This window comes from Nicotiana tabacum, chromosome 11 (genome assembly GCF_000715075.1).
Source record: "Nicotiana tabacum cultivar K326 chromosome 11, ASM71507v2, whole genome shotgun sequence".
NCBI lineage: Eukaryota > Viridiplantae > Streptophyta > Magnoliopsida > Solanales > Solanaceae > Nicotiana > Nicotiana tabacum.
Genome location: NC_134090.1, coordinates 13,967,374 through 14,109,018, shown reverse-complemented (window position 1 = coordinate 14,109,018; position 141,645 = coordinate 13,967,374). Strand labels below are relative to the sequence as shown.

General features: G+C 36.0%; 6 protein-coding genes and 1 pseudogene across 11 annotated transcripts; all 7 read right to left on the bottom strand.

Annotated features, from left to right (window-relative positions):
* Positions 1-11,295: 11,295 nt before the first annotated feature.
* Positions 11,296-14,651, bottom strand: LOC107812735 (anthranilate phosphoribosyltransferase, chloroplastic-like). 2 transcript variants are annotated; one of them, XM_075224811.1, is made up of 10 exons: positions 14,369-14,651; positions 14,126-14,269; positions 13,691-13,852; positions 13,514-13,597; positions 13,048-13,236; positions 12,744-12,834; positions 12,577-12,636; positions 12,131-12,249; positions 11,819-11,953; positions 11,296-11,736 (listed from the first exon to the last, which is right to left on the bottom strand). In XM_075224811.1, exons 1-10 carry the CDS (start codon positions 14,552-14,554, stop codon positions 11,704-11,706), a joined length of 1,203 nt encoding a protein of 400 aa, XP_075080912.1. In that variant the 5' UTR covers positions 14,555-14,651; the 3' UTR covers positions 11,296-11,703. The 2 variants fall into 2 exon arrangements, with proteins under 2 accessions (XP_075080912.1, XP_075080913.1); XM_075224812.1 differs by lacking the exon at positions 12,577-12,636.
* A 15,991-nt stretch (positions 14,652-30,642) lies between these two features.
* LOC107813764 (kinesin-like protein KIN-UC) lies at positions 30,643-50,249 on the bottom strand. Of its 2 annotated transcripts, none has more exons than XM_075224813.1 (22): positions 49,818-50,249; positions 47,835-47,935; positions 47,607-47,729; positions 46,311-46,496; positions 44,997-45,218; positions 43,740-43,899; positions 43,370-43,519; positions 41,866-41,954; positions 40,872-41,084; positions 40,538-40,672; positions 40,271-40,405; positions 39,380-39,559; positions 38,917-39,096; positions 38,655-38,780; positions 38,288-38,416; positions 38,098-38,218; positions 37,884-37,976; positions 37,164-37,289; positions 35,645-35,770; positions 35,281-35,424; positions 35,079-35,207; positions 30,643-30,985 (listed from the first exon to the last, which is right to left on the bottom strand). In XM_075224813.1, the coding sequence occupies exons 1-22, from the start codon at positions 50,041-50,043 to the stop codon at positions 30,849-30,851; spliced, it is 3,231 nt and encodes a 1,076-aa protein (XP_075080914.1). In that variant the 5' UTR covers positions 50,044-50,249; the 3' UTR covers positions 30,643-30,848. The 2 variants fall into 2 exon arrangements, with proteins under 2 accessions (XP_075080914.1, XP_075080915.1); XM_075224814.1 differs by having other exon boundaries at positions 38,917-39,066.
* Positions 50,250-54,776: 4,527 nt separating this feature from the next.
* Positions 54,777-67,738, bottom strand: LOC107827046 (putative ribosomal large subunit pseudouridine synthase SVR1, chloroplastic). Its single transcript, XM_075224810.1, has 10 exons — positions 67,142-67,738; positions 65,991-66,070; positions 65,782-65,882; positions 65,609-65,681; positions 65,294-65,387; positions 65,107-65,155; positions 64,712-64,862; positions 64,037-64,093; positions 57,492-57,547; positions 54,777-55,297 (listed from the first exon to the last, which is right to left on the bottom strand). Exons 1-10 carry the CDS (start codon positions 67,641-67,643, stop codon positions 55,213-55,215), a joined length of 1,248 nt encoding a protein of 415 aa, XP_075080911.1. The 5' UTR covers positions 67,644-67,738; the 3' UTR covers positions 54,777-55,212.
* A 2,190-nt stretch (positions 67,739-69,928) lies between these two features.
* On the bottom strand, positions 69,929-78,443 carry LOC107827047 (hydroxymethylglutaryl-CoA lyase, mitochondrial-like). Of its 3 annotated transcripts, XM_016654105.2 has the most exons (9): positions 78,289-78,443; positions 77,933-78,099; positions 76,729-76,900; positions 76,361-76,540; positions 74,660-74,740; positions 74,367-74,530; positions 73,853-73,989; positions 72,615-72,730; positions 69,929-70,452 (listed from the first exon to the last, which is right to left on the bottom strand). In XM_016654105.2, the coding sequence occupies exons 2-9, from the start codon at positions 78,049-78,051 to the stop codon at positions 70,207-70,209; spliced, it is 1,215 nt and encodes a 404-aa protein (XP_016509591.1). In that variant the 5' UTR covers positions 78,052-78,099; positions 78,289-78,443; the 3' UTR covers positions 69,929-70,206. The 3 variants fall into 3 exon arrangements, with proteins under 3 accessions (XP_016509591.1, XP_075080910.1, XP_075080909.1); XM_075224809.1 differs by lacking the exon at positions 77,933-78,099 and having other exon boundaries at positions 78,289-78,429; XM_075224808.1 differs by lacking the exon at positions 78,289-78,443 and having other exon boundaries at positions 77,933-78,194.
* Positions 78,444-96,053: 17,610 nt separating this feature from the next.
* Positions 96,054-98,701, bottom strand: LOC107806862 (F-box/kelch-repeat protein At3g06240-like; annotated as a pseudogene).
* A 554-nt stretch (positions 98,702-99,255) lies between these two features.
* On the bottom strand, positions 99,256-108,430 carry LOC107806864 (glycerol-3-phosphate dehydrogenase SDP6, mitochondrial). Of its 2 annotated transcripts, XM_075224807.1 has the most exons (7): positions 107,992-108,430; positions 104,654-105,127; positions 103,811-104,142; positions 102,029-102,189; positions 100,931-101,189; positions 99,742-100,037; positions 99,256-99,658 (listed from the first exon to the last, which is right to left on the bottom strand). In XM_075224807.1, coding segments are annotated over exons 1-7 (1,887 nt in total). In that variant the 5' UTR covers positions 108,356-108,430; the 3' UTR covers positions 99,256-99,657. The 2 variants fall into 2 exon arrangements, with proteins under 2 accessions (XP_075080908.1, XP_016486623.1); XM_016631137.2 differs by lacking the exon at positions 99,256-99,658 and having other exon boundaries at positions 99,741-100,037.
* A 2,270-nt stretch (positions 108,431-110,700) lies between these two features.
* LOC107806863 (U-box domain-containing protein 14) lies at positions 110,701-114,642 on the bottom strand. The gene is made up of 4 exons (XM_016631135.2): positions 113,852-114,642; positions 112,688-112,804; positions 112,188-112,601; positions 110,701-112,069 (listed from the first exon to the last, which is right to left on the bottom strand). The coding sequence occupies exons 1-4, from the start codon at positions 114,122-114,124 to the stop codon at positions 110,999-111,001; spliced, it is 1,875 nt and encodes a 624-aa protein (XP_016486621.1). The 5' UTR covers positions 114,125-114,642; the 3' UTR covers positions 110,701-110,998.
* Positions 114,643-141,645: the final 27,003 nt, after the last annotated feature.

Below are 141,645 nucleotides of genomic sequence, written 5' to 3'. Positions count from 1 at the left end.
AAAATATGACTCAACTTAGCGGGAGTTAAGAATAAAATTAGAGCTTCGTGCTGACAACGTGTTATAAAACAAAAGCAATGTAGTAAAATATAAATAAGAAGAGATAGAAAGAAGGGAGAAGTGTTTTCTTCTTTCACTTTGGTGTATTTTTCCATTGCAATTACATGGCCTTTTATAGGCATAAAAAGTAAAGATGATGGACATAAAGTAGGAAATTTAATCTTTAAGTTATTCACAACATGGGCATCCAATGTAGCATCCAATGTAGTATCCAAAGTAGTATCCAATGTACAAACTATTCATAACAATTCTAATATTCTTACGTGACTTTTTCTTTTTTCTAGAAGGGAGAGCCTTCCAACTTCACCGAGCTCTTCATTCTTAACAAACGCGTGTTGCATCTTTTTTAGTCTTTGATTTTCTCCATCTCTTTCTTGTGAAATCAATTAAAAACAATCTTTTCTCTAATTTGCTATTTCTATATCCTTTTCATGTTTCAGATTTTCGATTATTGATCAATCAAAACTTCTCATTTCTTTTTCCTACAGTTTTTTCTTTTGTAGAATGTGAACCTTTTGAATTGATTTCAGCGCCTTTTCCTGTATTTGGATAGAGAATTGCGCGCAAAAATTAAAAAATATGCAGATTTTGGTCTGCGAAAACTTAATATTGTGCAGTTTTAGTGTGTGGAAATTGAAAAATGTATGCAGAAATTAATAAAAATGCAGATTTTGGTGTGCAGAATGCAATATATTATTGTGCAGAAACTGAAACGTAAGTGCAGAATCAAGAAAAATATAATGCAGAAAATGAAGTATGTGTCTTATGGTCTCCAAAAGTTTAATAATGGGTTTATCTCTAGCATCAAGAATCAAACTATTGAAGACCTCACACACATTGTTTAACAACATGTCACACTTGGAAAGTGGTGAGAAGTGAGATCTGGACAATCCACTAGGTAACTTAGTAGAAAGCCATTCGTGCGCTTCTTTATCCAATTCGAGTATCTTCAACATACATATATTAAACGCTTCAACGGTTGTTGCTCTAGCCGCTTCCCAAAAAGCATCTTTTAACGTATGATCAGGGAACCCAGTCTTTTTGAAATTATTGTGCAAGTGTCGCGTACAAAACCTATGAGAAATATTTGGTAACACTTCCTCAAAAGCTTCAAGAAGGCCTTTTTGCTTATCTGACATGAATGTCCAGAGATATTGCTCTCCTATTTCAATATCAATCATCAAATAGTTCAAAAACTATTGTCATATATCCTTGCACTCCTTTTCCACAATGGCATAGGCTATAGGAAAGATATTGTTATTGCCATCCAAACCAACAACAGCAAGCAACTGTGCTCCATACATAGAATCTTTCAACCAACAACCATCAACACCAACAATCTTCCTACAACCTGTCTTAAAGCTCTTTTTACATGCTGCAAAACAAATGTATAATCTTTGGAATCTAGACGGATTGTTAGGGGTCTCATTTGGTGTTAACTCCATGTAAATTGATGTTCCAGGATTAGATCGCACAATCTCATTAATATTATTCCACAACATGTTAAACTGGTCATTTAAGTTACCATCAATCAGAGAAATAGCCTTTTTTTAGCTTTTCTTGCTTGGCATAAAGATACGTCTACTCCCAGCGCTCTACTGACTTCATCTCTGAATTTTGATGTCTTCCAATCTCTGTTTGATTTGATTATGTCCATATATTTTTTTGCAATCCAATTGGAAGTAACATTCTTATTCTTGACATTCCAACAAAAATATGTATGCTCGGTATTGTAAGTCTTTATCTGAAAATTTGTATCCCTATGCATTTTTGAAGCTAGAATTACCCACTTACAATAGGGACGGTGCTTACATCTTCCCGTTGCTCTTTCTGAATCATCATTAATCCATTCGACTGTCCTTCCTCCTTTAACCTCATGAGTAGTTACAGCTTCTTTAAACTCTTTTTTGTTTTGAAATACTTGTCCCAATGCTAACTTAGGATTAGAGCCATCAGTCTTCGGATTATGCTTTGGAAAATTAAAATCTTCATTAGATGCATCGCTATCACTATTCAAGCTTTTTGTGTCACTGAAAATAACACAATCTGAGTCGACATCTTCGTTTTGCATATGCTTTTGCAACTCTTTGCTAACAAACTCTTCACTATCATCATTTGTTCTCGTATTTCTGTTGGCATTGACAGAAAATGTTTCAACAGAAGGATCAACATTTCTGTCAAATAAAATGTCATCTTCATAATCTGAATCTTTAAACTCTCCATAATCGGACTCATTATCAGAATCACTATATACTGCTTGACTCTCGAACATTGAATTTGCCAATAAAGTAATATTTATTATATAATAATAAAAGAAGTTAATTTTTATATGTGAAACATAAGGTTCTTTCTTAAAAGTGCCCCCCCCCCCCGCTATTTTAACATGTAATTTTTTATGCCTTTATCTTTACGTTCATTTGTCCATGACCTACTGTATATTATAATAAGGTATTATGTCTTTACCTTTACTTTTACATTCATTTTAGAGGAAGAATATAAGAAGTAATGTCTATAAATAAATAAAAAAAACAAAGAAAAACTTAAAGTAAATTAGACTTACTGTTTGGAACCCTGGTTGGGAGTGTATCACAGGTTCAATAGCGAGATTGTCAAATTTACACTGAAAGGTAAAAGCTTCACTCAAGAAGAAATTGTTCAACCATTAGAAACCCTCTCTCAAGTTTCCCAAAAGGGGCTTTTTGTTGTGTCAAAAGGAGGAAGGAGGGAAAATTTTGTGAGAAAAGTAGGGGGAAAAGAGAAGTCACGTGAGAATACAAGATCCGTCAAATATAAACGGGAAATTTAACGGAAGGATATTTTTGTTCAACTTTTGGGAAACATAAAGGATGTTCTAGGTTAAGTGAAATATTATAAGGATGTAGTGAAAGTTAGGGTGAAACAAGAGGGATGATTTTGGCCAAATTCTTGCCCCAGCTCCCTAAAGTATCGTGTTGATACAAAAATGCCATCCGGTTACTTGTTTGAATAAAACTACCCTTACTATTTATTTTTTACCCTTATTACTAACACAATATTCTGTAAAAAAAATTAATATCCACATGTTACCGTTTCATTGGTCTAACCTTAACCTTAAACCAAAATATAATTAAACCTACTTGTAATTTGCCCTCAATTCTCTCTCTCTTTTCTCACCTCTGCCTCTTCGTCATTTCATTTTAATGAGCATTTTTTATGAGTATACATATATAATTAAATAAAGTTTTCTATTAAAATAATTTTTATAGAAGTAGAAGGAGGTGTCATATTCTTCTTTATGTAAAAAGTTTAGATATTTTTTTATATATATAGTGAGTATTCTTAATTTATTGTATTTTGTTATTTGAAATTTCTAGTGGTTTGCTTCATGTAATGTGTTTTTTAATGAGTATTCTTAATTTATTGTATTTTGTTTTATTACTATGTATGTTTTTCTGTTCTGTGTAACCAATATTGTGCATTTATCACATTTCATATATTGGGTTCGTATGATGTACTAATAAACAGTCGACAATCTTTTGGATAATTTCTTCACTAGTATTTTTTTTTTTGAAATTATTTTTGTTATAATTTTGGATAATTTCTTCACTAGAAGATAATTTCCTTTTGTCTTCTTGAGCCGAGGGTCTTTCGGAAACAACCTCTCTACTCCTTCGGGGTAGGGATAAGGTTTGCGTACACACTACCCTCCCCAGACCCCACTAGTGGGATTTTACTGAGTCGTTGTTGTTGTTGTTGTTGTATTTTTGTTATCATAGATTCAATTTTTCTTGATTAGATTACTGTGCTAAGTCTAGTAAAAAAAGATTTTTTCATCCATAATTTGCAAGTGAGATGGGATGTCGTGTTTGTTGCTATTTCCGGCAGATCCGCAGGTGAATTCCGCCCAAGTAGCAACTAGGAGAAGATATATAAGGAGAGGGGGGGATTGTGTTTTAAAATCAGAGCGGGTCAATATTCGGACGGGTTACAGGTGAGTTTAATTATATTTTGGCTGAAGTTCAAGTTAGGTCCATGGAATGGTGACGCTTGGATATTAATTAATTTTTTTTTTTCAAAATTTTCTGTTAGTAAGGGTAATGTTGAGCTAAAATAATAACGGTTGAGCTATTTTTATTCAAATAGGTGGACATAAGGCATTTTTGTACCAATTCTGATACTTGGAGTTTTGACCCTTTTCCGTTTTTTAAATAGAGTGGTTGGCTTGCCGCTATATCTATGTAACGGGTTAGGTTTGGGCCGACTTGGAGTAACTGGATAGGTAGGCTCTGAATAGACTGTTAAAATAGTCGGTTTTCTACTACTATAATATGAGATTTTTTCTTTCCTATACATTATATGAAACATATTTAACTAAGTTGTCTCAGTTTTGGAAATACAACAGCATCATACATATTTGTATGGTAAAACGAGAAATTTTACTATGTGAGTCACATAACCAACATTACTTATGTGAGTCTAGTTTATTACCTGACAAATGGACTCATGTTCCTACTTTCTTATTTTAAAGAATAAGCTAAAAAAGGCAATATTTAGGTCTACTCTTTTTCCTTATTATTGGCGTAACTAATGGACAATAAAAGGAAAAGAAGAAAGAAAAAGATCAATTTCATTACTCCTATTAGAGGTATTATAATTGCATTTTATGATAATCCAATCACTTAGTACAAGAAAAAAAAATTATGACAAACTAGAAAAAGAAAATGAGTTTCACAAAGAAAAGGATGAAGAAGCTAATGTCGACAGTCATACAACCTATACATAATGAACAATTTATATCTGAAATGATTCGCAAGAATAAAATATAACAATATAAACAAGCTATAGTAAACTACGTTGCTCCAAATACATTTAGCATACACCATGATAACATTGCTACATAGGATATACACAATTGCATCACTAGACACAAATATAAATCAAGGTCAAATAATATAAAATAATAAATATATGTTGCCTCTTCAAGTTATTCATACTATAAATATTGTTCAATTGATCTCTCTGACACTATCATTCAGTTCATCCGTAATTCAATATAATCCATAATTAAAATAAATAAGTACAATCTTTATCAATCTCAATACTAATAAATCCAACTCAATTACTAATTCGATTTCTACGCTCAATTCGCTTGGCCACTAAAATCAACATTTTTTCTAGTGATGTTTGAACTTTGGTTCTCAATGCCACCTCCAAATTGGTTAGTTGAAGCCTGAGTCACTAGTTGTGTAAAGCTAGTGTTTTGATCTCCATATAACTACATTATTGAATTAAAAGGAGTAAAGCAAAAAAAATCAAATCAAGACCGCTAAGTAAATTAAAATATAAATACTAGTGACAAATTGAAAATTATAACTTGATTATTTAGAGATTGAACCTCAAATTTTAATCCCAAGGATTGTTGCTCATGTTATTCTGTTGCTCTAACTTTTAATGTCTTTTATGGTGCTCGCCTCTTTTTTTGCTCAGTTCTTGATTTTAACCTTCTGTATCCATTTCGATTACCCTTTTTCTTATTTGGATCCAAAACTTGATCATTGAATCCAAAGAAGGCCCACTAAATGTACTAGATTTGGAACAACTCCTATGGGCACCTTCTGCATATAATCACTATGGAGTTTAGTAATCTCAACCCTTACTTGAAAGAAATATTTTCTAGCAATTTCTTCAGACTCGGCATCATTTGCAGCTAAAGTCATAACTGCAAATGATTCTTTCATCTATCTATTTAAGCGAATAGCCACAGATGAAGTTGGTGTTTTCTTTTTATTGTTGTACTCCTCCAAACCATTCCCTTGTTTAGTATTTTTTGTCCATTTTTTAAAATATATTGTGTAGGGATATAAGAAAAATCCAAGTCAAGGAATAAAACTTTTAGTGCATGGTAACATAATCAACCCAAAGATTCAAACATAAGACAACTGCAACTTATGGAATTGTCCACAGAATTGAATTGCACTATCTCAATTTGTCTACCTTCTCCCTTGGGGATTGTGTATGTATGACAGGTGTCATTAATTTTAATATTGATCACCTTTTTGGATATCCCCTGCAAAAATTCATGTTAAAATCTTGTAAATATAGTTCGTCTATAAAGTTGCAGCATGCTTTAATAACCCGCAATTATCTATTACAAGTTTAGGTGTTCCTCGACATTTAAACTTTTTTGTTGCCTCAATGTCACGCATTCCGGCTGCCCGTTGCTCATATGATTAACAAATCCAGTTAAACTCATAGTCTTGCAAGCCATTTCTGTAAAGACTCTATTAGTGCTCTCACTTCTCTGATTTGATTTAATATAACGACTAAATGCAGGACATCACTTTTCCCCTAAGTCATATAATCTTTAGAGCCAACTATTGTTCCTGCAATCCAATTCTTCAATCATTTTTAGCCATACCAACTCAAACTCTGATTCCAACTTGCACCTCTATAGGAGTTTACCAAAATATTTTTCTCTAAATCCCAATTTCCAATAAAGTTGAGGTATATTTTTTTGGATATTCCTATCAATATGACATTCGCATAAACGATGACAAGTATCAGGAAAAACTTTTTGAATAGCAACCGCTATTTCGGGAGCTTGATCGGTAAATATAGTTTTGGGTGACATGCCTCCCATTGCCTTCAAAAAAGTACGGAATAACCAAACAATAGAACTAGTTGTTTCATCACTTAAGAATGCACACCCAAAAAAATATTTTTCCAATGATTATTTATGCCCACAAATGGAGCACAAATCATGTCATATTTATTTGTACCATATGTAGTATCAAAAATCATCACATCTCCAAAACACTCATAATGCAATCTAGATATACTATCTCTCCAGAAATCGTTGATCTTCTTTAATTTTTTCTTTCTTCTTTTCCTTTTATTGTCCATTAGTTAAGCCTCTAATTAGCCGAAAGCGTAGACCTAAATATTGTCTTTTTTAGCTTATGCTTTAAAATAAGTAAGTAGGAACGTGAGTCCACTTCTCAAGAAATAAACTAGACCCACATAAGTAATGTTGGTTATATGACTCACATAGTAAAATTTCTCCATTTTCCCAACAAAAATATACAATCGCTTAAAATAGACTCCTTATTTTGGGGCGTGATATTTGGGAGAGAACATATTTGGGTTACAAAATTTAGACGGTAAAATCTACAGCGAACATAATATTCGCCTTCTAGTCAATTTTTTTTCCCGGTTAACATGACAAAAATTATTTATACAATGGTAATCAGGAAAAGCACCATTTATACAATGGTACACGTTGTTGTATACCATAAAATACAATTCACTCAACAATTTCTTTTCCTACATTTTCCCATATAACATAAAAAAGAATGAAATAGGAACCATGAGACAAAATTAGAAGTCTAAACAACGAGGTTTCAAGATTTTCGAAACTGAGATGCACTTAAGCTATCTACATTACATGCCTGAGACGACGACAACAACAACGACCCAGTACATGCCTGAGACAACTTTCACGATTTCAGTGGACTTAATTAATACACCTCAAGCATTGTATATATCATTCCTAAAAAGACAGAAACTTCAATAAAGCCATAACACCCAAAATCAATCCATCACGTATTGCTGTCATATCATGAAGAGTCGCTCTTTCATGCCCTATACTAGTAGTAGAAAGAAAAATGCAAGATACAGAAGCATCAAAAGTCTAGATATCAGATTTCTTAAAGAGCATCGTTATGGCAATCAATGATCAGGCCAGGAAACTTGAAATCATAAAAAATGAGGAAAAGAATAGGAGGCAGCAAAGAAATACAAAAACACCTATGGTTTCAACAGCTTAGGGATGACTGATAATTAAACATAAGACAGAATCAAGCTCCCAAGCCGGTGCAAGAGTTAGCTATGGAATCTAGACCTACATTAGAGCATTAAAGATATGTCTATTTTAGAAGACTAAGATTACGGACTACCTCCAATGGAAGAGGCATAAAAACTGTGAAACAGAAAATGTAGGAATGGAAGACGTGACCAAAAAGTTCTTTCTAGATGAATGCCAAAACTAACAGCAGCAAATTGTTGTTTTCACAAATTGATGATTGGGATTTGTTCCTCGTGATATTTGAAGGTTATGTTTCAAATTTGAGCTCATTTGAACATGTGAAATATTATCACTTGGAATAACAAGAGCATCATAAATTTTTTCAAATTTTAAAGGAAAAATATTTTAAAAAAATTCAGCATTTTTTATTTCAACAATAGTATTGTTTTCAAGTACATCACTTTTGACTACTAAAAATCTGTATGTTGCACTGCTTTTAGCATATCCAATAAATATACAATCAGATGTTTTAGATCTTATTTTTCTTTTCTTAGGATTAGGCAACATAACTTTAGAAAGGCACCCCCACACTTTCAAATATTTCAAATTAGGTGGATACCCTTTCCACAACTCATAAGGAATTTTACCCGTTTTCTTATAAGGAATTCTATTTTGTAAATGACAAGCAGATAAAATGGCTTCACCCCAAAGATTATCCGGAGCACCAGAACTAACAAGCATGATATTCATCATTTCCTTTAAAGTCCTATTTTTTCTTTCCGCTACACCATTTGATTGTGGAGAATATGGTGGAGTTATCTCGTGAATTATGCCTTCTTTCTCACAATAATCATTCAACAAATTAAATTCACCACCTCTATCAGATCTAACTCTTTTGATTTTCTTATCTAACTGATTTTCTACTTCAGATTTATAAATTAAAAACTTATCAAAAGCTTCATCTTTATTTCTCAACAAATAAACTTTTGTATATCTAGAAAAATCGTCTATAAAAGTCACATAATATTTTTTCCCTCCTCTAGTCATAGTTTGTTTCAAGTCTCCTAAATCAGTATGAATTAAACTTAATAATTCAGATTCTCTAAATACTGAAGCACATGATTTCTTAGTTAGTTTAGCTTATGCACAAACTTCACACTTATCAATATTCAAAAAATTAATATTTAAAATAAGACCTTCAAAATGCATTTTTTTAATATAAGATACATGTCCTAATCTAGCATGCCATAAATTAAAAGAATCAATCAAGTAAGCAGAAGTACTAGCATTTTCATTGATAACATTGAGTACAAACAAGCCATGTTATCATAACCCTTGCCAACAAAATTATTATTCTTGGTCAACACGACCTTATCAGATTCAAAAGAAACCTTCACCCCCACTTTTTCTAATAATCCCACAGAGACCAAATTGGCTTAGATACTAGGAACATGCAACACGCCATTCAATGCCAAAATTTTGTCAGATGTGAGTTTGAGAAGAACTTTGCCTTTTCCAAGAACTAGAGTCGTCCTTGAGTCACCAAGATATACAACTTCTTCTCCTTCCTCAACTTGGGTGTAAGACACAAAGTTTTTTTTTGTTAGCACATATGTGCCTAGTGGCACCAGAATCTAACACCCAGTCTTTCAAATTGGCCACAAGGTTCACTTGGGAAACAATTGCAGCAATTATGTCATCCGCTTTGGCTTCAGTTAAGTTTACTTTAGCCTTAGCGGGATTGTCATTCCCAACCCTCTTCCGGCATTGAGCAGTATGATGGCCAGGTTTGCCACACACAAAGCAGTTACCTTTTTTCTTGAAGGTTTGATTGTTGGTTTTGGGCTTATAACCATTTCCTTTATCATACCTGTTATTTGATTTGTTCTGCCGCTTATTGTTCTCCACCAGGTTGGCTCTTGTAGCAATATCCTTTCCTTTGTCAGCAACAACTTGCTTGCGATTTGTATTTTCAATTATAATGTGCTTGACCAAGGCCTTTAGCGACAATTGCTTGTGTTTGTGTTTCAATTGTTGTTTGTAGTCACTCCAAGATTTGGGAAGTTTTTCGATAAGTATACCAGCAACAAACTGTTCAGGCAGAGAAATATCTTCAGATTTGATATCTTCAATCAACTTGTGATATTCGTTGATTTGCGCAGTTATGTCCTTGTCCTCCGTCATCTCCCACTTGTAGTAGTTTCCAAGTACAAACTTTTGTTTAGTAGCATCTTCAGCAGTGTACTTTGTTATCATTGACTCCTAGATTTCTTTTACCTCCTTGTAGGAAACATAGACATCGAACAATTCGTTAGAAAGAGTAGAAATTATAATATGTCTACATACCTTATTAGCATGAACCCATTGATCCATCTGAATGGAAGTTGCTTCAGTTGGCTTAGGATTAGTAAGAGCAAAAGCAACTTCATGCATATCCAAAATAGAATGCACCCGTTCCTACCAACGCTTAAAATTATCTCCACCAAAAACCTCAATTTTTGAAATATCAGGAAAAGATTTGGCATAGGTAATTGGTGATGGAACAACAACAGAAACAGTTGGTGCAGCAGATGTAGTAGCATCAACAACAACATTAGCAATGTTATTCTCCATAATAATTACGTGGAATTATCCTTAAGATTGTTGGAAAAATTGGATGATTATGGAGAATAAAAGGTTTAGCTTGAGGCGTGTCAAAGACACTGTCCTTAAGGATATTTCGCCCACACCGAGATGAATAATATTAGGCGTATCCCCAGGATTCAATAAGCTCTTCTAGTATAACTAGAAACAGAAACAACAAAGATTTATAAGAAGACAACCCAGCACAAAAGAAAGAAGAAAGAAAGTTTTACTTTATTTTTTCACTGTTGTTGAAGATGAGAACTATATATATAGTCCAAAAACAAATGGACCATCTGATAGGTAACGTCCAAAGAAGACAATATTTAAAAAGCATTAAAATGAAACGTTAAAATGCAGCTGTTATTCTCAAAAGTTAATGAAAGAAACGTAAAGAATTCATTGTGAATTCAATGCTAAGAATTTGAAGCCGAAACGGATTATCAAGAATTCAAGTCAAAGAATTCAATTCCAAAATGAAGCAGTTATAAGCATTCCTTCTAACTTTTGAAGGAAATGATTATCAAATTTAATACTAGTAAACGGACAAGACCAACTTTGGTCAATTTCAAACTTACAAAAATATAACTAATTTATTACTCATTCAATGTTAATAAACACTACTCAAATTATTCTACTTTATTTTCAATTTGAATATTCTTGTTGAGATATTAAAAAAAATAAAATAAATAAAATATATATATATATATAACAAAAGTTCTTTCTAGATGAGTGCCAAAACTAACAGCAGCAAATTGTTGTTTTGACAAATTGATGATTGAGATTTGTTCCTCATGATATTTGGAGGTTATGTTTCAAATTTGAGCTCATTTGAAATAAATTTTGGTATTAAATAGTATATTGGATTGTTAAAATTCGAAGAACAAATTTATGTTTCTCGGCAATTTTCACCTCAGACCCAATAAATCTAAAGTTGATCGTAGAGGGGGTAGGTTTGCAAGTTTTTTTGCAAAATGGGTATAGGTTCAATTGTGACCCCAAAATCGAGTATAGATGCAAAAGCTCCGCTTTCTGTTGACACCGGCAGAAAGTAATTTCCTCTGATCCTTCTCCAAGCTAAAATTGCAAGTTGAGTAGTGCCTTCCATTCTTTCTCTGATTTTGAATCTGTTAACGATAACTTAGCAGCGAAGTTGAGCCGTAAGAATATATCTGTCTGGTCAAATGCACTTAACATGGTCAGTTTGGCATTATAAATGAGTTCATGCAGAAGATCAATCAAGCGACCTGAGGTATTGCTTCCTTCACCTCCTGGAATTTAGTAAACAAGACACAGTATGAATTTATGTGATCAAGTCTCTATCTAAAGAAATTACTGTGAAATTCTCCTTACATTCGAAACCTCTACCCATAGATCAAGTGTCTTCAGCGCTTTGCCTGAGACTAGTGTCTTACGAGCTAATGCAACTCCTTCAGCCAGATTCTTAACATGTCCACTTACCAGGAGAGCAGCTGCTGCATTTAGTGCCTGTGAATTTGTTTGATAGATAATGTAAGAACTTTCAAGGTGAAATGACATTATTGAAAATGGAAACAAGTGCTCTGTCAATCTTTTTATAAGGAGGAGCCTTAAATCTGACAACAAGCTACATCAATTAGATAAGTTTATAAGGATACTTGAAGCATAACAGACAAAGAAACTTACAAATGCATCAGCAATCGGCCCTTTTTCTCCGGACAACACGCGTTTGAGCATCTCGGCATTGTAATCTGGACCTCCACCTCGCAAGCTTTCCAGAGTACAACGCGGGATGGCAAAGTCCACTATTGAAGAATAATCTTGTCAGATTTATTTTTTCACAAAGACAATGTTGTATATAAAAATAAAAAAAAGGGGGCAGCCTGGTGCACGAAGCATCCCGCGTTCACGCAGGGTCTGGAGAAAGGTCGCATCCTAAGGGGTGTGATGTAGGCAGCCTACCCCAAAGAGACAATGTTATATGACTAGTGAAAAACACATTAATCATATTGCATCATTTTTTACTGCAGAGTTCACCAACTACTTAGGGTGGCATTCACTTGTTATCAGTGCGAAGCAATAAATACATCTGGCTCCGGGCTGCCCTTTTTCTGATTTCATGAGTTACTTACATGGATCAAAGGAGAACTTCTCAATATTGTCTGGTGTGACATCAAGGACTAATCCAGGGCCTATGAAATGAATTGTCATACTAAAAGATATACAAGCAAAGTCAAACTAAAAAGGACAATGTTACCAAAGACAACATATTTACTAGTGTCGTGGAAGGGGACCATACCAAGAGGACTCATCTCATCTAGGCCTTCTGAGTGAACAACCAATGCTCTTTTCATGCCAAATCTCTGGACTGCTTTAGCCATTTTGTGGACCTACAACAAGAGATGTTTCATTCACCAAATGAATGTACACAACACATAAAGAATAACATTGAAACAGGTCAGAAAGCTATGAACCAAAGGGCAGAATGAAGATAAGACCAGAAAATTTAGCACCTCAATTCACATAATTTAAGACTACAAGATTCTTAAAGCCACATTCATAGAACAAGTGATATTAGTGTACTTCAACAGTTGAAAATATACCAGGTCTTCTTTGTAAACTCCAACTACAGCAAATGGCGCTCTTGCTGGGTTCAACATAGGCCCCAAGATATTGAACACTGTCTTTACTTTCAGCTTTTTCCTGATAGGTCTGACAATCTTCATCGCTGGATGATATATTGGAGCCATCATGAAACCTATTCCAGCTCGAGTTACACACTCTTTCACCCCCTGAAGCCAGTAACAAAGAATAAATGCATGGTTATTAGATGGCTCAGTAATTAAATTACGTTAATAATTTGATTTGGTGAACGCCACATCTAGTGTCTCTCCTTATAAAGCAAATATTAACTAATGCGATAGCAAACTTCATTTTTAAACCTTCATTTCATAAAACTACATCATATTTTTCTCTTTTCATAAAAAAAAATAATCATAGAACTACAATACAATATTAAAAGTCCTCAACTACCAACATTTTTCAGCCAAGAACAGCAATATCACCAACCTCAGGGTCCAGCTCAATGGCAATGCCTAGTGCTTCCAATACATCTGCACTCCCACAAGCGGATGAACTCGACCTATTACCTTGCTGCAATTTAATCCCACAAATTTTTAGCCTCAAATGTCCACAGTTTTTAGTGAAATTAAATAACTTTGGACAACAAAAAAGAGCTCTGTCAACCTTGGCTACTTTTGCACCACAAGCTGCAGCAAGTATTGAAGCACCTGTTGAGATATTCACCGTGTTTGCACCATCCCCTCCTGTTCCAACAATATCAACCACGTCGCTTAAGCCTTCCACTTGTCTGCAATGCTTTATCATTGCCCTTGCCAATCCGACTACCTAATTATTATCACTAGCTCGATTAATGAAGGAGCGAATAAAGACATTCTGGTTCTGTGAAATCAGATTCATAGGCAGAGGATTGTACATCTAAATGGAAGCTTTAGATTATATTTTAAATTAGGGTCTGTTCTTCAAAAAGCATAGAATTTTCTGAAAAAAAATTCATCAGAAAGGAAATACTGTACTAAAATATTTATTTCACCTAAGTTATGATTCAAAGGGTATACATAAACCTTTACTAATATGGGAATAGTTAAAGAAGGAACTTACTTCTTCAAAGGTTTCACCTTTAGCTCTCAAAAGAACAAGAAAAGCACTAATTAAAGCTTCATCAGCACCATCCAACAAATAATCAAGAGATTCTTCTGCTTCATATTCCGTCAAGTCTTTCCCACTAATTAAATCCTCGATCAACTGAACCAATCAAAAAAAAGGAACAAACTTTAATCACAATAAGAAAAACCCAATTCAGCATTGTATTTGAAAAAAAGAAAAAGCATCCTTGTTTATTACCTTGCTAAAGGTGGATATGGATGACTGCTTATTGGAGGAATTGGTCAAAGCATAATGAAGAGTTGAAAACTTTTTTTGGGTGATATTGGCAGGTGGGTTACTTCCAAGAAATAATTTAGTAAGGTCTCTTTTTGCAGAAAGAGATGCAGATGCTGAAAACGGAATGCGGCTATGAAACAGAGCCATGTCTTTAGCTTCTTTAATTTAATGAACTGAAACTGAAGAAACTAGACTGTGGAGTAATAAATATGGGGAAGGAAATTGAGTTCGGAATATCAATCATATCAAATTAAACTGCCTTGTGCGTATTGTAAAAGCACGTGATTTTTGCCGAGAATTACTCCCAAAAATTCAAAATAAAATAATTTTACTTTGTGTGCAATTTTTTAATTTTCGGAATTGGTTATAGCTGTCGTAATCGGTTAATTGATTAGGATTTGGATATAGCTGATGGGGTGTTATGGTAATTTCAAATTATTTCAGGGGTAAAATGGGAAACGAGCCTTAATTTTGAGTGCTCCGTCCACTAGGCATTAATAATATTACAATAGTACATGGTGGGGGAACAAGACATAATGAAGTGAGAATAATGCATTTGTTTAATATAGTGGGGGACAAGACATAATGAAGTGAGAATAATATATTTGTTTAATATAGTGGGGGACAAAACATGTAGGCATGGGGAACAAGGGAATTAAATAAGAAAAACATTAAGTAGTGGGGGCAAGGCATGCAATTATGGGAATATTTCGGGTTAGTGGTTCAAGACAAGAGTCTTGGTTATAAATAGAGTCATTTTTACACACATTGTAGTAGGAGAAAGGGGATAGAGGAGAAAGTTGAGAGAGTTGACTGAATTTTGAGAAATCATAATTTGAGAGCAAAAAGAGAAAAACAAGCTGAACTTTTACTTGAATAATTTCAGGTTGCTTTTCCTTGAGTGTTATTCAAAAATCAGTAAACTACTGCGTCTTGTATTCATCTCTCTTCTGCTTTGACTGTGATTGCATTCTGGTACTGCTGGTTTTCAATCTGTTACTGGGTTATTCTACTGGTCGTTACTGGTTTTGTTGTTGCTGAACCTGTTGTTGCTGTGTATTTACGCTACTGCTGCTTCTACTGATCTTCCTCTTCTTTTACTTCCAATACCAGGTACATGGCCGTAACCTTATCGATATTGTAAGCTGAAATGTGAAAGCATGAATACATATGAAGAATGGAACTTTGAAGTTTTAATTTAGCTTTTTTCTTTGTCTCTTTTACTGATTGTGTTTAGGTTATCTCATGTATTATTATTCTGTAAATTTCGGTTGCTTTGCATAACTAGGCATCTTGTAGTGATGTATTAAATAATACTCTATTTTAGTTTGGTTATTAGGTAGTATATGTTTAAGCATGCTCATTACTGTCAAACTGTTTAACAATTGGAGTAAGAGGAAAATAACATAAGTTGGTCTTTAGTGAATCGGCTTGGTAAAACTGGTTAGTTCACTAGCTTGAAGGTTTTAATATTGTCAACAGGAGGTTAATCGTGAACATGTATCTAAATTTAGTTAAAACATGAATTTAAATTAATTTCGTGAATTATGCATTATGGCATGATTTGAGTTCAAACAAGACGAGTTAACGTTTGAATTTAATAAACTTTCGAATATGCATTAGTAATTAAGATTGATTCTAGTTTCAAATAGCCGTAAATAATTAATTCCAACGGTTCAAGTCATCTAACAATGCGAGTTTAATCTAGTTATAGGATAATTAGTTTCTTTTGAACATATTATTTGTCGATTCCGTAGTTTATTTATAATTTCAATTTTAGTAATATTCCTTTCCGTTAACATTTGTCTTAATCTAGCATTTAATATGTTACGCCCCTTTTTTAAGCATGTAACTAATTAGGATTTTTTCTCTTTTATTTTAGAAACGAATTTAATAGAAATGTAGTCATTTTAGGATATCCTTAAAATAAATGAGGCGAGCCTCGCCAAATAAAGACACACAAACTGCGGGGCCCTCAATAGATGTTAATAATTACTTAGATTTCGGGAGTGGCCATTTAGCGAACTTCACGGCTTTCCCCAAAGATAATAACGCGTTAGACTTTTTAGACGCGATTTTAATTAAATTACATTTTTAAATTCGGGTGCGCATTTATGTGACCCAAATCCAAATCTCAACGGAGTCGGAACGTATTAACAACCACGAGTGCATTGATTGTGACGTGGTTCGAGATGCATTTTCACGACGTTGCAAAAGTCAATCCTTTCCCAAGTGGCGAATCTGAAATAAATAAATAATCCCATTTCGAATATTGTCACTTAAATTGGAAAAACTCCCTCACGCATTTATCCTTCGGGGTAGGCGCGCAAAAAGGAGGTGTGACAGCTTTGGCGACTCCGCTGGGGAACGAACCCAGAATCTCGGGTTCAGGGTTCAAGAATTCGAGATTAGAATAATTGTTATATTTGGCTTTATTATCTGATCTTTATTACATGTTTGGGCATAACGTGCTAAATGTTGCCTTTTACCGCTTTGATATTATCTGAACTGTATATAAACTGTGCCGAAACCCTCCTCTTCTCATCTTCGGGGATGTGCTTGCTGGTCGAGACTCCCTATTCTGTTAGTGCCATACCCTGAATAAGAAAGAGGCCGGACAAGTTACAAAGCCGGACGATCTCGCGGGTCCCCGGTACGTAGCCCCCTCCTCGACTCGAGTTGTCCGCTCTTGTACACAGTCTAGAACAAATACCCAGGTTACGAACCTAGAATAACTCAGTTTCATGCCGGATCCCTAGTAGGAACGTTTGTTTGCATCATGTGCATTTGACATTGGAGGCTCAACATAGGGGTTGGGTCTGTCTAGGACAGATGTACCAAAATGACAAAAGACCATCCTGATGCATCAAACTTGCTACTTGTGCATTTGTTTGTTTCGGATTTGCATGCCGACCGACTTTTGAATGTCTTGAGGAAAGGGAAATAGAGGTAGTTAATCGCCTGCTTTGAAAAAAAATCAACGTCCAAATAGTGTCGAAACTCTGCCGAATTTATGAAGAAAAAAAAGAAAAAAAAGAGTTTTGAAAAATGGTTTTGTTTGCCAATGGAAAAAGAGTCTTGTTTTTCAAAAGAAGTTTGTTTTATCTGACCGAACTATGCGGGTCTGATTCTCACCATATGTGAGATACGTAGGCAAACCTCATCGGTTCCGACCCCAATTTTCAAAATAAAATCTAAAAATATTTTCTTCCAGTCCCTTTTTTGAAAATATTTCCTTAAAAAAATTTTTTTGAAAAAAAGAAGTAGTTTTTAAACTCAAAAAAATATGGTTTCCTTCTTTCTAATATCTTTCATACCAAAAAAAAAAAAAGAAATCAATAAAAATCAAAATCTAAAATACGGGTTTCCTTCATTCTAAAGTATTTTTCCAAAAAATCCAAAAAAAAAATATCAGAAACAAAAATTCAAAAAATTGCTCTTTAGCTGTCTTTATTTTGTAAATATCCATAAAAACTTTGTAAATATGAGTCCAAAAATATTTTCGCTTTTATTTAGAAGTGCTTTTGTAAATAAATAAAAAACTCAAAAATCCAAAATATTTTCTTAAAAGTGCCTCTTTCGAAAATTAAGAGGCGACAGCCAAAATCCAAAGAAAATATTTTCTTTCTTATTTAGAAAAAGAGAGAACAAATGAAAATTCAAACAAAAATATTTTCTTTTTTACTTCTAAAATTCTCAAAGTTCTAATCAAAAGAAAAGGAATTTTTAGAAGTCTTTCTTTCAAAAAATAAAAATAGAGTCAAATTCAAAAAATCCAAAAAAAAAAATATCGTTTTCTTCTTTTAAAGCATTTTTTTAGAAAAATCCAAAAAGAAACAAAAATCCAAAAAAGCCTTTATTCTTTCAAAGCATTTTTTGCTTAAAAAAAATCCAAAAAAGAAAAAAAAAAGAGTTAGTTTACTTACTCCATTCACGACCTCCCGAACTACGCAAGATCTGATTCATACGGGGTCATGATACGTAGGCAATCCCCATCGGATTCGATTATAGGCATAAAATAATTGAGTAAAAAATGGAAAAAAAAAGAGAGAAAAATTAAAAAAAAGTGCCAAAAACAAAAACAAAAAAGAGCGGCAAAAACAAGATCAAAAGTGGTTAAAGAGATGCAGGAATAAAAGAAAAGAGGTACATAGTGAAAAGGGCTAGTTTAAGGTCGGGATAAAACATGCAACTCGTTCAAACACATGGTAGAAGCGTTTAACTGTTTAGGTGCATTGCATCCCAACGTGCGATTTCCTGTATGTTAAATGCCTCAAAACTAACAAGGTTGTGTGTGTGAGTAAATTAACCAGGTTCTGTTCAGGTGATTGGTTTTGTTGGTATGCGTTGATGAATGCGCAACCTTACACGCGGCCACAATATTATCCACAAAACTGAGCTCCACTTCCCAGAAATGTCCATCCTTACCAAGCTCCATATAATCCTCAATCAGATGTTCTCCGGTACAATCCTCGCCCAAGAGAGCCTTTCAGAAAGAATCAGTTCACCCATATTGGTGAATCGTATTCAAGCTTGTTCCAAAAGCTGATTAGGCTAGATCTATTGCAGCTAGTGGACCAAATTCGGCTGAACCCCGAGTCCCCACCGCACTGAGCTGACACTATATGTGAATACCACTCTGGAGCAGTGAGGCACAGTACAAAGGACTGTTGGACCCTCGAAAGGGCAGTTGAAGATTCGATTGAAGCTGAAAGAATCATTTTTCGGGATGAAGAAGCTCCTAACGTGATGAACAATCTGTTGCCCGCCCACAACAACAGGCCAATAGTTTGAATGATTTGTGAAGATGAGGAATTTGATCCGGCACTGAAGGCCATTACAACCATTGCCGAGATAGAAGAAAATCCATAAAATGGTTGCCAAACATGAAAGTTCCCCATCAGACGGGAGTCTCAGTAGCCAGTCTTGCTATCCTTTCTGCATCCAGATTATCTCAGGGTGTGATCCAGATGTTTTACTTTATTGTCTTACTTTTCTTGTATAAATCCTTCTATCTTCAAAAAATTCAAAAAAAAAAATTCAATCAAAATCAAAAAAAAAATGAAATTAATATTTCAATGTCTAGGAATGTCTCTTCTCTTAATCTTGTCATTTTTCTTTCTTATTCTCTTTTCAATTCTCTTAAATGTAGATTTCAATAACACGACATGCTTGCGGACTTCATGCCCGGATCCTGAAAGCCGTCAGACCTCGAAATAATGAATCAAGGATTAGATCGCAATGAAGATACGTTTAAGAAAATAAAACAAAGAGTTGGAAAAGCTGAAAGAAAATTGGGTCCAGATTGGAAAGGTACATACATTGCAACAAGAGTACTGTCAAAAGAGTGCGTTGTACTTGGGACACATCGAAGGAAATGCCCTTGAAATAACTGTCAATACAAATGCAGTCAAAAGGTACTATGTTGGATCCTACATATAGTTCTAATATTTTCCGGTTGAGATGACGAAGACTTTCATTCTTGCTACCCAAACACTATCAACCCTTTGCAAACCCATTTGAGCTGGTTACTCTTCTTTGATTACCCTCTTTGGAACCTGAAAGTATTATTGAAAAATAAAATGAAAAAAAAGAAATTGAAATGAAAAAGAAAAATGAAAAAAGAAGAAGAAAGAATTGGAAAAATAAGAATATATATATACAAAAAAAAGGAAGAAAAGACAATGAAAATGAAAAAAAAAGGAAACGGAAGGGAAGAAGAAAGTGAAAAACAAAGCAAATCAGAAAAACAAAAGAAAATCAAAAACAAAATGTTTTCCTGAACTACGTTTGACTTGATTCCGAAAGGATACGTAGGCAACCTCTCCTTGGGGTTCAGTCACACCAAAATAAAATCCAAGATCCCCCTCCCCCCCAAAAAAAAGTGAAACTAGGGCAAAAGTTATAGTGGTTCGGCGACAGTTTGCCAGAAAGGTTCTAAAGTTGTAATTCCATCCAAGCTCGTTTTACCCCAAATCCTGTTCAAGTCCTTCCGATCAATCGGTAAGAATGTTCAAGGATCAGAGAATGTAGTTACTTAGATCCTCGCAAGCAAAATAAGAGAAATAAAATGAGAGAGTCTTATTGGTGAAAACCCACGCGGGCATCGTAAGGCGACGGTAAGTAAAGAAAAATGAAAATGAGAGAGTCTTGTTAGTGAAAACCCACACGGGCACTATAAGGAGATGGTAAGAAATGAAATGAAAAATGCCAGCTCGTGAAACCCACAAAGGGCGCCCATGATCGAAAATAAGATCCTCACAGCCATCGGCATCAACAGAGTCCTGGCAAGGTTCCTCGGTATTCAAGGCAAAGTTGTGATGAATTTTTGAGAGTCGGACGGTTTACACAGATCAAGCATCCAGTCCAAAAAGCATGTCATGTTCATTGAAGTCCGCATGTACTCCAGTTAAGTCCTTCTCTCCTTTCCCCGAAAGGGACACTTCTAGTTTTAAACTCATTCTCCATTCAATTATTTGTTTCTCTTTGAATCCCTTTTGGTCTAACACTGTTCCAAAACCAAGACAAAGAAAGGATGGCAAGACTGATTTACAGGGCTTTCGTTTGATACACGCTAATGTGCAAAAGGCACCCAGCCTCAGCAGGTGCATCAAGTCGACCTCGACTGGCCATGGCGGCCGATGCTCAGGAATCAAAACTCTTGGAAGGAGAAAATCAAATTAAAGTGCCTATAAAGGCAATTGAAGTTGAAAGGGTTGAGTTTCACATGGCTAATCGCCTCAGCGAAGTTGAAGAAACCAAAATACCCCCAAATGCTCTAAAATTGAAGTTGGAAGAAAGAAGACAGAAAAGAAAGGCCTACAAAGGCAAAATAAAGTTGGAAAGGTTAAGTCCCACGCGATTAGCCACTGCAATTAGGTTTGAGGATAAAAAATTCCCTGATGCTCCGGAAAAAAAAACAAATGATTTGCCTGAACTACGTCTGACTTGATTCCGAAAGGATACGTAGGCAGCCTCTCTCTGGGGTTCAGTCACACCAAAACCAAAATCCAATTTTCCCTGAAGTTGAAACTGGGGCAGATGTTATAATGGTTCAACCACGGGCACACCAAATGGTTCCGAAGTTGTAATTTCATCCACAATTCTTTTTACCAAAAACCAAGTACAAGTCCTTCGGATCAATTGCCAAAGGCGGGGGAAACCAAGAAATATCATGGTTGGAAGCCGATGCATTCTAAAATTGAGAGCAATAAAATGAGAGAGTCTTGTCGGTGAAAACCTTCGGGCACCATGAGGCGACGAGAGTAGAGAAACCAAGAATGAGAGAGTCCGTTTAGTGAAAACCGCAAAAAGTACTATCGGGCGACAGTGAGAAGATAAATGAGAGAGGTCGACTAGCGAAAACCCGCAAAGGGCGCTGTCGGCCGAAAAGATGATTTCACCACAGAAAGTTCTGGCAAGGTTCCCTGGTTGGGAAACATAGATCCGTTTTGGTTCATGAGGAAATGCAAGTTCGTGAGGATTCGGGCATCCAGTCCAAAAAGCATGTCATGTCAGTTTGAAGCCAGCATGCACCTCAGATAAGTTCTTCTTTTTCCCCGAAAGGGACGCTTCTCTTTTAAATTCGTTTTTCCGCTCTTTGTTTACCTTTCCTTGAATCCTTTTCGGCTTAACCCTAAATTCCAAAATGTGTTAGAAAGAAAAGGTGGCATGACCGGTTTCACAGAGCTCCGTCTGGCAAGAGGTGAAGAAAATACCCAGCCTCAGCGGTGCGTCAGTCCAATCCCGACTGATCATGATGTTTGATTACCTCCAAAGCAAAGGCATTGAAAAAAAAGAGAGAAGAAAGTCAAAGGCAAAGGTCTGGGAAGCGGAATGAGAACCAAAGCCTTACACGGGCGAGTCATCATGAAATCCTGAAATCTGAGTGTTATCAGTTTGAAAGGGGGTCGCCTTTGAAGCCAATCAATGGCGAAGTTTCTCAACAGAAATGAGGCCGGGACCAAGCAATTGGAATGATCAAGGCCACCGAACCAACCACCGTTTTCAAACTGACAATTGTTCTTTGTTTGGAAAATTGAAACATATGCAATCCAAAGCAACCGTGCAAGAAGCAGGTGCAACCAAAAGGGAAAAGAAATGCACAAGTGCAAGAAACAGCTTTGCAGCAAGGAATCAACCCAAAAGGGAAGTTTCCTCCAAATTCTTTCCTGCATTTTTACTGAACAAAAAAATAATTAAAAAAAAACGAAAAGAGAAATAAGAAGAAAATTCCAAGAAAAAGGGTTAGTTTAGAACCCCCAATATCAACCTATTTTTCGCCAACATTAGGGCTCCAATCCCTGAGTTGAGATTTTAGACATAGGGCCTCCATTCCCTAGTCACCTTTGCCAACATTAGGGCTCCAATCCCTAATTTGAGATTTTAGACATAGGGTCTCCATTCCCTAGTCACCTTTGCCAACATTAGGGCTCCAATCCCTAAGTTGAGATTTTAGACATAGGGTCTCCATTCCCTAGTCACCTTTGCCAACATTAGGGCTCCAATCCCTGAGTTGAGATTTTAGACATAGGGCCTCCATTCCCTAGTCACCTTTGCCAACATTAGGGCTCCAATCCCTAAGTTGAGATTTTAGACATAGGGCCTCCATTCCCTAGTCACATTTGCCAACATTAGGGCTCCAATCCCTGAGTTGAGATTTTAGACATAGGGCCTCCATTCCGTTTTCGCCTTTTTGCCGACATTAGGGCTCCAATCCCTAAGTTGAGATTTTAGACATAGGGCCTCCATTCCCTAGTCGCCTTTACCAATATTAGGGCTCCAATCCCTAAGTTGAGATTTTAGACATAGGGCTTCCATTCCCTAGTCACCTTTGCCAACATTAGGGCTCCAATCCCTAAGTTGAGACTTTAGACATAGGGCCTCCATTCCCTAGTCACCTTTGCCAACATTAGGGCTACAATCCCTGAGTTGAGCAATTTTCTTTTAGCCGACATTAGGGCTCCAATCCCTGAGTTAAGCAATTTTCTTTTAGCCGACATTAGGGCTCCAATCCCTGAGTTGAGCGATTTTCCTTTAGTCGACATCAGGGCTCCAATCCCTGAGTTGAGCAATTTTCCTTTAGCCGACATTAGGGCTCCAATCCCTGAGTTGAGCGATTTTTCTTTTAGATGACATTAGGGCTCCAATCCCTGAGTTGAGCAATTTTCCTTTAGCCGACATTAGGGCTCCAATCCCTGAGTTGAGCAAGTTTTCTTTTAGCCTACATTAGGGCCCCAATCCCTGAGTTGAGCAAGTTTCCTTTAGCCGACATTAGGGCTCCAATCTCTGAGTTGAGCAATTTTCCTTTAGCCGACATTAGGGCTCCAATCCCTGAGTTGAGCGATTTTTCTTTAGCCGACATTAGGGATCTAATCCCTGAGTTGCGTCTTTTAGACTTGAGGTTTCCAATCCCCTCATCAATTCTGTAGATTTTTATGGCAATTAACTCCCGAAATTTTCCTAGTGAAACTAGGGCAGAAAAATTTCGTTCGTTTGTTTGTTTCGTTGTCTGAGCAGGTTTGACCTCGAGGCACAGGGATCGAGATGACCTATGGAGTGAGTCGCAATCCAAAATAAAAGAAAGGAAGAAAAGAACAAAAGAAGATGAGCCCAAATACTGGAACAAACAAAGTGCGTATCGCTCAAAATATGATTGAAGTCACGAGCTCCGCCAATCCCACTTCACTCAATGCTGCAGAAATAAACAAGCGCCTACAACTTGCGAGCATCAAGATTCAGATCGAAGTCTACAAGCAGAATCAGCTAAGACTCAAGATCAATTTGCGAAAGAATTATAGATAGGAATCTTGTAACTAGTAGTTGATAGGCATAGCTAGCTTAGTTTTAATTCTCCTTTGGTGTAATAAGGAGGTCGGTGAAGCAGTAGTAACAACATGCAACAGCAGTAACAGCAGCATCGCAGTTCCATGGTAGTCCCAACTACCAAAACTTCCCGAACTACATTGACCTGATTCCTGTTTAGCCCAGGATATGTAGGAAACCTTTGAAGCAAAGGTTCGGTCAAATCTTTCAAAAAAAAAAAAAAAGCTTCACACGGAGTATTCCAACGGGCAAAAATCGCTCGTATCCGCTCACTTTATCTTTGCACGAAAACTCTTCGTGTTTTCGGACAAAGAGGGGCAGCTGTGAGCACGTGATTTTTGCCCTATATGAGAATTACTCCCAAAAATTCAAAATAAAACAATTTTACTTTGTTTGCAATTTTTGAATTTTCGGAATTGGTTATAGCTGTCGTAATCGGTTAATTGATTAGGATTTGGATATAGCTGATGCGGGTGTTATGGTAATTTCAAATTATTTCAGGGGTAAAATGGGAAACGAGCCTTAATTTTGAGTGCTCCGTCCACTAGGCATTAATAATATTACAATAGTACATGGTGGGGGGACAAGACATAATGAAGTGAGAATAATGTATTTGTTTAATATAGTGGGGGACAAGACATAATGGAGTGAGAATAATATATTTGTTTAATATAGTGGGGGACAAAACATGTAGGCATGGGGAACAAGAGAATTAAATAAGAAAAACATTAAGTAGTGGGGGCAAGACATGCAATTATGGGAATATTTCGGGCTAGTGGTTCAAGACAAGAGTCTTGGTTATAAATAGAGTCATTTTTTACACATTGTAGGAGGAGAAAGGGGATAAAGGAGAAAGTTGAGAGAGTTGACTGAATTTTGAGAAATCATAATTTGAGAGCAAAAAGAGAAAAACAAGCTGAACTTTTACTTGAATAATTTCAGGCTGCTTTTCCTTGAGTGTTATTCAAAAATCAGTAAACTACTGCGTCTTGTATTCGTCTCTCTTCTGCTTTGACTGTGATTGCATTCTGGTACTGCTGGTTTTCAATCTGTTACTGGGTTATTCTACTGGTCATTACTGGTTTTGTTGTTGCTGAACCTGTTGTTGCTGTGTATTTACGCTACTGCTGCTTCTACTGATCTTCCTCTTCTTTTACTTCCAATACCAGGTACATGGCCGTAACCTTATCGATATTGTAAGCTGAAATGTGAAAGCATGAATACATATGAAGAATGGAACTTTGAAGTTTTAATTTAGCTTTTTTCTTTGTCTCTTTTACTGATTGTGTTTAGGTTATCTCATGTATTATTATTCTGTAAATTTCGGTTGCTTTGCATAACTAGGCATCTTGTAGTGATGTATTAAATAATACTCTATTTTAGTTTGGTTATTAGGTAGTATATGTTTAAGCATACTCATTACTGTCAAACTGTTTAACAATTGGAGTAAGAGGAAAATAACATAAGTTGGTCTTTAGTGAATCGGCTTGGTAAAACTGGTTAGTTCACTAGCTTGAAGGTTTTAATATTGTCAACAGGAGGTTAATCGTGAACATGTATCTAAATTTAGTTAAAACATGAATTTAAATTAATTTCGTGAATTATGCATTATGGCATGATTTGAGTTCAAACAAGACGAGTTAACGTTTGAATTTAATAAACTTTCGAATATGCATTAGTAATTAAGATTGATTCTAGTTTCAAATAGCCGTAAATAATTAATTCCAACGGTTCAAGTTATCTAACAATGCGAGTTTAATCTAGTTATAGGATAATTAGTTTCTTTTGAACATATTATTTGTCGATTCCGTAGTTTATTTATAATTTCAATTTTAGTAATATTCCTTTCCGTTAACATTTGTCTTAATCTAGCATTTAATATGTTACGCCCCTTTTTTTTAAGCATGTAACTAATTAGGATTTTTTCTCATTTATTTTAGAAACGAATTTAATAGAAATGTAGTCACTTTAGGATATCCTTAAAATAAATGAGGCGAGCCTCGCCAAATAAAGACGCACAAACTGCGGGGCCCTCAATAGATGTTAATAATTACTTAGATTTCGGGAGGGGCCATTTAGCGAACTTCACGGTTTTCCCCAAAGATAATAACGCGTTAGACTTTTTAGACGCGATTTTAATTAAATTACATTTTTAAATTCGGGTGCGCATTTATGTGACCCAAATCCAAATCTCAACGGAGTCGGAACGTATTAACAACCACGGGTGCATTGATTGTGACGTGGTTCGAGATGCATTTTCACGACGTTGCAGTTCTATTAAAAAAAAAATAATAAAAGCGGTTTAAACTTAATAAAAGCACACAAGTTATAACATGTATAAAAATTAGATATTTAGCCATTACAACAATTTAAGCGACCGTGCTAGAACCACGGGATTCGGGGGTGCCTAACACCTTCCCTCAGGTCAACAGAATTCCTTACTTAGAATTTCTAGTTCGCAGACTTCATTTGGAAAGTTGAATATTTTCCTCGAATTGGGATTCAAGATAAACCGGTGACTTGGGACACCAAAAGCCAAACCTTTCCCAAGTGGCGATTCTGAATTAAATAAATAATCCCATTTCGAATATTGTCACTTAAATTGGAAAAACTCCCTCACGCATTTATCCTTCGGGGTAGGCGCACAAAAAGGAGGTGTGACAATAATCATAACTAATGCTCGTTTCTTGGTATTTTAATAGTAATGCTCGTTTCTTGGTATTTTAATTTACAGTCAACTTCGGGAGGGCGCACATTCATAAATTAGAGTTTCTGACATATAAAGTATAAACCCAAGACTTGTATTATGAGACCAGCTTTAGGCCTCTTTTTTTTTTTTTTTTTTTTAAGATTAAGACGCCAGTATCTGAATGCACGTCTGAATATTAAGATGTGGTATGCAAATCTGAACACTGAATGATTAAGATTGTTTGTTTTTCAACATCTGAATACGTATTATATATATATATATATATCAAGATAAAAACATATACAATTCAAAAAAAAGTGATTAAAGCTTATAATCACTTTTTGATTTATCTACGCGTTTGGTAAGAACTTTAAGTTTGACCAAAATATTTACTATTCTATCCCTAAAATACTTCTTTTTAAAACAAAACTCTTCGAATACCCAGTTCTTCAGCTGCATCTTATTAATTTCAGCACTTTTATCCAAACATGTAACTGCTTATTTTTTAAATCAGTTTCAGCACTTAAAAGTGCTTTTCAGCACCTAATGCTTATCAGCTACTCTAAATCAGCTAAGCAAAACGAGCTCATAACCTCATGTCAAGAGAGAGAAAAGGAGCACAACGTGTATTTTCGGTAGTTTTAACCTCTGTACGGAATTAAGACTCAATTAAAGGTCAGACCCAATCAGAACCAACCAGACATATCCACACTTTTTAAAAATAAAAAAGCAAATATACTTAATGGGCTAAGATGTGATTCACTCAGATTCAGACCCTCATTAAGTGCAAATAGATGAGGCATCAGAAGATTTCCTCTAGTTTTCAAGAAATTCAAAAAAAAAAAAAAAAAAAAAAAAACTTTCTCAAGAAAACAATTGGAGATTAATGTAAAGTATTGATAATCGGCTTTGAACATATAGCTGATTTCTAAAGTTTCTATAGGATTGCCAAAAATTATTTTCTCTGGAATTGAATTAAATTTGTGGATGTAATATCAAAATTGGTGATAATGCTTCAGCCCAATGGTCGGTGGGATAGCTTGCAGAGATACATAAATTTTGCTTTTAACGGAAATTTTAGTCAATGAAGATTCAAATTATAGTCAAATAAATAACACAATTGCAAAGCACCTAGTGATCGATACTTCTGTAAATCACAATGAACGGACGTTGTCCTCCAAATAAAATTCGAAACGATATGGGTGTTTGAGTGTATATGGAGACAAAAAGGAAAACAAAAACCAAGTAATGTATCCGCTGTGTACAGGGGCAGATCTACATGCTAATTTTGGGTGCTCAAGCACCCATTATCTTTGACAAGATTTAGTAAATTTGTATAGGTAATTATAAAAATATTTAGGTAAATATTGATTGAGCAACTAAACTCTTTTTTCCTCTTCTTTCAAATTTTTTATCAGTGAGCACCCACGACTTTAAAATCCTGGATCCGCCACTGGCCCAACATAGGTCGAGGTTCTGTCAGAAAGCAGTATGTCGGTTTGCTCTGTTTTTTTAGTCCTGATGTTTTTGTAAATTCAAGTGTTGTACAATTTTACTAGTACATGAAAACTGTTATGATATGTTAAAGTCCATGAGCTAAACTTGTATGCTGACTTTCTCTTGGAAGGGTAGCATGATGAAATCATGTTTCTTGTATTTTATTTGTATCCCGACTTCATTACAGGGTTTCAAACTCCATCGGTGATATTATTAATTCTAAAGAAATATAAGAAAATCACGTAGAAGATAGTGTTGCATCAATCAAGGTATGCATAGAGCTGTTCTGTTGATTAAATTATGATATTCAGCTGAAATTCTTACCACCTCCTATCTTATTCTTTTTCTTCTCTTTCATCTTCTCTTCAGGTACTCTCACTGCTAGAAATTCAGCAAAAACCGACCAAGAAAAATCGATCAACTTTGGTCGGTCAAAAAATGTTTTTTTTTTTTTTTTTTTTTTTTACAAAACCGACCAAAGTTTTGGCGCAAAAATGCGGGAAACTATTTTTGAGTCCTGCGAAATTTATTTTCCAAAAAATCGACCAACTTTGATCGGTAAATTCGGCCGGTCATTTTAAAAAACCGATCAACTTTGGTCGGTTATTTTCGTGCGAAAATACAATTAAAGAGTATTAAGACAATCTTAAAATAAAATGCACCAATTGTCTAGTGGTAGAATAGTATCCTGTCACACTACACATCCCGGTTCGATTCCCAGATGGTGAATCTTTTGATTACATAATTAAAATACCGACCAACTTTGGTTGTTTTCTTCTGCAATATTTTTCTTTGAATTTAATTGACCGACTAATGTTGGTCGGTAGTTTCCGACCAACTTTGGTCAGTATATTAAAACGACCATCAAAATACCGTCCAAGCGTATTTGGTCGCGTTTTGGTCGGTAATTGGCCTAACCGACCAAAGTTGGTCGGTTTTTTTGGTCGGTATTTACCGGATTTCTAGTAGTGTCTGATCTTCTAAAGGGAAAATTTCAGTTGATGCACAAGATCGAAAGGGAGCCTTGGCGTAACTTGTAAAGGGCTTTTCTTTAGTTTGGATGAAATGGATCATGTCTGTAAAATACTGTATTGAGTAATAAAAGATCTTTGCTTCAAACTTTGAATGTAAGTGGACAAGTGAGGCATGCTCAGTTGGTAAAGCACCTCCACCCACGACCGTTAAGTCCTGGGTTCGAGTCACGCTTAAGGAGTGTGGAAACACTATAGATCCTCCTATTTTGAGAGGGATTAAAAAAAAATGTCGCTAACAAAAAGTACACACAAGGGATATGCCTTCTTATCTCATATCTTAAGTAGAGAGATTTGTTCCAATTTTGTGGAGTGAGATATTTTACCAACTCCCGCTCGTTTGCGACACTTATTACCAATCTCGGATCTTTATTTTAAAGGTATGGATTTGTTCCTGGTGCTTTTTTCCTGTCACGCAGGTTCTTTTTTGTCCGTAAATTATGCAAGAAAAAGATAGCTTCCAGCAAATGTTTATTATCTTCAATAATAGCTTTAAGGGGGTGGATAGTTTATGTTCTTTTCTTTGATAAGCTGGACAACAAGTAGGCAATTCAACACCACTTGCAGTTCTTTATGACCAATTTCTATTGCTAAACCAACACTTAAAAAACTACGATTGATTGTACACTATCTGATACGATAATTTAATTGATTGATTATATCCTGGCATGCATATTAATCCAGCAACCACCATGTAGAAAGTGGGGAATAGAGTCGAATGAATACAGAATACAGAAGATTCATATATATAGTTTTTGCAAGTCGAATAATAGGAAATCCAACGCAAAAAACATACCGTTATATTTTAAAATTAGAAGACTTGATGATACATTTTTCCCAATGCCAGAGTATGGAAGATGCATAGTACACAAATACTACCATCCTATTCAGTGAAAATCTAGTCAACAAATCACAATAATTACAGTGTAGTATGAACTCGGGGCAGATGTAGATCATAACTTATGGGTTCATCTGAACCTATAGCTTTGGCTCGGACCATGTATATGTGTTTAAAAAATTCACTAAATAAATACAAATAATGGATGTCGAACCCTATAAATCAAATGGAATGTAGTAGAATCCGAAACTTGAACCAGAATGGTCAAATCCACCTCTGTACGAACTAATAAAGCGAACATTTCTTATTTCCCTTTATTTTTTTTCCATTGATACACTAGTCAAATTGGAATGTTGATAAATGATAATGCATATGAGTAAGAATGGTATATCATTTACAAAAACATATCATAAAGCATCTCAGTTACATTTTGTTGGGCTACTTACAAGACTGTTGTAAATACATGTTAGTAAAAGAGGCTACTTCATAATGTTCTACTTCTGTAGACTCAAAAAAACTGGAAGTTCATTATGTTGGTTAAGTGTTGCTTTTACTATGCACTTATCTGAGCTGAAATGTAGGACTCAACTTCAGTATCTTCTTAGCCAAATTGCGAATATCTTCTCGTGAAGATTCAGTAGATATTCGTACAAGTTCATCCAATGCTCCACTCAACACGAAATCTCTAGCATTACCCTCTGCCATAGCCATTAGGAAAAAGTCATTATTCAGCTCAGATAAGAACCTGTAGGTTACTAAAAATGACTTCAAAGGGAAATAAAGAAATTATCAACGAGTGAATGAGTAGCATATGTGAAATAGTTAACAGTAGAAGTGTTTGCTGAAATTCAAATATACAAAACAAAACTATTACTTGACCATAGTAGTTTCTAATACAGGAAGGGAGCCTAGTAGCAACGATCAAGTTATCTCTATATAGGTCACGAGTTCGAGCCGTGGAATCAACCAATGATGCTTGCACTAGGGTAAGCTGCCTACATCACACCCCCTTGGGGTGCGGCCCTTCCCCAGACCCTGCATGAACGCAGGATACTTTGTGTACCAGGCAGCCCAATTTTTTTTAGTAGTTTCTAATACAGCTTCCGGGGAAGAAAGAAGTATGAGAATTGGTACATTAGAACTTTAAAGTATATTATGCCGCTTAACTCTTGTATGAGGTGGATAAACCGCAAGTAAGTAAGAAGTTTTTGCTACTCGATAATTTGATGTTTGATAGTAGGCTATATAGTTGATATTTACACCTTAATATGACCATACTTCGTGGTTGTTTTATAGAAAAATTGCCAACAAAAATGCTCTGAATAGTGTTCTTTTGTTTCGCAGGGAATATTATATGAGAGGAAGCAACATGGAGTGTTTTGGAGGCAATAATGTGAAGAAAACGCCCACTCGAGAAGTACCCGAGCACTAAGAAGCAGAAAATGGCCTGGGCAAGAAGTCCACCGCGATAGATTAAACTCGTGAGGCAGAAAGGTCAGCTCTCACCGCGGTCGACCGCGACCGCGGTGCACTGTTCACGCTGCTGGAAGTTTGAGGACCAAAGTGTAATTTCGGGGAAACTTTTGTAAACCCTTATAAGCTTTAGAAACTCGCCCAAGATTGTTCTAAGTTTTTCTAAAACTACTTTTGGAGGCAAGAACAAGTGTGAGAAGATCAAACAAACATTAGAGTTTTTCTATCTCCTTTTAATTCTTGCAATTTTACATTATGAACAATTTAGTAGTTCTCTCTTATTTTGTTATAAGTAGTTAAACACTTATCTAAGGTTGATGGAATTGTTGGTCCTCAAATATTTTTTCCTAAACATTTTTTTTTTTGGCAATCCGCTAGGCAAGCGCCTAGGGGTAGTTTTTTATTAATAAAAGAAAAGAAAATACAACAATTAGGAAAAGTACAAATAAGGGGGACAATAGCACCGGTATTGTTACCCATATGCCTTGGCTATATAATCACTCCTCTGCGCCTCACACTGCCTTATGATGACAGCCTCATGTAGAGGATTCATGGTGTAGCTGTCGGCAACGTCTCACGAGGGCATATAATCTCATAGCCATGTGGATATTTTTCCAACGTCGGCAACAATTTATTTTTTATCTAGAGTAGCTAAACAATTTATTTTTTCCATTTTCTCTTTTCTCTTTTCTTCTTCTTTTAATTTTAAAACCCAAATCCCCCATTACAATACCCCCCCCCCCCCCCATTGTCAATCTCTCTCTCTCTAAACCCTAACCCCCCAATACTCTCCTTCTTCTTCTTCACTTACACTACCCCCCTCCCCTATCTCCATTCCTCTCCTCTTTCCTCCCTTAAGGTATGATTCTAACCCTCCCTTCTCTTTTCTTTTTGTATTTTGTTGTTGTTTATGATAGTTTGAGGTTGATATGGTGTTGTAATTGTTGTAGATGTTTTTGTAGTTTCTTCTCCTTGTTTTTTCTATTTTAATTTCGTTTATGAGAACGTTTGGTGAAGGGGCTGTGTAATTAATGTTTGGAACGGTGTTTGTTGGTGGGTGATTGAATGACACAAGTGTGGAGTGTGTTGGTGTAGTTGTATACTTGATTTGGGAGGAGTTTTGATAGACTCATGAGGGCTAAATGTGTTTGGATAATGCCCCGCCCATAAGGTGTTTTGAAAATTGCCCCAATGGAGATATAAGGAACTATTGTGACATGGTTATGGTGAAGTCTGAGTAACCATCCATAGTCACATATTTTGCGCACTCACTAATAGGCGTTTCGTTATTTGACAGGTGCAATGAGTTCAGCTAGAAAGAGACGAAACACCAGGCCCTCCACTAGTGGATCGGGAGGCTCCTCACGAGCTAGGAGCCAAGCCAGTGCACCTCAGTTCGATAGCACTCGGTTTGTATCCAGAGCAGCGGAGGATAGGTACAACCAGAAAGCAGCTAAGAAGTTACAACATGAGGTGCACATTGATCGCACGGCTTTGGAGGTGGAATGCCCCAATATGTTTAATGAGCTGAGGCGGTGTCAGCTGGACATCTTCTTCGAGATACCGGAGGAGGCTAATGTTCAACTAGTAAGGGAGTTCTATGCGAACTTGCCAGAACATGAGAATGGGATTGTGACGGTGCGCAATACCCCGGTAAACGCATCCCTCGACACCATCCGCAGGGTATACAGGCTACCAGTGTTTCGGGGTGAATTTGATCCTTATCGTACTTTTAGCGATACACGGGCCTTGTGGGGAACTCTTCTTGATACTATTTGTATGCCGGACGGAGAACACCTATGGATCAAGCACAGGATTACTCTCAACTCCCACTGTCTGAATTGGGAGGCTAAGTGTTGGCTCACCATTGTCAACAGTCGATTGTTGCCATCCAGCAACACGACAGATGTTAATCTACCACGAGCGTCCACAATCCACTGTTTCATGTCCCACAGTGATTTTGATGTGGCCCGGCTCATCCATGAAGAGATGTTCATTAGATCACCTGAGCTAACCAAGGGCCACTACTTCCCTTCGCTGATCACCCGGTTGTGCCGTATTGCTAGAGTCCCTGAAGACCCTCGGGTTGATGGGAGATTGCCACTAAAAGCCCCGTTCCGGGCGAAAAAAATTGGAATTGGACGAGAGCCGGTGGTGAATGTTGATGATTGATGATGATGATGAGGTAGCTGCGGTTCCTCCTCCTCCGATAGTTGATGTGGCAGGCCCATCTCAGCCACGCCGGAACACCCGTATGACAGCTTTGGAGCACTGATTTGGGTGCCCGTGTTGATGCGGTGGCTAAGAGGCAAGTGAAGTCGGAGAAGAAATTCTTGGCTGGTTGAGAGCGTTGGGACGTGCGTGCAACGTGAACCCAGAAACTGTCTCCGATCAGGAGTGAGCCTTCAGGGAAGTTCCTTAACCTCACTGTTCTTTAAATTTTTAAACCATGGGGACATGTCTTCGTTTTAAGTGTGGGGCGGGGATACTTCATTGTATGTCTGTAATTGTAGGCATAGTTGGGTGTTATCAATGCTAATTCCAGAAAAGGAATAATAGGAGGAAATAAAGAGGAAAAAGAAGCCAATAGCTCTCGATGATTATTGCATTACTACCTGACATGCATGATGACCAAGTTTAATCCATCAACTGCATAAGGCTGCAGCTGTGTGACCAAGACAGAAAAAATGGAACATGAAGAAACTGATGCCGTTTTTTCTTGTTTGAGAGGATTCAGACCTAGACAAATGCATATGTTGTGCTCAGGAGCAATACAGGAAGCATAAACATATGTTACCCAACACTTAAAGTTACCATTAGCCATAGTCACGTTAAGATTAACTATCAACAACAACCACGCCGCAGTCCAAAACAAGTTGGAGTCGAGATATGAATCCTCACTCTTTTTCTTTTTAAGCTCAACTCATACAGATGACAAAAATGATTTTCAAGGATATGCAGGCGGGAAATTGATTAATAACTACAGAATCCTTAATAATATTAGTTATATGTTCAACAGAGTTACAAAAACACTCTGTTTTACATTTATGTTTTCTTCTCATTTCAATTTGAATGTATGTATCTAGAAACTTGCAAAATGTAATCTTTACTTTTTAAGTACTATAAATAACTTCATATATGGTCATTTTGAGGCAGAGAGTATTATATCCCCAGACAAGCACTTGCCAAGGAACAAACTAGGCCAGAAGGTTTAGCTGTTTTCAACTATCATAAAAACTATATACATCTGCATATTACTCTAATAGGTTTCCTGAATCATCATCTATAACAAGAAATAAGTTTGGACAAGTAGCTAACCATTTTGTGCCAAATGGCAAAGAGCAAGTTCAATGTGGCGCTTTGTCGAAGAAGAAGCACTGTTAGAGTTGGTTATCAACCATCTTAGAACACCATCTTCCATAAGAGTAGAACGGCCTTTCCTATGTCCTGGAAAAATAATACAAGTCAAGAGCATGCTACAGGAAAATAGTAATTACATCCACGTCTGAAGCATGCAAACCTTGAATTGTTCCTCGTGATTCACACTTTGCAAAGTTGGCCAATCCTCTGGCAACCTGAGCAATGACGTCAATGTTTCCAGATCTAGCCATTTCTAACAAAGCTTTAACAGCTCCATCTTCTCTCAACGTAATATGTAACTTTTCTGTCATAAAACCATAAATGAACAAATCATCCAGCCAGAGGGTCAAGGAAACAGAATGTTTCTTTTAATCCAAAAGATGTTGAGGAAGATAATGCATTGCGAACAACTAGCACTAGTCACTCCACGAATGCACATGAAAGTAGAAAGCTTAGCGAACATAATGCAAATTAATTCTCCATCTTTTGTGCAGAGTGACTACACATACTACAGTATAACCTACCGTTTCCACACAAATTTGCAATTGCTCCTGCGACCATTCGAAGAGTTTGGGGGTCATCAGTTCTGACAGCTGTATTGGATAAAAGTCGAGCACCTCCTTTACTTGATATTAATGCTTGATTCATTTCTGAACAGGTTAAAATTTGAAAGTTTTCAGCACAAAGCAAGTAAAATTGGAAGCATCAGCTCTTTACAACAGATTAATGTGAAAAGAAAAGAGCTTTTAGAGGGCTAAAACATCAAACTGACTGGATAATAGTCAAACTGTGTTTTTCTCCAGAACATTAGTGAGCTTAGATCAAACATGCAATTATATTCAGATGTTTACACCTTTAATCTGGAAAAAATAGACAGATTGATGCACAAGATTACTGTCACTTGAACGTTCTATAATGAATGGTTTAAAGGAAATTCCTGTGGTTTTTGAAAGTTGAAGAAGGGAAAGGAAACAAAGGAGTGTTTATATCCTGAATAGTTCTGCACCTGGCAGCCTCCTCCTTTTGTTTGTTTTTATTGTTAGCTTTCTGTTTTTTCTTATTCCACATTTTCATCTGTCCTTGTCCTCTAAATAGATCAGTCAAAGCTCCTGGGCCCAGTTAACTGGTTCTACTGGATTGCATCTAATACAACAACAACAACAACAACAACAACAACAACAACAACAACAACACCGACCCAGTAAGTGGGGTCTGGGTAGGGTAGTGTGTACGCAGACCTTACCCCTACCCGGAAGGAGTAGAGAGGCTGTTTCCGAAAGACCCTTGGCTCAAGAAGATGGAAAAGACGAGAAGAGAAGGGAAAGAACAATATATTAGTACCATCGAACAGAAACCAAAGAAATATAATTAGCATTATAAGAACTAGAAAATAGGTGAAATGCAATAACAAAACCAGAAAATAAGCCAGATGCTATAGAAACGTAAGGATAGGGAGAACACAACATAAATCCCTAGCATTCTAAGACCACCCCTATCGAACTAGCCTCGCCCCTAGACTCGACTACGTCCTAACGTACAACCCTAATGCTCGACCTCCACACGTTCTTATCAAGGGCCATGTCCTCGAAAATCTGCAGCAACGCCATGTCCTGTCTAATCACCTCTCCCCAATACTTCTTAGGCCGCCCTCTACCTCTTCTCGTCCCCGCCAGGGCCAAACTCTCGCACCTCCTCACCGGAGCATCAGGGCTCCTCCTCCTCACGTACCCGAACCATCTGAACCTCGCTTCCCGCATCTTGTCATCCATAGGAGCCGCGCCCACCTTCTCCCGAATAACTTCATTCCTAATCCTATCCATCATAGTATGCCAGCACATCCACCTCAACATCCTCATCTCTGCCCAATTGCGTCTAATATTCTTCTTTTATGGCTAGCACAAAGAAGAATATCCTAACTTACCTCATCGACATTTTAAAAAGAGATGGAAACATGGTTATAAAGGTTCCAGTGAATGAAAAAATCCACACCGAGGAAATTCTTAGAACAGATGAGTATATAATGAAGAAAAGATTCTAAAGTACCATTCATTGCCAAATTGGCAATAGCTCCAGAAGCCACTCTGAGTATAGTTGTATTTTGGGATGATTGCAGCAGCATGAGAAGCGCATCTAAACCACCTTCCTGCACAATCTTTTCCTGATTGCCGTCTGAAATAAGAGAAAAGGACTTAGTTTTTGACTCTGCGTTGATTTCTTTTTCATGAATCAAAATGACAATAACTTGTTCATGCCAGTCTTGTGGAGTTCAATCAGGTTCTGGACCTAGTAGGAATGGTAGAGCACGTTGACTTTCATGCTGCATGGCTGTCGTCAGCTCGTGTCGTGAGATGTTTGGTCAAGGTGATAAAATGGTGGGCTTAAAAATCTCTTCTTCACCTCTCTTCCTCTCAATTCTGATTGATTAGCCAATTACATTTGTTATATAACATTAAGCACCAAAATCTATGTAATAACCAAAATAAAAACCTAATGTCATTCACCTCAAATGCACATATTTGTTGATATGTTTAAAGGTTTAGGAAAGATATTTTGCAACTTTGCAATTTATGCCGTAACTCTAATAATGTCATGGCTTTTTGTGAAGTTGCAAGAGGTAATTCAGAGTATCTGCCCAGCCAAAGAACCATCCTTTTCAGTTACCATTCCAACAAAGATTTATATCAAGCTACTCTGTTTGATGCTATCGACAAACACACCATAGTTTTGACACTTGAATACAACTCAAAAGTCAGCTATACAGACCTTCAGCTGCAAGATTGGCTACCACTTTCACAGCATGAATTTGGACATCCAAATCGGCTGATGACAACAAAGAGATAATCTTCTGGACACCAACTGAATTGCAAAGTCATTAAACCTAGTTAATTTAAGGACTCCAAAAGATAAATCGAAAGAGACATGATTATGCTATTATACAGCAACACTGAGACCTGACTTTAGAATTTAAAAAATTTACCCTCTTCAATTATCTTTGTCATGGTGTTCTGATGGGCAAAAATTCTCTCCCTTGATTCAGTTGATCTGTGCATATTGAATGATCCACTGGTTGTATATTGCTTCATATATGACTTCTTCTCCTGTAAATATCAGATGTTAACTCTAACCAAGGTTTATAATTGACAAGGAACTCCCATGGTAACACTTACCTCAAAGCCATCTTCACTCTCAGGCACAAGCTTCTTCATATTAAACAGCTCATTTTCAGCAGCTTTCCTTTGCTTTTCCTCGATTAGAAGTGTTTGTCTCACTTCGTGTAGTTCGTCATGCAATGCTTTCTAACGGATCATGTTAAGGAAGCAAAGATATCTATAAGTACATTTTCCACTTACAGAATTTATGTTTTTGTTTATGCAATAGAATGCGAAAACATTTCCTGTTCTTGCTGTTTCCTTTTTCACTTTTTTTTTTCTTTTGCAGGAGGGTTGAGAGGGAAGGTGGGCATTGTAATATAATTTAAGTGAATTAAACATTAATCAGAACCTAGAGGGGACAATGTTAGTGTGCTTAACATACCTTTTCTGATAGTAGAACCTGATATTCTGTTTTTAATGTCTGAAGTTCCTCCACAGTTGGTTCATACAGCTGATGCATGTCTTCTAATCTGGATCTAAGTGCATCGATCTCTTTTTCCCTCTGAATCTACAATCAGGAAAAGCAATATGAATCCTCATTTACCATGTTCTCGATTTTAATTAATCTCAAGCAAACATTATATAAAATTGAAATAAAAATGAAAAGTGCTAGAAGTTCTCTATAAACAGTTATTGAGCTTCACCTTCGCTGAGGTTTCATGATCAGTAAATTGTTCTTCAATTGCATGTAGTTGTTCCTTCACATTTTCAACATGAGAATGCTCATCTTTTAACTGTTGTTCCAATTGTGCTATTTTCTCCTCATACATCAGAGTAGTGTCTGCAAGTTCCTTCTGATATATAGATGTTTGCTTTAGATGATGCTTTTTAAGGACAGAAGAAAAAAAACAGAATTAGTTTCTTTTACATAGCAACCTAGGTCATAGAAACAAAAATGGGCTCCTAATTAGTTTCAGCATGATGACAAAAGAAAATTAGATTAACTTCATTGTACAGGCTAATTATAGGCTTTTACAACTTCATTATGCGTAAGTTGATTTTTGCTAAGAAAAAACTTTTAACAAAGTAAGAGCCATGGATTCAGAAAAAAAATTGGAAGTGGATGTCTTATAAAGCAAAAAGAGCATTCCAGTTTAAATGGTGAACCTGCATTAATTCCTCAAGGCCTGTTAATTGCTCCTTCATCAGTTCTAATTGTTGTTGAGCATTTTCAGAGTGAGCACGCTCATCTTCTAATTGCTTCATCAGATCAGCTATCTTCTTCTCATACGATTGAGTGTTCTCAGCAAGTATTTTCTGATATGATGAATTTTCTAGCTGTCGTTGCTACTAACAGAAAACCAACAAGGTTAGTGCCTCAAGCGAATCAATGAGAAGACGATGTCCAGTTTATGACAGAAAACTGGACTCAAAGCTACTAAAAAAGCATAATATCAGAACCATGAAGCAAATTAAAGTTCCAAATCTCCAAATCGCCAACTACTTAAAGAATATCATAGTAAAAATTTCAATTTCCACAAGAACATTTCAGTAGGAGTTCAGCAAGTACATGAAATGGTTTGAAGTCGACCTTAATAATATAATCTATAACATGACAAATTTTTAATTTCCACTGATTATTCAACAAGAGTTTAGACAGAAAACCAGAGAGGTTTGAAGGGCTTAATATTCGTTGTAAAATAAATAAATGAAAGAAACATATAACCAAGACGTGAGGAAAAATAAAAAGAAAGTGAGACTTGGAAAACAAAAGAAAACTAATTTCTTTTTTATGAGAAAACAAGTTCCTTACAGCTGACTTATTTGATAGTTACTTTCTAAAGCAATACACTGTTTCTTTTGATAAGGAATGTAAACAATACATTTATCCAATGTGGAACACTAATACATACACTAGTATGTCGGTACATATGCAACTTAATTACTAAGTCTAACAGAGGAAATAGGTAAAGGGGAATATATAAAAGGATAAAAAAATAGCTCTGTATAACTTTCAACAGAAATATGTGAAAAGAGCATAATTGGTCAACCACATACCTTGCTCTGCTTTAAACTCGTTTCAAGGCGCACAACCTCATCCTGCAATAAATTATTATGATTTTTCTCTATGTTGAAGTCTTTCAGTACGTTTTCCAACTCCACTTTTAAACAGCCATTCTCCTTCTCCAGAAGCTGAAATTAGATAAGACTAGCTTAGGAGCTTTAGGCTACTGGTTTGAGAAAGTTCAAAGTTTGCAGGGGTTGGAACTAAATGCTCATTGTTAGTAAAACATTTGAAAAAAGAAGTCATTCGGCCAAACATACCTTGCTATTATTAAAATCTGATTCTAGCTTCACAATCTCATTTTTCATTGAATTGCTCTGTTTCTTCTGGCGATTTAACTCCTCCAACAGATTTTCAACATCAGACATCAAGCGACTGTTTTCTTTCTCTAGAAACTGCAGAGGATACAATGCATGCAGGGAAATAGAAATCATGGAAGTAAATTATATCAGTTCACTAACCTTCAGAATGAGAAGAAATATAAAAAGGAGAAGATGGCATAAGGATTCCTTGTTTAACAAGCTCAACCTCAGAGAAAGCATATGTATAGAAATCCAATCTCAAAAGCAAAACAAAAGAGGTCAAAAGAATTACCTCGGACCTGGCAACTATACTTCTCTCTGCTTCAGTAAATGATGTTTGACACTCTCTGAGTTTTTTCTCCATAGCCATTTGGTCATTTGCCCTAAACTTTTGCTGCCTATCAACCTCCATAGTGAGTTGCTCCACTTGAGTCTCTAGCTTACGGCATAAGTTCTCGTAATCAAATTCTTCTCTCAACTTTACTGAGTTAACTATTTTCATAGCCTGTATAAAGCGGTGAATGTTAGCTCATGTGGCAAGAAAAATGTGAAGTGTCAACTTCAAAACAGCATAACAGGTATAATATATCAGCAGTAGCGCAAACTTTTTGGGTCATAAATTGGCAGAATGCAGTCTGTCATGTCATGATTAGCAACAACGACCCAGTAAAATCCCACAAGTGGGTCTGGGGAGGGTAGTGTGTACGACGACCTTACCCATACCCCGAGGGAGTAGAGAGGCCGTTTCCGAAAGACTCTCAGCTTAAGAAGACGAAAAGAGACAATATCAATACCACCAATAGAAAACATAGGAAAAATAACATCATGAAAATGAGAAAGTAGATGCAAAGCAAAAGCGATGGACAGGAAAAGGTAATAAAAGGCTCTCTGTAGATCAGTTCATATTTTGCTTTCAAGTGTGTAACTTCTTATAAGAAGGCTCTCTGTAGATCAGTTCAATGATAAGCAGAATAAGGCTAAGCTGCTGCATTGGCTGAAAGCACAGACGAACTACTTCGTTCTCTGACATATGCCGAATGTTATAGATAAAAGAGAGCTTAGGCATTCAAAACAGAGACAAGAATCAAGTTGGTTGAAAGACCAAATGGTTAACACTCCTTCAATATGAGAGATACTTGTAGTAAAGACATGAGTCTCTGCGGAACCAGATTAAAGATAAGATGACAGATTGTGCAAGTATAATTCAGTAGGAAAACTGAAGACAGTTGAGAGGCTAAAGGACTATAAACAAATTGTTGAACGTAATAAAAGAGCACCAATCTCACCCGTTGTCCAAACATTATTGTGCTTGTGGTCTCTGCATAATGTCGGGAAGATGGTCCAATAGTTACAATAAGTGAAGTTCGTGCAGAACCTGTTTCATTAGCTTATATTATTTTCAAATAATCAAATACCAATAAAGCCAAGAATTGCATTCACGTAATACAAACTTACAGCCTAGGCTGTCAAACACAAATTAGATACAAACCATAGAAACCGTCACAATCAGGCATGATGAGCAATTAATGTATACAGAAGTGTACAGTCCATACTCCATCCAGTAATGAAAAATTCAATAGTCAAGTCATAATTAGACATGTGTCTAGAGAAATAGATAGATCGAGTGATATTTTAGCTTTCAGGAAAGGAAGAACAGAAGTTAGTCACAATTATCTGCAATAGCTACCAAAACCTTTCCCATACAACATGCAATCTAATATCTGGAATCAACTTAGACATGAAAATTCATTCTTACGCATATAAAAGCCACATAGATATTCATTTTACTGAGCATTAGCTTGAATCAATTCAACTGTTATCTTCTTTATCACTTCACAAGGAACATACATTTCTTAATCAAAAAAGAAGGAACATTCTTTGTTGTGAACTTATATGTTAATTGAAGATCAATGAGGTACAGGTAGTGGTAGATGTAGTTTTTTTTAGTAATGGTAGTGTCTATCTCCCATCAACACAGATACCTACGTTGCTCGGATTCTTTGAAAATGTCATCGGATGCGTGTCGGATCCTCCAAAAGTAGTACACTTTTTAAGGATCTGACATGGATGCGGTGGCCTTTTGGAGAGTCCGTGCAATATAGACAGATACTAGGTAACTCTACCCAGTAAAGCTTATGCAGCTAGTAAAAAATTAACTAGCGTTATTTTCTCCCTTGATGGGAATTGAACTTTGGTCTCTCATGGTGGAAACAACCTCTCTACTCCCTCGGGGTAGGGGTAAGGTCTGCTTACACACTACCCTCGACCTCACTAGTGGAATTTTACTGGGTCGTCATCGTCGTCGTCGTCGTCGTCGTCGTCGTCGTTGTTGTTGTTGTTGTTGTTGTTGTTGTTGTTGTCACTCATGGTGGATGTAGGGTAAAATTATTTGAGGTCATATAAAGCAGGAATTTATTTGGGAGGCCAAATAATAGATTTTTGAATAGAGTGTTCACGCCAAACTCCTTGGGACAGGATACTACTTACTAATATATATATCCACATGTAGAAAAATACACAATAAATTTTTAAAATATATTTATAGTAGTGAAGAGCTAGAATAACTAACTCCACGGACTGAGAGGACAAGTAGTTCAAGTGAAGAAGATTCAAACATTACAGTGAAAGAACAGGGCATAAGAGCACATGCTCTTACATACAAACAATCAAACATACAGTGAAAGAACAGGGCACAAGATTACACTTACTTGCAAGTAACCTCTACATGACAATGGACAATATTTTGAGATCTAAAAGAGCTAAAGTAAGTGAGAGAAAAATTCAAATAACCTCCAAATGAATCACGAAGAAGCCGTGTTAGTTTAGAATCTCTTGTAGGTATATGAGGACTGTTCTCAGCCAGGGCGTTTATACATTTTCCCAAAGAAGTAAGAGAGAGATTAATAAACTTAGCCTCTTCCAACAAGCGACCTTCACTCCCTGCAACACAGTGAAAGAATCAAAGACTATGTTTATTAATCTGGAGAATGAACCAAATAAAAGTAAGAGATTTATGAACATGTATTGCAGGCTTTCACTTCTTCAAGTTTCGATCACCACACTACCACAATGTCCCCACCTCCCAGAAACAGCCTATGTGTGAAGATTTCAAATAAGAAATCAAAATGAACTTGTAAGTTTGAATATAAGAATAACAAACCAGATTTGTCTATTCGCTCTGATCCTGCAAGATCAACTATTAGCAGCTTGCTTTTACGAACAATAGGTATCTGATTGCCATGTCTATCAGTTTTGCTGTCTTTCTCTCCAAAAGAAGAGTCGGTTTCTTCATCAATTTTTACAGATTTACGGATGTTAACCTGAAGAAGGATAAGTCAGGACAAATTAATAGAAATGTTACCTGTCTTGTAATAAGATTTTTTTTTTAAAAGCATGTTACGGTTCAGAAAACTATGTTAAACACTGTAGAGAAAGTGGACCTTGGCATAACTCAACCTCAAAAGCTAGCTCATAAGGAGAGGATTGCACACGATATATAAGAAAGCAATAGCTTATTCCCTCACCAATGTGGGACAATCTAACACCTTTCTGCACAGCCCAGGACTGGAGCGGAGCGTGGAAAAAATAATATGGGAGTCCAACATTATGCAATCAAGAATAACAATGGGTCTGAGTATAATACTGTGTAAAGAAAATGACAATGAGCCTAACTCAAATCAAAAGCTAGCTCATGAGGTAAAAATTGTCCAAAAACATATAAGGAGACAACAATTGCTTTCATTCACCAATGTAGGACACTCTCACACTCTCCGACAGACCTAGGACTAGACGTCTGGAGTGTGAATAAAATAACATGGGATTCGAACATTGCATAAACAAAGTACAGGAATGGATCTCGCTCTGATTCCAATGTACAGAAAATGGACATTGAGCTAGCTCAACCCCAAAAGCGAGCTCATGAGGTGAGAATTGGCTAGGCCCATATAAGGAGACAACAGTCTATTCCCTCATTAATGTGGGACACTCTAACACACATTGTAGAGAAATATATAGCACCATGAGACCTAGTGGCAATAGTTTGCAAAGAAAAGTAAATCGATCAAAAATGTTATGATAAGAATAAGTCATGAAAATAAGGTGAAAATACTTCGTGGACAACATTATAATTTAGATATCTGATAAGAAGCCAGGATAGACAGGCTTCAGAAATTGATGGAACAATTTTTCCTATCTATAGCTAATGCCACTATCGGAATTTGGTGGCATCTCCTTGGTGAAAGATGTACTGAAATTATCCTACAAATTCTTTCCGCGAAACCTTCTATACGAAGTATGCTTAATTTTAAAGATCTTAAATGCATGAGCCGGAACAGGAGAAATGGTCAAAATAAAGTTGTGTATCTTCGTTCCTCAACTTTTTGCAATAAAAGAATAGCCGAGGAGAGTTAATACATACCATAAGAATTGAATGGCTACGTGATGATTCGGTATTTAACTTAGTATTTGCTGCAAGACGGTTGGCTTCTCCAATTTGCAGTAGTTGCAAGAAGTGGTCAAGATCCTGAATCTTGACCACTGTAGCACCAGGGACAGATACTTCTCCAGTCTTAGCATCTTCGACAATTGGGATGTTTATCTTTTCAGGAGCAAGCAAATCTTGGATAGACTCCATGTACAACTGATGCATCAATTACAATGTCAGTTACTAGCCGTGAAACTCATAGATACAACGGACTCCATAACAACTAACAAATAAATGTTAGACCATTCGGAAGAAAATATATGGACAAATTTACACCACTACTGGTATAAACTTTTTCCTGATAAATTTAATGATGTGTTAAAGAATTAAAAGAATAAGTAGATGGAAATATACTAGGCGGCAATAAGGTACAGCAATAGTAAAAAGTTGCTTTGATGTGCTTCTTTTTCTAATTGAAAAGTCTGACCATGTGACAGTAATTACCGTCTCAAAAGGTTCTTAATCTCGACAAGAACATAGAAGTTATAGTGACCATTCAATCAAATGTTGAACCTCAAAATCTAGCATTGGTCATCACTCATCAAGCTACCCAGTTGAGAAGCATCGACATGTCCAACAACCAGAATGATGTCTTATATCTTTAATTCCCAAAAGAGCTTAGCATTGAACTGCCTCATTAATATATCTCAAAAAGTATTTTTCTCGTTGAAGAATACTTTCAAGGTAATGCTATCACATTTAAAATTTAACCGATTCAAGAGAATAAGAACACTTTCTACAAGCATTAAGTTGTAAAGGGCATTCACCTATTGTCCACTTCTCTTACATATTTCCAGTTTTTGGATCAGATGCAATGACTACATTAATTACAGTATAACCACCTTTCTCTAGAGTTGGGCAGTAGTAAGAAAATTTTACTGCTAACAAGGAAATAGAGGATGTCAAGATGCCAATAGAAACATCTGATGCTGGCTATCCCTAATGTTGAATGTATGAGATTAATAGTTAAAACTTCAAGCTATTCAACAAACTTTATACCTAATGAACAACCATTTTCCTGTCCGAGTTTTAAATTTTCTAAATGCAAAAGCAAACTGCGCGACAAACCTACAAACAGCATTAAAATCCAAATTCTTGGATTTTGCTTAGTCTTTGCTATCAGTGTACATGGATTCATTAATTTGCATATCTGTAGCTTCATAAGTTAAAATGCAGTGCTCTACTACATAAGATACAAACTCGGATACCTATGCAAACAGATTTCATCATGTTAACCAATATGAATACCTGCACATAGGACATCTCCACACTGTCAGATGCGGGGGTTGTATTGACAATAATATCCTCCAAAGCTCTAACCATGATGCCACGTTCCGAGACATCATCTTTACCCAATCTACCAAGTGTATAAGTCTTGCCAGTACCTGTTTGACCATAAGCCATAACTGTCCCATTATATCCATTCAACACGCTCTGCAAAAATCAATCAAATTACGTTTACGCAGATTAAACAAGAAATAAAATAGTCACACACAAAATCAAACCATGGTTTTGTTTCCTACAACATAAATCAAGAAAAAAAAGGAAGAAATCCATAGTTGTATAGCATAATAAAGGTTCTGTAGGTTTTACTCAAATAGAGAGCCACGTAAACCCTACTAGTATCTTTCATGTTTGTTAGGACAAAATAGTTTCACTGAACATTGGGATCACAAAATATCCATATCTTTCACCAACTCTAGAAGACAACATTAGTCTTAGATACACCTTTAATTGATCAGTCTAGCTTGTATTTAGTATGACATAAACTTTAACAGCCAACAAGAATGCACATCAATCAACCTCAAGTAACTTGAAATACAGTCTTAGTAAGTAATTACTAGTGATTAAATATATATTAAAAAAAGTAGCAATAGCATTTCTCACAGAATAGGAACGTGTGCTAATGTTGGTCTTTGGGAAGGGATGGTGTTTCATGGAAAGGCTGAGAAAGCAAGCGGTTTGTCTTAAGCTAACCGCTTCCTGGAAATTCTTTTCTGCTCTTTGGGGGCTTTTGGACCCCTCTCACTCTTTTTCATAGTTAGAAGGGAGAAGGAATCACAAAAAGGTCTGACAGGATTGCGACTGGCAGGTTCCAACAATAACTCAAGTTCTCCTACGCCTATTTAGCTAATTGGGCAGTTGGTAGAGGAAATTCACAGCTCTGATTAAAAGTTGGAATTTATTACAACAGATAATATCCAACTGCGGTGAAACTCAATGCCCTGATCATTGAATACAAGAGCTAACTATATCTTCCCGAGTCAAATGAATTATATACATAACTACATTTCATAACCTATCACTGCTTACTAGTAATCATCAACAAACTAAATAAAATAAACATTCCAATAAAAACCTATCATAAACCATAACCAAAAGCTACTAGCTTTTCATAACTGAATTACTCCCAAGAAGTTTCATGGACATTTAATGTAAACAAATACATGAAAACTTGCTAATTTCTATGATAGCACACTACAGAGTATAGACTACACTTCTATATCTTGTTCAACCCACTGTAGCTGCCACCACACCACTTACCTCAACTACAGGCTTTGCAACTGTCTCATAAACGCGCTTTTGCGAAGCACTTTCAGCAAAAACTTCATCAAACTTGTAAAACTCAGAATTCCAATTGTTCTTTCTCAGCTTTAACTTCTTGAGCTGCATGATTAAGGAAGTAGTTAGATCAATTTCGTAAGTTATAACGAATTCAAAGACAGGGAAAAAGACAAATAGACATGCAAATTCGCAGTAGAGATTAATCACCTCAGGCTGCACTTCAACGCAATCCGCAAAATCAGCATCTGAAAGAAGATCCTCGGCATTTCTTGGTCGAACTCTGACTGCTACTCTAACTCTTCCAGGTTCTAGGAAATTTCATTGTATTTGCTCAGTATGTTGCATGATTTTGACAAATGACCAAATTTAATGATGACATAAGATAATATACAACATGTACAAACAGGTCCACAGCACATAATATCTGACAATTGCATACTTACCACAATCCCTAACAAGGACTTAAGATGTGATTATCATTGCATATAACAACTCTAACTGAAATGGCGTATGGTATAAAAGCGGCTTGTATAGTAGATAATCCTAGGTAATGTGGGTGTTCACTACTCATTGATTGTTTTGTGCAAAAGGTGATTTTTCTGATGCACATTACTTGAGCCTGTAGATCATTCCATTGTTTCCCCACCAATCAATTCATGAAAATTCCTTTATTGTTGTCACGTCATGTAACACCCCAGACTTTAGACAAAGTCCCACGTCGGCAAAACACAAGAGAGATGCTGGGTATATAAGTTAACAAGCCTTAAACCCTAGTGATGCGTTTTAAACCCGTGAGGCCTATGCCCAGAGCGGACAGTACCACTAGCGGGTTGGGTTGTTACAGATGCTTTGATACCATCTGTAGCAGCCCAGCCCGCTAGTGATACTGTCCACTCTGGGCCTAGGCCCTGACGCGTTTTAAACCCATGAGGGCCTAGGCCCATAGCTGACAGTATCACTAGCGGACTGGACTGTTACACGTCAATTGGGGCATGGGGGAACCTTAGAAGCAAAGTGCGGCCCTAATATTCTCAACAAAAATGAATCCTTTTGATAATCTCATAGAAGCCTAGAACTTTACCAAAAACCAGACTTTCTCCTATCCACTTTCCACTTGCAAAATTCTATGTTAAATAGTCTTACACATTATTCTCTTCTTTTTTTGGCTCAAACATGAAGGCTCTGTTGGTCAACCGTCACTCAATGCTCATGTGGATTTGGGAGATGAGGCCATATCCTAATCGGGGTTTAACCGGAAAAAAAAATACTTTTTCCCTGGAATTGCAATTTTCTTTAGCATCCGGTTCTAATGTTAAATGGGCAATAGTATTAATGGACGTCGATATAAAGGAATAAATACAGAGTTTGAGATTGAGGTGCAGTTGATTGATTGATCGCTAACTTTGTCAGCACCTTTACTTGCACCAATAACATGAGCTGAATGATAGGGGGTAAAATGACTAGCGCATCACAACTAATTTAAAGGATCTCCACATTACAAAATTTTCCAACATTTGTTAACCAAAGTTACACATCATGCACCCTACTCTCACCTCAAACACTTCAAATCTCACTTCCAGATAAAAACAAAAAATATACAGCTTTCCGTACCAAAATTCAACTTAGCTCTTCCTTTTCTATTTTCCTTTTTCATGTGTGGAAAAGACCCTTTTTATACAACTCAAATGTTATGTAACTGCCACATCAACAACTTCATGTCTGAACATTTTTCAAGAGTATTACTTCCTTGTCCCTTGTGTGTCACACTTTTCTTCTAGTCTGTCCCAGAAAAGGACACATTTTTTCTTTCTTAAACTCTATGTACATTCAGACATCCTCACTTAGAATGGAACGGAGGGAGTACAACTCAATCCTCAATAAATAAAAAACAAAACATAAACCAGTACAACCACAAACCCAGTAATATTCCATAAGTTGCGTTTGGGGAGATAGTGTGTATGCAGACCTTAACCCTACCCGGCAGGTAGAGAGGCTGTTTTTGAAAGACCCCCGACTTTTTTCACAAATACAAACACAAGACCCTCGAAAGGAAAAACACAAACCAGTAAGTACCCAAATACAAGAATGTTCATTTTTTCCATAACCACCAACAAAAACCAATTATAACAAGAAAATTCTAAATTCACTAACACAATATACCCATTAAACTTTTTCTAACAAAAAAGGTACCTGGGTCATTGTCTTGAGGAGGAGCTCGAATTCGTGAAGTGGGTGTAACAGAACGTCTTGAATTTATTTTCGAACGCTGTTGTTGCTGCTGCTGTTGTTGCTGTCCAGTGGCATTATTAACGTTACCATTAACAGCCCCATTATTTCTTCCAGAAGCATTATGAGGAGGTAATCTTTCAGACTTATGTGAAGATGATGGTCTACCTGTAGCATTAGAACTCGCCATTTTTTCAAATAAAAAACAAAACCCAGAAACCAAAAAATGGAGAAAAGGAATTCAGAGTAAGGAGAAATAGTTCATAAGAAGAGATGAAGAGAAATATAGAATATAGAGAGAGGGATTCACGTTAGGGAAAATTATAGATAATTTTATTAGAAGAGGACGGCACGTACAATATTTGATTGAGAAGTCGGATTTGAAAGCTTTAGATAAAAAAATTGAGTCTTTTGTTTTTTTCCTTTTCTTGAATTCCCGCCTTGTTTCTCTGTCCTCTTTTTTGGCTTTCATCCAATACTCGCATTGGAGCCCGACTATATCCGGATTCTCGCTTAGAACATCATTTGGGGGGACACGTTCTCTACCAAAGATTTTTTCATAACAATAATTCGAATCCAAGACATCTGGTTAAGAAAAAAGCAGTCTCATCCAGTGCATCATATACTTTGGTGGTCTCTCTTTGCCTTTTTCAAATGGTTTTGTGGGTACCTTAATTAATTAAGTGGACTTAATCTTGCCAAAAGATTTTTTCTATTTTGATCTAATGTAATAGTCTAATATTTAGTTAGGTGAAAATCTTTAAAGTTGATATCTTTATTTTGAAATTTGAAAAAAAAAAAAAAAGAAGGTATTTAGCTACCCATATACCTTGACTATCAGATAGGAAGATATTCTAATATTTTGTCTTTTACTAGAAATTAAAATTTGCCTTTCATGATTTTCATTCATTGAATGATAGGTACACTATAATGATAATTTAAAATTATACTTAAATAGACAATTAGGTGGAGATATGATAAAAGAAATTATTCACGATCAGATGCAGATGTAGTACACTAGTTATAAATTCATCCGTGCTTAATAATTTTGGCTCATAGCATATATAAGTGTTAAAAAATTTACCAAGTAAGCATAAATGATATATTTCGAATGCAATAAATGAAATGAGTTGTGATAAAATGTTAAATTCGAACTTGAACTCATAATATTCAAAATCCTAAAATACCTATATACACGATAAACAAGAGTAATATATAGTGTTTGTTTGGAACCCGTAGAAATATATTACTTGTAGATATTTATAACATCAAAACATACTTTACCAACTTTCGAAGAGAATAAAGTGAAAGATATTTTAGATGAATCTGCAAAAAGGAAAAAGTTAAAAAGTGACTAGTGTACACGGTACCTTAAGGGGTCGTTTGGTATGAGGTATACAAAGATATAATGTTGATATAAAAATTTAATATCACCTTAATATTAGGGTTGCTTATCGGGCGGATTGGGCGGTTAATTACTCTTAACGATTTGGCTTAATGGTTATCGGCTTTTAAATGTATTAATCCGTTAGCCACTCGATAAGATATCAAGCAGATTAGTATCGGTTTAGCTCTTATCGGACGGTTATCAGCCTATTTCAATCTATAGTGTGTTGATTAATAATTAACGCCTACGTAAGAATGATGTAGTGTGTCATGTGTTGTAGAGTGAAAAGATGAAGCAATGGTTGCCAACCATCACATAGAAAAGCAAGAATATGAATGGGAATCACTGTACCAGTCATTATTTATAGGCATTGAAGAGCGATCATAATCATCAAACTGAGAAAACAACATTTCCTTATTCATTACATATAGCAACATTATACAAGTAGCCTAGTAATATTTCAATGGAGGAAAAACTATTGTTTCCTTATTGATTTAAGATCATATGCTATTGAATATCCATTCAACTAAAACATTCAAATTGCAGAGAGAGATCATACAGTAGGGTACACATACCTACTGGTTGAAATTTAGGCGTTAGGGTTTTTGAGTATTTAGGAATTAGGCGTTAGAGATGGAGTACTGGAAGTGGAAGGGTTTTTGATATTTAATATATATATGGATAAAAATAAATTATATATATAGTCTTAACGGTTTAACGGATTATTCGTTAAGAGAATTGAATAATCCGCCACCAAACCGATAAGCCGTTAATAAAAAAAATTCAATCCGTTCCCCGTTCGTTAAATCGTTAACCCGATACCAATAAACCATTAAGCTTCAGTTTCGGTTCGGTTCGATTTTGAACACCCCTACTTAATACTTCGTTTGATTAGCAAACTCGTAACTTATATCTTATAAGGGTGAGGTAATTAGCACCGGTATAACTTATACAATCTTCTTACAAATCATGCAATTGTCATATTTAATACAACATACCAAACAATGGATAAAAAACAATCCTAGTATAACTAATTCCGGCATAACTTATACCAGTATAACTTATCCCGACATAAGTCGTATTCAAACCAAACGACCCCTAATTCTTTAGTTTAAATTTTGATATTTTTTTCCCCTCAACTTTTCAAGTGAGTGAAGCTCCTTTTATGTCCTAGAAGGTATAGGGGTGTAATTAGAGGCAAACCCACAATTTGAAGGTAGTGGAATAGAAAAAAATGACGGGAGCAACCATGCATGGTAATTCTCAATCCTGTTTTTGAGGGATAATTGAACTAGTGACTCATGAATGCTATCTGATGTAATTTTGCATTCAACTAATTTTTTGTTATATGTGGTACCACTAGAATATACTATTTTCTAAAGACATATAAATGTATACGTAGAATTGTTATCGATTTTTTTTGGGTGCCAATAACCCTTCTATCTGTAACGTAGGTCCACCGTGTAATACATGACCTTCCCTCAAGTAGGGGTGTTCATAAAACTCGAAAATCGAACCAAATCAAACCGACCCAAAAATTTCATATTTTTTGGTTTGGTTTGATTTGGTTTTGGGTTTGAAATTTAAAAACCGATTAAATTTAGTTTGGTTTTGGTTTTAATCAAGAAATAATCGGAAAAAATCGAACCAAACCGAATATAGAAGTAGCTATTTTAAATTTATTATTACACCTATATATATATATATATATATATATATATATATATATATATATATATTTGTACAAAGTTTCTAAAATTTTATGGTAGATGTTAATCGTTTGTACTTTTAGTACAGTTCTTTACCTTTGCATTCTAGTTTGATTAGTGTTTTCTTTTGTTAAGTGTAAGAATCCATTTCATGTTAAAAATAATCTATTTTTAATTGAGCCCATAAATTATTTGTCACTATTTGATTCAATTATCATCAATATATCTTGGTAAACGATAGATTTCTCAAAGGGCAATTGATTTGATAGTGTTACGTTGAAAATGTAGTCGCCTAGTGTATGTCTTATATCCAAGAAAAAACCGCCAAACAACTGAAACAAATCGAAAACCCGACAAAACCCGACATAAACCGAATCGAGAAAAAAACTGATTTAATTGATTTGATTTAGTTCTAATATTTGAAAAATCAACTTACTTGGTTTGATTTCTTTTTAGGGAAAAACCGTTCAACGAACATCTTTGCCCTCAAGGATAACAAATAAGTGCAAATAGAATTCCAAAAAAAAAAAAAAAAAAAAAAGAATACCTACTAGTGGGAAAAGAAGAATCCCCTTTTTATCTTTATGGTTGGAAAAGGAAAAAGAAAGCCTTTAATGGTGAAATCACTATTATCTTTTTCCAAAGATTGACTATATATTGATGTGAACTTAAACAGCCTTCTGAAAGTAAAACAATTATTACAAACTTTGCATGGCCACTTTTTAACTACCATGCATTAATTATCAAGTAAAGAATCACTTTAGATTGAAGCATGAAACCAGAAATTTATTCCAACTTTAGTAATAGTAGAAGTAATCTTTCAAACAAATTAAAAGAGCTACATAATTCACCAATATTTTGGACTTTTAAACAACTATAATAATTAATGGGGGAGAACATGTGAACTTTAACATGGGTTGCCGGCCTAAGACAGCTTGTCCTACTTCTACAAATATATCAGTGTGTCACTATCTTAAACCCTCTTACTATATTTGATATTGACCACGTCCTTTATAATTTCTGAAATATTCGTCATTCTCATTATTCTCCTCCTTTTCTTTTTTTGTCATATTCAACTCTGTCAATTCCAAATAAAAAAAAAATAAAAAAATCTATTGTTGCCATTTACATTGGGAGAAGTTTTGTGGGGGGATGTAGTTATTGAAGAAAAATCTCATTAAACTAGAATTGAAAACATTAAGTGATAGCCTTTCAGTCTTATTCCATAGTAATATATATTATTATCTTGATTCGTTCCGCAATTGAAGCATTTTTTTAATGTGCTGTTGTATTTCGTTAAATGACAGCCTTCCAGTCTTATTCCACCCAATACTTTTGGCGCAGAGCATAAATTTATATGTAAATATTTATTAATATTGTAATATACACCAATATGAACCCATAATTTTAAAAATATAATGAATTCAATGTTAAAACTTTACTGAGAAAGACAACAGAATATTGAGTCAGATCCAAGATGGTTCTAGTTATGCTTTATTGATTTTAAATTTAATTTTATATAAATTTTATAAAGAACAGGGTCTTCTTTATGTTCTACATTTGTCGGCAATCTTAAAGAATGCCCATCAGAAGATCACGTGGTTTTCTTGGTTGGGAAATTCCATCTGCCATGTTCTAGCCAACAGCAGTTTTTTGCAACAAGAGCGAATTATCTGTGTAGCAAATAAACCAAATCAGAATTGAACCACAGAACAAGAAGCATAAATTACTAGTGGCAAGAACTATCACCTGGATCACTTCCTATCATCAATGTACATTAAATAACAACTAGGCCTCAAACCCGAGCAAGTTGGGATAAGCTATGAGTTTCCACTTTCCACTGCCCATATCGTGTCATTTATGCTTTTAAATACTCAACTCAGTCCAATATTACATAAAATAAAATTTAGTACAAGTCTCTATCGAAAACATTGTACATTCATCAACCACATAATTGTGCTATGTACAATTTTACAGGCCTGTTGCTTGTTAATTGGCAGAGATGTATCAATTGGAGGTACTAAGCTTCCAATTTCAGGAATACTTTCTGATGATAGCTGACACATGGTGAACTCATCTTGCAATGACTAAAACACCATTAGATCTTCAAGATTTGGAAGGTTTGGGACATGCAGAAGTGAATGCTACCGACCAGTCGCAACCAAATACTTTTCCTTTTATCTGGTTCAGCTTGTGCGCGCCTCGACAATTTTTCTACATAATCCTTGATAGTTATGCCCATTTGATGCATTTAGTTAGGAGACTAGGTTTTGACCTCATCTAACTTTTGACTCTTCCAACCCAACGCCCTCAGATTAGCTTGAGTTAATTCAACATGCTTGCCAAGCCTGCAAAGTTGAGAATTAGCAACTTGGTTGTTATTTCAAGAAAGGGGCAGCAAAAATGCGACCCAGGGGTGCAGAAAACCAATATAAACAAGTGTGCGGCAAAAATTTCCAATCACTAAACCTATATTATATGTAATACATGTAGCCATTGTAACAACCAGGTCCATGTCAAAAATGCAGCAATTGGTAGCTTTTTAGTCTTAATAGCATAAATATAGGAGACACGAAGGCACATGTTCAAAATATTGAAGGCCTCGTGGATCAATGGCAACAAATTTGAAAATTTACATATTTATACCATTACTACGGAATAAAACATTCAAAACGTACTCCAATTTCACAAGCTTCTAAAATCACAAATATTAGATTCAAAAAAAGTAACATCACATATCAAGACTAGGAAACGCATCTGAAGTACTTCCCTACAAGTAAATTGAATAAAGCACAAAAGCCTCTGAACGTTAGAAAGCCTCGTCATATTTATGCGTCGGATATATACTTGTCAACAAAAGAAGTGCAAATGCAATTTTCTTTCATTTGATCATACCTGAATTAATTCCTTTTTCTGCACTTTCTTCCCATTTTTAGTGAAATGGTTAATCTTCCCTTTCAAATCGTTACATAGCGAGACGACCAAGTACAATCATTTAAGACATTTCTATAGAAAAGTGTAAGCTTAAAACCTAGGTGCCTTCAACTCAAGAAACATACTTGAAATATTTTTAAATCCTATTTGTGCACATACGAAGTAGTGGACCTCTGTCTTCTTGGAGCCCATTTGGACATACAATTTTTTTGCTTTTTTTCAAAATTTTTTTTGAAAACAATGTTTGGACATACAATTCTTATCATTTTTTCCTTTTTCACTTGAAAATCTATTTTCAAATTTGAAAAAGTGGTTCTCACTACTTTTTCAATTGAAAATGGGAATTTCCTAGTTTTTAGTTTTACAAATTTACCCCATATTTTTAAACAATAGCATTTTGATTGTTTATGATATATCTTTTGTTGATTTTTTTGGGCTGCTACTTCTTTTTCTTTGTAACATCTGCATCTTCTTGATGCCTTCGGCTAATAATATTCACGTACTTCATCAAAAACAAAAAAAAATAGCATTTTGATTGTTTATTTCAAGTAGGATAATCAAATTGGGGTGGTTTTGATATTTTTTACAAGTTGTGGGGTATTAATCATGTTTCATGGTTTTGAAAAAAAAGACATCCAAATATGTTGCAAAAATTATAACCAAACACAACTTCATCTTCAATTCAAATTTTAGTGAAATTCCAAATTTGAAAAAAAAATGGAATTCATGTCCAAACGCCTACTAAGTATCCTGTATTTGGAAATTGCGGACTTAGTGTCCTGAATTTTTGAGTTGCTAATTTGAAATTTAGGACTAAGTACCAGATGCCAGTTAACACAGAACATAGAAAATAATGATCGCAAAGTGAAAAAAACAGATTTTTTTTTTAATATTTTTTTTTTTGGGGGGGGGGGGGGGGGAAGGGGGAGGGGTGTTATGCTCTATAATAGTGCAAAAAATGTCTAAATCATTTAACAGCAATATCTACATAAAAGAGGAAATGAAATGGTGTTCTACTGACGCTGATTACAAGAAGCAAAAGCGTTCTTTGCAGCAGAGAACAAAAAGACAATCAACTTTTAGAGAGCACAACCCCACAACCCCCTGTCTCGCTTTAGCTTACTGCTTTGCTGCAAGCATCTGAGACACTGCCTCCGTGAATATAAGATATAGATAAAGAGAAAACACCAGCTCAAAGGAAAAGCATATAGGAAATGGTAATTTCAGGCTTCAAACGTAGCAACCAGCCTTAGCTCCAGATGAGCCCAAACACACAAAATATTCAGTCGGACCCCAGTCACATATTGAGATCTGATTCACTTTTTACCTATGTGAGACTTCCCCATACTTACTAATGAAAGATATTGAATAAGTTAATAACTGAAGGACAAGTGAAACCTATCCTTCGGGGAGCACACCTACACCCCGTCTCCGTGTTTTGGGCGTGGAATATTTGACAATTTGAGAGCTTTAAATGTGTTATCTGACTAGAACTGCACAAATCAGCTTTCATACAGGTTGAAGATGTAGTATACATTATAACATGACCTTCCTAATCATAGTACTGCGTCACCAAAAAAAATTCAGAAAGAAATACTGCAAACTTACGCAAGATCTGATGGAAGCCTGAAACCACCTATACGTATACGTTTCAGTGCACGCAACTGAAATACAAAAATGCAGCAGAGTTGAGGTTAATACAAGTAACTTCAGAAAACTGAGAACAAAAAATTGAACTTATATTAAAAGGAAAGCTGAAAAGTTATTAATGAATAACATGGCAAAGTAGCAACAATGGATCTAGCACAACATTGAAAGCAACAGGGCTGGACAGAATGACGAATGAAGCTGATCCTTAATAATACATCCAGGGATCTTTCCGAAAGTGAAAGTAAAACAAGTGAGCATGTAAGCTTCCAACAATAAAAGGTTGAGCATGTCTAATAGCTACACCGCATTATGTTGATATGAACTCTATGTTTTCAGATGTAGTGTTTTTTTTTGAATTGGAAACTATTGTATATATTATAAATATCAGTACATAGGTTGCACTGAAAACCAAATTTACATGGAAAGGATTTGGAGATGTTCTAATTTGAGACCTAGCAAGATCCTAGTATGTCTATGATTGTCAATGTATCTTCTGTGTACATCTGTTTGCACCAAAAACAAAAAAGAAGAATACAATTGAGTTTGATCTTCTGCACTGGATTGCTTCTATCTTCAAAACATCTAGTGTTCCTTTCCCTCCAAACTGTCCACCAAATACAAGCCGGTACAGTCCTCCATCTGTTACTACTAGTTGCTTCAGCTCCAGCTTCTTCCCAGCTATAAAGGACATCTTTAAGCCTGTATGTCATTGACCATGAAATACCCCTAAGACTAATAAAGATTCTCCATAGTTGGTCTGTAATCTTGCAATGTAGAAACAAATGGGTGACAGTTTCTGCATTTTCCCCACACAGGAAACATCTTGAACACAGAGAAATTCCTATTTTTATAAGATTATCCTGGGTTAATACCGCCTCCTTTGCTAGTAGCCAAGTGAAGCAAGCTACCTTGTATGGAATTTTTGTTTTCCATATATGTTTCCAAGGCCATGTGTCTACCTGTTGGTTATTATGATTCAAAATCTTATATGCATCCTTCACTCGGTAAACCCCTCTGTTGTGCCTCTTCCACCATATTGAATCCAAACCTTCCTGTAATCCTGTAAATGCTTCCAGCTCCTTGTAAATGTCAGCTAATCTTGTTATCTCTCAGTCATTCAACTGTCTTCTTAGAGCGATTTCCCATCCTTGATGACTCCACATATCAGCTACTGTCTTATGCTGGTTTTGTGCTAAACCAAACATATCTGGGTATCTTTCCTTTAAGCTTCCAATTCCTAACCAGTTATCATTCCAAAATGATGTGTTCCTTCCGTTGTTCACTCTTATGGAGGAGTGATTCTTCATTATAGGCCAAAGTTCTCTGATGGATTTTCACACACTTACTCCATATGATGTTCTGACTTTTTTTGACACCTAGTTATTTTCCTCACCATACTTTGCTTTGATCACTTTGCCCCATAAAGATTGGGGTTCTTGAGAGTACTTCCATAACCATTTAATTCTAAGAGCCTTGCTTTGATTCTTCAAATTCCTTATCCATTTAACTAAATGGAAGACCTTTTTCTCCTTGTTACCTTGCCAAAGGAATGATCTTCGGAGTTTGTCCAGTCTCTGTAAAATGCCTGCTGGAATTGGGAACAAAGACATCATGTAAGTGGGTAGTGAGTCTAATACTGAGTTGATTAGAACTAGCCTACCCCCCAATGATAGGTATTGTGATTTCCATCTTGACAACTTCTTCTCACACTTTTCTATGACTGAATTCCAGATTTCTTTTGATTTGGATCTTGCACCAAGAGGCATCCCAAGGTAAACAGTTGGTAGTGACCCAACTTCTCCTCCCAGTATCTGTGTCAGTTGCGCCATGTTGTTAACTTCATTAATGGGAAAAATATTACTCTTTCTCCAGTTAATGTGTAATCCTGAGACTCCCTCAAATAAAACTAAAATGATCCTTAAGAATCTAAGTTGATCTTTTTCAGCATCACAGAAGACTAGAGTATCATCAGCATATTGGAGATGTGTGATCTCTAGATTGTTAGCTCCACTCCTGTTTGCCTCAAAACCTTTAACCCATCCACTGACTTTAGCCGTTTTGATCATGTTGTTCAATCCTTCCATGACTATAATGAATAGAAATGGAGATAAAGGATCACCTTGTCTTAGACCTCTGTGTGAATGAAAATAACCTTTAGGACATCCATTTATGAGAATGGAGAATTTTACAGTAGATATGCAAAATTTCATCCATCTAATCCATTTTTGCCCAAAACCCATTAATTCTAACATTCTTAGTAGGAAGCTCCAGTTCACATGATCGTAGGCCTTCTCGATATCTAATTTGCATAAGATTCCAGGTTCTTTTTTTTTAATTCTTGAGTTTACAGCTTCGTTTGCAATCAACACTGCATCAATTATTTGTCTTCCTTTGATGAACGCCATTTGTTGAGCATCGACAATTTTCCCAACCACCCTCTTAAGTCTTTCAGTTAAGACTTTTGAGAGCAATTTGTAGAAGCTCCCTATCAGACTGATCGGTCTGAAATCTCTCAATTCTTTCGCACCTGTCTTCTTTGGAATCAAAGCTATATATGTTGCATTGAAACTTTTCTCAAACATCTCCTGTGAATGGAAGTTGTTAAAGACCGCCATGATATCTTCCTTCAGAATGTCCCAACACTTTCTGAAAAAACTCATTGTGTATCCATCTGGACCTGGAGCCTTGTCACTTGCACACATCTTCAGACTTCTCAGCACTTCTTGTTCCCCAAAGTTACTCTGTAAAGACTCCCTTTCTGATTCAGAAATGCTTGAACTATTTTCGAAATTGACCGTTGGTCTCCACTGTTCAGGTTCTGTGTATAACTCCTTGTAGAATTCAGTGATCTCATTCTCTATTCTTTCTGGATCCTCGACTACTTCATGTCGAATCATTATTTGATCAATGTTGTTGTTTCTCTTGTGTGCATTTGCAGTGCGATGGAAAAATTTTGTATTCCTGTCCTCTTCTTTGAGCCACAGAGCTCTTGATTTTTGTCTCCATGCAATTTCTTCATTCTTGAGTTGTTCCTCAATTTCCATTAGAGTAGCTGCTTTCCTCACTGATTCCTCCTCTGTCAGCGCTCTTAGTTGTTGTGTTGTCTCAAAATCTGCTAGTTGACTTAGCAATTTTGATTTTTGCAGTCCCAAATTACCTTCGTAACTTCTGCTCCATTCTTTTAGCTTGCCCTTGAGAGCTTTTAACTTGCAAGCTAAAATGTAATCAGGTCTTCCTGAGAATTCGAAAGATATCCACCACTCTCTAATTCTGTCATCAAAACCTTCCACATTCAGCCACCAATTTTCAAACTTAAAGTATGATTTAGCTTGTTCCCACGCACCACAGTATAGAGCCACAGATGAATGGTCCGAAATCAACCTTTGTTGGATAGTTTGCTTGATGTTTCTGAAACTTACATCCCATTCTTCTGAAATGAGAAATCTATCAATTCTTGAAGCCGCTGTTGATTGTCCCCTTTGAACCAAGTATAGTTGCCTCCTTCAAGTCGAAGATCTATCAACTCCATATCTTCTATAAAATCCGAGAACTCCACCATCGCTCTGGACCTCCTTGAACATTCCCGTTTTTCAGAAGGGTACCTTGTAACGTTGAAATCGCCACAAACCGCCCAAGGGCCTTCCATCAGTCCCCTCACTGCACCAATTTCTCTCCATACTTTTTTCCTTTCTATTCTACAATTTGGGGCGTACACTCCTGTTATGTGACATTGAAAATTCTGTAAAAGAGCGTCGAACTTGCAAGTCAAAGTGTATGCACCAGTCTGTAACACCTCCCTTTTCCATACTCTGCAATCCCATAATAACAAAATCCCCCCTCTCGTGCTGCTAGCTTCTACACTTGCATACCTCACCCATCTACCACCCCATATTTGCCTGACTATTTCCTCGATATCCCCCTCCACTTTTGTCTCTTGCATGCATATAATGTCTGCCCTCCAATTCTGCACTTGACTTTTTATAATCTCCCTTTTCTTCTTATCGTTTAATCCCCTTACATTACATTCCTACTTTGATCTTCATATTGAATGATTGATAGATCTCTTCCCCTACTCCTTTTCCCGTCACTCTTGAATTTGACATCAAAAGAAATTAACCCTTTTAATTCCAGTGATCCTTTGAATCTTTGTTTCTTCACCTCCAACTCTGTCTCCACCCTTCTTACCTGTCTGCAGCTGTCAATTTGCATTAACAACTCCAGTGCTTCTTCTTCATGGCCTTGAAAATCTACTCCAAACATTTTCCCCAATTTGATCATATTTTGATGGACCCATAGTGTTGCATCCATGTCTTTATCCATTACTGGATTGTGTTGCTGAACTGCTATAGGATTCACCTCCTCGATTTCCCAATCTTGGATAGAGCTAAATTGCTTTAGATGTTCCAAAGCACTTCCAACATGATCATTCCCCAAATTTGTTTTATGCTTTGCTCCCCTGCCTTCTGTTCTAGTCTTGCTATCTGTACTCCACTTTCTGGCTGACTGCAACTGATAAGTGTTGCCTTTGGCATACTTTCAAGATTTTCATTGGGGATTGGATCCCCTGGAGAGGACTCTTTTGCCCCCAAGTAAGAAGGTCCTCCCATTTCCTCAATATAAGGCTTCAGCCTAATATCATCAGAAAACTCACACGAGAGATCATTAAAAATGACTTGTGCAGCTAAATCGGAGTCATAGGATTTCAGCTCGTTGTTTGTCACTTTACTGCTCTGATTCATCGAACTCGAGCCTTGTGCAAGTTGCCCACTTGCCTTTCCTTTATCAGTGATTTGCCATAAGGTGCACCCCAGTTGATTGTTCAAATATCTCTCTATTTCAAAACATTGTTTGTTTTCTTGCGTCTTCAACTCATATCTTGTCTGACTTTCAGACCAGATTGGGATGAAAAATTTGATACCGTCTCTTTCAATCCCAACCTCATTGGGAGTCTTTTTGCCATCACCAACAATTTTGATTCTTGCCCACTTAAGATGATTTTTGAGATCAGTTTCTTCTTCAGTGGCTAACCATCCCCCACAGAGATCTCCTATTTCTTTGAAGATCTTTTGTGACCATAGGTGTAAAGGAATCCCCATGGCTCTAATCTAACATATTTCCTCAATTTGTGAGTTTGGAATGCATCCAACAGTATGATTCCACCATTCCAGATGAAGCTTGAACTTTTTCCATCTCCATTCTCCTTGCAAAATCTGCTCCGCCATGAATCTGTTTGGAAATTCAAAAAGAAACATGTTGCCTGTCATTTCATACATGTTTACTGCATATGCTTTGTTCCATGAAGCACTAGCCCATCACCTTATGTCTGCTAAAGTGGGTCTCTCATTGATTTCTTTCCCAAAAAACCCGATAATGCATCTTTTTAGTAGACCTGTGTCCTCACCTCCAGTAGGTTCCAAAACAGAAATATCGCCATTGTTCGTGTTGACCCTTGCCTCTCGAAGAGTATTGGATTGCCATTTACTCTCCTTAACTGCTTGGGCATAAGGGAAATTGTCCACAGTGTTTCTGGGTGGTACTATGGGATTCAACTTGGTGGTCTGATATATGAATCTCTCTATCTTAGCTGCTATGTCTTTCCAGCCAGAATTCAAAGTTAACTCTGGGATTATAATCACTGACCTCCCTTCTCTCTTCAGTGACAGAATACTCATATATCTTCCATGGGCGTTAAATTTCCTAGTACAGAAATGTTCTGTCATTTGCTCCTTGTACTTCCATCTCTTCACTAGATTGTTTTGATCTGTCGACGCTTCTTTAAGTGCAAAGCATATCCATTCCATTGCCTTTCTACCCATGGATGATCTTCTCATCATGTTGCGGCTTCTCTCCACCCATTCAAACCATGTGTCTTTGTTGGAATTCCATCTGGTGATGTCAAAAGATTTGAATCCTGCGTTGAAATATATCCTGTTGTCTCCCATATTGTACAAACCAGCTGCTCAGGTTATGAAATTTTAGGGGTTGTTTGGAAGTTATCACAGTGAGCTAGAAAGCTTGAATAAAAGAACAGAAACCAGAATTCTGGACAGAGAAGGATTCCCCGCCACTGGAAAAAATAAAAGTTGTCGGAATTCAGAAAAAATTGTAAGGATGTGCTCGGAATTTCCCAGCGAGCGTGCTGTCCAAAAAGAAAATTTTGAAAAGTGGCTGGGATTGAGCTCACGCGCCGGCGCGTGGCATTTGGCTCGCCGGAAAGAGCGGCGCGTGGCGGCGCGTGAGAGGTTGTTTGTCGGAACTGTTTTCAGAGGGGTGGTCGGAATTGAATAAACATGCTAATGATGTTTATGGATTCTCAAGATTCCTTGTTCTCAGACTCCTCGGTGAGTGTGCCTGAGAGCTCAAGAAAGTAGAGAGAGAAAAAGCCTCATGCCATTTCAGATGTAGTGTTATTTCGCATAAACCCATCACTTTCTTTAGCTCTCACTAAGATCTGATCTGTTATACGGTAAGTTGGACAGAATAAACTCGAAATAACCAAATACCTGAAGTCCAGCATTTTTCACAAGTTCACGAACTTCATGATTCCGTCCTTCATGAACCTACATCATAAGGAAAAGAAGAAATTTAGGTCCACAGAGTACTATTTCTCGTGTGGATCGAAACAGCATTGCTAATAGTATACAGAAGATTGGGGGAACTAGGATTTACAAGGTCTATCTAACAGGTGTATCCGTGTAAGAGAACCTCCTTATCTGGAAAAAAAATTATCAAAAGAGAAACCTGGGCTGGTCTGACCTCAGCCCTTGGTTGCCTAGCTTTGCATCTGCTCAGGCTAGACAGGCCTATCTTGTGGAACTTACTTTCTTGTAGACCATTGTTTATTACGAAAGGAAGTGAATGTCAGTTCATCTAACAGTTCATCAGAAACCACTTAAAAAGCAACTAAAATCAGAGCTGACAAAATCAATTCGTACACTATAGCGAGAAGAAATTGAATGTGCTATTCCTTTTGCTATCCTTTCACAAAATCAATTCTTATTTTCTGCTCATTTGCTCTATGATCCTACTTAACAAAAAAATGTGTAGCAAAAGAAGTACAGAATTTTTTTGACAAAATAGCCTATACCAACTAGTTTAGGATTTTAAGAAAACAATATGGAGCTAGCTGTCTCTTCTAATAGACAAACAAAGATAAGTGACTGAGCAGTGAACAGTACCACAATACGCAGACGAGGTCTTGGTACATCAGGTTGTCTTGGTAGTAGTTCCACAGCATCTGGGGTGCAATGGACACCATCGATGACTGTTCCCTCACTAATGGCTATCAAGTGTCGCTTATGTATTTCACCATCAATAGTTGCAATGTATCTAGAACAAGATCATCTGGTAAGTGATGATCACAACAGAAAGATAAACTGGATTGCTTAAATATTCAACAATACACGAGTTTTAAAGAAGAAGAAAAGAGATCAGCTAATAGCAGAAAATAAGTTCAGCAAAAGTCGCAAAAATTTCATGTGTACAGATAATTGTGTATCCCCCCCCCCCCCCACAACCAACCCAAAAAAAATCAAGGCATATAAATAGGGAAAACATAAAAAAAAAAACATACTCCTTTGACAAATTAGACGAAGGATGTGAAATCTGGTGCGCGAACTCCCCTGCAAGAGCAGCATAAACCAGATTACTGTGCAGGCGGATTTGAAATGAACCTTATGAGGTTTATCTTTTTTTATAAGACTTGGTGAGGTCACAAATAACATGCGCTGAGGAATTATAAAAGAAAATGTCATCTATACCATCATTAGTCACAATAATCAAGCCAGTCGTGGCAACATCAAGTCGACCTACTGTAAAGAGCCGAGGTTTTGGTTGTCCAGGATGCCTTTTATCCTTTAATAAGAAGATACAGCAGATATAAAAAGTCATGAGTTAGTACAGGCAATGCTCCAGAAGTAACAGCTTTTCTTATTGGGTACAACTTCTAGAACTGACACTGTGTATAACATAAATCCTAGTATAAATTAGCAATACAAAATAGCTCATCCCAGGACACAGTTTTATTAAAAGAACAAACATTTCCAAAAGACCCATACAAGCAGAAGAAAACATACCCAACTCTTTATAAAATCATCAAAAAGGGAAATGACTGACTTAGTTTCTTTCTCCCCGGATGAGCATATGTACCTGTATTTTGTTAAACTTGAGTCAACTCGACTCACAGACATAACAATCAAAATCCCAAACTCCTCCAGTGTTAATGATAAAAAGAAAAGGATAGACACACCCTTTTGGCTTGTTTAGTGCAAGATAGACCTTTGAAGGCAATTTCTTCGGAAGACGATTTCCGTTGACATAAATTACATCTCTAGCTGGATCTACTTTAGTCTGCCAACAAGCAGAATAGATGTCAACAATATAACCCCCCAAAAAAAAACATGCACCGGAGTCGAACCCTAAAAAATTTAGCAACATGGGAGCATTTCTGAACTTGACCTGTGGAGTTTTGCAAACAGAACCATTCACAGTAACCCGACCTTGAAAAATCAGCTCTTCACTGCTCCGTCTGGATGCCACTATAAAACAAAACCTCAATTTTAGATAATCTATCAGCTGCTGTCATTGCTCTTGATACGCTGACACTCACCATTTTACATCTCATTATTAGTTCATACATAAACAACAGAGCAAGCCCATAAACAAAATATATTCTGTTTTCTAGCACCACTAACTTCCAACTGAGTTCTAAATATCATTGCCACCACAACAAATACTTTTTTTTCTTGATAACCGAGAAACTCACTTAATCCCAAACGCCCCCCCCCCCCCTCCCCTCTTAACACAGTCTATGGCAGCAGAAACTATCTATTACTTACAACTTAAGAAATTGATGATGTCACTTCAATTCTCTTTAAGATATTAAGATATCGCATAACACAATCTATGTCATCAGCAATTAGAAAGCGCAAATCTTTTTCGTCTCTTCTCTCATTTCTTTTAGTCTCCTCTCATCTAATGAGTATAATGGAGCAGAACATATTGAAGGATTCCCTCATCTATGTCGTTAGTCTCTCAATATATATACTCCCTGTGCCCCATTTTATGTGGCAGTGGTTGATTGGCCACGAAATTTAAGAAAGAAAAACTTTTGAAACTTGAGGTCAAAAACTAATCATACACATTTGCGTGGTTATAAATGATCTCAGGTTATAAATCATCTCATTAAGGCTAAAATGAAACTTCAAAGTAAAGTTTCTAAGTGTAGAAATGTGGTATTCTTTTTGGGATAGACTAAAGTGGAAGTATATCACATAAAATGATACGGCGGGAGTATTTTTTTTTTTCACGGTTTGTTTGATGAGTATTGTAATGAAACGGGTCCCAACATAGCTGAATCAATATAAAGGATTTATCTACACAACCCAAGTAGATTCCTAATGGAGGCATAGTTGTTGTCAATGTTGTTAGCAATATTTCAAAAGATTAGACAAATATCTTCATGCATGGGATGTTATGAAAGTAGCACTCAAGCTAGCTCCACGGATATCTGCTCATAAATAAATATCAATATTCTTCCCTTACTTTACAACATTGTTTCTAATTTTGCACAATGTTGAAAAGGGTACAACTAGAGATGCTAAAGTTACCTCCGGAAGCAGCAAGGACTTTACTGAGGCGTTGGGGAGGGTCTCTAAAGTTCTCATTATAAAACCGGCGAGCTGCTTTTGAATACTTAGGCTCGGATGTAGGACCCACCGTCGCGGCTTTAGCAGCAATCTGTTTGCTCTTCTTATTATTCTTCTTACTTGTGCTAGCATTAGCCATGTCGTGGAGTAGACGCGCCGGAGGAGTCGATTGGAGAGTGAGGTTACCTTTTTCATCACGAACAATCCAGGGGATATAGAATTGATCACCGAGTTCGGCTATGTCCGAGCTGGAATTAGGGTTTATGGGAAGTGAGGGTTCTGGTTTATTGGGTTTTGGTTTTGGAGGAGCGAAGGATATGTTGAATTCAGTTGAGGAGGAAGAGGAGAGTGAGGATGTGATGAGAGTGTGAATGTGGCGGCGCGTGTAGGGAGTTGCGCGAGTGAGGTGGAGAGAGGTGAAGGCGGAGGAAGCCGCCGCTACGGCGGCTGCAATCGTCGCCATCGCCGGTGGCTTTATTTGATAAGGTTTTTGAAGATGATGAGGGAATGAGGGGGGAGAAGATAGAGTTTTATTTTAGAAAAATAATTACCAAAATGTGCACTTTATACGTATGGAGAGGAAATTAGTATAAAGAGGAATTTTACAATTTTAAAATAATTTTAACCCTTTTCCCGTTCTTATAATAATTTTTAATTTTTGTTCATCCACAATAAAAAGTTGATGATAAAAATGAAAAAGCATAGGTCAATCCAAGCAATTCAATTTAAGCCATCAAGTTTGAGCATCAAGGTTTACGAAATGCTTTTTTTTTTCGTTGAGGAGATTTTATATTTTTCAGGTATTTTTCTACCCGATGTTAAGGACTTATGAGGAAGAAAAAAATAGAAAATAGATGGAATTTTTTTTGAAACGTTTATGAAGTTCATCAACTTCATGTAATGAAGTCTCCCAGGATATAATGTTTATGAACAACTTTTTGTTGTTTTAAATTTTCTTAACTAAGTTATATATATGAAATAAGTAAATTTAATTCAAATTAGTAAAATAAAATAATTTGATCGCCTTTAGAAATAAATATAATCGCCTATGATACATTTGAAATTGCCCTACTATTAATCTGAAATCGCTTAATTATTTCTGAATCACCTACTCGATTGTTTAATATTTGTGTTATTAACAATAGAGCTTGTTAAATCGCCTAAGTGCGTTTCACAAAACCGCTTAAGAATGAATATAATTGCATATGTTAAACGAAGGCAATCTTAAAAGCGAGATACATTTTTATAAAATATTTTTGAGATTGCGATATGACTATGCTTAAACAAACTTTTTTAAGAAACAATAAATTTGTCAAATAATTTGAAAGTCGTGAAGTAGATTTGGAATGTCTGTAATGTTCATCCATTTCATGTATTAATATGTCTTTCCGGAACAAATTCTGTATAGAAAAATAAATAAATATTTCAAAAAGATGAAATAATAAGATCGTCTCGGTTACTAATAGTTGGTGTTATAAATAGGAAAACTTACACAAATAAATCTAAACTTACCAACCTCTAGCCATTAGTCATAGACTTACCAAATTAGCCAACAAAAATTAAAAAACCAAATAATAGGGTTCTTTCTATCAAAGAATCACATGCAAAAATCCCCTTCCATATTTTTAAGCGTGATTAGCAACATTACATACAAGACGGAAAGGAAATTTCATGGACGGGGTAACAAATAAGGTAATGAAATACAAAAATCTATACAATATTCCAAAAATCTAAACAAAAAAGGAACTTTTTCAATGGGTCATTGAAAATATATAGATAAATCAATATACAAAATTTGAGGAAGATTGGAGGTGATTTGGACTGGTTTTGTATCAAAATTCGTAATCAAATCGAGTTCAAAAAAGTCTTCTGCAACACATGCATCACGCATGTATCTCACACATAGGGATACACTATTGATACAAATATGATACATATGTGATACACAAATGATACACATCATTTTTTTCATGTTAAGCTTTTACTTTAAATTTTCAATTCAAACCACCTCAAAACTTCACCAAATCATCCCAAAACTGATATTCAAGCTCCTTAAGTTGTGCCCAATCTATTCTAATAACACCCACTCAAAACAAAGCAATTTGATATTTTTTTGCTACAAATAGCTAAATGGCTAATTTGGCTAATAGTAGTAATATTTTATCAATTGGCCAATTTTTGTAATGAGCTACTTATAAATGGACATAGCTGCTAATTTCCCTTGTAAATAATGAAGTTCTTTTGATTCCCATACCATGAAGTTCATTCGGTTTAAGTTGTGCTTCACAAACTTAAGAATGGATATAATCACCTATGTTATATTACAAAAGAAAATCTTAAAATTGAAAAATATTTTTTAAAACTATTTAGGAGATTGCAATTTCAACATGCTTAAATAAGTTTTTTTTTTTTTCCTAAGAAAACTTAAGTTCGTAAAATAATTCATAAAAAAGGCCGGACCACAAGAATCTATTGTACGCAGCCTTACTCTAAATTAAGTATATAGTTTGGAATGTCTCTAACCCTATAGTATATAATGCTCGTCATACAGAGATCCAGACTCGGCGATAAGAAATTGACTATTCCATGAATACAAGGATTATTAGGCTCGGTATCAGTGTAAATGAACTTGTTACTAGTAATGAGTTTGCATTATACAGGTCTACCACCCTCCGTGCAGTTCTCAAAAGAGCAATCCAGTCAGTCACTAGGACCAGAAGGGATGCTGGATTTAGATTTTGTGGTTCAGCTTTTAAGGTTTTTAGTATTGAACCTATAGTATTTTTAAAATTATGTGTTCAGACCTACCATTTGTAGCAATTTTAATGAATTTTTACATATAAATTTGTGCTCCGCGGCAAAAGTACTGGGTTTAGATAAACCCGGCGACTACATCAGCCACTGACGAGGACGCACATCGTCATGGATATGTTTAAGAAAATTATGGTACAGTATGAGTTGGTGTGAAGTGACTTTCACCTCAGAGCGGGAGCAGTGTACAAATTCAAAGGCATCGGAGGTCCCCCTTACAGCTTTGAAGCAGTAGATGTTCTACTCAATGCAATAGCAGCCTTAGAACCAGAAGGGCGACCCAAATGTTTGCAGATGAAATCTCCAGCCGATAGAAGCTTTCTCATATCCACATTTGTCTTCACTCCTAGTCCATTGAGCATGTAAACGACATCCTCCGTAGCCACATTACCCGAGGCACCTTTAGCATATGGACAACCCCCAAGGCCTGATACAGATGAATCCACTGTGCTGATCCCCATCTATCAAGATAAAAACACTTCGGTAATAAAGCAATATTTATGCATTAAGGTTCAAAGTGTCTAAGAATACATAATAAGTTTATGCCACTTCCAACAATTAGGTAATTTGCGGAATGACCCAGATATGGTAACAAGATGCACATGCAAAGACCCTAATCAAATCAACTTTATGTCCTAAAACTCTGCAATTTTATGCTAACTCCCTTGCCTTCGTGTGTACGGGTTTAGTCAATACTCCGGTAACGAGTTTTGAGTACCAATATACAGAGCTTTGTTTGTGAGCCCCACTACAGTGGCGGGTTGGTTTATTTTTCTCATTTTACTCAAGCTATACTCAATTGACAGTTCGTACAACAAATTGCTTAGAAGCTTCAGGACCCACTACGGGTAGATGTGTGAGTATGGGATCGTATTTAGACTATGCTTCGTCGAGGCTTAAGTCAGATATGTCATCATTCGAGCCTTTCTATGGGATGATTATGTTTAGTATTACTGATGCATGGCGATGTAGGGTCGCTCGGATTTACGACAAGGTTAAGAACCAAGCTCGCCTGACATCTGGCTCATGGGGTGCCGGTCACTGCCCTATGGTTGGGGTCGTGCAACTTGGAACCAGAGCACAATATTTAGGTGTGTCATAGAAATCATAGTGTTGCATCTAGTAGAGTCCTACTTATGGGTGTGTCGCACAACACACAAAACTGTAAGGCTACGATGACATTTACAAAGTTCTCTTTGATTTTAGATCATGTGTAAAGAGTCTAAAGTAGGAATTTAATTCCTATTCATGTCCTTCCCAATGATGAACACACAATTGTCGAGCGCGAGACGCCATTTCGGTGGCACAGCTACTTGAGATGTAGCGTAAAAGGTGTCTGCCACCTGTTGTACATCGAAACCGAGGTCGGGAAGGAGGCTGATGCAGAGGAAGCCGGAGAGCCAGTCGTGAAAGCGTTAAGAGTCGTGTTAACAGGTTCTAAGGATGACTTCAAAAGGACCAAGTATACAAAATCCCAAGTACGGTTAGATTTGCGACTAAACTAATTGAAGGATGACCACGCTCGTAGCGAGTTGGAAGTCCTTATCACTTGGAGCTGGGATCAGAGAGGATTAGAGAAAGGGAATGAAGGAACATCAGAGCATCTGGGGTCCGGAAAGTTGCTCATGAGAAGTTGGAGAGGGGGAAAGAGGTGGGTTTGGAATCGGGGAGATGCAGAAGGAAGAACCAAGGAAAATGGTGGAAAAGACTCCCTTTCCCCTATTTATATTAGACGGGCCACAATGACACTACACAAGCTCATCTATAGATTGTAATCCCTAGTCCTCCGGGAGAAATATATTAACAGGATTTTCTATAGCTAACAAATCCTAAATATAATCCAGCCAGGAGACTCATTTTCTACCAAACTTAACATAATAATCTTTTTTATCTGCCCTTATCCTCTCAGAACCACACACTGAATGACCGCGCAGTTGTTAACATCCTTTTCATGCGATACTTTATTATCAGGATTTTTATTCCTAACACCTCTTTAACAAAAATTACGTTCCAAAAAGGATGACAGAAGAAAATACAATGTTAATGTTTGAAGTGGTACAGAAAATTATTTCCCGAATGAAACAAAACGCTTGAAGATTCTGTAATTAATTAATTAATTCCCCACAGCTTCCCTTCCAAAAGAGGGGAAATCAAAAAAGGTGACGAAAGTTCTTTGGGCCATTCTTGCCAGATCAATTAGCCGAGTTGTTCCTGTGATTACTAGATACCTTCACTATTTTTCATTTTACATTCATCTTGTTGCAATTTGTTTTCACAAGCCAGCTTGCATAAGAAAAAAAAATAAGACATCCTAGACCTTTTAACTTGGATCGATACAGTACCAACGATACACAGTGGCGGAGCCACATGCACCCAAGGTTCGTCGGAAAATTACACTGTTTAGCTCGGTAACTTTTAAAAAAATATGTATATATACTATATAATGACATCCCTTGACTTCTTGGTGAGTTTGTTTCTTTATATTTTGACTCCCCTTAATAAAAATCCTGGCTCCGCCATTGACGATACAGCAAACAAATGTTCTCACAATGTGATCGAAACGGCCAGAAAAAACATCTGAAAAACTTATCTCACTACAAGAAATAGAGAAAGGAGATCTTACTTGCAACGACACAATAATGTTGGAAAGAGCTTGTCCATAAGTGTCATGAAAATGAACAGCAAGCCTCTCTACTGGGACAACTTGGGTTACAGCGTCAAGCATTGGAATAACAGTACCTAAAAAATGGAGAGTTGGAGACAGAAAATATGGGAAGATGCAACAAATAAAAGATGGTTTGCTGAAGCAAGGAATGACGTTTTTGACAATCAAATCAATTTCACATAAAACCCAAGAAAAGATTGACAAATAGTAAATGTCTTCTTTTAATTTTAAGGAAAACCATTTGATGAACATTCATTGCACTTATGTTAGTAGTTCCGGCATAGACAATTTAGTTGAAAAACAGATTCATAGAGCCAATACTTTCATATGGATTCTGCATTGACTTCACAGCCATTTCATCTCCTTATTAAGCAATCGAGATATCGCATTGTGCCTATCGTGCGTAGACTTCACAGAAGGTGAACACCATTGTCTTTCCTATCATGCCTTTATCAAGGTTATCATGACCAGTACAAGCATTTAACAGTTAACACTTGATAGATGATATCATATCAATTATTTTAAGGATTATACACTAACTTCTTTCTGTTTCCTAGAAAGCACCGCGTTAAAAACCTTTTTTCATAACCAAGAAATCCCTGAGGGCCCGTGGCACACGGTTCGAAACTCGGTGAATAATGGCCCACCCCTCTACCTTTCTCCACTTAAATCCCAGGCTTTTGGCTCCAGCAAGGTAACATTGCATTAAAAACTACTTGGCACTATCCTGAAAGTTTTTAAAAAAAAATATTTTTATTCTCTTAAAGCCAGAGAAGACCACATTGAAACATAACTTAATACATTCCAGCATAAAGCGTAAGATGTCATCACTATCTGTCACTGGAAATTGAATCTAAAATCCAGCAATTCTACAGAGCAATCCAATTCTGCTAAAATGTGTTACTAATTAACTAATAACATAGTAACACTGCACTCTCTAAATAAAGCAAATATATCTTTTAGCTGTCTATGTTGGCTCAGTAGCGTGTAGCTGAAAGTAATCCAGCACTATCTTCTCAAACAAAGAAGTGAAATGCAAATAAAATTCTTCTTCAAATAAGAATCAGAATTACTAACAAGCAATGTAATTTGCTGGCACGTACTAGAATTTTACCACAGGCACAAGATACAGATTCTTCTGGCAGATCAAAGGTACAAAATGGCAAAATGTGAAAGCAGCGAAGATTTAGAATTACCTGGAGTACCAACTCCAATTGTATCACCAAGAGAAATTTCAAAGCAACCCATATCTACCAGTTCTTTAGCCACATATGCAACTTTTGATGGAGACACTGCTCCTTCTACGGGACAGCCAACAACACATGATATATACCTGATAGAAAATAATGATAGCCACTTTTTCAGTTAAATAGATACAACTTTAGTTCTCCAGGTAAACTCTCATACAACCAACGAACATATTCCTACCCATTACTACCAGTTATTCTAACAAATTTATGACTAGTGCTCATTTGGAACTTGAAATACAAGAGTTACCTTGATTTGAAGATATATCCAATACCAGAAACCAATTTTTTTGGAACGTTGAAATCTAACCACTGAGAAAGGAATAATTTGAGCTCATAGATGTAGGTAGAGTTTAATAATCAGGAAAAGACAAAATCACAAATTTGCCACAAATGTTGATTCGGTAAAATTGGAAACGTTAGACCTAATTCCTAGAATATGTAGATATGCTAGAACTCATACCCACGAATGGGGATGGAATGGTTTTTGGCTGCAAGAGCAACATCACGATAACGAGCAAGACTGTCTTCAATGCTGCAATTTATGTTAGACCTAGAAAAGGACTCGGATGCTGCGGCAAAGATTGCCACTTCCTTGGCTCCAGCTGCAACAGCTGCTTCAAAACCCTGAAATAGGACCGATGACAATTATGAGCGATCCCCATTATCCAGGTTCCAGTGCGAGCATGAAAATGAATACATATTCAACAAGACATATAAAGGAGAGTCTCACTCTTTGCATTTCTATCAGCTTACTTTAAGATTCGGTGTCAAAACAGGTAAGCGGACCCCTGTAAGACTCTTAACTGCTTCAATTACATCCTTTGCATCAGCTAGCTGCAATTTGGTTTTGGTAAATATTTCAAAGAATCAATATCATCAACTCTCTAAATAATAACTACGTCATTTTGGTAGCTTAAACCTTGATTCTACAGATAGTGATTGAGGGATAAGCTGCAAAAATACAGTTCATGAACGGCTACACAAAAGCACATTCATGCACATAAATTAAAAGAATCATTAACAAGCCTATCACAAGATTAAGTCATCAGGAAGTGTTTCCATTAATCTCAACAAATTAACACAAAGGCTTATAACTCTTATAGCTAAAATGGAGATGGAAGCTGAAGATTGTAGGCTCGTAAAGAATGAAGAAGATTATGAAGACGCGAAGCACTTATTCATCCACTGTAGAATCACAAATCAGATTACAAGTTTTTGAATTTGCTTGAAGTTAAATGGTGCAAGCCAGAAAATTATAAAGATGTGTTACTTTGTTGGAATAGAGGAGGAACTAAAAAGGTGACAAAAAGTTGTCGAATAATATACCAATGGCTATATGGTAGACTAAGTGGAAGGAGAGAAACAAAAGATACTTCATAGGCAAAAAGGAAAAAGGTTGTAACTTAAAGCATGATGTTTAGATCTCTTAACCTATTGGGGTAAAAATGAAAATGTACAAGAAGTAGATAGAATGGTTAATTTCATTAGTTCTTTTCACATATTGCTAGTGTACTGAGATGCATATTGTTGGGGTCGTACTACTTTTTCATTGCACTCTCTGGGTGCTAACATAAGGCTCTGACAAGGCAAAAGACTCCTAATGAACATTAGACATAACAAACCTACTAACACGACTAAAACTAAATCATGACTAAAACAATGTAAAGTGCATGCCAAAATCAGAAATTTGGTTGATGAACCTCAAAGAATTTATACATATAGAAAAGAACACATTACGCAAGAGAAGGGGGACATCATAAACGGGAGAAGATGTGAGTAGAGAGAGAGAGTACAATTTTGAGTTTGAACTTTTAGTGAAATTGACATGACTTGCAGATATCAAGCAGAATGAACACCCTTCATGATATAGAAGTATGAACTTGATTAAAATGCAACATACAAACAATTTATCAGCGTAAGCATTCAACCTTGTTCCAAACCATTTCCACACATACACTACTCATTTGACCATTTGACATTTTGTAACATTGTTATTGGAAAGCAAAAAGTTAATCGAGCACTTGAACCTTGAAACGGGAAACCTTTCCTAATATCTCTACCTTAGGGAACCAGATCTTTGAGGAACCACATGATTTCTCCTCAAAAATCCAAAATGAATTACAAAAGCACTCAAAGAGCATTAAACAATGCCTGTCATGGTCATGTGGATCTTTGCAAAATAAACAAAGTACAAAAGAAACAACCTTTAAGGGCCTTAGTAATGGTCCTAGCTAGTGAGTAACTAACGACCATAAGAAAACCCCTGTTCTCATGCTTTAAGATGAAAAATTAACAGTCAAATGACTGAACTGAGGAAAGTTCTTGTCGTTTCACACAGTTGGTGAGGACAAATTAGCAACAAAAAGCACATTATGTAAGTCAAGTATATATAAGGATGACAAATGCAAGATACATAAAGATAAGATCCCCTAGGACAAGCAAAATTTTGTATACCTGTGGTACCCACTTTGGAGACACAAAACTAGTAGCCTCAACAACTGGCAGTCCACTAGAAACAAGTAATTTAATAAGCTCCACCTTCACTTCTGTAGGTACTATCGTCTTCTCATTTTGTAGACCATCTCTTGGGCCAACTTCTACTATCTTGACAACTTCAGGGACAGATCCTAAGGACTAAACAATATATTAGATGGCTCCAACATCATAGAGAGAGAAATCAAAGAACTTAGAGCTGATGATCCACGAAGTTAGCATATGTCTAACCCTTGCACAAGTTAGGGTCACCAATATTAAAGATCAAAACAGGAAAGCACACTACATGAAATGACATCAAAGATCCACAGAGACAAAAAATAGAATACCTTGTCTTTGACGTCTTTTAAATATCCATGGCTGCTGTAATAACAATTTGACAAAGAAAAAGATCCGATACTCGTTCTAACCACCCTATGATCTTGATTAAACAAAGAATTACATAATGAATCCCTTCTCATTTGTCTTCGCAATTGGAATGCTCCCCCTTCAATGTCATTGCTGCAAGGCAGTAGTTACTTTACTATCAAGAAAAGGTGAAAAAAGAAGAGTTGCTTGTCAAAATTCACTTGATGCCAGTAAACTAATCAAAAGAAAAGCTAAAAGTGAAAACCATGCACAGTAGCTTTAAAGAACACAGAATTTTTCCAAAACACTTGACTTAAAGTAACTGCAGAAAAACCATTGCACCGAAGTGACTCAATTTGAAAGAATAGCATGAAACTTCCCAAGATTTGTAAAAAAGAGTTTCTGGGTTCCCATCTTCTGATCAAAATGCAATGACACATTAAACAGCTACCTTTTTCTGGACATAATACTTAGATTTATTTTGGAAAATGACTTCAATCTAGCCATGAAAAAAGTTTAGTAAAAGCAGGGTGAGCTAATAACTGCTAAATGAAGAACCGCAGTATCAATTAATTTGCTTCACTGGTAGATCAGCTCTTTTTCTAATTTTATCAGGAAACATCAACAATTTCTCTCCCACAGTGTTCTACAGTTAGTTGTCATGATTTTAACATGACTGCTTCTTTGATTTTTTTCACAGTCATTATGATTCCAACACAGAGAAACTCCAAGTATATGCATTACATTTAAGTGTTCCGTCGATTTATTCTTGGTTGTCACTATAAACTCCAAACCCATGACTATCTAGATTTATGGTGAGGAAACAAATTAAATGGTGCAGGAACCAGCGGCGGAGCCACATAGCTCCAAGGGGTGTCAATCCGGAAAATTACACTGTTTAGATAGGTAAAAAAAAAATTCTTCGTATATATACTATATTTTGAATCCCCTTAACTTATTTATGTATTCGTTTTTTTAAATTTTGACACCCCTTAATAAAATTCCTGGCTCCGCTATTAGCGGGAACAAAATAAATCTTTAATACCTTAGGCTATGAGTAATTCATCAAACACCACAGCAACAAAATTACTAAAACACATAGAGGAAAGCTTAACATCAGAAAATTTTCTCCAATATCCCAAAAAACACATAATAATTGAAGAGGCTTTAATTAATAAAAGTTACCTCATATTAATTAGGGACAAAATGTTGTCTGCTTCACTCGTCACAACAGAAAAGGATCGACTTGCTAACAAAATATAGTTCCATCTTAATGTTTTCTTGATGATTTTATAAGCTAACATTTCACCAGTATTTTGACCATTCAACTTCCCCTAATGAATTCCCCCCACCTTCACAAAAAGAAAAATTACACAAAATTACCCATGATATAAAATATCACACATAAAACGAATTTCACGTATTTAATCTGATAAATTGACCATTACTGAACTGAGTATGTTGAGAAATTGAAAATACATAAATAAACAACTAAAAAGTGACCCAAAAAAAAAATAGCAGAGAAAAGTAAGAAAAATTACCGAACTTTTTCGACGATCCGTTTAGCAGAAAAGCGAATAGAGCCCGTTTGGTAGCTTTTAAGTGTTAAAATAGCACCGTTAGCCAGATTTCGGACTTATCATTTAAAAATAACCCGCATTTATAAATTTATTGAAAAATAATTACTATTTTGCTGCAATAGGGACCGGTCCAACATAATATACTGGAGATCGGTGCACCTGTGCATGAACTTCCGGCATATTATGCTGGAATTTCAACACGCAGAAAGTTTCAGCATAATATACTGGAGATTGGAGCACTTGTGTATGAATTTCCAGCATATTATACTGGACTGGTATATTATACTGGAACTCCAGTGTATTATGCTGGAGTTCCAATATAGTTATGCTGGAACTCCATTATAATATGATGTAGTTCCAGTATACTTATGCTGAAACTATAGTATATTATGCTGGAGTATTTTCCGGATTTTGAATAGTATTTTCGTTCATATTTATCTTTACCTGAAAAGTGGCTAAATTTTAATTACTTTTAAAATTATAACTATTTTTGAATGACCACTTGTAAATCTAACTATTTTTGAATTTCTCCCCTTTTAAGAAGTACCAAAATGTGAAAACACTTTTTAAGTGTCGGAAGTGATTTTAGCAGCTACGTATTCGGAAAATAAGTTATTGTTGTATCCGGTAAAAATAAGTGTTTTTCTGTAAAAATAAATAAACTATTTTTAAAGTTGTTACCACTACAAGTACAAGGAGCTGATACTATATAATTTTTAGTGTAAGCTAGTGTTTGATCATAAATTTTCAAATTTATTTTAAAAAATCTGATTTATATGGAGTTTGGTTTGAACATGAAAATGTGTTTGGACATCAGTTTTCAAAACATATATCCAAAAATTCTAAAAACGATCACAAATACCTAACAGTACTATTATCAATAACATTCATTAAATTATCGCAAACTATAGTCCCGAACATAAATAAATTTGGTACAAAATTATCATTTTTATAATGAACTACATGATACACTATCAGATTACTGAGAAAATGAAGCAACATTATTACAAAATAATAAATGATGAGCTCTTTTATAAAATACAAAAGTATGAGGCAATTTTTGAAAAATGTAATAGTAATATTTTGGGATTTTATCAAAATACAGGCAAAATTTATAGTCAAACATGTATTTGCCAAATAAAACTCAAATTTATTTTGACAAAATTTATGACCAAACGAGTCCTAAATTGTTCAAATACAAATCTTTGTGGTTTGTACAGCATTGGAATTATAAAAATTATAAGGGATAGAATAATAAAACACATGATCAAACATAGACAGTATAAGCTTTATGTTTATCCATTCCATTCAACTTATAATCATATATGCTGACTATTTACAAAATTGATTAGTCCAATCTGCCGAATTCACCTAATAAAAATCCAATCAACAACTGCAATTTGAAATCTCTATCCCTCATTTATTTCTTACTATCCTTGTTATGATAATGTCTATCTTCTTATTTTCTAATTCCATTGTAATAATTCAAAATATTTTTTTTAAAATACTTATTAATTGTGAAATTAGAGAATTAATTTTTATTTATAGTTATTGAGTGAAATATTAAGCTAGTTGAGGAAATTTACTACTCCTATAATTGTATACAATAGTGTGCAAGTAAATTTTCTGGTGGGCGTAGCGCTATTGTGGTCTGATGGTAAGCAACCTTCACTTCCAACCAAGAGGTTGTGAGTTCGAGTCTCCCCAAGAGCAAGGTATGTGTAGTGATTTTGGTAAGGATTTTGAATAGAATTTTGTTAAGTAATAATTAAGGGATTAAGGATATGTTTCGTTGTATAGTTTTTGGGGAAAAGAATTACTGACTTCTACTACTACAAAGTCTAGATTTTTACGGCACCAAATTGGACTTTCAGGGATTAATTAATGATTAGTCCACAATTTATAGATAAAGTAATGATGATTCAATGATTAGAATGGTTTATAATGAGATTGGGTAAATTAAGGCATTGTAATGCATTCTACAGTTGCATTGCTACGACATTCATGTTCTGCGTTTGCTAATTTGTACAGATTTTTAGTAATTGGATCGGGGTTGACTTTGATTTTGACTGTCCTGAGATTATGAAAATTATTCACCTAGACTAATTAGGACGTGTTATTCAATATTTTGAATAGATTGAGGCCATTGGAGGCCGTTTGGTTGGTGTTCTAGGCATTGCAAGATTGGGGAACTTCCCATTAGTGAGGTAAGTGAGACTTTAAGTTTTGATGCTTGCTTTTCTAAAATTCGTTTTGAAATTATGTTTTTTTTTTCCTGCCTGGTCCATGTGTTGGAACGAGCGTGTGCTTGGTAAAATCAGTGGTCTTTGACCAGCCGCAAAAATATATTATTTTGTAAAAAGCTAAAATTATTTAATAAGTGATTTGTAGTGTAGGTGTGATGTGGCTTAGCCTTGTGCTATGGCGTTGGAGCGTTAGAAATTATTTCTTCGCTGCTGTAATATATTTGGGGCATTGTGTATGCCGCCGCTATATATTTGGGGCATTGTGTATGCCGCCGTGATAGATTTGGGGCATTGTGTATGCTTTGGGGTGTTTGGTTAATTTCCTACACTGCCGTTAATGATAAGTCCTTAGTGTAGATTGTGCTGAGATATATGTAGTATTGTTGTTGAATAATTATTTGGACCTTATAGAGTAATTATATGATAAAAGAATTTCTGTGCATATTATTTGTGTGATCATTGTGTGTTTATATTTTCTAACACTTGTTCCAGAGGTATTCAGAGTGGCGGGTCGATGATCTTACTGGGTTATATTTACGTATAACTCACTCCTTACATGCATGTCCATGGAGATACTATTGGTGAAGACGAAGCTAGTAGCCGACGAGTTCGCTAGAGTTGATTAAGTTATTGAGGTGAGCCGCCGCATTGTTCGTGGAGGCTGCCCAAAGAGTCTTTTATTATTTATTCATATGAGGCCTTTTGTAATTCTCTTAGATGCTCCATGGTCTAGTGTGGGATTTGGGCTAGAGTTTTAATCTAATATTTGAGATATTAATTGTTCGTAATAGTTATCAGATTATTTAGGTACTCATTTAATTAATCAAATGCTGCAAATAAATGACTAAGGTAAGAAAGTATGGTTCGCCCGGCAGGTGATATTAGGTGGGTGTCAGTCACGTCTAGGGGGTAGTTTGGGACGTGACATCCATGTACTGAGTTTCCATTAATGAACGAATAGTTCACCATTCCTATTTACAATTGTGTTGTTTGAGAAGTTCATAACAAAATATATAATATTTTATTAAATTGCATAATTAAACTGGAGCAGCTCGAGAGGAATGCCAGTAAATTCTTTGCTTAGTAGTGGATTTTTTATTTTTTTTAGATAATATTGAATTTGGAAAAAAGTACAAAAAAATTAAAAGGGAAAGAAAGAAACATTGCCTATTTTAACATTAAAAATATTTTAGAACTTTGAATGAAACTACTCAAATCTTCATATTAGTAAATAAAGTATTTTACAATAAAATCTAAGGTAATATATTACAAACACATGGCTAATATTTTATTACTTTAGTTAACCCTTACCAATATAAACAATAATATCATATGAAGTTAATTAAGCTTTTAAAAAATGATTAAATTTCGTGGGTTTAGTAGTTGTATTGCTGAAACTATTGCACTCTACCTTATTCCCATGTTTTTTTAATCAATTTCTTGAAAGTGAATCTCAAATTTCTTGTGACTTTTTTTTAAATGTAACAAAATTGTGTGTTGTGTTCGCCCTTAGCGCATCACTTAGTGCTTTGGGGGCAGTGAAGGATCCTTAGAGGATTGCACTTGATCTCTCCAAGCGGGAGATGACTAACTGTTTTCCAATCCATACTGGAGGAATTCGCTATATATTCGACCAATAACAATATGCCGGTAGAGCGATAATATCATTACAGATTAAACTCCGTAAGTATTAAAAAGTGCTACGCTTACTATCTTTGATGCCTCATGACTGAGTCTTCTTATGTTTGCATTTAAATACTTAATGCTTTCATTAATGCACTTTATGAAATGTTTAAGCTATTATATTATTTATCTTGTATCTCGGAGTTTCAAAGACGTCGCTCAAATTTGGGAGGAGTCAATGATGTTTATGGGGCACAAGTTCAGTTAAGTCGTGATTACGAAATGCTTAAAGGGGAAAACCGTGAGGCTTAGGCCTCATATGTTTATTTTAGATTAAGATGTCTATATTTAAATGTGCATCTGAATATTAAGATGGGGTATCTAGATCTGAATACTGAATGATTAAGAGTTTTTATTTTTCAACATCTGAATGCGTATAATTTATCTATATTTAAAAATAATAAACATACAATTCAAATAAGAAGTGATTAAATATTATATCATTAAAATATTAGAGAAAATATTAACTTGAAGAACAAATCATTATTTAAGGTAATTGAACTATTTAAAGATATAAATGAATATTTTATATTTGATACAATTATTGAACTTTTGAACTATAAGTAAAAATTATATATCAAAAACATAATTGTTGTAATAAAATGTAATCACAAAGATTAGTGAATTGAAAACATAGGCTCCTTCGCGCTCCAAAAAAAACTTCAAAATTTTTCCTTTTAGAGCAAAAACTCGGCCATTCCAGATGAAAAAAGTTGGTAGCTCATCAAATCATCTAAAAGATATGACAATAAAGCTCCCACATTATGAAATTGTGCATGGCTAGTGTGTAGTGAATTACCTAATTTCGTTCTTACTCATATTGGACCGTGCATTGCACGAGCAACACCCTGCTAGTTTAATATAAGATTCAATCTTTTAACTAAACTAGATTGTGTGTTTGATCTAATAAGGGATGTATATCATATCATTTGTGCATGAAAGTCTTGATTTGTTATGTGTCTTTCTGATTGAATGATGGTTGCTGATGAAATGAGCATCTTATTCCAGTTTTAATATTTATTATTATTATTATTATTATTTGCAGCAGAATCAAGACAAAATGGATTATACGGAGATAGATGATATACATACGGACACAAATGATAAATTGGGACTAGAGGACTATGGAATGCTTACCTCTAATGGGGTAAGACTTTTTGAAATTGCAAAGTTAAGTTTAAATGTTTAATTTTATATTTTTTGTTCACTTGATCTTGTAGGCTAGATTACACTTCACCGATAGTACGATCATGACCCATGTCGGCCATCGGTTAGACCTAGGTAAGTATCTAGTCTCCTGATTTTAATAACTTTTTCATACTCTTTGGCTTTCCATTCTTGTACTTAATTAATGTTGCATATCAGATGTTATACCTCCGTAAATCCCTTGGTAGTACTTAATTAATGTTGCATATCAGATGTTATACCTCCGTAAATCCCTTGGTAGTACTGGAACTACTGCACTACATTCTTCTCAAGTCTTCTTTTATCAATTTTCATAAAAAGAATATAATGTATCTCATTCGCATCATTGAAAGTAACTCCCAAATTCTTATCTTGTATTTTTTTTTATTGTAACTGACTCTTGCATTGCCTTCACTCTTAGCGCCATAGTTGGTGCTCTCGTCGTAGTGGAGGATCCTGATGCGATTGCACCTGATCAATCATAGTCAGAAATGGTTCATTGTTTCCCAATCCATCCTGCTGGGCTCTGCTCTTCATTTGGTTATGGACAGGGGCGTACGCAGAATTTTTTGTAAGCGGTGTCGATATGTATAAAAAAGAAACAAAGAGTAAACACATTAGCGACGTCATATTATATCAAAAAAATTACAAGTATGCTACAACTCTTCTCGACATGTTTATGGACATTATTACGAATCATTGGCCATTTCCTCATGTTAGATGAATTTAAGATAACTTGGATAACAAAATTCAGTGCTCTAGAGGAAATCTGTTCATTATGAAATTAATCTAAAATACAAATTAACATCAATCAGGTGACCTCTAAATAATTCCATCAAATTCCATAAAAATAATAACGCATGTTTTAAAAAAAATCCAACTCGAAAGACCAGAACAACTTACAAATAAAACTAAGCAACAAGCCAAGTCTTTCGGTAAAATGCAATGAATAAAATTGTCAAAATTATGGTTTGTAATAATCGAATACCGATTTTATACTGTTTATTACTTTCAGAGAAAACGATGCAAAGATTCGAACCGTCGAACTCTGTTACAGATATCAGGAGCCTAACCAGCGAGCCAAGATGGAATTTGCAAAAAGCTGTGTCATTTTATTTTCTTTATTCATTGTTTTATTTTGCATTATATATTTAAGAAAATTTCCAGCGAAGCGGTGTCGAACAAGGTAAATTCGCCCCTGGTTATGGATACGTTATTGGGAGGGGCCTGCACACAGAGGAAGAATATCCATATCTGAATGACCGCAATCTTCCGTGTCGATGCCTCAATTTACGAGTATATTCGTTACAGATTTTCTTTTCAAAATAATAATTTAAAAATGTATTTATGTGTGTTATAATTCACGTGCTTTGTGGTGGACCAAGCTCTCTTGTGAGAGGAGTACTTTTATCGAGCGGTTTGATGTCCTAAATCATTTATGTCGCCAACCTCTTACAACGGGAATATATGTGTATCATAGCTTCATCAAACATTGTACTCCCTATAGATCTTTAGTGGAGTTAAAAGTAAACTTTTCTTGTACTTTATTCATTGTGATTGTGATGTGAGTACTTGATTTATTTTCCCTTCGCACTTTAGTTATCAAATTCATAGGTTGACTTAATCAGTTTATGTTTACAAAATATTATATATGATTCTTGTTCATGTGGAATGGAAATTTTACTCTTGGAAGAATTATTTTTCTTTAGAAGACTTGAAATGATCAAAGTATGTTGTCTCGCCCTAATGTGATGCCATATAATTTTTAGGGTTCATGACTTTCATATCATCTGAAAATTGATTATAAATGAAAAGTCATTGTACACTTTTCTATGCTTAACCAGTCAGTAATGTTCAGAAATTTTGTATGTATTAAAAAACATGTATTTAGGATATTTATTTTTAAAATGAAGGCTTGATTCAAGTCTAGTATATTTTCTCAAAGAACCTGTTCAATTTAATCTACTTTTGTTTCAAAGTGTTTATTCCCCTCGGCAGGATGAAGATGTACTTCGTTATCCAAATGGAGTACCATGGCGTCATGCCGTTCTTGTCATAGGTTATAGTTACAATCAGAATGATGAGCTATATTTTATTATCAAGAATTGATTAGGACTTTCGTGGGGTATCAACGATTACGCCTGTCTTTGAGGGGATCTATTGAACTCGTTCGACAATCCACAAGCTCTATCCGTTGGTATGAGCAACAATCCCAAAAAGAAGTTACAATCGTCTATATAAATTATTATTAAATATGTTTCTAGGGGTGTTCGTCGGTTGGTATGGTATTTCGACATTTCGGTTCGGTATTTTTCGTATTTGATTTCTTAAAATGTTATACTAATATCGTACCTAATTAAATTCGTATGGTTTGATTTTTCTCCTTTCGATTTTGATTTATAATTTAGTTCGGTGACTTCAATTTATTTGGTTTGAATAATAACTAGTGCATAGAGCCATAAACTCTAATATTCTTAATTAAAGTACTCAAACAAATAAAACTGAGAACGTTTGTTGATAAAAGTTTATCCAAAACTAGCAAATATCAACCAATAGAGAGAAAAATGTACATAAAGAAATAAATTTAATCATTAGAAATATCTTGTTACTTGCATACAATTAATTGATGAACTTAGAGAATAAAGGAAAGTAAAATTGTAGATTTTTTATTTTTATATTATAATTAATAATATGTGTATTATGTAATATAATATATATTTCGGTACGATATCAGTATTTCAGTATTCATTTTAACATACCAAATACCATACCTAATATCTGTTGGAAATATTGGTTATGGAGAATAAGAATTAGTTTGAGGCGTGTCAAGGATATTGTCCTTAAGGATATTTCGTCCATACAGTGATAAATAAAATTAGGTGTATCCCTCAGGATTCAATAAGGTCTTCCATTTATTAAACTGGGAACAGAACTAGCAGCAGAGTCAAGAAAGAAACCCAGCATATAGAAGGAAGAAGATGATTCAGAAAATTGTATTAGAAAGTGTATCTTTAGCTCTTCAAGACCATGTGTATATAGGTATTGCTCCAACAGCTAGTTAACGGCTAGTAACGACTAGTTTACAACAAAACACATAACCAAGTAGAATCTCACCATTGGGGTATGGGGAGGGTAGAGTGTACGCAGACCTTACTGTTTCCGGAAGGCCCTCGGCTCAGATACAATCTGTGACAACAAAATCTGAAAAATAATATCAGCAACGTGAGAGACGACGAATAAATTAAAAAACAGTAACACAAATATTATGCAAAGGTATGAAATACAACATAAATCGCTAGCAGTGCTAGACAAAACACTATCATACTCGTCAGTACAAAGGAAAACCGGGACAAAGAGGAAAATCGCTCGACTACTATTTAACCTACAACCCTAATGCTCGACCTCCACACTTTCCTATCAAGAGCCATGTCCTTGGAAATCTGGAGTTGTGTCATGTCCTGTCTGATCACCTCGCACTAATACTTCTTAGGCCGCCCTCTACCTCTTCTCGTACCTGCCAAAGCCAATCGCTCATACCTCCTAATCGGGGCATCTAAGTTTCTTCTCTGCACGTGTCTGAACCATCTAAGTTGCGTTTCCCGCATCTTGTCATCCACCGGAGCCACGCCTACCCTCTCCCGAATATCTTTATTCCTAATCTCATTCAGCCTAGTGTGCCCACACATCCATCTCAACATCCTCATTTCTGCTACTTTCATCTTCTGGATATGTAAATTCTTGACTGGCCAACACTCAGCCCCATACAATATGGCCAGTCTGACCACCGCTCTATAGAACATATCTTTGAGTTTCGGTGGCACATTCTTGTCACATAGGACTCCCGATGCTAACCTCCATTTCATCCACCCCACCCCAATACGGTGCGTAACATCTCTGTCAATCTCCCCATCTCCCTGGATAATAGACCCTAAGTACTTAAAACTTTCTCTCTTGAGGATGACCTGTGAGTCAAGCATGACTTCCACATCCTCTTCTCCTGTCACGTCGCTGAACTTACATTCCACACATTCCGTCTTAGTCCTACTCAACTTGAATCCTTTAGACTCCAGGGCCTGCCTCCTTACCTCCAGTCTCCCATTAACGTCGCCTCGCGTCTCATCAATCAGAACTATATCATCAGCGAATAACATACGCCATGGCAGCTCTCCTTTGATATGGTGTATCAATGCGTCTATCGCCAGGGCAATTAAGAACGGACTGAGCGCAGATCCTTGGTGTAACCCCATAACCACCGGGAAAGGTTCTGAGTCACTTCCCACAGTTCTAACCTGAGTCATAGCTCCATCATACATATCCTTTATCGCCCTAATGTAAGCCACCGACACACCTTTCACCTCCAGATACCTCTAAAGGACGTCCCTATGGACCTTATCATACACCTTCTCTAGGTCAATAAACACCGTATGCAAATCCCTCTTCCTATCCCTGTATTGTTCTACCAACCTCCTGATAAGGTGGATAGCTTCCGTAGTAGAACGACCCGGAAGGGTTAATGTCCCCAGCAGAGTCGCCAGAGCTGTCACACCTCCTTTTTGCGCGCCCGCCCCGAAGGGTTGAATGCGTGAGGGTGTTTTTCCAATTTAAGTGACAATATTCGAAATGAGATTATTAATTTAATTCAGAGTCGCCACTTGGGAAAGGTTTGGCTTTTGGTGTCCCAAGTCACCGGTTTATCTTGAATCCCAAATCGAGGAAAATATTCGACTTTCCAAATGAAGTCTGCGAACCAGAAATTCTAAGTAAGGAAATCTGTTGACCCGAGGGAAGGTGTTAGGCACCTTCGAATCCCGTGGTTCTAGCACGGTCGCTTAAATGTTATAATGGCTAGATATCTGATTTAATACATGTTATTACTTATGTGCTTTCATTAAGTTTAAACCGCTTTTATTATTATCATTTTTATAGAATTGCAATGTCGTGAAAATGCGTCTCGAACCACGTCACAGTCAATGCACTCATGGTTGTTAATACATTCCGACTCCGTTGAGATTTGAATTTGGGTCACATAAATGCGCACCCGAGTTTAAGAACGTAATTTAATTAAGTCGCGCCTAAAGAGTCTAACGCGTTTATTGTCTTTGGGGAAGGCAGTGAAATTCACTAAACAGTCCATCCCAAATTCTAAGTATTTTATTGTGACCAGTTATTGAGGGCCCCGCAATTTGCATTGTTTTATTTGGTGAGGCTCGTCTCATTTTATGAAAGGATAAACCTACAATGACTACATTTTTTCTATTATGTCTCTATAAAATGAAAGAGAAAAGATCTTAATTTATTTACATGCTTGAGTTGTTATAGTCGGGTTTCGAATATGATTCATAAATTCTGAAAAATGATGCAAGCAGGGCAGTCCGTTGCCAATGCGGGCCCAGGCCCAACGTGTATGACATAAAACTAGACGTGAGCCGTCTTATTCACATGTTACTACCTAGTTACATTATACTAGGCATGTTCTCAGTTTGTCAAATTAAAAAAAAAAACTTAGCAATCTAATTTTAATCCTAAACCATTTACATGCTGAAATTAACCAATATTACTAAACAATATTCCTACAAGTTCCGAAATGGTCTATTCGTTTGATTTTTAACTAGACGGAGTTACTACACCATTCATTTGTTTTTAGGCAATATATATAGATAGTTCATCCGTTAAACTATCGTCAGATGTTCCACTATATATATTAAATAGCTACATGATTCTGATTTTTGTAAGCTAAATAATTTATATATACAAATAAAAATCAGAATATAATAAAAATAAATTTAGAACTTCAACTCTTCATTTTTCGTATTCATGCTTCCTGTTTCAGTTTACAATAATCAGCGTGTCAGTTGTGTACCTGATATTGGAAGCAAAAGAAAAGGGAGATCAGCAGAAATTCAGTAGCATACAACAACAGCAACCCCAACAACCAGTAACAACCAGCAACGAGAAACTTAGTGACAGATTTTAAAATCGAGACAAAAATCCAGAAACAACAACAACAATCAACGGACATAAACAAAGGGAATCTTTTCAGATTTTTGAAAGACTAATTAGTGTTTAACCCTTAATTTCTCAATCCGTATATCAGAATATTTGGATTGTATATCAGGTGTATATTCTTCTTCTTTTGAATTTCCAGAATGTTTTTTTTTCTAAATTCTTAGTATTTTTTCGGAATTTTCTCTCTCTTAAAATTTTCTTCTGTCCTCTCTCCCTAAATCTGATTCAAGTCCCTCTATTTTTTCCCATCCCAAACACTTAAATCAATTAAAAAAACCACCACTTTCTCCTACCAAACCCACTATCTTCCCACTCATCCCCCACTACATTAAACAAATATATCAACTCAACCCATTATATCTTGTCCCCCATGCCTACCATAAACAATTATCATATTCCCCTCCACTACATCTTGTCCCCCATGCCTAATATAAACAATTATATCACCCACACCCCATTACATTTTGTCCTTCATGCTTAACATAAAGAATTACAAAAAATATTTAATTGCCAAACTACCCCTCTGACCTTATTGCAATTACCATCTTACCCTTGAACGTACTGCAATTTACCAAACTACCCCATCAGCTATAACAAATCAATTAATCAAACTCAACCAAAATATAGCCAGTATGACCAATTCTACACAAATTCAAACAACAAATCATATGAACACGATTTCTCAACCAATTCAACAACAAATCACATGAACACAAATTGAACAAAATCAAATTAATGTGCATAAATTAACCATATTGGGAACCAATCCTGGTTAACTTAGGCCAAAAATTGATGAGCAAGGAAACAACAATATTAACAACACAATACATGATTCATACTAAATCAACAAATCAAAAACCAAAACATAAACTCACATTAAATCACTGGATTAAAAATGACCTTCAAACAAAGATGAACATGAATTAAATCTATTTTAAACAACAAAACATGACGGATTCAAATGACTAAACCAACATATTTCCCTATTACAACTAAATTCTTTTAGACAAATAATAAAACAAAATCGAAGAAGAAACAATTATGAATTTAAACTTGAATCTAACAAACATTAACAATTTCTGAAAAAATACATAACACATGAAACAAACTGAAAATAATTAATTAAACTTCAATTTGAATCTAACGAACATTAAACTAACAATTTCACATGAACAAACTGAAAAATTAACAAAACAATGAACACGAACAAAACAAAAATCAAATATTTACCGATTTTAGATTTGATAACATCAAAATAAAATACGGACAAAAGTGAAATTCAAAAACTACTAACCGGATCGAAACGACGAACAACGACTGACCAAGATGAACTCGGATGGACTGTTTTGACGACCCCAACCAAAACTCAAACAAACGACGACGAAGACGAACCTAAGAAGCAACTGAAGGAAGTGAAGCAGAAGAACACAACCATGGGAGCGATGAAGCAGCTGCGGGCAGCATGGTCGTCGATGGGGTTTGGGTTTAGGTGTGAAATGGATGGTTGGCCATCGAGGAAGCAGCAGATACAGCAACGTCAGCTGCCATGGTATAAGGAGGAGAAGCAGCGGCGACGAGCCTCGATGAAGCTGGAAAATGCAGCAGCGACAACAGTTGTCCATGGCTGGACGTAGCGAAGAAGAAACAGTAGCAGCTGGCCGTTTGTATGGAGAAGACGACGAAGCAGTGGCAGCGCCAAAAAATGGAGGAAAAGAAGTAGCAGCAGCGGCGAAGAGGAAAGTACGCAGCAGCAGCTAGCAGGCAGCAGCAGGTCGTTTGGTTGTTTAAATGGTGGACGCGGGCAGCAGCAGCGTCGAGGAAGGGGGGCAGTCGTCGTTTGAAGCTAGAGCTTGAGGGGTCGTTCATGGCGAGGTGTTGCCTTCGACGAAGAAGATGAAGACATGGCGACCAACGACCATGCGAGCTCATGCTCAAGCTCGACGAGGCAGCGACGATGGTCGTTTGGAGCGTTCGACGATGGTGTTGGAGCTTGTTCTGGGCGTGAGGAGGTGGAAAGGCTGCCATGGTTGTGTGTTTTTGAGTTTGGGGAAGAAGAAGATAGGGGGGGGGGATGGTTTAGGTTCTTAGGGTTTGGGTTTCTTTTTTTTGTTTTGTTTTGTGTTGGACCAAAAATGAAAAAATGAAGATAGGGGTGTTGGGTATTTGGGTTAATGGGGCGGACCGGGTCGACCCGCGTGGAGATGGACCGGGTCATCGGGAAAGGTTGGACAATTTTTTGGGCTCGTGGTTTGAAATTGAAGAAGAGGCCCAATTCCGATTTTCTTTATGTTTTCGCTCTCTTTCTTCTTTTATTTTTCTAAAACTAAATTATAAAAATACTTAAATTATTATTAAGAACTAAATTATGTTATAAAAGCGCAAATTAACTCCCAATAACAATTAACGCACAATTAAGTAATAATTAAGCATAAAATTGTATAATTGGACATTAAATGCTAAAAATGGAAAAGATGCCTATTTTTGTAATTTTTAATTTTTGTAAAACAAACTTAATTAGTAACAATTATAGAATTAAATCCTACATGCAAAATGCGACATATTTTTTGTATTTTTATTAATTTACCAAATAAACATGCACAGACAAATACCAATAATTATCCAAAAATATCACAAAATTGCACACCAAGGAAAATCATTTTATTTTTGAATTTTTTGGGAGTAATTCTCATATAGGGCAAAAATTACGTGCTTACAATTATATCTCTAGAAAATGTGTCTACTCTTCCCATTGAAAGATTTATTTTCTTACAATAGTTATTGTACTTTGGCAATCACAATTCATCGATATAATTATTGTCAGTTTAATTCACCAAGAGGTTGCTTAATCAACCTCACTTCTAGGCAATTTAATACCATAACACCCACCAAAAGGTGATCACACAATCACTATTGAGCTTTTCTCATTTGAATAAAAAATTCAATATCATCACTATATCCTTCTAACAACACACAACCCAGTAGAATTTCACTAGTGGGGTCTAGGGAGGGTAGAGTGTACGCAGACCTTACCCCTACCCCAGAGGGGGTAGAGAGGCTATTTTCCGGAGATCCTCGGCTCAGATACAATCTATGACAACAAAATCTGAAAAATAATATCAGAAACGTGGGAGACAATGAATAAATGGAAAAACAGTAACACAAATATTATGCAAAGGTATGAAACAAAACATAAATCGCTAGCAGTGCTAGACAAAACACTATCATACTCATCGGTACAAAGAGGGAAATCGGGACGAAGAGGAAAACTGCTCGACTACCCTTTAACCTACAACCCTAATGCTCGACCTCCACACCTTCCTATCAAGAGCCATGTCCTCGGAAATCTGGAGTCGCGCTATGTCCTGTCAGATCACCTCGCCCCAATACTTCTTAGATCGCCCTCTACCTCTTCTCGTACCTGCCAAAACCAACCGCTCACACCTCCTAACCGGGGCATCTAGGCTTCTCCTCTGCACGTGTCCGAACCATCTAAGTTGCTCTTCCTGCATCTTGTCATCCACCGGAGCCACGCCCACCCTCTCATGAATATCTTTATTCCTAATCTTATTCAGCCTAGTGTGCCCACACATCCATTTCAACATCCTCATTTCTGCTACTTTCATCTTCTGGAAATGTGAATTCTTGACTGGTCAACACTCAACCCCATACAACATGGCCGGTCTGACCACCGCTCTATAGAACTTACCTTTGAGTTTTGGTGGCACATTCTTGTCACACAGGACTCCAGACGCTAACCTTCATTTCATCTACCCACCCCAATACGGTGCGTAACATCTCCGTCGATCTCCCCATCTCCCTGGATAATATACTCTAAGTACTTAAAACTTTCTCTCTTGAGGATGACTTGTGAGTCAAGCCTGACTTCCACATCCCCTTCCCCTGTCATGTCGCTTAACTTATATTCCACATATCCTTCTAATACAGTGGAATATTCACATACAAAATACTAAATCATAGTAAGTAAGGCATAAAATCATCTCAAATGAAATGAAACTTGACTTCTATACAAGTGCCTTTTGAAACATCTTTCAACACATATAAGAATTTATTTTCTTTTGGTATCTTCCATTCTCAAATACCAAGGTAAAATTTTCTAAACATAAAAGCAACTTAACTTCTACAAAAATATCGCAAGTTAGTAGGAAAGGAGTCATAATTCAATAATTTCTTCACCCAAATTACTAAAAGACCCAAAACAAAATAATTTTTCACAGCCAGAAATACAACTCATTTTTATCTTCCAATATAAATTTCTGCAACAACAAATCTCAATTTTGTTAGGCTTCATTATAATAATTTTAATAAATATTTTTCCTCATTATTTTCCTTATGATCAGGCTACATAATTATTGGCAATACATTCTCGACCCCCACACTTTCAAAAAATTTACGTTAAGGGGATAATCTATTTATAGCTTAGGAGTTCTACTTTATAAATAACAATCTAATAATATAACTTTATTCCAAAGATCATCAGATTGACCATGCAATTCATTATTTATTCTCATGATCTTTGACAATAGAATAATTAATACCATATTGCCTCTTCAAGATATTATGAGAACACTCACGATCCAGGGAACTACAAAAGCAGCTCTAAGACCTACGAAATTAAAGTGCTGTGTCTTTCACAATGCAACATATACACAGAGTAACAAACTACAAATCCATGCATATTAGCAACTAATATATAACTATATATATTCTAAAATTGGAAGGACATCATATGTATCATCTATCATATGTATCATCTTGAGGCCAAAGTTCATCTACCTATTTTATTCCCAAGAATAAGCAGGAAATAACATAAATTTAGGAGGTATTAGTCCAATTACGCGTACCTTATAGTTAAATGTTATGTCACATAAAACATGTCAAGTGGAACAAGCTACCATGTTTAAAGTCTACCAGAATCCAATTTTAAGGTCCAAAAGTACGAATACAACAGCAACAATGCAGAAAACGTCAACGTGAATAATATACTTAGTTCGTATTCTTCCTAAGAATAAAGTGGTAAATTAGCATCAACAACAACATTAGTAGCATTATTCCCCATAATAACGTGGAAATATCCTTAAGATTGTTAGAAAAATTGGTTACGGAAAATATGAATTAGCTTGAGATGTGTCAAGAAAACTGTCCTTAAGGATATTTCGCCCACACAATGATCAATAAAATTAGGCGTATCCCTCAGGATTCAACAAGCTCTTTCAGTTATTAAACTGGGAACAGAACTAACAGAAGACTCAAGAAAGAAACCCAACATATAGAAGGAAGAAGATGATTCAGAAAGTTGCATTAGAAAGTGTATCTTTAGCTCTTCAAGACCATGTTTATATAGGTGTTGCTCCAACGGCTAGTAACGACTAGCTTGGCTCTATTAATTGTAACATAACTTACTAAATAATAAGTAGATGTAAATAATATTTCAAAGAAAAAAAAATTTCCAAACCAAGATGGACATTACCTTTTGAGATATCACTAATTTTCCAACAATACCAAATACCAAAAACTTCGGTTTCTGTATGATAATTCAGTATTTACCAAATTATGCACAACCCTATTTAAATCTATCTCAATCCTTCATTATATATAATAAAATAAAAGTAAAAACATAATTTAAGCAATATGTAAATGTGTCTGTGTGTATAATAGTAAAAATATATTAGAAGTTCTCCATAGGTTAATTGGCCTATAAATTTATGATAAGGCAAAAAGATTCATATTAAAACATAGAACCAAAGTAAAAACTTATTATACGACTAAAACATACTTTAATGACCAAAAAACAAAATAGAATCCATTGCAAGACAATCCATTTTGCTTGAGCTGCAATCTAATTATAATCACATCATTACACAAAATATAGCAATTTTTCAATAAGGATAAACAGCTGCAAAATTCGTTTACTCGTATGAGTATTTCTTTTAACTTTGTGAGGAGAAAAAGAGAGGAGAAAAGTACCTATAGAAGTAAATAGAAACAACAAAATTTATAAGTTATAGCAGCACATATTACTTTATAAAATAAGAAGAACAAAAAAGAACAAATTGCACCTCATCAAAACCAAAGACATCAAACACTATTCACCATAATTTTCAGATGGCTTTAACTATTTTACCACCTGCAACTTGGCCCCATTTGCCCAGCCACGAGAAAGGGCAGCCCGGTGCACTAAGCTCCCGCTATGCGCGGGTTCAGGGAAGGACCAGACCACAAGGTCTATCATACGCAGCCTTACCGTATATTAGGTTGTTCCTACGGCTCGAACCCGTGACCTCCTGATCGCATGACAGTAACTTTACCGGTTACGCAAAGACTCCCCTTCTTCCCCAGCCACAAGCTCAAACCTAATATATAAATCTCCTTATGACGTGATATTCTCTACTGTGTCTCATCTATCAGAAAGTTTTAGCACCCTTCATACCATTGTACTTAAGCCCAACTCACAGACTCAAAAGACCAGTCCTTTCTGATATTGTCTAATCATCCAATTATGAATGAATTAATTCATAGTTCTAATTATCAATCCAACTAGGAACCGGAACCGTTGCAGTGAACTATAGCTGAAGAATAAGCAGTGCATTACTCGAAGCAATTAGTATATAAGACTAGACTATCAATAAGTAGAAGAGAGAGGAGGAGGGGGGAATGAAACAAGCAAGCTCAAAGCTTTGGTAAATACATTTTGAAACCAAAAAACTGGCGAGTAATAGATAAACTAACAAGAATAAGAGGTTGTAACATGATAACGGAAAAAAGGAAAAGTGTCTTCGATCATATAAAAGCAAATACTAAGTAAGTAGTTTTGGAGAGATCAAACTTTCTGTAAAAGCGAATCCATTCTGAAAGCTATTAGCTCGAGGCCTCAATCCAAATGGTCCTCTGGACGTCCTAACTGACTGCCCGTCAAAACCCCTGCACCAGAATAGGACTTCACCATCCGCAAACCTATATTTTGGTACGACTTTATATATCCGGGATCTCCTACAGTAAACAATGCATCCCAAGATTTATTGCCACCATAGTCTTTCAATACCCATAACTTAAAAGTGTTCTCCCGCAAAAAATCATAAGTAGAATAAACACAAAGCATTTCTTCCAATACTGAAACGCAAATATTATGCAAAAATATTTCTGGCAATGGTATCTCTCCGTATACTTCATTTGAAATAATAAATGAAACAACAAAATAATTTCTCGAAATACCGACCCAATGAAATGCCCCATGTACAAATGCCAAAGAATGCGTACCAAACAACTCGTTGTGAATGTCACGAGGATGTTTATCAATTTTTCTCCACGAACCACTTTTCAGCGCAAGAATTTCACTAGTACTTTGCGACCATTCTCTTTCTTCTCGTCAACCTTAAGAATCTTATAGTCACCGCTAGTTGAGTCATAACCCAATCCCAAACAAGAAACTCCCTTCGGTGGAAATTCTGGATCAGGAAGTACTATTGATTCTCCTGTCGAGGGGTTCCATAGCACAAGTATGTGGTGTTCATCAACAGTATTATCACAAACCTCAATAATAACCAAGCCATCATAACAACAAGAGATTGAGCAATACCACAATTAAGAGTCTGAAGGGCAATCAAGTTTTCGTACATCCTCAACCCGTTGAACCAACGTTAATGGACAACAGCATACGGAATATATACCATCCCCAGGGCACAACTGGCAAATGAGAAATTTTTGGGAATTTTCATCATTCTTGGCATGATTGAGATGCGTCATCTTAAAGTAAGGCCCGGAGATCAATGTTTTCCAAAAATTCGAAACACATTTGAATCGAAGAAGAGACTGCACAGATAACCTGCTAAGGATGTCCATAAGTATTTCCTCTTGAAAGTGAACTTCCATTGCCTGGATAGAACAAGAAAGTGCTATCAGTCAATTTATTTTTAAAGTATTCAAATAATAGACAAATTCAGTTATTTACCAAGAGTTTAGAAACACCGCAACCATGTTCAGCTAAAATTTCTCACGATGTCTAAGATATTTTACCAATTTAAGTCTAAATTAAACATGGAAAATACACCTTTTAGCCATAACAATTATCTTATTGATTCCCGGGGCGGTGGCATTCTTGAATGAAGTCTATCCGAACCGAATTAGCACTTCTCAAATCAGGCTAGGCCTCTCCAGCTGAGCTGGGCGCCGGGGCCTTGGATGCGCTAGCGATTGGCACATAGGGGAATGGTTGCCCGAGTTTCTCGGCCTGATATCCTGCACCTCGCGTTCATGATATCTACATTCAAAATCTAAGTCCAACCAACAAACCTCGATAAATAAACTCAATTGTTACACCCTGAACTAACCTGATCAACAATATTTCAAACTCATTATATTTTTAAAGTTAAGGGGTTTATATCTACTATTTTTTTTGCAATTTTAGTGAATTTTTACACTTAGATATATACCCCCGCGCCAAAAGTACTATGAATGGAGGCAAAAAAGAGAAATAAATCTTCTTATCCGCCTAAATCTTGGTGGGCAAAGTTAGAGGTCGTTTGGTTGGAAAGAAGTTATCCTAGGATTAATTATCCCGGGATTAATTATCCCGAGATTAGTTATTCCACCTTTTCATGGGGATATAAAAACACTACAATCTCGGGATAACTAATCCCAAAATTAATTATACCACAATTTTCTCCCAGTCAAACGTGGGATAAGCTCTTCTTAAATTTAGTCCCGGGATTAATTACTCCGTATCCCTCGTACCAAACGAGCCCTTAAGGTGTAAAACATGGAGGAAGTTTTTGCCCAGACTTTTTATATGTATTATGAAATTTACTGAATATTTATAAATATTTAAATGTGAATCCAGTTATTACTGCATATTAACTTAAGATAACTATAGAAACCATAAACTTCAAATCTTAAATCCGATTCTGCGTAAAAGTTGACTCAAACACCACTATTGTTACAAAAAAAAAAAACATAAATACCTTTGCGAATATGATTGAGAGGTACTGATTTCTTCTTCTGTTGGGGATTTGCCCTTTGTGTCCTATTTGGAGAATTTGAATGGTAGGGTTTATCTTCTTCTCCTATTTTAGCTTTGATTGAAAAGTTTCGTCTTTTTTGGAGCTTTATTTGAACGCTGTGTTATTTTTATATTGCCCAAGGAGTGCGCGGTTAGGCCGGTTCAAGTTGTTTTTTCCTTTTAACTTTTTTTTTCTTTTTTAGTTTTGATATGATTGGTAATTTCTTTTTTCCCTTTTAGCCAATGGTATTTTATTATTCGAACTCTAAAATCATTGGCATAACAATAGTTCAACTATCTAATATTTGTGTTAATTTCAGTTTCTTAACTTTTAATAAGAAATAAAAATTTGTTTGTTCAAAATATGTAAAGGATCAAAATCAAAAAGGTTTTTTGTTTTCTTTGAAATAAAATTCAATAGAAATGTGTTCAAAACATATTAAAAATGTTCTCTCTTTTTCTTTCAAAATTCTTCAAAAAGCATTTCCTTTTGTGATTTTTGTCAATAAATTATGTAAACTCAAGAAAACATAATTATCACTTATTAAAAAAAGATAAGATGAAACTATATATATATATATAGAAGATTTGAAAGAAAAGGTGTAAAAATTGAATGTTAACAGTAAGTCGATAAAAGCATTATCAATGAACAATAGTAAATAAGTATACCTAAAATGAATAAATCAGTTTGTGTCTTAGCTATAAATGGAATTTGTTCCATTTCACTTTACCACATTCATGAACATTACACCATCCCAAAAAGAAAAAAGAAGAGGAAAAGAATGGAGAGAATAATTGAACCAAATTAATACTCCTGTCCTGTACCATCATCGTAAACAAATGAATCAACAATTATTGGAGTGCATTAATCTATACTAAATCAAATTAGAAATTATTACAGGGGCCATGAACCATGATTTCCCGTCCTAAACACAATCCAATAACTATAAGATCGAGAAAAATTATTTCATATATGGTTGCAATAGGCAACTGACCAAGTAAAAATGAACTGTTTCTAAGAAACTTATAAGCTTTGACAAAATGACTCATTCTGCAGCTTTAAGGCATATAAAATGCATACACGAAAAAAGGGATGTATAATATTTTTGTCACTCCTCGTAACAAGATTTTCCTGATAACATGGAAGAATGTAAAAGCGAAATCTGTCGCTTGAAGATCGATATACAGCTTTATGAACCTAGAAATTTGATTAGGTAAATGTCAGAAAGAGGAAATACCACTCTAAAAGAACTTGTTTCGTATAGGATAGAATTAACTTACTAATGCTTCCCGTCATGGAATTGTGCATTTTTTGATGACTTGAAAGTTTCTAAAAATTGTTTTCCCTTCTGCAACTCTTGTTTCTGCCTAGACCTGTTCCATTTGTGCTCTGCAGCCAGTATCTCTATTATTCGTGGCAGTGCTCGCTGTGCAGCATCAGTGTCGAGGAAGGCAAGACGACATCTTCTAGCTACAAAATCTACAGCGGATTCACAGTACTCTTCCCGAGCACAGTAGGCAACCTCAGCTTCCAAGAAAGGGTATCCATGTGCCAGTCGTTTTCCCAAATTTTCGTTCTATCATGCAGATCAATCAATTAAGATGGAATCTCATAGAAGTAGTCATGAAAATGCCAGAAAATAACCTCCTCACAAATTGACTTTGAAGTGAAACATTAAGGAGCCAATTGAACAACTTTAGTATAAAGTACTTTGAGAAACTCTTGTCGGAAAAAATTGTGCAAAAAGAAAATGTGCTTGGAAAGTCGTACTTTTATGAACATTTTCTGAGCGTTGTGCGAGTAGAAAAGAACCTTTTTCTTTGAAAGACGCTCAAACCTTTTTTTTTTCTTTCAATAGCTTCTTGGAAAAACTTAAATAAAAAAGTACTTTGGAAAACTCTTTTGCATGATTATAAATCTTCCATGACAAATACCTTGTAAAGATCTTGAAATCATACCGAGGGGCTGTGAAATCGTGTTCGTTTTCCTAAAGTATTTTCAAAATTCTGCTTGACACATGATTGACAAGAGCTATAAAGACAGAATGTCTAATCGACCTTGCATTTATCATGCATCCGATTCAACAAGTTCTAGTACCTACTGACAGTACAAGATTCTCAAAACAGCAAAAGTTCTTATTCCAGAGTGATACTGCCATGACTCTTTCATAACATAGGAAGCTTCAAAAATCAAAATTTACTCCATATGCAAGTGTTGTTGAGAATGAATTTTAATTCAAAGTTGATATGCTCCTCTCCAAAGAATGAACTAGTGTCTAAATCAGCAAGCATGTTATTGCCTAACACCTTTTATGTTTAGTTTTGTCCTCTTCATGTATTATAGAGTAGTTTGTATTGCGATGAACTACCTTAAGAAGCACTTAACATAAAATGATTAAGGTCAGTATAAAGATATATACCCAAAGAGCCAGCAGAAAAAGGAACAGTTGGAACTAAGAAGAACGCGGACCTGAGCTATAGCAGCCACTCGTTCAGACAAAACACCATATGCATGAGATAGATGTTTAGCAGCAGCGGTGTCCATCACTCCTGGAACAACCTTTCCTCCATGTGACCTTTTCATGCGGACATACTGTTGAGCAAGTATCGTAAAAGATGCAGGTTCCCATCCATCTGCACCTATAAGTTGTAGGTTGTATGTCAAGCATTTATTCGCTGGGTTCAATTTTCCAGATTTTATAGCCGCATCAACCGCATCTTCTGCCATGCTGAAATGGGTTAAACCTTCAAAATCTTAACAATGGAGAAAAAGAACTTAAGCAATGGACATTCACAAGATAAGCAGATCTTGGACCGACAACCTTGTAAACTTGCATATTGATCTATGATTTAAGCCGTTTAAAGGAAAGCTCCAAAGATAAAGGAGTATCAAAGACTCAAACAGTGAGCTAACCTTGTCAGCCTTGAAGAGAAAGATTAGGAGGTGTTCCATTCTAACTTGCGTTTGGATTAGAAATTTTTGTTGGGGCTCTGCAAGAAATGGATTCTATTTCCTTTTTTTCAGAAAACAGTTTAGTGGTCAGATTCAGTTTTTAGGAAAATGGTTTTGGGTTTGGCCTTTAGATAGTATCACTATAACCACAAAACGTTTTCTGAAGCTTTCACAGGGGTGAATTTTTTAATATATAAAATCAAATTGATTTCCCCAAGATGGTGTAAGAAACTATTAAATTCTATAAATTTATTAAACCACCTAAACACCTTCAAATGTTACAAAACGTATCTCCTAATAGTATATTTTTATTGAAGAATAAACACAAATTTCCAAGTTAAAAGAAAAACACGACTATGGTCCAAATCGCAATTTGGCTGAAAAGGGGGCACCCAAAAAAGAGGAAGCTGAACCACTGTTCTCGGAACAAAAAACACCCCCTCTGCTTCGTGTATAAAAAGTAGCCTAAGCTGCTTTCCAATTGAACAGAACTGCACCATTACAAAAACAACTTGGGCTTCTTTCTCATCCAAACAGGCCTCTTTCCAATATTGAAATGGATCCGTATCTCTCAAGACAGCTAATACTACAACCATTAGTTGAGATGTATGTTACCTTCTATATGTAGTCCATTTTCCACCGGTAATTGTCACCAAACCAGGATGCTCTTCAGCGACAACATGATCTCTGGAGATGCTCTCTGTACTCTTTGCCTTGGGATCAATTGCTAGAGGGCGGATACCACTCCAAGCAGATAGGACATCAGTACGCCGTACCTAAATTTGAAATCTAGCATCATTCTCCATAAGAAAGAAAGAACGAAATAGGTGACACATAGAACAAGAAAAACCGTATAAACTGGCATTTTGGTTGCCCTCAAGAAAACAGGGAAAATTAACATGCAAATACAGGATGACAAACATGCTCATTGTATTGACAACTTCAACGCTGCTCACTGAAACAAGAAGCTCAAACCTAGGAAAATCCATAAGCTACTGAGAAATTTTGATTCAAGTATTGAGCAAGTCTGTGCAAAGGAAATGTTTCCCTCCCATCAAGAGTGTCACCACATACATAACTGCTAACAAGCCCACTAGTGAAGTTCCTATGTCTCACGGACCAAAAGATGGACCACGTTAACTGCTAAAAAGCTCATGATATGCCCTTTAAATTCATGTCATTCACAAAGTCCTTTTGTCTTCTATCTTTTTTACTTTGTCCTTTTTCTGCTCCTCTCTCTCTCTCTCTCTCTCTCTCTCTCTCTCAATATTTCCCTAGGGTCAGACATTTTCCTCTGGGATTTCTGGGTCCTCACACAATTTGTTGGCTACTATATTCGCTGGAGTTGAGATTAGTCACTAAGTTTTCCCATGTTGTCAATACAATCTTTTAACACATTAAAATATTATTCACAAGTCCTACACACCACTCCGAGGGACTTAAAGCTCAGTTTCAGGAAGAAGTTTTGTTATCAAACAATATAATCAAGAAACCGTCATCCACTGTTTGTAAGTTAACAGTGGAACAAGATTTTGCAAATTACAAAGGAGTCTCTGTTTCTAGTTTCTTTTGGTGTACTCATGAGGTCCCTACTTGTATAGAGGATTGGACCTCCTTTGTTGAGAACCATATTATGGTGTAGTTTCTCTTCTTTTGGTATAAGTATTGTAGATGAGATTTCCCCCAATTGTTAATAAAATTATTTACCTTATCAAAAATAAAAAAGTTAACATGGCTTTGATGGATATGCATACGTGCAGCTTGACCACAGCAGTACTACCATCTAATTGTGGAGTTAGCAATTTACCCCAGATAAGAAAGAGGATCTGTATTTGTTTATCAAATACAAATTTGGCAAATAATTCTTTATGCAATATCATTTATATAACAAGAAGATCTTACCACACACTACAGTTACCAGAATCTACTTCAAACTCGTTGGATAGCAAGACTAGATCCCTATTGGAATATATAATAAATGGTCCATGATCTATTCATGGATTCAATACAATATACATCAGACTCTGGCTTAACTGATTGTTTAGTCAGTAATCCAAGATATCACCTGTAGATAATCTACCAAATAGCCGAAAATAGTATATTGAATATCTCCTAGGCATTTACTGGAATAGCTTAAGATGTTTCATTTTCATCCAAAAACTTCAGCTTCTTTACATTGATTTTGTTCAATTAAAATGCACGAAAAGAAATGATGAGATAATAGTTAGCTCAGTGAAAGTGATAGAGGAAAATATAAACCTATATTCCAGATGCCCAATGAAGAATAGCAATTATATAAATAATTGGCTTACAAGGATTTAAATTAGAGGCACTCTATGATATTAAGAGAAGGGAATAAAGATGAGGATTGCTATCATGTTACCGACATCAACACACCTTAACATTAAGATAATCAGAGATGGCATCCAAAATGAATTCAATCTCATTCTCATGAGGTTCTGGCAGCATCGTTATGCTGGTGTTTGAATCAGTAGTACCAGCTACTGTTCTACCCAACCATGGAAGCATAAAAACCACTCGACCATCCTTAGTTTTCGGGACAATTAAGCCCATTCCGTCTGGAGAATAGTAATCAGGAAGTACAACATGAACACCACTACTGGGACAGATCATGGGTTTTGCATCTTTATCAGCCAACTTCCGTACAGCATCACAAAAGGGCCCAGCAGCATTAACAACAACTTTTGCATATGCATCAAACTCCTTACCTGTAAACTTTAACCTAGAGTGAGACCTTAGAGACGGATGAGTAACACACGAACAAAAGGAGCAAACCATAAGAGGTCAAACTGATAAATTGTACTAAAAGCATTTCTAATCGTCTAAAAATTGAACAGTCACACACAGGGACATATATAATTGGGTTGGCAGTGTTCTAAGGACGAGTGATACACCTAAGATATCTTTTCTATTCACCCCTCCCCTTTTTGTCGTCTTGACCAACTTTCTGCTATGTTGAACCAAAACCTAGTCTAGGTCCAAGGAAATGGGAAGCTGAAGTGTCAGCACCTAACTTGTTCACACGTTTATCCATACAGAAAATGTAGTGTTCTTTTTTATCAAGTTGTGCAAGTAAAGCCACTATAAAAAAAAATTCTTTCTCAAATCAGGAAATTAAAAGTATATTTAACAACCTTAATGAGCCATGCAGGATTACAAGGTAACTGTAACCAGTGAACTGAGTAGGAAAACAGATTCTAACTAAAATTCATGAAGTACCTGACAAGTTGTTCCGAATACGTGCACCAATTATTCTACCATCACCCTCATCTTTGAGAAGGGATACAACCTCTGCATGGTTAAGCACTGCTGCACCAGCCAAAGCAGCAGAGCATGCTATTGCAACATTGAGGCGCGAGTCGTTCATTTGTCCATCATAATATACCACAGTTCCCTTCAGAGTTTTATCTTTACCATTTCGTGCAAGGGTAGGAAACAATTCAACAGACTCTTGTGCAGAATAATACCTAGACAAATGCAGTAGGTGTCGCCCCGCGACCAGATCATACATTTTCAGGCCGGCCCAGTAGTAGATCGCTTCAAACCAATCAAAACAAGGAGTCATGCATGGTAAAGCATGACAAAGGTGCGGAGCATTGTCAATGACCTGTTTACGCTCCTCTAGGGCATGGAAAACTAGCTTTAACTGCCCGTAATCTAAGTTGAAAACTGCTTTCTCCAAATAGCGAACTCCTGAAACATGGGTCTCAGGATAAGCAGTTTGCACATCTTAGAAAAAAGAAGGTAACCATGACAAATGAAGGACAGATTCATGGAAATATCTAACTACTAATTCAGAGATGCCTCAATGAAGAAATCAAAAGGGACCCTAAATTCCTCAGTAATGTTATTCACATTATCTGCAGGGTCAAGGGAAATCCATTCTCAAACCACCAAGCATTTAAGGTAGTACAAAGAATAACGAGTTAACCTGTAAGGCAGTCGCTAGCTATACCATTCAAAGCTTAGAGTGGTCTCATAGAAGAGAAAACAAGATAATTTGATATGAGAATCTTAACTCACTGGCCTTTTCTTTGATTTTTTTGCCCTTCCCCAATTCCCTGGTCGAGATGCACCTATTATTTTGGAATTGATAAAAGTTTTAAAGGGCTAATGGCTAACGAAAAGTTGTGAGAGAGACAAAGCACCTATTGCAAATGGTTTTAGAGACAATGTCCCCAGGCTGAGATAAATGTGAAACATTTTATACCGAGCAGTGTCATTTGAAAAGAGTCTTAACTCTTCCTTCATCGTGCCTATCCCAAAGAAAAGCCAGAGGCTAAGGATACATTGGAGTTTTGGCCTATTAGTTTGTTCTGGAGTATATGCAAATTGCAAAGTAACAGCGAATGTATTAGCAATGAGACTTAAAGATGATGGATAATCTCATATCCACATTTTACCCATCGCAGAAAAAAAATCTCATATCCACATTTCAGAATGCCTTTGAAAAAAGAAGAATTTTTTTTTGACGAAATCTGAAAGGAAATAAGCAAGTGGATTTAAGATTAGCGGAGAGTAGGGAGAGTAGGGATAGTCATGCAACTTGGATATCCACAAAGCTAACAAATCATATAATCTAAAAGTTCCTATTGAAGATGTTTGGGAGAATGGTTGAAATAGTTTCATAGATGATTGTGGTTGATCCAGTTACACACTCTGAACATATTTTTGACACCGCCTCGGTAAAATATTGACTAATAAAAATGGCTAATGACTTTGATTTCAGTAGTTCCAAGGAGATGAAAACATCAAGATTAATTCCCTAGGGAAAAAATGGGAGGCATAATCACTTAGATAAAATATTAAGAAATCACGCAACCAAGTAACTACTGAGCATACTAAATTGATGAATTTAGTAATTCTTCTCCTATTGAAACTCTTGAGATTCTAACAATAATAAGAGAAGCTTCCTAATCCTTTCTCATGTACCCTGTCTAATGAGAGATACATATGTATCCAAGCTCCAAAGCCAACATTACAAAGAAATTTCAGTTGGATATTTTTTTTGATATTACTGTATAATTATCTCACAAAGTCTTTCTCTTCAGTCCAAATTTGCCTTACGTTGCCAACTCAGACGCACAACAATAGATGCCTCGAGTAACAATGTTCCTAACATCAAGACCCCTCCTCCTCAAGGATGGCTCCCAGAATTTCTAGAAAAATAGACAAAAATACTCTCCAAGAAAGTTTTCATAAAGACATAAATCATACTAAATCAACTTTTGAGATTTCACTTTAAACGTAGTTATTAGCAGTATTGTCAAAGGCGAAAAGCTCTACAAAGCGCTCTAGGTCTATTGAGGCTTTAAGCGCACTTAAAGTGAGGGCTTCATAAAAAAAAGGCACAATGAAAGAAAAAAAATAAAAATATATTTGTAATTCAAGAACAAAGTAACAAAATCATTTATAGTGCTTCCCTTAGAACTTGATACACTTATTTTCAATTATATTTGTTGTTTGGTGCCACTTGATTAAACAAAGAACTCGTGGGCAATGAGACGCAAGCCTTAGTGCCTTGCCTTACGTTGAAGCTCAACTTAAGCGAGGCGAAGCGCCCTCCTTGAGCTTTACTGAGCTTCATGGCTTAAGCGCGCCTTAAATGAGCCTTTGACACCACTGATTATTAGCGCCCCAAACAAGAATATATAGTGTAGCACGCAGCAAAGATATGGTGTCCCAAAACTAATGTTGCTTGCCTATTATAAAGATACTACACAAGTTCCAAATTTAAAAGTTCCATCTTCTATATTAGGTTGTCCTGAAATTGTGTCCACTTTCATACAAGGGAAAATGATGATCCACACTCTTCAGTTCTTTTTAATATCTTATTATTATCAAAAAGAGAATTTGTACCCGACTATTATTTTTAAAAATTAATTTTAAAAAGAAAGCTAGCTTTTATTCTCATTTTAATCTATGGACACCACTATTTTTTTCACAAGTATTACCTCATCCCTAAGCTTGAAACTTTTATTTATGAGTTTAAGATCTATGCACTAAAGGTGTAAGACTTTTTTTTATACAATAAGGTCACTTAAAAGATAATTACATATAACTCTATTTAATAGCATTGATTGTTAACCTAGAAAAATTGTAAGTAACCTGCTATAACATGTGTAAAAAGATCATTGTCGGTTTGTACTAATCCCTAAGCTCGAATCACTTTTATTTATTTATTTATAACTGACTAAAAAATGACTACGCGTTAGCCAATATTCCAATAGCTAGGTATTGTGGACATCATATAGGAAATAAAAGCTGGTATCTCAATCACAATTCAGTTCCCATCAACTATATGAATCCCCTATATCCATAAGCAGATTCCTCGTAACTGAATTAACTTAAGCCTGGTATACCATATCGGTAAGTTTTTGCCTGCACGTAGCGTTTACACCAAATCAAGCAATTTAACCATAGCAATTAAAATTAAAGTGAGAATATGCATCACTTAAGCATGATGACTTTAAGAAAGACACGTGTTATGAATTCGTTGGATTGACATAAACACTGGATGCCTACACATCAAAATTGATGAAATTTTAAAGGCTAACCTCCATGAATTAACTTAGTGGACCTTGAAGAAGTGCCAGAAGAAAAATCATCTCGTTCGACAAGGCCAACACGGAGCCCACGCGTTGCAGCATCAAGTGCGACACCGCAGCCGGTGGCACCGCCACCGACAACAAGGATGTCGAGAGGATTTGACAAGCTGGAGCCGATCAGAGCCGCTTCCTGAGTGGCTCGAGACGGAACTACGGCGAAAGGATCAGCAATTTTCCGGCGGAAGGTGTCGAGTGCAGTGGACTTGTCGCCGCGGTCGTTTGATGAGAATGAAGGATTCCGTACAATTGTGTATGCTCCACCGGCTACGACGGCGATAGCGCCGAGACGACGGAGGCGAATGGAGGTGGCCATACGGTGGTGTAGAGGTGACGAGTATGGAGTGACCCGAAGATGGAGCTGAGATTCTGAAGATTGAATTGCTTTGCATTTTAAAAGGTCGCATTGGGAATCGAAAAATGGTATGTGCACCCTCTCAAATGACTAGAATACCCTTTTACGTAAAGTCTCGTGCTATTTTTTTTTTTTTCCTTCTGAATTTTTTAAATATTTGCCCATTTTTTAAGGGTAGAGATAATGTGAGTGGAATACATATCTATGTGCGTTTTAAAGCTTCAATTACTTATGGTTGGGGCGATAATTATAGCAAACTTAAGAATGATAAATATCCCACCTACAAAGAGTAATTCAAAGGAATTAATAATTTTTCATATTCTTCTATAGGTTTAAGTAATAGAATTCTCGTAAGAGATACAAAATGCTAATAGGATAATGTACTAAATGATATTTAGCATGAATTTATGAGTTTACTCCGTCCAACAAAATAATATATTTGTAAATCTTATTGTAATATATATATAGTATATATTTGTTGTGCATATTAAACTTATTAACATGTGAAAAATCAGTTGTAAATTTATTTTGCAAAATTTCTTTGCACTTTAACTTTGTGGTTTGAGACTTTGAGTTGAACACTTTAAACTTGATGGTCTTTTAATATCTAAATCTTTTTCATTGTCTTATTTACCTCAAAATATAGCTTTTATGGCTATGTTAACCGTTAAGTAAAGTTTTTTATAAAAAGAAATGGCAAAAATTCACAATGATGGACCAATTTTGTCATTATGTAGTGGAATAAGGACATAAAAGTAATTAAAATAGTGGGTCAACTCTTTCCACGGCTGCCGCGCAGAAGAAGCATGGGCTCGTGACACGCCCACACACTTTTTATTAGCGCTAACAAACATATTGCTAACTGTTTCCCAAATTCTTCTACTTTTGAATTTTCAACCTCGTAGTTTGAATTAATGCCTTTCCGCCCCCAACTCAAGTTTCTTGTGATCCTATTCAATTCATTGATTCAACAAAATTACTTGTTTCAATTTGCTTCAAATTACTTGTTCCATTTTTGCTTTTATGGACGGATTTCCATTCAAATAGATGTAAGTGGTAACCATGACTGTACTTCTTTATGCTGATTTTCGATGAACTTTTTTATAATTAGTGGTGTCGAGTTAGTTTGTGCGCACCTCTATTAATTCCACGGGATGCTTATCACTTAGTGTGTTTTGTCTCCGCTGGAATTTGAACCTGAGACATCATGGTTCTTTATGCTGATTTTGATGATTTTTTTTTTTAATAACTGTGGTGTCCGAGTCACCTTGTGCGCACCTCGACTAATTCCACGTAATGCCTATCACCTAGTATTTTTGTCTCCGCTAGAATTTGAATCTAAGACCTCATAGTTCTTTATGCTGATTTTCGATGATTTTTTTTATAACCGTGGTGTCCGAGTTAGCTTGTGCGCACCTCGACTAAATTCCACGAGATGCCTATCACCTATTAATATTTTTGTCTCCGCTAGAATTTGAATCTGAAACCTCATGGTTCTCAACCCACTTTATTGACCACTAAATCACACCCTTGGGTGCATAATTACGGGGATGATGAACAAAGATTATCAAAAAGATTAACCCAACTGAGTTGGTTTAGAGAAGATCAAGGGTTGAATTTCAACCACAAGTCAATTTAGACAGCACAAAATTAAGTTTTGACTTCAGTGCTGTGTAGCAAATGAAACAAAAATAATCTTGTTACTTTTAAGCTATAGCGAGTAAAGTTCAGTGATTATACTGTTATAATGCACAAGATTCAGCTATATTAACAGGACAAAAAAGTTTTGTAACTTCATTGTTATAATATATTAAAATACATAATAATATAAGAAAATTTTACACTGTCGGTCTAACGATTTTTTTTATACTACCAGTAGATTTTGACATGTTATAACAAGTTATTAACTACATTTTATGTTAACAGATTAATATGCTATGTATAACTTACATGTTGTAAGTAATCTTAACTAAAAAATTTGTTCAATCAGTGCACAGAAGTTAAACTAAAAAATAAACAAGGATTGGAGCTGGTTACCGAGTGTCAAAGCTTCTTTTCTAAGGCCAGCTCATTGCACTAAGCTCTTGCTATGCGCAGGGTCCGGGGAAGGGCTAGACCACAAGGGTCTATTTTATGCAGTCTTACCCTGCATTTCTGCAAGAGACTATTTTCACGGCTTAAACTCGTGACGTCGTGGTCACATGGCAGCAACTTTACCAGTAACTTCAGCTTGAATGTACTTTTCTGATTCCAATAATCCTTAGCAACCTGAAATGGTAGAGTAGTGTGTAACACTTCGTAATGGATTGAACACCAACAACAACACACTTTCTCTTCATTTCTCATATTCAAAAGTGGAAATTACAGTGCTTACTTAATCAAAAACTATAAAGAAAGTATAAACAACAAGTTTATACATCTACAAACACTGATTTGAAAAATAACTCATTGCCCCTGGATCAAGCTGTCAAAAAGAAGATGAAAACATACATATAGAGGTACAGTTTTATATTTTTGTACATACGTAGACACAGTCGTGTAATTACTGGATCGTCTGACCTCAGTTCTCAGGTTGAATTTATCCTTCACTGCTCAATCTAGGTGTCATGAATCAACTGCATCAACTCGTTGGAGAAGTTCCAAAACACTTCCGGCTTTTCTTTTGGCTCTATCAGTGCCATTCTCGGACAGTTCCTTCAGTACCTCTTCTACTCCAAGATCCCTAGCTACCTTTAAGTTCTGTACATCACCTGTACATAGAGACCACAAAATAGCTGCAGCATTTTCTCGGTTCCGAGGAGAACCTGTCCTAATTACCTCAACTAAGATGGGGATTGGCTCAGCTTGACCAATGGCTGCCTTACCCTCCTGATGACTTGCAAGTATTGCCAATATTGCGAGTGCTTCATCCATCATTCCACCCCCGGGATCTTTGAGCAATCTCATTAGCGGTGGCACAATCCCTGCCCGTACTGCCCTCACCTTGTTTCCTTGATAGATTGAGAGGTTGAATATAGCAGTGGCTGCATCCTTCTTTCCCCTGGGAGTTCCCTGACAAAGCAAATCAATAAGCGCTGGGATAGCACCGGCGGCTCCTATTGCCACTTTGTTTTCGTCAACCACTGATAAGCTAAAAAGGGTAGCGGCTGCATTTTCCCTTGCTTCCATGCTTCCGTTTCTTAGTACATCTACTATATCAGGTATAGCACCAGCATTTACAATAGTTCCCTTGTTAGATTCATTTATGGATAGGTTAAGGAGTGCCGTGACAGCGTGCTCCTGAGTACGAGAATCTGACGATGAAAGCAGTTCAACAAGCAGAGGAATTGCTCCGGCTTCAGCAATGCAGACTCTGTTATCAGCATTTCTTTTGGCCAGCAAACGGAGCTCACCAGCAGCTGCTCTTTGCTGTTCCGGATTACCATTGGCAAGTTTTTGTAACAACGCATCAATAGCAGCACGATCACAGTCCGAACCACCAGCTCCAGACCTTTTGTTCCTACAATTTCCTTGGTTTTTAGGCAGCTCAACACCATTGTTCTCACACCACAAGGCAATCAGGCTCTTCAAAACATAGTTTGGAGTCAATGCGGTGTGCAACAATGTCTGCTGAGTCTTAGGGCAGGTCTTGTGTCCTGCATCCAGCCATTTCTGGATGCAAGACCTTTCATAGGTCTGCACGTGAAAGAAAATCAGACAGCAGTTAATCTAAGCAAGTAATACGAGGAGCAATTAATTTAGTCCTATAATTCGTCAAGGTAAAATGAACATTAAGAAAATAAAGGCACTAAACCTGTCCGGTAGACACAATAACAGGATCTTTCATCAACTCAAGTGATATTGGACAACGAAAATCATCTGGAATGACCGGAGATCTGTGCTTAATCATACTCTTGTCACCCTCAAGGACATCCATTTCAGGATTCCCCGTCATTGCGCAGTCCTTTAGCTTTCTAAGGAGGAATGCAATCGTTTCAAAGCACTCTTCGGGAACTCCACCACTAGAAATGACCATGTCATGGATGGCAAGTGACTCCTTCTTTAGATCATTTACGGTCCTGAGATGCAGCTTCTCTGACAGCCGTTTAAAAATCATGGAATCGGGATCTTGTTCCCTTTCAGCCATAGCTAAATCGATTACCAGTTGCACATCTGGTGATTCCATCTTTCCTTTTGCTCTTTTAAATTGAGCATGCACAAGTTCAATCTATAAGAAACCAACATTATAAAGATTTTCAGTAAAGCAGAACAGACATTGGGCATAACTATTAAAAGGATTGGTAGATGAAGTACTTGTTCTCGAACTTCCTCAGAAATATCAAGCTTGTTGTAAGGAATGTGGCTTAGTGCATCTTCAATTTTCTCTGTTACATTAAGAAACCTTAGTGATATGGTGTCCATCTGCAGAGCCTGCAATATGCAAAGCACAGGTGACATTTAGGAAATATGAAGCAAGAGACAATGTCTTTCATGATGATAATACGTAGCAGCAAGACACAACGAGCTTTGATTATACTGCACAAAAGTCATCCTCGATGCAGAGTGTAAAACTACAGCAGAGAGCAACTACATAAGATTCATTTGACCCCTGAATTATGGAAGTAGAGATCGGATACATATCTATACTAACAACTGCTTGGTGCAACATTCGACATCTTAAGAGAACCACAACTATTTGAATCAAATTAGGTTCACACGGATGAAACTTTACCAAGGCAGGCATAGATCATTGATTTGAATCTCACTGCCACCTGTCAACAAAAATATTTCCTCATACTCGGGCAAAGGAAAAAAAATAGGCCAACACGTGAGGAGGTGTGTCAAAGACCAAAATAAATAATGGAAGTGTTTCCTACCACTTTAATCTTTTACATTTTCACGCAATTCAACAACAACTAACCATTGTTAGCTGAGAAAATTCAAGTATCAGATGTCCTAATAAAATGAATCTTCCCTATGAGAGATCCTAGGAACAGTTTGTTCTATTTAAAGCTCATAGAATACAGTACTCTACAAAAGCTTCAACTTACAAGGAAAGATCCAATGTTTCAAGCCACGGCTGTCATGATGAATCTACCAAAAGAAAGATGGAAACACAACTATATGAAGATGAGAAGTAGCCCAAAACAAACTATGTAATTGTTTAGAGGTCCAAAAAAAACTATATGTGAAGTAGTTCTTATATATGATTCAACTTTGTCCTGGTTGACAAATATGTAGGACAGTTACCGACCAAACTAAAGCTAAATTTCACCACAGAGAGAACAAGGAAAGAGTTGAATATCACATTGATCTTTCCAGCAGCCACACAATCAGCAAAACATAGTAGTTCAAAAAATTGATTGTTCCTATATTTACATGCAAAAATTGATTACTTCTAATACTTTGACATTTACCAAACAAAGCAAAATCGTCATAGATCATGTAACATTTAAAGATTAAATTAGAAAACAATACCTGAAAAATCTTACTGCCTTCATTGACAGATTTGAGAAGCTCCAAAGCTGAATTAAGAGCAATTCTCAACAACTCAAGCCCATGAACCACATCATCTCCAACCTCAACAACATCACTATCTTTCATTTCCTCAACTAAAGGGCTCAATAGCTTCACCCTTCTCACCAAATTACTGTACATCCTCTTAGACACATTCTTGCACTCCGGCAAACCCGAAACGGTGTCGATTAACTCCGTCAGCTCATTGATTAAGGCCTCTTTCTCATGATCCATGTGTGCACCTCCAACAAACCCCTTATAGAAAATGGATTCTTTAATCAAATTGGGAAAACCCCGGTTGGAAAAATTGAGTCTTTAATAAAATTGAGGAAAACCCCAGTTGGAAAAATTGAATCTTTGATAAAATTGGGAGAACCCCAGCTGAAAAAATTGAATCTTTAATCAAATTGGGAAAACCCCAGTTAGAAAAATGGAATCTTTAATCAAATTGGGAGAGACCCAGTTGGAAAAAGAGCAATAATTTGGCAAATCTTTTCTGAGTTGGTGGTTGGTGGTTGAGTTGACTGGGGAAATTACAACTGATCTTCACTAATTTTTTGGGGGAAAATTTTGAGAAAAGCCATGAGGTTTTGGGTTCTTGAGATAATTTTAAGAAGAGCCAGCTCAAACAATTGATTGAATTTCAGGAATGAAGAGAGAAATTCAAAGCTCTGTGTGAACATACAAAGGAAACTGAGCAGGTGAAGCAAAAGATGAAATGACTATTGATTGGTGGAGTTTCCGCTTAATCATTTTAAAAGGAGTTATTATTAATACTAGTATATTTTTCGGGGTAGATTTGACAGATATAGTCATGATTATGAAAACTAATAATAATGAGAGTAATAGTACAACTAAGCGGTTTGTCCAATAATCAATGACTTTTTTATCTTTTTTATTTTGGTTGAGAATAAGTATTTTTTTACATTATCAATACTGCATTAACTTTATTTTTCAAAAACTTACCTTTGTTTATATATTTCAAGGTGTCAAGTTAACAATATATAGATTTTAATTAAAGATAATTTAGTCAAGATACATTTTTTTCTCTGTGAATTAGTATTTTTTTAAAGGATATGTCAAAAGTCAAAAAATCACTTATTATTGGATTGGAGAAAATAAAATACAGTGGATTACTGTAATGTGTGAATTGGCAATTTAAAAAGTGAGGAAGAGGGAAAATACAGGTATGGTCAATCTCAACATAAGGTAAATTTGTATTAGCTGTTCTTTTTGGACAATACCGCCCTTCTAACATTTCTGGTCTTTTTAGGGGGCAATAAGAAGTTGAAGTTGCATTGGAAATATGTTGGAATAGGTCCACATTACATTAAACCAAATCAAAGAGTAAATAACTTGTCTCACATGATACTATGTACCTTATCCAGGAAAAAATAAATAGAATATGATTATATTAACATTCGTTTGTAAGGAAAATATTGTTCACAAAATTGATGATGGTTAGGATACTTACTAGTAAAACATTTCACTACATGCATCATGCTTGAATCAAAGAAAAAAACCCCAAAAGGATCTTGTTACACATATAATGTACATATATTTTTATTATTAAACCCCGATTAGTTTACATGCTCTGTGACAACCATTGTACTTGTTTAACCAAAAATCCGATTCTTTGATCAAAGCTAGAAATAAAGAGAAATTCGGGTTACTGATAATCTGGAGACGAAAATAATAGAAGATTTCTGAGAATAAGTAGTTTTGTATTTTAGTATAATCTCGATAATATTTCGTGTCTACAGATGTTGAGTCCTTCTCCTTTTATAGTTGATTCTAGGAGAAGATGTAATGCCTTTGTCTTAATGAGGCAATTATGAGCAATAAATGACATTAAAAGAAACGTTACACAATCATTTCTATTTAATTCAAATATTCTAACGTATTTGATATTTAATGTTGTATCTAGACTCTTTTACGTCATCAGATTCGTATCTTCAACGTCTTCCGATCTTCGGTCTTTAAATGACTCTCGTACCTATTTGAGTAACGGTCCACACCTATGTTGTTTTCTTCCCCCTATCTGTTGTCTCCCGTGCCTCTTGGCTATTTATTGCGTTTTGACCTTTTGACCAGTCCATGTGTCATGACACGTCATCTTCAATATTCAGACTCAGTTTTTTCCCAATACAGATAGTCCCCCCACTTTCCATTTATTTATCAATTAAATATTTGGGAAGTGGATCTTCACGAAAAATGAATTTTCACCGTAATCAATACTATGTCAGTACTGATGCTTCAGTTGTCTTTTCTATTTAATGCTCTGCACACGTGTCACCTTCTGATTGGCTTTGTAATTCTACAGCCTTTTTTTCAAAGCTTCTTCATCCCCTCTATTCACGAAGTGATAGTTGCCTTTATTATAGGTTTTCCATCATTACACTTCTTTGTTTGATGATTGCTATTATTTACATATTTAACCTTCTTTTCCTTTAGTTCATCCTTTCTCTGTAATGGCGTCTCCGAATCCTAACCCTAAGAGAATCCCAATTCTTGATAGCTTTCCCAACGCCCCTGTAAGACATAGAAGGGGTAGAGGTGGCAGGCTTCGTAGCCTAGGATCCATTCGTGGTGGTTCCTCTGGTTCCATCACTCCTTCTTCTAGTTTTGGCACTATTTCTAGATGTTCTATTACTAAGAAATCCTCTTCTAAAGGTAAAGAACTTTCTGAGCCTCTTCAAGAGCCTTTAGTTGAGGAAATAGTACCCAACGACTTATCCTTTGAGAATGATAGAAAATCTCTTCGTGAACAAGTTGTTAATTTAGAGAAAGCTGACACTTTTCCTTCTCTAATCACTGAACCTTTGATTTTTATTGTTCGAAAAGATTGCAACTGGAGAAGTGATCTTCGTATAGTGATCCCTAATCCAAACCAAAGAATATCTTCTTTTAGGATTGAATTTTCTTTTGTTTATACTTACCCCTTCACTTTGGGATTTATTCCTGCTATTGACCCAGTTATACTTGATTTCTGTCGCTTTTTCAAAATTTGTTTGGGACAAATTGGCCCCCTTGTATGAAGAGCAGTGGCTTGTTTGAGGTACTTGTGTAAAAGCCAATGTTAGCTTTACCTTCCCCCACCTTATTCATCTTTACCACCCCAAATTATTCCGTCATGGGGTTTTTACTTTAACTGCAAGAAGTAAAAGGGTCTTGGTAAGCCCTGAAGATGACAAGGATCGTGGGTGGTACACTCGTTATGTTGCTGTACGCACAGTTGATTTGGTGGGTGAAACAAATATCCCCTTCCCTAAGAAGTGGAACTTTGCACGTAAGTTTTTTTTACTTACCGTACCTATCTTTAAGAATTTCAATTTCTTTTATAATTTTATTTCTTTTTGCTTTTCTGTAGCAACTATGGGAGATGTGGAACCCGTTCCTAATATTCGTGGTTGGGTAGATTCAATCTTGAAAGTCGTGCCTATGGAGGCAAGAACTTGGAAATCCATTTCTAATTTACATGGTTGGAAAGTGAAAACTCACGGTATGCATCTCTTTATGCTTTTTCGTATGTTAAGTCCTTTCTTGTTTCTAACTTTTTTCATCCTTTTTTTTGTCAAGATTTGCTATTCGAGGAATGACAGCTGAAGTAGCTATTGCCCTTCGAGCCTCTTCTGGTACGTCACTCTCTTTGGAGAGAACTCAAGCTACGCTATCAAATAGGAAAGTTGTAGAAGAGGATTCTGAGAATGATGAAGATGGAGACACCTCTTTAATAGCTAGACCAAGAGTTAGGAGACGCATCGTTTTTGAGGATGAAGCTGTAGTTACCCCTGTTCGTGCCTCTCTAAACAAACCTGTTCACATTCCTTTTGATGATGAAACCACTCCGAGGGACACCAATGAGTCTATTCAACGTCTCTTTGTTGGTGGTTTTGAAAGTGGAGAACTAGGTCCAGTTTTAGATGAAGTTCCTTTTTCTTCCTCTGTTCCCATTCCTTCTATTCCTCCGCTGGTTTCAAGTGCTTCCTCGCCCGTTCTATATGTTCCTGATCCCTTATCTATTTCTGCTCCCTTGCCTGTCTCTACTCCCTTACCTGTTTTGAGTCCTTTGACTCCTGTTATTTTCACTTCTTCTACCGCTCCTCCTTCTATAGCTCCCCCTCCCTCTGTTCAACATGTAGAGGAGGGTTCCAGTAGCAGAAGCTTGGCTATGAGGAGCGTTATACTTGAAGTTCCTGCTAATAACAGTCTTTTAAGGAAGTCTGGTGGAGCAGATGCCTGGCTTAGGCCTTTGATTGGAGATATTGAGAAGAAGAAGATGAGCAGTCACAGTTGCTTAACTCTGATGAATAACATAGTTCATTCTACTTTGAAGGTATTTTTTCTCTACTTACTAACAACTTTTTTTTATCTCTAAATTCTTATTTCTATGAGTTGTCACTGTAGGCTAACCTCATTGGTATAGAATTGATGGGAAGAATCTCCCTTCTAGAAAAGAAAACTCGTGAGTCTGAAAAGTCTATCCACGAGGCTGAGGAAATAGCCAAGGGAGCCCAGCTAGAAGCAGATAATTGGAAAGAGCAGTTTGAGAATGCTCAGGGAACTATAGAAGAATTGCAAGAGAGTAGAAATCACCTGGAGCAGCAAAAGCGAAGTCTGACTTCTGAGTTAGCAGTTGCCAAAGCTTCTTCAAGTCAATTTGAAAAAGACAAGGAGCGCCTTGAATGTTGCTTTTCAGAACAGTTATCAAAGTCAAGTGAAGAAATCAGAGAACTCACGGCACTCTTGAACAAGAAAGAAGAATATGCAAGAGAATTAGTGCAGAACTTGACTCAAGTTCAAGTTGATTTAAAGATCTCCTCTGACAAAGTACATGCCTTAGAAAGTTCCCATGCCTCCCTTGAAGCTTCCCTTAATTCTCATTTAGTTGAACATCAAGTGTTAAAGAATTATCTTGCTATGTGGGAAAGGGAGTATGGACTTCTTGAGGAGAAGTTTGATTTAGAGGTGAGTTGGGCTTTCTTAAACTCTCGTCGTGATGCTTTAATGGAGGCCAGACAAGAAAACTTTGACTTAGACTCAGGGCTGGCCAAAGTTTTAGAAACCATTGAAAGAACCCAACAATCATTTGACTTTCCTTCTCCAGCAATTGAAGCTCCCGTGGCTAAGGAACCTGTAAATGACGAAGTCGTTGCTGTGGCAGTTGAAGTTGAAGATGTTGCAATTCCAGCTCCCGAGGGTGAAATTTCTACGACTCAGTCTATGGAAGCTGAAACTTCCGTGACTCTTGCTCCCCTCGTTGAACCTAACACTTCAAGCCCAGCTGAAACAGCTCCTGTTGCTGCTGCTTCAGAAGTTGTCACCGTGCCTGTGACTGTTTCTGAAAGTGAAATTAATATTGCAACTTCTGATGTGCCAACCTCTTTAGTGACCAGTTAAATTTCCAGACTTTGTTTTTACTTTCTTTGTTGGATGATGGTTTTATCCCTTAGTTATTTTTTTAAGGGATTTTTTGGTGAAAGTCCCCAGTTATCATAATGGGGCACTTGTATAAACTTTTTGTTGACTAAGTTTCTACTTAGTCTTTTTAATTATATCAAGAAGTTTGTTAGTACTTCAATGTGCTCTATTCTTGTCTTTTCCTTATCTACTTAGGATTTATAGAATAGTTTAGCATTTTTATCCTTTGAAAATGCTTTATGATTCTTCTCATGACTTATTAACATGAGGTTTATAAAATAGGGCCCTTTTATATATCGACACTTAATGAAAAAGACGTCTCAACTTCATAATGGTGTTATAATACGATGAAAGAAATAGGAACACACATGTTTTGTTTGAAAAAACTTTGACAAGTTTTTATTCATGAACATGGACAAGCTTTTGAATATTACATGTATTGAGATACATCTATAACTTTCTCGTAACTGTTTTTCTTGTAACAGATTTTTATAAAGTAAATACTATTCAACAAGGTTTTTCCTTATAACCTGTTTCAATACATAATCATGACCCTATCTTAATGTATTAGGAAGGGTTTGAGAGGTGATTCTGTTGTTCTCATGGGAAAGAACACTATGATGAATGTTTTGCATCTTCCTTTATTTTGATAGGAAAGAACACAATGATGAATGCTGAGGTTCCGTAACTTCTGCTCGACACTCGTTTCGATTTACGTCTCCGTCTTACTGCATGTGTTTGTGTACAATATGCAGTCCCCCAAGTGTTTGAGCGCTGAAGTATGAAGCCTCGAGCATTTGTTTGTTTCTTACAATTTGGTCCTTTTTCCTGAAAACAGAGAAATATACGGGACTCGGAGGTGCGATTAAAGATGAAGACTGCCTAACCCGTGTGTATTTCCATCAGATTAATTTGTAACCCTGGGCTGTGAATTTTAGAATATTCCATTTTGCCATGCAGGTCGTGACTCATCATTTGGCACGAGTTAGGGTTTTTGTCTAGCATCTAAAATCGTTAGTAAAATTTTAACAATTCAAAGAAAAATTCTAATATAGCGATACCTGATCGTAGGTGCTTTCTCAGAAATAATATCTCTTTAGGTGGACAACATTCCAATGCGAGGGTAGAACCTTGCCATCCATTGTCTCCAACTCGTATGCTCCTTTTCCCGCAATGTCACGAACTCTGTAGGGTCCTTCCCATGTTGGACTTAGCTTTCCTGAATTAGCAGCTTTTGTAGATTGGAACACCTTTTTAAGCACGAAGTCCCCAATTTTAAAGAATTTGAGGTGTGCTTTTCTGTTATAATACCGTTCAATTACTTGCTTTTGTGCTGCCATCCTTATTAATGCATCTTTTCTTCTTCCTTCGAGCAAATCAAGGTTCACACGCATCTCTTCACCATTTGATTCCTCCGTTACTTGAACGTACCGTGTGCTTGATTCTCCTATTTCAACTGGAATTAAGGCATCCACACCATAAACCATTGAAAATGGTGTTTCTCCCGTGCTTGTTTTTGTCGTTGTACGATAAGCCCATAATACTCCAGGTAATACCTCAGGCCAATTACCTTTTGAATCCTGTAACCTTTTCTTCAAGTTGTTGATAATGACCTTGTTTGTGGATTTCGCTTGTCCATTACCCACTGGATGGTATGGCGCAGATGTTATCATTTTAATTTGCCAACTTTGAAAAAATTCAGTGATTTGAGCTCCTATGAATTGCGGACCATTGTCACACACGATTTCTTTTGGTGCTCCAAAACGACATATTATATTTCTCCAAATGAAGTCTTTAACTTCATTCTCTCGTACCTGTTTAAATGCTCATGCTTCTACCCATTTAGTGAAATAATCTGTAAGTACAAGTAGAAATTTCACCTGACCTTTTGCTTGTGGCAATGGACCTACGATATCCATTTCCCATTTCATAAAGGGCCACGGGGCTATAACAGGGTGCAATAACTCAGCTGGTCTATGCATATTATTGTCGTATCTTTGACATTTATCACACTTGGACACGAAACCGTTTGCTTCTTCTTCCATTTTAGGCCAATAATACCCTACTCGAATCAGTGTTTTTACCAGCGACCTTCCTTCTGCGTGATTTCCACAATGTCCTTCATGTACTTCCCTCATCACATATTCTGTTTGGGAAGGTCCGAGACACCTTGCTAATGGCCCACCGAACATCTTTCGATAAAGATTTCCTTGATGTAAACAGTAACGAGCAACTTTTTTACGAAGTGCATAAGCTTTTCTTTTGTCAGCAGGCACGGTTCTGCGCTGTAAAAAAAGCAATAATTTCATTTCTCTAATCCCATGTTAAATGGTTAAAATTTACCTCGTTCTTATCAGGTTCAAGAACGGAATGAAATAAATGCACGACTGAAGCATTTGCGTCGTTTGCTACGTCTGCTGCAGATGCGAGATTAGCTAAAGCATTTGCCTCCACATTCTCATCTCTTGGGATCTGCATTACCTTCCAAGTTTGGAATTGCTTTATTAGTTCCCGTACCTTTTCGAGATATTCTTGCATTCGTGTCTCCCTGGCTGTATAAGTCCCCAACATTTGATTGACCACGAGTTGAGAATCACTCTTGATTATAATCTGTGTTATGTCGAGTTCTCGTGCCAATTCTAGACCTGCAATTACAACCTCATACTCTGCTTCATTGTTAGTTATAGAATGACATTTTATAGCATGTCTAATAGTCTCACCCGTAGGTGGTACGAGAACTATCCCTAGGCCTGCTCCTTTTACATTAGACGAACCATCAGTGAATAAAATCCAAGTCACCGGGTTTGCACCATTAAAAACTTGTAATTCTTTTTCTGCTTCTAAATGCATCCCCTGGCTAAAATCAGCTACAAAATCGGCTAATACTTGAGATTTTATAGCAGTCCTAGGTTGATAAATGATTTCGTATTCACTTAATTCTATAGCCCATTTTGCTAACCTCCCTGACAATTCATGTTTATGCAAAATATTTCATAATGGAAAAGCAGTAACTACAATAATGGGATGACATTGAAAATAAGGTCTTAATTTTCTAGATTCCATGATCAAAGCTAATGCTAATTTTTCTAGTTGTGGATATCGTGTTTCAACATCTAATAAAGACTTGTTTACATAATAGATAGGATATTGTTTACCTTGGTCCTCACGGACTAAAACAACACTTACCGCAACTTCTGACACGGCCAAATAGATGAGTATCTTTTCTCCTTCTTTTGGTTTTGCCAATAGTGGTGGATTTGACAAGTAAGTTTTTAAATTTCTAAGGGCTTTTTGGCAATCTTTGTTCCATTCAAAATGATCTTGCTTTTTGAATGCGGAGAAAAATTTAAAACATTTTTCTGAAGATTTGGGAATAAATCTCCCCAAAGCTGCAATTCTTCCCGTTAGACTTTGGACTTCTTTTGTACTCGTAAGGATATCAGGGATCTCCTCTATTGCTTTGATCTGAGAAGGATTTACCTCAATACCACGGTTAGAAACGAGAAAACCCAAAAATTTGCCTGAGGCAACCCCAAATGCACATTTTTCTGGATTGAGTTTCATATTAAATTTTCGTAAAATTTCAAATGTAACAGATAAATGAGAAATATGATCATGAGAATGCTTGGTTTTGACGAGCATATCGTCTATATATACCTCCATGGTTTTTCCAAAATGTTCTTGGAACATTTTGGTGACCAACCTTTGATAGGTTGCTCCAGCATTTTTGAGACTAAAGGGCATTACTTTATAACAGTAAGTCCCCCTGTCTGTGATGAAAGAAGTTTTTTCTTCATCACTGGGGTCCATTTTAATTTGGTTGTACCCTGAATATGCATCTAAAAAACTCAAAAGTTCATGCCTTGTAGTTGCATCAATTAACGGATCTATATGCGGTAAAGGGAAAGAATCTTTTGGGCAGGCTTTGTTAAGATCTGTATAATCCACGCAAACCCGCCACTTACCATTTTTCTTAGGTACAACAACTGTGTTTGCTAACCAATTAGGATACTTTACCTCGCGGATTGACCCAATTTTCAATAGCTTTTGGACCGCATCTTGAATCACCTGATTTTTGAAAGGTCCTTGCTTTCTTTTCTTTTACTTTACTGGTGTGAATGATGGGTCTTCATTTAGTTTGTGAGCTATGACATCCGGTGGTATCCCTTTCATATCAGCACGGGACCAAGCAAAACAGTCCACGTTAGCTTTTAAAAATTCAATCAACATACCTCGCATGTCTGAGCTTAGATTGGCTCCAACATAAACCTTCCGTTCAGGCCACTGCTCAAATAATATCACAGCCTCGAGCTCTTCAATTGTTGTTTTGACATTTTCATTCTCTTCAGGTTCTTGAATTGTATCAGGTCTCGAGTCTAAATTTGTCTTTTCTTGTTCAGTTGAGGTTTGATCCTTGATACCTTCAACTGTTTCCTGTAATTGCTATTTGTCTTTATTCACGGTGCTCGTATTTGTTACAGCGTTGATACTTCTGGCTATCTGCTGATCCCCACGAATTTGGCAAATTCCCCACGGTGATGGGAATTTAATAACTTGATGTAGAGTTGATGGGACAACATCCATATCATGAATCTAAGGTCTCCCCATGATCATATTGTAAGCCATTTCCATATTTACTACCTGAAATTTAGTTTCTTTAACGACACCTGCAACAAAAATTGTTAGAATTACCTCTCCTTTTGTTACCACACTTGAATTGTCGAACCCGGACAAGGTATGCACCTTAGGTATCATTTTGTCTTCAGCTTGCATTTCACGTAATACTCTTAATAGTATAATATTTATGGAACTTCCTGGATCAATCAAAACTCGTTTTACATTAGTATCATGTACAAGTAAAGATATTACCAGTGCATCGTTATGTGGGGTCATTACTCCTTCGGTATCTGCATCATCGAAAGAAATACTTTCATTTTCTAAAACCTGTCGTAACCGTTTCCCGTGTGTTATCGTTACTTTAGAAACTTTGTTGGAAGTATATGTTACACCGTGAATATCTTCTCCCCCACTTATAACGTTCACGGTTCTCTTGGGTGAAAGAGGCTTTGGTGGCTCTTGCCTATTTTTCATATAGGCTTACTTACCTTTCTCACTAAATAACTCAGTGAGATACCCCTGTTTCAATAGATGATCCACTTCACTTTGTATGAATCTACATTATGAAGTTTTATGCCCGTGATCATTGTGGAATTCGCACCAATGGTCTGGATTGCGCCTATTTGGATTTAATCGTATCTCTGTTGGCCATCGTACCTTATCTCTCATGCTCCTCAAAACAGCTACGAGCTCGGAGGTAGTGACATTAAAGTTATATCCACCGAACCTTGCCTTTAAACTTCTGTCATCATCTCGTGACTCTTGTTTGTTTCGGTCATGTCTGAACCTTGATGAAGAACCAGATTCCTTGTTCTTCGATTTTTGATCATATAGTTAACTATCCTGCTTTGACCGTGAGTCATTCCCTGCAGGACCCACGTATGGATCGTACCTGTTTTTACCTGATCTTTTTTCTGTTTCTGATCTCCTAGATTTGCTCCTTTCTTCATGATAAAACTGAGGTACGGTATCTTCCTCAATTCGCAACTTCGTACTATACCTATTATAAACGTCATTCCACGTGGTTGCAGGGAACTCTCGAAGGCTTTCTCTAAGTCTTCTCGTGGCTTCTGAACTTTTGTCATTTAAGTTGCTTGCAAAAGCTATTGCAGCCCAGTTATCAGGTACACGAGGCAAAGTCATCCTCTCACGTTGGAATCTATCAACAAAATCTCTAAGGAACTCTGTGTCCCCTTGTTTAACTTTGAAAATGTCTTCCATTCTTTTTTCAACCTTTTGAGCTCCTGAGTGTGCTTTAATAAAAGAATCTGCAAGCTCAGCAAAAGAGTTTACAGAATTTTCAGGTAAAAGAGAATACCAGGTTAATGCACCCTTGGTGAGTGTTTCTCCAAATTTCTTGACCAACACTGATTCAATTTCTTGCTTGGTCAAGTCGTTGCCTTTTACACCTGTAGTAAATGCAGTTACATGATCACGTGGGTCTGTTGTGCCATCATATTTCGAGATATCAGGCATTTTAAACTTTTTAGGGATTGGAAGGGGAGCGACACTTGGTTTCCAAGGTTGTTGTGAGTATTTATCCACATTCACTCCTTTGATTACAGGGGGAACTCCAGGGATTTGCTCGATGCGCTCATTTTGTTCCTTAAGCTGTTTCTGCAAAGTTAGTATTAAATTTTGAAAATGAGAATTATTTGAATTACCTGGTTCTCCTTCCTGTGGTTCACTGGGGGTTCCTCTAGAATTAACAAGGCCAGAACGAGGATTCTCCAATGTATTATTAATAGGTGTAGGTGTGGGTGGTGCAACAGGTAATCGACTAACTAGAGCCTGAAGACCTTTGCTAACCCGTGCATCAATTACTTTTTGTAAAGCTTCATCTGCCCCTTCAAAATGTTCAGATTGCTCTTCTTGATCAACACGAGATTCAGGAGCAGGAGTGCCTTCGTGAGATTGACGTGGTGAATTTTGGGGGGAGGGAACCACGTCAATGTTCTGTAAATCTCCTTGATTTTGATGGATTTGATTTTCATGGTTTCCCAAGGTGTTTTCACTGTTATTGTTGTTGTTGTTATTGTTGTTTGGCATGATGATAACAACGGATAGAATGTAGCTTAAAAGAAAAGATTATCAGTTTCCCGGTAATGGAACCAATTTGTTTAACCAAAAATCTGAGTCTTTGGTCAAAGCTAGAAATAAAGAGAAATTCGGGTTACTGATAATCTGGAGACGAAAATAATAGAAGATTTCTGAGAATAAGTAGTTTTGTATTTCAGTGTAATCTCGATAATATTTCGTGTCTACAGATGTTGAGTCCTTCTCCTTTTATAGTTGATTCTAGGAGAAGATGTAATGCATTTGTCTTAATGAGGCAATTATGAGCAATAAATGACATTAAAAGAAACGTTACACAATTATTTCTATTTAATTCAAATATTCTAACGTATTTGATATTTAATGTTGTATCTAGACTCTTTTACGTCATCAGATTCGTATCTTCAACTTCTTCCGATCTTCGGTCTTTAAATGACTCGAATAGGTACGAGACTCGTACCTATTTGAGTAACGGTCCACACCTATGTTGTTTTCTTCCCCCTATCTGTTGTCTCCCGTGCCTCTTGGCTATTTATTGCGTTTTGTCCTTTTGATTAGTCCACGTGTCATGACACGTCATCTTTAATATTCAGACTCAGTTTTTTCCCAATACAGTACTCAAAACAAATGTCACGACTCAAACCATGGCACGTATTGTCCGCTTTGGGCTTAGATGTGCCTTATAATACTTTTCACTCTCCTCTCCTATTCCGATATGAGATTCGCTTAAGGTGTCATGTGCACTCATTCTTCAGAAGTTTGCCAGTCTAGAAGTCTGCCAGTCCTATTTGACCTGCCCTTAACAACCCGCCCTCCATCATAGATATCACATTCACCCCCGCTTAAGGTGACATATGCACCCCTTCTTCAGAAGCTTGCCAGTCTAGAAGCCTGTCAGTCCTGTTTGACTTGCCCTTATCAACCCGCCCTCCGTCATGGATATCCCATTCACCCCCCCTGGGACTCAGTATTCTCGCTGAGGTTTGCCCCACCATGGTATACTGAGGGAGGTTTGATTGAACGAACATTGTAAGAACCTTTCTAGCTGACACCCCAGTCATAATGCCACTCACGTCTTTTTTTCTTTTGAACAAGCCTTCTAAATCCAATTTTTTTTATTTGAGTTCATAATAACTGGCAGATTTCATCAATAAAAAGAAAAGCGGAGGCCCGCCATCTACTAGCATTGTGATTTTCCATCGATTCTTTATCAATGGCCCACTCTGATAACATATTTGTCACGACCTAAGCCCATGGCATGTATTATCTGCTTTGGGCCTAGGCCCGCACAGATTTGTCTTTCTAGCTACACCACCTCGAGTCCTAAAAGCGTGTGTACTATGCGAACCTGTATCATGCCTTATATAGCTCTTCATTCTCCTCTCTCATTTCGATATGAGATTCGCCTAAGGTGATATGTGCACCCCTAACTTAGAAGCCTACCAGTACTGTTTGACCAACTCTCGTCAATTCGCCCTCCGTCGTGAGCATCATAACAAAGAACTAGTTATGGTCGTACTGGAGTGTCATCTAGGTGCAGCTATGTTTGTTAACTAAGTTTATTAAATTGTCAAAGCTTATACTATTTAATTTTACTTGGCGATACTAATTAATATGATTTGGTGGAAATATCGGATATTAAAAATATTTTTCCGAATAAGACACACCTGTCGGCTTGCCTATTGGGTGACACAAGCTGGGAAAGGCTGACTTGGCAAAGAGGGAAGATTTGGTCAAAATTAGGAGCATGAAAAATGATGTGTTTTAGACATTTGGCCTATTTTTATTGACATGTCTGCCGGCATGCCTATTGCCTTTGATTACTCCTATTATTATTGTTGTTCTGTAATTGTCAATTAATTACTCGTAATACTCCTATAATTTTTAAAAAATAACTTATGCATACAGTTTTATCTTTCCATATTTTCTCATCGATGATTGCAACTTACTCTTTATCCGTATAATAATGCTATGAATAACCTATTGTTGAATACTGATAATAATATAATCCATATAGTAATGCCATAAATGACCTATTGTTGAATACTGGTAATAATATAATTCATATAGTAATGCTATAAATGACCTATTATGGACTATTGATAATAATATCACCAAACCCGGAAATAATAATGAATGTAATAATTTGAGATATAAAATCATAGTAGTAGTAGTAATAATAATAATACCAGCAATGACAATAGTATTATGTCATGATGATAACAACAACAAAAATAATAATAAAATAACGATACTAATTAGAAAAATAGCAAAATAAATACTTTCACATTATTAATAATATTAGAAGCTCAAGTACACAATTTGAAAGAAATGATAATTACTAATAACATTACACTATCCTATTTATCTAGTTTCAAAAATTCAACTTTTATTATGACATTTTTCTCGGTCAGGCACGTCCCTTTTTTATATTTAAAAATAATTGAATTTAATTTTTTACTTTACCTTTAATGGCATAATTTATAGTCACACAAATGTCATAGTATATTTAAAACTACAAGTTTCAAAAAATTTTCGTTCTTACTTAAACTCTATGTATAATCGAATAAATTCAAGTAAAATAAAACTGAGGGAGTATTAATTACTAATAAGTTTCTTTCAAAATAATTAATAAATTAATATAGTGGGCACGCAGAGAGGTAGAGGGCGACCTAAGAAGTATTGGGGAGAGGTGATCAGACAGGACATGACGCAACTTAGGATTACTGAGGACATGGCCCTTGACAGAGAATTATGGAGGTCGAGCATTAAGGTTGTAGGTTAGGGGAAACTTGTGAATATTTCTACAACACAATAGAGTGAGACTAGCCAGTTAGGAGTTAGACTAAGAATGTAATTGGTCGTCTATTGATGCAGGGCTTTACCTGCTAGTTTTACTATACCAGCCATCTATTTCGTATTTCGTATTCTGTATTTCATATCTCTTATATTGCTGTTATTTTATTATGCATTTTTATGGTACTAATATATCGGCTCCTGTTGCTTTTTTTTGAGCCGAGGGTCTCCTGGAAACAGCCTCTCTACCCTTCGGGGTAGGGGTAAGGTCTGCGTACATATTACCCTCCCCAGACCTCACTTGTGGGATTATACTGGGTCGTTGTTGTTGTTGTTGTATTAATATAGTACTCATAGTAGTTTCTTAACTTCTTGTTCAATTAAATGGTGATAGAGTAAGTATTTGGTTATTCAACCAAATCATTTTCTAGGTGCAGAAAATAATTTTTGTTATTGCGGCCAATTAAACAGCGCAAGTTGGCAGCAATAGAGAAAGAGTCCACCTTTCATTTTACGTTTGTGTGTTTTTTTCAATTATTCGGAGAAAAGTTTTAGAACAATGGTAAAGTTGTTTTTGTGTGTTCTATAAGTTACGAGTTTGATCTGTGAAAGTAATCACTAATACTTGAATTAGGAAAGATCTTATTTACATGGGATTTTTTCCTATCTATACCATATATGAAATCTTATTACTAAAAATGTGCATATTTCCATTATTACCCGCCATGTTTATATTTTTCATACAAAATTTATACCATTCATTAAATACCCAATATTAAGAGCCGATTCCTTCCAAATTAGGCGCATACAAATCTGGGATAAATATTTGAATAACTTATTCCTTCCAAATTAGGCGCCTAAAAATTTGGGACTAAATATTTTTTCATATTCACATTAGATTTGTTTCCTCCTTTTTCTGCAGGCTTCTCTTTCCTCATTTTTCACGTATTTCTGTTTCTCTAAGTATATACCAGTCTTCCCTTTCTAAAGCTCAGGCTCCATTTGATTTGGTTCTCCTCTTTTTTCTTTTAGGAATGATTGAGCATATTTAAATATGCAAGGCTCTGTTTTCATCAACTATTCGAAGGGAGGAGCTCTTGTTCTTAACGGGAGTGAGCTGATGCGCTTGGGTCAACAAATTTTCTACAAAAAATTTACAAATAAACTACAAATCAGTTTAAGTATGTATAAAACAATATTGTTTTAATGGTATCTACAAATTACTATATTTATACTACAATTAAACTGTAATCTATATTGAAAAAAAATGTTGACTACAAAATTTTCTCCTAATCTACAAATTTTCTACAAAAAATCTACGAAGAAACTACAAATCAGTTTACGTATGTATAAAACAGTATTGTTTTGAAGGGTATCTACAAAATTACTACATTTATGCTACAATTACACTACAATCTATGTTGAAAAAAAATATTGACTACAAAACTTTCTCTTTATCTACAAAATTTCTACAAATAAACTACAAATCAGTTTAAGTATTATATAAAATTGTATTGTTTTTAAGGGTATCTACAAAATTACTACATTTATACTACAATTAAACTACAATCTTATGTGAAAAAAAATGTTGACAACAAAATTTGCTCTTCATCTACAAAATTTCTACAAAAAACTACAAATAAACTACAATTGTACCCACACTGTCACACTTATATTGGGTCATATGTTTGTTAACCTAAGTTTTTTTCTAGTTTGGTCAAGAACTTGTGTGTCAATGCCGGATAAGTGTGACACTTGAACAATCTCTACCTTTAAAGAACCTCTAAATTGCCTAAAAAGATAATTTCTTTAATATTGAAATAATATAGACAAAATGGAGCCGGAGGTTACAGAAGATTCATATGGCTACCCCACAAATTTACAATTGAGAATTGTTGAGTTGATTGATTGATTGAGGAAGTCTTCTGTGTCATACATCTACTCTCGATCTCGTAGTTGTTAAAATTCAGAACAATATCTGACAATTATCAGAAATTACAATAACCGAAACAATGGGTTTCATATTGAATCTCTTTGGCTAAAAATCTGATTATACTCAATGAGTCTCATCTCTGTATTTTTGAGAAGAAGAAGGAATGGAGAAAAGAAAGAAATGGGAGGGGGAAAACGACGCTGGTCAGATCTTAGGAATTAAGGGGAGAGAGAAACGTGAGATATATGGATACCTTTAATTAAGGAGTAAAAACTGCCCATTAATTAGACCCTTAATTAAGTATGGTATAGGATTAGTAATTTGGTATACGGGTTTGTAATTAAATCAAACCTTAAACACTGAGGGTAATAAGGTTTCCTATGTGGTATAGGAAGGTAAAAATTCCTATTTACATCACTCTATTAAGGTGCGACCTTTTTCCGGACCCTACATGAATACGAAATGGTTTGCGCATCGAATTTTCTTGGTTTTTTCAACTCTTTGAAAAAGTCTGGAGAATAGACGTTAGTTTGCCTTATGCTGAAGGCATTAAGCCATTAACGATGTCCATTGGCTGTTCATTCTTTGAAATTTAAACTAATTCTTAAAAAGGGAATATTCTATGTAACAGAGTCGTTTAGATTTCTCAATTCTTAACAAACATTAAAAAAGCAAAATATTAAAATAGAGTAATTAAAAATCAATGGTGGCAGACTACAGTTTTTTTGGTTTTTGTTTTTGCAGTGGTCTTTTGGTTAAATTTTGGTTGTTTGATTTATCGTTTGTGTAATTATGTTATGACTTATGATTAGACAAGAAAAAAACGTGTTTTTTTCGTAATGTAAGCGCATGTGTAACCAACAGAATAAGGCCAACAAAGTACACTGAGCACTCAAGATAAAAATATAAAATAATAATTGGACGAGATGATTGTTACCCATTGTATTGTATCGTATTGTTACTTTAAATACGATGTTTGTTTTGATTGTTACTTAAATTTTATTGTATCGTATCGTTAAATACATCGTTACATAACGACGGAATGTGTCACTTTATATAACGACCGATTTGATGTGGCCGCGTCGTTACTGTCTTTTTCTCTCAATCTCACTCTTCATTATTGTTAAATAATTTTATTTTATCATTTACCATATCATATTGCAATTTTATTTTTTATATTGATGGTGAGTGATATTATGGAACGATGACAAACGATACAATCTATCCAAACATTGTATTTATCAAACGATACAGTACAATACAATACAGTACGATACGATACGTTATAAAACGATTTGTAACAACCATCCAAACAAGGTGTAAGGGTGTTAAATAGATATTTTAAATTAAGACAGATGAGTTTAAAACAGGTCGATTCAGTAAGCTAATGATCAAACCCACACAAAATTAATTCATTTGAGTTAAAATGAGTTAAGTTAAACTGAAACTTAACTAAATCTAAGCCATTCAATTGAAACTTAACTAAATATTTAGCACGAGTAAATTTTTACTTAGTACTGACAAGATACTACCATTCACACTTTTCCCATATGCTCTTTTTATTCTCTCTCTCAATCTGGTTCTTTGCATTAAAATCCAATTGACGAATTTTTCCTTTTGTTTGGACTCTTTTTCTTCGTTTTATTTTTTAAAAGAATTGATCATTTGACATGAGATTTACGAGTTTTATACGCGTTTTCACTTTTCTATGCTTGACTCTCTCTTGTCAATTGTCATTATTTGGTTTCATATTTTATTCTCAACGACGACATAAGTGAACCTCAATAATTTTTTTTCCCCAAAACAAAGTCTTCATATTACTGCATCAACGAACAATAAAGTCCAAATGTACTTTTTGCATCCTGGACAATCCAAGTTGGGAAATACTTCTCCCCGGAGATGTCATTCAACAAAGAAATAGAAAATTTAGCTAAATTATGAGCTACTTTATTTAACTTCCTTGGAATATAAAGACACTCGATGTGATCAAACATGCTTGATAGCTTCCAAATCTCTTCACACAACACTTCTATCTCCCATGAAGTAGCCACCTGTTTTTGGATCATATCAACTCTATCTTAGAAGAAAAATTCATCAGATTAAGATCTTGATCCTAAGAGAAGATTCATCAGACTAGGTTTTCTATCTTAGGAGAAAAATTCATCAGACTAAGACATCTATCCTAGGAGAAAGTTCATCAGACTAGGTCTTCTATCTTAGGAGAAAAATTCATCAGACTAAGATTTTGATCCTAGGAGAAAGTTCATCAGACTAGGATTTCGATTGGGAGGAAAATCCATCAGACTAGGACTTTTTATCCTAGGAGGAAAAATGTGAAGATAAATGGCAAGATTTTATGCACAATAGCAAGACAAATAAAGACAAAGATTTGAGAAACTTCCCTTTGTCGACTCCTCTCGTCTTTCCTTTTTCTTCTTTTTTTTTGTTTTTTTTTCCTTTTCATTTTTTCTCTTTTTTTTGAATCACTTTTCTTGCACCGCTTTGTTCCTGTTTCATACAAAGAAAAATTTATCAGTTTTGAAAATGGTGGTCGGTTTGTGGCCTTGAGTCTTGAGCAACTTGGCTTCTGCTCAATCAACTTGAGTCGGTCTCAAAAGACTTTTGTTCTACACCAACTCTGATTGTTTTACACCTATTACCATTTGTATTTGCAGCTCAAACAGCCTTATTCCAACCGGAGATCTTTGCTTATGTGACCTTTTCCGATATCTTGAATGACTTCCTGTTTTTGAGCAATTTGTCTGTCAGAGAGAATCACCAGTTATCTTTGCTTGCGCCAAGTAAGCTGACAAGAGTCTTGGAGGGGGGAGTTTTTGCATGAATCCTCAAGGCATGTTAATTGTAACAACTGATTGTGCTGGCTAAATTTACTTTGTGCAATTAAAAAGCTGGTATCAGATTTTGAAATCTTTTCTTGCTTATTTTGACAAGGACTGACTCAGAGTGAAGGACAGAATGGTGCAAAGAAACAAGTATTAACAAGAAATGCCCCTGTCGGAAGGACAGAAGGAAGAGTTCTTTTTTCTTTCTTTTTTTCCAATAACTAGCCTTAATGATCATGACATGTATTTTGGACTTAACGGCCGATCTACCAAACTAATCCAATCTTCCCTTTCACCATTCTTATGACCTTTGAAGTCGGGCTTGTTTATGTCAATTCTTCGCATCAGCTTCACGACTCACTTTCGACAAGTAGTGCCTGAAGGGTTTTCAGCAACAAGTCTCTCTCATTTATTCATCTCTGCTTACCGTCACCTTACAGTGCTCATGAGGGTTTTCACTAATAAGACTCTCTCATTTTTTCTTTTTATTTCTCTCTTTTTGTGAGCAACTCGACGATGTTCTACGTCGTGTGACAACTGTTGCTCATTGCATGCATTCCTTGGCATTCTTGAAGGCATATCAGGATGTCTTTATTTGGAAGGATTTTGGATAGGGTTGGAAAGAAAGGCCGGTATGAAGGCTCAAAATAAACTCAAAATGAGGGGTTGTAGACTTACAACTCTTGGAATTGACTCTTTCAAAAATGAAATAAAATCTTTGCCCCAGTTTCAGATGCTGGGGATTTTGTATTTTTCTATTTTTTCTTATTTTTCTTTTTCTTCTAAATTCTTATTTGGTTGGACCGAACCGTGAGACTGCCTACGTATCCTTATTTTCAAGGAATCAGGTCTAACGTAGTTCAAACATCTAACCTAAACTATTTTTCATCTTTCTTTCTATTTCTCTTTTTCCTTTTTTCTTTTTCTCTTTATTTTTTCTTTTCTTTTTTCTTTTTTTCCTCTTTTTTTCCTTTTTTTAGTTGCCCCAGTTTCTATTTTGAGGGCATGGACCTTCGATAGTTCTTTTCTTCTTCTTTTTTCACTTGAACTTTCAAAGAGCTGCCCCAGTTTGTACTCTTGGGGCATGTACTTCTTTTTTTTTTCTTCTTTTTTTTGACTCTTGACTCTAAACTTGATTCCAAAAGGGGGTGGTCAAAGAAAATAACACAGGCTCAAAAGGGGTAATAAAGGGTATAAAGTGTTTGGGTAGCAGAAAAAGGGCCTCCCAACCTCGAGAATGCTAATCATGTTATCTTTCCGCGATTACAACATTGACGAACATATCTGTCTTCTTGGTGTGCCGTGGTCACAAGACATTTTTCATCCTTTAATGTCAAACTTTCCAACAAACTTCAATTGATTAAATATCATGAAGTTCGATTTTCACAATGATTTGAAGGTGAATTTTACTCGACTTTAATTTCAAAGTATTTCAACTCTTTATTCATCCTCAAAAGTATTTTTTTCCAGTTATCCAATTCCAGAATAAATCAGTTTCTAAGATCTGGCCAAAATTTCCGCATGCATGTCATGTCATTAGAACTAGCAAGAAAAGAACTAGGAACAGAATAACACAAAAGGACAAGCTGTATTTTTTTGAGTAAAGGATGAAAGGGTTTGACCACAAGACAAACACCCTAAAATCCGAGTTACAACCCTAAGATAACTCGGATAATGAAAATAGCAACAGAACAGACATACAAGACTCAAACAAACAAAATGGAGGGATAAAAGAGTTTGACTCAATAAAACAAATAATCTAGATGACAACCCTGAAATAACCCAGATAGTAGGAAAAACATCAAAACAAGCTACCAAGATTCCTTCCTAGTGCAGAGGGAATGACTTTTCAATTGCTAGGCTTGGCATTTAGCCACAAATTTGCTCATCAGAATCAGCAGAGCCTTCTCCAATTTCAACAACATTAACTTCAGTTAGCAAGCTCCCGAGAGGATTCTCATACTCCATGTCACCAGGAATCATCCCCACGAAGTGTGCATCATGATGTACAAGTAAAGGATTCTGCGCGATATTCTGGATGTCACTGCCTTAGATCACAATTAGGTTTTTCTGGATCATCCTTTCTATTTCTCTTTTCAAATCCCTACAACTTTCAACATTGTGCCCATAGGTATTGGAATGGTATTCACACATTTTAGAAGAGTCAAAGCTTCTTGAACGTGGGTCCACACGATTTGGAGGAATAGGTGCAATCATGTCATGATTCTTTAACTTCTCAAATAAGCTTGCATAGGACTCTCCTATTGGTGTAAAATTATCTTTCAATGTTTGGCAGGGATGTGGGTTATAGGGCACTTGAAAATTTTGTGGAGGCTGGTAGAGATTTTGTGATGCTCGTGCTCGCCTTCTGGGGTGCTTTGGTGGCTGGGCAACATACTGAGGTGGAACAACAGAGTGTTGTGGGTTCTGAGGGGGATAGTAATGCTCAGGGGAGTTATCGGAATACAGACGAGGTTGGTCATACCTTCGACACGCTCTCCTAGGACCTCTTCTCGACCCTGATGTCATCATGATTTCTTCAACCTTCTCATTCGTGTCACTAAAATTATTAGATTTAATCTGGACTACCTGAGTTGCGGCTTTGAGAACTGCTTGACTTATAATTTTGCCTGTCTTAAAACCATTCTCAGCCATTTCCCCTATTTTGATTGCTTCCGAGAAGGATTTACCCACTGCGGACATCATATTTTGAAAATAATCTGGCTCTTGAGCTTGAAGAAAGACAGTGATTAGCTCGTGGTCGTCCATGGGTGGCTTAACTCTGGCTGCTTGTTCTCTCCATTTGATGGCATATTCCCTGAAACTTTCAGTTGGTTTCTTCTTCAGGTTTGAAAGGGAAATGCGGTCTGGGGCGATGTAGATGTTGTATTGGAACTGTTTGACAAAGGCATGCGCCATGTCATCCCAAACATACCAGCGAGACGTGTCTTGATCCATAAACCATTCAGAGTAGGGCTGTGCACGGATCGGATCGGATTTAGCACATTTCAGATTCGAATTTCGGATTTCGGATTCTAAAAAATGCAATCCGAATCCGATCCGAATTATATCGGATTTTAAAATTTGGATCGGATCGGATTTCGGATCGTATTATTATGCCTCAAAGTTAAACTAATATGTATATTTTCTTTGTAAAAGAGGCAATACATTAAGAAAAATTCATGTTTATGCAATTATGAGAGTACTATGGTGCCAATATAGCTAAATCTAGCAATTGTAAAGGTAATAACTTGGAGGTTGATATAAAGGAAGTATGACTATCCGAAATTAAAGTGTAGTATTTATATATGCCCTAATAATTTCGAATTTCAGATCGGATCGGATTAAAATATACCAATCTGAATTCGATCCGAAATCCAAAATTTTAATAAACACAATCCGAAATCCGATCCAATCCGAAATCCAAAATCCGAAATTGAATGGATCGGTTCGGATTTCGGATATCCGATCCGAATGAACAGCCCTAATTCAGAGGCTACTCCCATAAGGCTTTCCCCAAAATAAGCCTTCAACAATTCTTCATTTCTTCCCACACCTCTTAGTTGATTGCAATACCTTTTATACGTGGGCTATGGGATCTCCATGTCCACCATACTTTTCAAATTTGGGAGTCTTTAAACCAGGCGGCAAGTGGACATCGGGGAACATACATAGATCTTTGAAAGCAACACTCTTTTGACCTGCCAACCCTTGCATGTTTTTCAACCGTTGTTCTAAGCTTTTCACTCTTTGGGTCATTTCTTCCTGTACCATCTTTCGGGCAGGCTTCTTAATGTTTGCAGGAAGATCAAATGAGTACGAGTGGTACTGCTCTTGCTGTGTAGCAAATTGAGACTCATGACGAGACTGTCCTTGACCACTGGCCCATGCTTGACACATTTCGGTCATTTGCTGTTTCGGTATTCTATTTTTCTCAAACACGATAGACTCATGTTGAACCCTCTGACCCTGAGTCTCTTGAGCACTTGTAACAGCTTCGATGTCAGTTATCATTTTTCCTTGGATCTTGTGTTTCCAGCTTACCACAAACCGACCACCTCAACTTTCTTCACAATTCAAAACAAAACATGTTAGAATGGACTCAGTCGGTCCTTATTATTATCAATATTTTTCATTTTGTTTTTCATTTTTTTCCTTTTTTTTCCCTTTTTTCATTTTTCTTTTCAATGGTTGATCGAACCTGATGTGGGTTGCCTACGTATCATGTGGGAACATAAATCAGATCTTGCGTAGTTCGAGAAGATCATGAATAAAGTAAATAAACTAACTCCCTTTTTTGGACTTTGAATTTTTCATTTTATTTTTTTTCGAAAGAAAGACTTATAAAGAAGAAAGAGAATATTTTTGGATTTTGATTTTTTTTCCAACATTTTTGCAAAGAAAGACTTCTAAAGAAGAAATATTTTTTTGAATTTTTTCCTCTGGAATTTCGAAAGAAAAAACTTTTACAGAAGAAAAATAAAATATTTTTTGGAATTTTATTCTGAATTTGTGAAAGAAATGCTTCTAAAAAGATATTTTTGAATTTTGAATTTTCTTTTCAATTTTGAAAGAAGAGTGAAAATATTTTTGGATTTTTTGGAAGAAATTAAAAGAAAATCTTGTTGTATATTTTAAAAAAAAACAATTAGGATCTAAAAGAAAGCCTTTCTACAGAAGCAAGTAATGGAAAATATTTTTGGATTTTTTGAAAATTGGGGTCTAAAAAAAATTCTAGAGAGGAAGTAAAGCAAAATATTTTTGGATTTTTTTTGAAAATTATGGGCTGGAACCGATGAGGTTTGCCTACGTATCTCACATCCGGTGAGAATCAGACTCGCGTAGTTCGCCCGTTTTGACGGAATAGAAATTGACTTATTTTGAAGTATCTTTTCTTTTTTTTTTCCAGAATTTCGGCAGAGTTTCAGAATTTTCTAAATACCTACTTCTCACTTTTTTTCTTTTTTCTTCTTTTTCCTTTTTTTTTTGATTTTTATTTTTTTTCATTTTCTTTCCCTATTCTAGAAGCCAGTCAGCATGCAAGCTGAAATAGACAGATACACAAGTTGCACGTAAGATGCATCAGGATGGTCTTTTCATTTCGGGTACACCTGTCCTAGAAGGACCCAACCCCTATGTTGACTCTCTAAAGTCAAATGCACATGATGCAAAAAAACATTCCTACTAGGGATCCGGCATGAGGCTGAGTTATTCTAGGTTCAAAACCTGGGTATGTGTTCTAAACTGTGTACCCGAGCGGACAACTCGAGTCGAGGAGGGAGCTACGTACTGGGAACCAAAAGGCCATTCGGCTTAGTAATTTGTCCGAGCCTCTTTCTTATTTCAAGGTGTGACACTAACAGAACAGAGAGTCTCGACCAGTGAGCACATCCCCGAAGATGAGAAGAGAAGGGTTTCGTAGCAGTTTATATACAGTTTAGATAATATCAAAGCGGTAAAAACATCACTTAGCACATTAGGCCCAAACATGTAACAAAATCAGATAAATCCAAATATAACAATTTATCTAAGCTCGAATTCTGAACCCTGAACCAGAGATTCTGGGTTCTTTTCCCCAGCAGAGTCGTCAAAGCTGTCACACTTTATTTTTCACTACACCCCGAAAGGGGCATATAAAGGGAGTTTTTTCCAACTTAAAGTGACAATCGAAATAGGATTATTTTATTAAAAATTCAGAGTCGCCACTTGGGATAATTTATGGTGTCCCAAATCACCGGTTCAAATCCCGAATCGAGGAAAAGATTTACTCTGTATTACAGTCCGCGAACATAGAAATCTGGGTAAGGAATTCTGTTAACCCGAGAGAAGGTGTTAGGCATTCCCAGATTCCGTGGTTCTAGCACGGTCGTTCAACTGTTATAATTGGCCTATTTACTTGATTTTAGTACATGTTTCAGCCTATGGTGCAATTTTAACTTTATAACCGCTTTTATTTAATTATTGGGAAAGATTCAACGTCATCTAAAACACGTCTTGAACCAACGTCACATAAATGCACCCCCGGTCCATGGCACATTTTGTCTAACGTTGTTGAGATTTAGATTTGGGTCACATAAATGCACACTCGAGTTTAAGGAAGTTAAATTAAATTACGCGCCTAAAGCAACTACGCGTTTGAGAATTGATTATTTTATTAGAGATCAAGAACGCGTATGAAAGATTCAAGTATTATGGAGTTTCTTTATAGAAGTACATATAAGACAATCTAAAAATTAATTAAGAATACGAATACACATTATTCAAATTTGGAACTACAAAAACAACTCGTCCAGAATGAAAACAATCTAGATTAACCAAAAACCGTTGTTCACTTACATATTTTTACTCAATTAAACTAAAGATAGCATCCATATTGCGTAAAAAATATTCAATTATCTTAAATGAAAAAAAACATTGCTAATTAGCATGCACACCACAAACAAGATCATTGAGGCTTATCCATAAATCCAAGGATACAGAATACTGCCAAAGAAAAGGATTTTAACATTCATCTAAAGAAGAAAGGACAAACACTTTCCCATACCACAAATTCTGTCCAAAAAATTAAAAGGCATCTGCTGTAGCAACCCTACAACAACATATCTCCTCAAATCTAGACTTAAATTATCTATCTTTAATTCTATAGATACAAAGACCAAACAAATATGTACAACACAAGAGTAAAGGTTTGAGCAAAGCAAAACCTTGTTGCGCCATGCCTTTCCAAGTGACTGTAATTAACATGATAACATTCATCCAAATTTACACTAGAATGCAATGGATCAAAAATATCAAAAAGTCCATTCATCTGTTCATGGCTGCGCACTTAGAAATTCTATAAATTACAATCATGTTCATATTGCGCTCAGGTTAATTACAACAGGAACACTTATGCAGACAACTATGCCTCTTTCTACATGGATTTATACTAATTTCACGCACCAGAGTAATTTAAATTCAATCAATCAGGCATGTGATATTGGAATACATTTCGGACACATGAAACAGATAAAATTACTACAAATTCATGGTATTATAGCACCAAATCAACGATTACATGATCTAAATCAAGTTCATACCTCAAAAGCAACGTAGAGATTTCCGAATAGCTAAATAAAATCAGAGCAGGTGAATCAACAGAGCAGGAACAACCCAAACAACAGTGGATATCAGTTATATAGCTCAAATAGCACTCGAATTTCCGTAAATTATGAAGCAACGAAGCAGAAGTAGAAAATAGACTTGAAATCCCTCCTTTGTTCCTGTTTTTTTGTTTTGGTTTTTGGACACTCTTCTTGGATTTTCAGATCTGGATCGTGAGATTTTTAGCAAAAAAGCAAAGATTTGTTTTGTTTCTTGTTGTTCAATAGAGAAGAAAAATCCGTTGTGGTTCAAGGGGTAAGGTATTTTTTTTGATCTGATGGTATTTTTTTCTTAGGTCTATTTAATGTGAGGGATTTAGGGTATAAAGAGGGTAAAGGGTTAATGGGTCAATGGTCTGGGCCTTTAAAATGGGCTAGGGATTTAAATCAAATGAGTTGTTCCAAGGTGGCCCAATTCTATTTTGAGCTTCAAAATGGCCCTTTTGCCTTTCTTTGTTTTCCTTTTCTTTTCTTCGGTTTTAAAATCCAATTAATTAAAATCCTAAATCAATCTATTTTGTAGAAATTAAATTTTTTTATTTATTTTTAACATTAAAACAACTAATTAACTTAAAACTAAAGAAAAATGCTAATTTTAAAGGCTAAAAGTTAAATATGTAAAAATAATAATTTTTAGGATTTTTTCTATGATTTAAAAATATTAAAAATGCATGAAATGCAAAATGAAGAAAAAATTCCTAAAATTAATGACAATTAATTTTTGTCTATTTTTAGGAGTTATTTTCATGTAGGTCAAAAATCAAGTGCTCACAATCCTGCGTCTGTAAATAATAAAACATCATCTTGAAAATTTGTTAGTTTAGGCACAAACTCATTTCCAGTTGAATGTCGTTCAACGAGACAACTAGTTAATAGATCTTTATATTCTTCATACTCAAAAAGAGCTTTAGAAACAATATCAGTTGGCTCTAACATTTCCTGATTAAA

Bases quoted from the DNA above. Each gene is read 5' to 3' on its own strand.
- LOC107827046 (XM_075224810.1), bottom strand. From the start codon at position 67,643: ATGGCGACGATTGCAGCCGCCGTAGCGGCGGCTTCCTCCGCCTTCACC. The intron at 65,156-65,293 runs GTATAGATGACA...CTGCTCTTGCAG, and splicing joins GATTATTGTGACTAATGATG to GGGAGTTCGCGCACCAGATT. The intron at 57,548-64,036 runs GTATTTGGTTAT...TTTGTATTTCAG, and splicing joins TGAAAAATGCTGGACTTCAG to TTGCGTGCACTGAAACGTAT.
- LOC107806863 (XM_016631135.2), bottom strand. From the start codon at position 114,124: ATGGATCATGAGAAAGAGGCCTTAATCAATGAGCTGACGGAGTTAATC. The intron at 112,602-112,687 runs GTACTTCATCTA...GGTTTCTTATAG, and splicing joins CTGAGGAAGTTCGAGAACAA to ATTGAACTTGTGCATGCTCA. The intron at 112,070-112,187 runs GTTTAGTGCCTT...TTTCACGTGCAG, and splicing joins TTATTGTGTCTACCGGACAG to ACCTATGAAAGGTCTTGCAT.
- LOC107812735 (XM_075224811.1), bottom strand. From the start codon at position 14,554: ATGGCTCTGTTTCATAGCCGCATTCCGTTTTCAGCATCTGCATCTCTT. The intron at 14,270-14,368 runs GTAATAAACAAG...TGATTGGTTCAG, and splicing joins CCATATCCACCTTTAGCAAG to TTGATCGAGGATTTAATTAG. The intron at 13,237-13,513 runs GTTGGTGATATT...TACTGGCTTCAG, and splicing joins CCATTGAGCTGGACCCTGAG to GGGGTGAAAGAGTGTGTAAC.
- LOC107827047 (XM_016654105.2), bottom strand. From the start codon at position 78,051: ATGTTAGCTTATAAAATCATCAAGAAAACATTAAGATGGAACTATATT. The intron at 76,901-77,932 runs GTAACTTTTATT...ACTGCCTTGCAG, and splicing joins TTGTCCCTAATTAATATGAG to CAATGACATTGAAGGGGGAG. The intron at 76,541-76,728 runs GTATTCTATTTT...TATATTGTTTAG, and splicing joins TAAAAGACGTCAAAGACAAG to TCCTTAGGATCTGTCCCTGA.
- LOC107813764 (XM_075224813.1), bottom strand. From the start codon at position 50,043: ATGGCGAGTTCTAATGCTACAGGTAGACCATCATCTTCACATAAGTCT. The intron at 37,977-38,097 runs GTAAATTTTTTA...TTTGCAATTCAG, and splicing joins GACAAAGATAATTGAAGAGG to TTGGTGTCCAGAAGATTATC. The intron at 37,290-37,883 runs GTCTGTATAGCT...CTCTTATTTCAG, and splicing joins AGCCAATCTTGCAGCTGAAG to ACGGCAATCAGGAAAAGATT.
- LOC107806864 (XM_075224807.1), bottom strand. From the start codon at position 108,355: ATGGCCACCTCCATTCGCCTCCGTCGTCTCGGCGCTATCGCCGTCGTA. The intron at 105,128-107,991 runs GTTAGCCTTTAA...CCCATGTTTCAG, and splicing joins CACTAAGTTAATTCATGGAG to GAGTTCGCTATTTGGAGAAA. The intron at 104,143-104,653 runs GTACTTCATGAA...TAAAGTTTACAG, and splicing joins TATTCGGAACAACTTGTCAG to GTAAGGAGTTTGATGCATAT.